The sequence below is a fragment of the Notamacropus eugenii genome, chromosome 4 (assembly GCF_028372415.1).
Source record: "Notamacropus eugenii isolate mMacEug1 chromosome 4, mMacEug1.pri_v2, whole genome shotgun sequence".
NCBI classification, from domain to species: Eukaryota; Metazoa; Chordata; class Mammalia; order Diprotodontia; family Macropodidae; genus Notamacropus; species Notamacropus eugenii.
In genome coordinates, this window is record NC_092875.1 from 164,018,358 (window position 1) to 164,139,930 (window position 121,573).

General features: G+C 37.2%; 2 protein-coding genes and 1 pseudogene across 7 annotated transcripts; 1 reads left to right on the top strand and 2 right to left on the bottom strand.

Moving 5' to 3' along the window:
- Window positions 1-2,945: 2,945 nt before the first annotated feature.
- DECR1 (2,4-dienoyl-CoA reductase 1) lies at window positions 2,946-50,571 on the bottom strand. 3 transcript variants are annotated; one of them, XM_072603612.1, is made up of 11 exons: window positions 50,347-50,513; window positions 41,507-41,642; window positions 39,283-39,485; window positions 38,029-38,086; window positions 37,555-37,641; window positions 31,785-31,932; window positions 14,238-14,337; window positions 9,804-9,876; window positions 4,247-4,393; window positions 3,230-3,292; window positions 2,946-3,127 (listed from the first exon to the last, which is right to left on the bottom strand). In XM_072603612.1, exons 3-11 carry the CDS (start codon window positions 39,402-39,404, stop codon window positions 3,068-3,070), a joined length of 858 nt encoding a protein of 285 aa, XP_072459713.1. In that variant the 5' UTR covers window positions 39,405-39,485; window positions 41,507-41,642; window positions 50,347-50,513; the 3' UTR covers window positions 2,946-3,067. The 3 variants fall into 3 exon arrangements, with proteins under 3 accessions (XP_072459713.1, XP_072459711.1, XP_072459712.1); XM_072603610.1 differs by lacking the exon at window positions 41,507-41,642 and having other exon boundaries at window positions 50,347-50,571; XM_072603611.1 differs by lacking the exons at window positions 41,507-41,642; window positions 50,347-50,513 and adding an exon at window positions 49,655-50,017.
- Window positions 35,580-36,650, bottom strand: LOC140500744 (bis(5'-adenosyl)-triphosphatase ENPP4-like; annotated as a pseudogene).
- An 11,922-nt stretch (window positions 50,572-62,493) lies between the features above and the next one.
- NBN (nibrin) lies at window positions 62,494-110,270 on the top strand. 4 transcript variants are annotated; one of them, XM_072603617.1, is made up of 17 exons: window positions 62,508-62,669; window positions 62,908-63,401; window positions 67,927-68,060; window positions 69,290-69,438; window positions 70,495-70,654; window positions 73,172-73,275; window positions 77,973-78,090; window positions 79,631-79,821; window positions 80,580-80,665; window positions 83,530-83,656; window positions 85,059-85,328; window positions 88,575-89,061; window positions 94,375-94,440; window positions 104,342-104,494; window positions 105,712-105,825; window positions 108,462-108,511; window positions 110,105-110,270. In XM_072603617.1, exons 3-17 carry the CDS (start codon window positions 68,049-68,051, stop codon window positions 110,133-110,135), a joined length of 2,118 nt encoding a protein of 705 aa, XP_072459718.1. In that variant the 5' UTR covers window positions 62,508-62,669; window positions 62,908-63,401; window positions 67,927-68,048; the 3' UTR covers window positions 110,136-110,270. The 4 variants fall into 4 exon arrangements, 3 of the variants coding, with proteins under 3 accessions (XP_072459716.1, XP_072459717.1, XP_072459718.1); XM_072603615.1 differs by lacking the exon at window positions 62,908-63,401 and having other exon boundaries at window positions 62,494-62,669; XM_072603616.1 differs by lacking the exons at window positions 62,908-63,401; window positions 94,375-94,440 and having other exon boundaries at window positions 62,494-62,669.
- The last annotated feature ends 11,303 nt before the right edge of the window (window positions 110,271-121,573 follow it).

Below are 121,573 nucleotides of genomic sequence, written 5' to 3' on the forward strand. Positions count from 1 at the left end.
CCATTCATGAGCTTATCAGCTTTATGGATTAGCTATGATCTCCTCCCCTCCACTGCAGACTTGGATCCAGACTAGTAATAGCACCAAATCTGAGGCTTTAAAGGTTAGGACACAAAGGAGATTAATACCTGAGTGTACGTGCTCATGAGTCCATGTCTGTCTGTGTATCTCTGAATTGTATCTCAAAAAAAATCAAATTTAAATGATTTTTTAAAAATTCCTGCCACTGTTATATATCATGTAAACCTTTGTCCCCACTATTAGCAGGAAAAATAAAAATAGAATTATATATTTGATATAAAAGATTACCATACATATATGTGTATGTATGTATATGTACACATACACATACACACACACAAACACACATACAATTCCTTTATAGTAGCCTGAAATGAAATGAAATTTGTTGGTTATAAGTTATGTCCTAGTAATCTTATTTTTCTACCCATCTCTTCCTTTTAAAAAAATACTAAAAAACATGGTGAGATTAAATCAATTCCTCACATTTATCTCCTGCTCACATTGGGAAGATTTGATAGTAACACATCATATCCAGGAATGAAATAATGGACCTTTTTGTTTTGCCAGGACCTATTGCTTGGCAGTACCTAACAAGGAATACCCAATAGATGTCCTTTCATCCAACAAAAACAAAAGGAAAGAGGCAATTACGTGTCTAAAAATGAAATTTTTCCTAGTTTAACCCCAAAAAGACTAATCTCTGATAATATGATGTGATATAATTTTAAAATTCAAGATAATTTCATTGGAGATTTGCATTTAAAGAACAAAAATAAAAGTAACAAATATTTTAAGATCAATGTATTTTTAAAACATTTCTCTAGATGGATCAGATGGGGGCTTTGGCATATACTAGGACTCCTCATTTACACGGTCTTATGAGGACCATGAATTATAAGAATGCAAGTTTCTCATCCCTTTTGAAATAGCCACCTATTCTAAGCTTACCTGTGGAATACCTAAAGTTAGTTAACTGATAGGATTTAGTTCAGTTGTTTTTTCAGTCATTTCGGATTCTTCATGACCCCATTTGGGCTTGTTGGGTTTGGTTTGGGTTTTTGGGGGGTTTTTTGCAAAGATACTGGAGTGGTTTGCCATTTCCTTCTCAAACTCATTTTACAGATGAGGAAACTGAGAGTTAAGTGTCTTGCTCAGGGTCACACAGCTAATAAGTGTCAGAGATCAGATCTGAGCTCAGGTCTTCCTGACTCCAGGTCTGGTGCTCTATCCACTGAACATTCTACCTAACATTATAAATCAAGATGAAATTATTGATTACTAGAATTACTTTAATAATTACACAGTCAAGTCATATGGATATACTCAGCTTGTTTCTAAAGTACTCAAGGGTACACAATGACAGTGACACCCAGAAAGCACACTGGGTCTATCACATGTGATTAATTACTGAGCAGCCTTTGACAAAAAGAAATGTAGATAGGGAAAAGGTACTCTTCACATGTAAATGGAATTCTGGGATGAGGAAATAGACCTAGCACAGCAAGGACAAAGTTGTGTTAGAATACAATACGATCATATATAAAAATAACATGAGAAGCCATATTCCTCTATGAACTCAAGATGACACAGCTTCAAGCCCTCCCAGTCCTAAAAGCTCCTGGCCAAGTAACCTTAAATAAGTTAGGGAACTTCTCAGGGCCCCAGACAACTCTCTAAGAGAGAATCTATTTACCTTTCGTCATGAACCCCTTTGGCAGACTCTGGTGAAACCTAAGGACCCTTTCTCAGAATCATTACAGAACCATATTTTATTCTAATTAATTAGAACCATATTCTTATTAGAGGCATATACAACCTTCTTTTAAAAAAAATCAGACCTTTGATTTTATTGGTATTAGGAACTCCCAGTGAGGAACCCTCTGCTAATGCAGATCAACATAATTTATTACCTTAGAGAACTGCTGTGGATCCTGAGTGACTTTCCCAGGACCATAAAACCAGTATATGCCAGAACAGGGACTTGAACTCTGGTCTTATCAAGATCTTCTGACTCTAAGACAGATTTTCTCAATGTAAATAAAAAGAAAAAAATTTCTCAATGTAAATAAATAATGCAGGCAAAGTTTTAATCTCATCATAACCAGAACTGCCTGTCATAAAGTACAGAGTGAAAAAAAGCTTCTAATTACAATACAGGCAGAATATACCATGCGGTGTCCTTGGTGCTGATTCTGAATTGCCAATTTTCCAAGCTTTGTTTCCTAATCCAATCTTTATCTAATACACGGTGATGAACTAATCTCTGAGACACTAAGTAAAACACGAAGAAAAGAGGTTTCAGTGTCTAATTATGGAGGTTAGGAAACAAAATTCAGCAGCAAGTGACGTAGTCTGTAGGTAGAGACATTGATTTGTAGGTAGAGAAACACAGTTTATATGTGGATGAGGAGGAGGAAACTGAGGCAAAGTATTTATACATATTCAGAGAACTGACATATCTATTCATGAATGTATTTATACCTCCATGTTAAAGAGGGAACTTTGGTATACACTCTAATGAATATAAATTTAAGGATGGAATATTTGAACAAAGGGCAAATCTTCATACAGCAACAATAAAATGGAAAGTGGCCACATGGAAATGGTCAATGGAAATGGGCCATACATCAAATATAGGGGTTTCATCAGCTTAGTATCCTCCACTAACAAAGATTGCAATTTAACTATATCTTATTAAGAAAGTAAATATGAGTAATCTAGGCCCCAACCCTTATTTCAATTTCATGTCTAATTTCCATACAGGGAGCATTGTGCTCTCTACCTAAATTACCTAGAAAACTGAAGCTACGATGCTTGCCTTTCCATATTCACATATTAGACCATTTTCATTCTCAGGATAATGAGGACACATTATTCAAAGAGAAAAGACTGGAATTAAACTTGACATTTAAACACCAATCTCTCATGACAAGATTTTTTTATTGGATGTGTTACATAAAATGATTAAAGAAAATGTAACTAAAGTTACTGTTTATTTTGCTTCAATGTTTTTCACAAGCAAAGGATTAAGAAAAGGATAGCTTTAGGAACCTTTTGTTTTCCTGATCAGTTGTTCTAACACGTCCCACTGCTCCTTGGTTACCTAGCATGAAAAGAAAAATACAAACATATATATGATTCAGTAAAGATTTACTAAGATTCAGTAACATCAAGTATGGATGTCAGATCTGGGAAACAATATTACCTTATGTAAGGAGTTAAATTCTCCTGACAGAAATACATATTCTCCTCCATCAAATCTAATGACCTAGAAAAATAGTATGAAATAAAGTGAAAAAAGTCTTTTCCTTCATGCTTCTAAAATACTTGTCATTTCCTATTTTCTATCTTATTCAGAAAACCCAAATGAAGCCTAATTTTAAAAAAGAATGGTTTGTTTTGAGTGGTGGTGGTAGAGGTGGTGATAGTAGTAACAGCAACAAGAGTATTAATAATAATAGATACTTTAAATTTTTCAAATCACTTTACAAACATTACTTCAGAAGTAATAATGACGACAATAACGATAATATGGATGGCATTCTATTAACGTTCCACTCTCCAGCCTAACTGTGATGTGGAGGTGACCTCAGACACTTGAAGGCCATGTCACCAAGTGCAGCCTCTAGCTGGACCTATCAAGTTAGAAAGGCTTCAGGTTCAGAAGCAGAGTATATGTGTGTTCTTTAAGGACCAACACAGCTATGTCCAAATAGGCTTATCACCAAAAGTTTGGCCACTGGGTGATCTCTTTTCCCCCCACAGCAACTCATAAAGATGGTCTCCAAAGGTGTAGAGGGAATGTGATCTGTAATTAGATAGAGTAAAACACTTGGGAAAAGTCCAGATCATAGACATCATCGTCATCAACACCATAGCTAACATTTACGTAACACTTCATGGAAGCATCATGATCATCTACATTTATACAGCACTTAATGATATTAAGGTATGTTCATAAATATCTAATTATGAATTAATTATAAAGACTGAAAAGAGAATATATCATAACATTTAAATACTTTAAATAAGGTGATTTCTTAAGTTTACATATTTGTGTCCATATATGTGTATATATTAATATATACATGTGCATATATTCATACACACATGTGCATTGTGTACATGCACACACGTATAAAAATCTCACATTTAACATACACAGGATAAAATCTCAGCTATTTTTTTTAAATAGTAAAAACCCAAGAAAAATCAGGCTTACAGCTCCATTTATCCAAGAGGCAAAATCACTGCACAGGAAAGCAGCAAGATTTGCAAGTTCTTCTACAGTTCCTAGTCGGCCACAGGGAAGCCTCTCAATCATCTCTTTTTCAAATGCTCCAGTTGGGTCAAGGCGGCTAAAAGCACCCTTGGGAATTAAGAAAAATAAAGTTAGGTTACAAGATAGTGGGGAGAAGGGAGGGAGAACAAATGGATGAGTCAACTTGCCATTCCCCTTTAATAAGTCAACTGGTCAAATAAAAATAAATGAACACATAGATGGATAGATACATGCATACATAAATAAATGAATTCATTAATAAGCAAATAAATAAATGGATAAATGAATGAAGATACATAAACAGATTATTCATTCTTTGAAGCTCTGGAGGAAGGGTCAATCAAAGTGCAATTCTTTGATCAGTCTTTGATTAGAAAATCATTAGTATATCCTATCTGTTCCTCCACTTATAAAAGATACCTGTTTAAGAAAACTTACAGATTTGTTATAAGACTTAAATGAGAGCAGCTATATGAACATATTCTGAAAACTATAAACTGACCCATAGATGTGTATAATGGTGTTACATAGTAAGCAAAAAAAAAGTGATTCAATTCTCAGAGACACATGGCAGATTTGCAAGAAGATTTTTTTTTTCTTTTACTTTAAAGCATGAGTAGAAATGAACCAACCATAAGAGAAAATAAATCTCACCTAGATCCTAGGAAATGGGGGAAAGGATAACACACATGTAGAGAACAATTCACGAGTTCTGTTATATGGTGGAATGGGCCAAGATGTCTCAATCAACAAAAGGTATGGCTCATTAGTACACTGGAGTGTACTGGTGTCTGGGTGATAGTCACTATAGTAGCCATGATGAAATGAAAAATAGAAAATATCAAGAAATATCTGACATGTCTTATGAGTTCTAAATAACCATTTTTCAGGATGTGAGAGTGCTAATAACAACTCAGTTATTTAGACCTGTAAGGTTTACAAATTACCCTGTGAGAAAGGTGGTACATGTACTATTATTACCAATTCAAAGATTAAGAGTTTTGCAGCCCAGAAAGGTTAAGAGATGCTGGTAAATGTTTAACAACCATTTCTCTGAAAAAAACAAGTAAGAACAGCACATTTTTAAGTTTCAGTCTATATTACTGGCACTTCGTGTCTAGATAACCCACAAAAATAAATCAAGCCTTAGTTTGCAGGATTTGCCAATTTCTAAGGTGTACCAGGGGAGGGAATCTGCAGCCTCAAAGCCACATGAAGCTTCTAGGTCCTTGGGTGTGGCCTTTTGACCAAGTCCAAGTTTTAAAGAGCAAATCCTTTTATTAAGGGGATTTGTTCTGTGAAGTCTGAATTCAGTCAAAGGGTAATACTTGAGGACCTAGAGGGTCACACGTGGCCTCGAAACTATGGGACACCTGGTGTAGAAGCTCAAACTGAAAATTTAACAATTGTCTCTCAAGAGGTGATTTAAGCTGGCTCCAGCATTTCCATGCTTAAGAGCTTAAAGGAACCTCAGAAATCATCCCATTTTTTGTAGATAAGGAAACTAAGGGCCACTGAGGTTAAGAAATTTGTCCAAATTCATATAGATAGTAAGTGCAAAGATCTAAACACAATTCTGAATATGAATATGATGTATTGTTTTTATGGCATTTCCTCCTGTGTAGTTAGGAAATCAATCGGACTAGCGAGATTTCATTAGCTTCTTATTCAATAAGTACAGCTGGCTGAGAAGATGGGGTGACTCAAAATAGAGGAGTTCTGTGCTTCTTGAATGATATTTTTAAATGCATAAAATAAAATACATATGATTACAAAGGAAACCAACCATTTTGAAACGTAAGCATCGAGATTTTTTTTTAAGTTCACAGACCCTACATTAAAAACGCCTGGTCTTGATTAAAGGAGGAGACAGTAACATTATAATTGAAAAATATTCACAAGGAACCTGGGGGGAAAAGAAACATGGCAGAGATTGTTTTGATGAGAGTCAACTGAAACAGAAAGAGAGGTGGCATTGTAGAAAGTGATCTCCAGTGAGCACTATCTGAAAGGGATGACAGAGCTAACATGGAAGCAGGATCCTGTAATCATAAGAAGATCACCACCATACAGCTATCTCTTACTGTTCTTTCTTTGGGAAGATCAGAACAGTTGTTCAGTTTGTAATTTGACTTAATGATCACTTGATCCTTCAAAAAGTGGAAGCATTTAATGAGAGTAATGGCAATTTTAAAGCTAACTTTGACCAACAAGGAGGAATAGTGCGTTGCCAGGAACCGTGGCAGCGTGACCTCTCCCTCACAGAGTTTGTGACAGAGAATAAAGAGTAAAGTTATGAATGGTCTAATATACTCTAGGTTTGGGGAGATCAGACAGTAAGGTGTTCAGAGATAAGGTAGGTAAAATCCAATGGTCCACTATTTTGAAGGTAAAGGAAGCCCAAGAGGGATGAAAGGAATCTCTTTAAAAAAAATTTATGAAGATAAAAATATAAATTATTCCAGTAAACTTAACAACAAGCTCAGATTTTTAAAAGAGATTTGTAGAAGTAGAATACCACGTGATTATAACGAATCTTGCTCTTGGAGAAGAGATGGTGAAGAACATGGCAGGAAGAGGGATTATGGATATGGAGCACAGTACACACTGTCAGATATGACTGCTGTGCTGGTTTTGGGGGTGAACATGATGGTAACAATACATGGCTGTGACATATCTCACCCCCACATGATGTGATCCAGGGATGCTGCTGTTTCTCCCACAAGACACTCTATCTTCCAACTCTGATCATTTTCTCTAGTGGTCCTCTATACCTGGCATTGCTTCCTTCATCTCTGGCTCCTGGTTCCCTCCGGCTTCTTTCAACATTCCTTCCTTCCAGTTACTATTGCACCTTCTTCAAGAAGGTGGTGGGCTTAGTGCTATTGATGAAGGTCAAATTTGTGTCCTGTCAACGACTTTTCTCAATAGCTTAGATGAAGGCATAGATAGTATGTCTGTCAAATTTGCATAAGACATAAAACTGGGAGAGATAGCCAGTAGGTAGGATAACAGAATTAGGGGCCCAAAACATCTCACCAGGTTTGAATTATAGAACAGTTCTAATAAAATGAGATTAAGTAGGAATAAATTTAAATGATTCTTTACTGATTGTCCCTTAATACTAATGCTTTTCCACCTCCAATTTAGCCTATATGTACATAACTGTTTTCACACTATCTTCCCCCTCACCCTCATTAGATTGTGAGGTCTCTGAGAACAGGCACTGGTTTTGCTTTCCCCCAGGTTCACTTAGCACACTAACTGGCACTTAGGAGGAATTTAATAAATGCTTTTTGACTTGACTAGACTTGATACATCTAAAAAAAAGCATCAATAAAACTTTTTTTAAAAATACCTGTTCAGAAGATAGGAGCAAACAAAAGTAATGGAGGCGTTATCTCCCATATAAACCCATTTCATAATCTTATATGAACACAGATGTTAGCACATTGTCTCCTCTGTCAGAATTTGCCTCTTTCTGTATCTCTGGCACTTAGCATGGTGCTTCACATATAGTACATGTGAAGTGATTATTAGTTAACTGAGAGGTTGGATACAAATAAATGCAGCACAGTCCAAAAGGAAGACAGGAAAATGAAAATCCCAAATGAGCTGATGGGTGCAATGAACACTAACAATAAAAAAAATGGGTTTTTCTAGCTACATCAAGTGCAAGATCAGAATCAAAGAAGGAATAAGGGCAGTGTTTTGAGTCATCCAGGCTCACAACGTATTCGTCAGCCTCAGCTCCACACTCTCTCACTCTCCAATAGCCAATCAGTTGCTGAGTCCTGTTATTTCTAGTTTTGTAACCTAGAGGGTGTATTCACCCCTCCACTCCTCTGACACAGCCACCACCTTGGTGCAAGCCCTTTGCCTCATGCCTGGACTACTGCAATAGCCTGCTGGGTGGTCTCCCTGCCTCAAGTCTCTCCCCATTTCAATCTTTCCTCCAGTCAGTCATCTGGCATTCACTAAACACCTTCTATGTGCCAGGCATTGTGCTGAGTGCTGGAGATACAATGAAAGGTAAAAAAAAACAAAAAACAAAACAAAACAAAAAAAACCAGCCTCTTCTTTCAAAGAGCTCACAGTCTAATGGGGGAGACTGCATGTAAGCAGCTAGGTACAAACAAGACATTGAGAAGATAAAATGGAGCAGTCTCAGAGGGAAGATTGCAGAGGGCTAAGAAAGGTGGGTCCTCAGAAGGGACTTGAAGCAAGGTAGGGAAGCCAGAGACAGAGGAGAGGAGGGAGAGAGTTTACAAGCATAGAACATGACCATTGAAAATACTTAGATTCAGGAGACGGGCGTATCTTGTGCAGGGAAGAGCAAGGAAGTCAATGTCACTGCATCACAGAGTGGGGCAGGGTGGGGGAGGGGTTACTATATCATAATCATTAATGGACAGGATAGAGGACTAATTGAAGTCAATCAGTCAATAGTAAACATTTATTAAGCACCTACTATGTGCCTGGCACTATGCTAAGTACTGTGAACACAAAGCCAAAATAAAGTCCTTGCTCTCAAGGAACTCACAGTCTAATGAAGTGAAGGAACTGAAGGTCATAGGGAACGGAGGATGCTTAGTCTGGAGAAATGAAGACTTGGATGGGACATGACATTTATTGTGTGTTAAAGGAATTAGACTTCCTCTATTTGGCTTCAAAGAACAAAATCAGGAGCAATGATTTAAACTTGACAATTAGGACTATAAAAAAGGAGACCAGCCTGACAGAAGAAACACTAGAGACGTTCAAGCAAAGGCCAGAAAAAATTCCTGTCAGGTGCATCAAAAAAGGGATTAAAGTTTGGCTGTGGGTTGATGCCATTTGCAGTAGAAGGTTCCTCTTCCACCAGTTAGATTCTATGAAGCACCTAATGGTCTTGGGGTCAAAGATTCAAATACAAAAGGGTTCATAAAAACAATATAGGCATAATCAATATATTGCTTATCTTCTCCATGAAAGAGAGAATTTGGAATTCAATTTTTAAAAAAATTAACGTTAAAAATAAATATTCAATTTTAAAAAGAGAACACCTAGTCCAAAACCCTCTCATTTTACAAAGAGACTCAGGCCTCACAGGATTCACTGATTTGCTAGGTCATACAGGCAGTAGGCAGCACAGGTGGAACTGGAACCCAGACTCTCTTGACTCAAAGTCAGTGCTCTTTTTACTAAATCACACTCCCTCCTAAATACTGCTAATTATAATGTCAGTTTTACTTTAAAATGAATACCAAAATGTATGAATGCATATGCACAGAACATAAGTTTTGCTAATGTATCACCTTTCTTTCTATTTGTTCTCACTTTTAAATTCTAGTTAACTGAAATGTAGCCATTTCAATGTTAATATATTTCAATATTCCAAGGCAATTAATCGCCCAATGCTCATTACTACAATATCTTAAATAACTAAGTAGGTATTCAATATTCTGACATTCCTTAAGTTCTTATGCATTATGATACTATATTAACTAAGCCTTACTTTAGTTTTGATTGGTCCTGGTTGAATCGTATTGAATCGCATGCCATATCGACCCCATTCAGATGCAAGAGACCTAGAAATTATCACAAAGAAAGAAATCAATAAGAAATCAATAAATATGCTTTCCCCTCTTAAAAAAAATATTGACTTCTCAATGGATGAGAAAGGGGCAGGAGGGAGAGAATTTGGAAATGAAAATTTTAAAATAAATGTTAAATGAAAAGATATTATAAAGAGAGTCTTCCTACCTTGTCCAGGCTAGAAATGCAAGGGCTAAGTCACAGGCCCAACTTCATTCTTATCAGCACAAGAGCTGTAACATGCTCTCTTAGCAACTGGACAATTCATGCCTCCTTAGGCAACGTGGTGACCTCCCTCTCCCAAGGGCTCACCGAGTAAGTGCCAAATTTGGGTCACTGAAGCTCAGAACTCCCAAGATCAAGAGGCCTAGAAGCCTCCCCAGCTGTGAACACAGGCACACACCACCACTCCTAGCAAATCTCTCTTCTAAGGATGCACATTACGGGATACCACCAACACAATAGGAGTTGGTACTTGGCTGACTAATTTTCATTCAGTTTAACTAAATAAGGTGCTCACTACATGCACAACACTGTGGACACAAAGGCAGTTTGGGCTTTCATTTTTCAGTCGTCTGACTCTTCATGATCCCAACTGGGTTTTCTTGGCAGAGACAGTGGAGTGGTTTGCCATTTCCTTCTTCAGCTCATTTTACAGATGAGAAACTGAGGCACAGAGGGTTAAGTGACTTGCCCAACATCTCACAGCTAGTAGGTGTCAGAGGCCAGATTTGAACTCAAGAAGATGAGTGTTCCTGACTTCAGGCCCTGCACTCTGTCCACTGAGTCACCTAGTTACCTGAGTTGCTAGTGTACCCTCTCTATAACTCTATAACTGAGTTGCTAAATGCCTGCTTTATTAATCTGTTTGGACAGAAGAGAAACAGGAGGTGTGAAAGAGGTGGGAGGCAGAGAAGAAAGAGGGATAGATTCAAGGATGGAGTGATCTCACCTACATGAAGAACTCAGCCTCCTTTATGATCACACCTCTCCTTGATTATATATTTTATGCCAATTCTTGAATAAAAGTCTTCACTGTGATTAACTTATTCCCAGTGTGTACCTCTCCATAATAAATACAACATTTTTGTTGTGATGTACTGATTCTGAGAGGATCATCTTTTGAGGATGAAAGGTAATCAACCTTTCTATTCATTCCTCTATCATGAAATTGCAAATGTTCTCTATTAGTACACTAGGAATAATGGACCCCTTCTAATCAAAACTTGTGCATAGACAAGTGAAATTTATTAAAGAACACAAATTAAATCAGACATGTCTTAGATGAAAAACTGAGAATTAAATACACACACACACACACACACACACACACACACACACACACACACACTGCAAATTTATTCTATAAAAGAACATGCCTTTGGCCAGTCCTACAGATAAGTATTATCTCTGTCATAAAAGCACCAGAATTCACAAATCAGTTGGTAAGACAGCAGCACAAAATAACTTCCCAAATTTCCCTAAATACACAGAGAAAGTCTGATCTGATGTATGCCAGAAATGTCTCGTCAGTTTCCTCACCTCTAAGAATAAATTCTAGGCCAATGACCGGTGGAGAAACAAGGGATTATCTGTTATCCACATTTCTAAACATATTGCTTTGGTGAGAAAGTTGATTCCTTGAGGACCCCTCTTCAAACTCTAATCAATAGTAGTTCATTATGATTTCATAAGGGGTAATAATTGTTAGAAACTTTTACTATATTCATCTAGCAAAGCAAACTTAGTCTGGCATCTAATTACTCTTAATCCATGTTTTGCCTAAGTTGCATAAGAGCTTACTTGCCCAGTTGCAAGACCGCAGGAACACTGACATGGACATCTCCATCCTGCTTTGCTCAAACTGCATGACTCAACCAAACATGAGTTTCCATTTGGCCACATATTCAATTTTGATTAAAAAACCAAGCTTTGGCTATACTGTTACCCAGTTTATACAGATTGTGGGAATAGAGGAAACACCTGGAGAGGTTCCCCTCTCATCCCCACAAGACGTGGCAGTGGGCTCTCTGTACTGCCTTTTTTGTTGGCATCCAATGCAACTGCTAATCTATTTGGAAGAGATCTTTTGTGCAAATTTATCACCACTATTTCCTGTCTCATTTCATGACAACAATTTGACTCTACAAGCGCCAGATAGTTCAGTCTCTTTGTTCTCAGTATTTGCTGATGTACCTGCTGATTTTAGTACTGATGAGCTCCTCTCTCTTTTTCCTGTGGAGTTAGTCCAATGTGATTGCAACAACAGCCCCAATATTCCTTCTGATATCCCGAGTTCTTCGTGGGCCAACTCTTCTACTTTGTGGGCCTTTTGAAGTCAGCAGTCCCAATTACTATTACTACCAAAGGGGAGCCACCACCATAACTGCCTCAGTGTCCCCTGACTAAAGAAGTCATTGAAGGAATTACTCCTATCATTAGTCCCTTAATAGAGCAAGGGGTTGTAGTTCCGTGCAGATGTCCCTGCAACATACTGCCTGTTAAGAAATCTAAATGGGGAGCAGGGGCGAGGAAGGGGCACTAGGTGGTGCACTGGATAGAACACTGGCCCTGGAGTCAGGAGGATCCAAGTTCAAATCTGACCTCTGACACCTGCCAACTGTGTGACCCTGGGCAAGTCACTCAACCCCGACTGCCAAGGAAGAAAGGAAAGAAAAGAAGGAAAGAAACCTGTTCAAAATTTGCATGTCATTAATGCATATGTTATAAGAAGACATCCTGCAGTGCCTAACCCTGCCACAATTGTTTCTTGTATTCCCCATGACACCACCTGTTTTACAGTAATAAATCTGCATGATGTATTTTTTTAGTGTTCTGATAAGCCCAGAATCCAGATACCCATTCGCAATGGAAGTAGACTCATTTGCCTTAAAGCTATGTTGAGTCTCCTACTTTGCTATCTCAAATTTTACAGCAGGATTTAGCTTCTATTGTTTTTACAGACTCAGTTTTAGCCCAGTCTATCGATGACCTTCTAAAAGCCTCACCTACTGCTGGAATTGTCATCATCTCCTTCTCCAGCTCTACTACCTTGGACACAAGGTCTCCAGGTCAAAGTACTGCTGATGACTCCAACAGCCATAGAGATAGGAGAAAAGGACTTGTGGATCCATCGCTCACGTGTAAAACCTGCACCATTTCCAGGTCAATGTTCTCAGGGTTTTCTCTGAGAGCTTTCTTAATAAGACTCTTTTAGATGTAAAGGAATCCCCTTTGTCCCAGTGGGTATGGATGCTTTTCATCATTTTAGCAGTTTTTAGTCTTGTACTTTTGTATTTTTCAATGGTACTACATGGATTAAAACCCTATCATACTTCGGTTATATTTTTTAATGCTGTTACCTAACACTTGTCATGAAGAAATTATCCCTTTAAATAATATATGCCCTTGTAAAAGGAAGGTAAAGGCAGTTTCCCTATTTCCTTCCAAATGGATAGAAACTGTCTGCTCTTTAGTAGTTCCAGCATTCTTACTGTTTTCACCATGAAATGAAGACCAAGAAAGGCTACTCAGAAACACAGGTCTCTCCTGACGTACACTCCAAGGCTAATTGTAGCTTCAAGGTCTCTGTTTTGTACAGGGACCTATCCATTAACCAAAAGGCTGAAAAGAATAAAAGTCTTATTTGTGATTCTAACAATGTGCTGGAAGCAAAATGATGAATCTCTTTTTTGCTACTTCTGAAAATCTTCCTCCCCTGACAAGGGAACCACATTTAGTGTTACTGCAACCTATCTTTGAAGATGCAAATTTTTTCAAGGAGGGGATACCTCAGATAGTGAGGAAGGTCTTGGGTCCACTTCATTGAAGAGGGCCAGGTCCCTTTAATAAAGAGTAAGGCGCAGAGTTCTACCTCAATTTACCTCTCTGGCTGTTCAGGGTGAATTTTTTCCCACATTGGAATTTTTGATCATTACAAGTATTTGAAGATAAAAAGAAGGAAATGGATAGAGTCTGGTTCATCCAATGGTCTTGGGCTGGAATTTGTGAGACATTCTTATTTATATATCCTCAGAGTTAAGGGCGGCAAGCAAAAAAGAAAAAAAATGACATTAAAGAAATTTAAGCCCTGAAAACATGACTTAATTCCTAACTCACACAAGACTGTCTCGAAATTTTAAATTTGAATTTAAATTATGCTATCTACAACATGTAACAGTAAGCTAAAATTCACTTAGGGCTCCTGTTTAGTACATTACTTATTGGAGTGTCTCACACCTAGGAGATGATTGAGATGCAAGTAAAAGGACCTAAAAAAAGACAACCAGTACAGCAGGTGCTACTAAATTGCATCAATCAACTTAAGCTGCAGGAAAATGTGATTTTTACTCACATGTTCAATACATCCACACCTGCTTTGGCAGAAGCACTTGGCACTACAAATCCTGATCCACTCTGAGCATAGATAGTTGTGATAGACAGGAACGCTGCCCCTGAAAATGTGTGAGACAATAAAGCTGATTAATAATAAAATTATGTCTAAGGAGACCAGTAAATATGGTAGAATGAGAAGTCTAGCTCTCTTTCACAACTTTGAGCAAAGACTGAGGAAGAGCAAGAAAACATGGACCATCCAAGAAGAAATCACAGTACGTTTTCTTTTTCCAGTCCAGGTCAGCACAGCCAGAGGTAGAAACTTTGCAGCATGGGAAAGTGGTAAGGTCTGTAGCTGTGTAACTGGGGCAAAAATAATGACCAAAAAAACCCAGAAATCATATCTCAAGAAATCATGAACAAAAACTGCCTTGATTTAATGGCACTTGTCAGTCAATAAGCATTAGTTCAGCACCTGCTATGTATTAAGCACTGGAATACAGCAGAAGGTGAAAGACAGTTCTTACCCTCAAAAAGCTTATAATATAATGCGGAAGATGACATGAAAACAACTATGTAAAAACAAGTGATATACAGGATAAATAGAGAAACATAGAGGAAGGGGTGCAGCAAGTGGGCATCACTTGAATTTGAGTGTCATGCAAACCAGACAAAAGCAGGCAGAATAAATACACACACATACATAAACACACGCATAAAGATTATGGTGTAGAAATACATTCAGCTGAAAGGGGAAACAAAGGAACTGGGAGATAAAGTGGAGAATAAGAATAAGGATAAATTCAAGGAAGGACTGATCATAAACAAAACAAATTCCAACCTTGGAATATGGATCATAAAGGGATGTTAAAAAGAAAGTTAAGGGTAAGAAACTGTGATGTGGGTAAGGGAAAGAAAAGAGGGGCATAAGAGAGGAAATAGCATCAAATACAGATCAGCACTGCTGAGCATGTCTCTTCTTCCATCACCCTCATCTTAATAAAGGGAGAGATGGAGGAATGAGAAAGTAAAAAATTGTTAGAGGATAATATGAAGGAAAATACACAATTAACTATCATAATATGAGTGTGAATGGTACAAACCCAGTTCCAATCACAGTACCTGGCACATACTAGACACTTAACAAACGCTTTTTGACTGACTGACAATAATTAAATGATAATCATGTGACATGGACAAGGACTATAGGAATTCAAAGGCAGTAACTGTGGATGATCAGTGAAGACCTCATGAAGGAGGCAGAAGAGGAGTGAAGGATAAGATCTGGACCTAATGGAAGAGGGGGAATGAGAATGAAGACAGAGGGGTCAACAGCAAACAAGATGTGTCTGCGACAGAATAGAGGAGGGGCTGTTTGGGAGTTCCAGGAAATAGGGATGAACATGCAAAGGGAGGCCAGATCATGTAGTACCTGAGGAAGATACTGTCTAAAAACAACTTCTGTGAGCTCTGTAATAAATGTGCTAACTGTATATTGCATTACCTTTATTCAACAGATTGTGAAGTCTGAATAAAAGACAGGATGGAAAAAAAAACCACTGTAATGTACTACTGAAATTTTTAAATCTGGCTGAAGGACTAGTCTAAATGTATTTTATTTACTTCTATTCTTCTAATACCTCTGGCCTTGGATGTTACTGTTATATACTTAATGTGCCTAAGAGGGTTTTTTGGGGATTCTTTTTGCTATTGGTTGGATTAACTAAACTGGATAGATTTTTCCCTGATCATTTTGTTTGCATTCTTTACCACAGGGGTTTACTATTAAGTAAACTTTTACAGAAACATAGATTTAGAGTTGGAGAGACCTAAGAGTTCATTAAGTCTAATCACATTTTGCAGATGAGGAAACGGAGGCACCCAAAGGCTTAAATGACTTCCTCAAGATCACACTCAAAAACCTTGTCCTTTAAGTGCAAATCCAATGTACTTTCCACTGCTTTTGGATCTGTTCATTTCAGTGACAGTTCTCATTATAGGCTATTTTAAAGTCACTTTTCTTCTTTCTACATTTAAGGAATAATATCTCTAAATCTTTTCTGTTTTACTGATTTTCTTTTTTGTTTCCTTCCCTTTCCCCTAGCTCTTGCTTTTTTGAGCTCTTCTCTTCTGTTCTCCAGTATAAAGCCTCCCCAAATGTTCTTGTCATTGTAGACAGTAAATCAATCCTCCAGATTATCTAGGCAATTAAATGCCTACATGGATGCATAATGATAATATTAATAATAAGACTGTATTTTAAAAGCAGTTTTTTGGCTTTACCAAGCACTTTCACATCCATCACAGGTTTTTATTTATGGCAACCTTATGTAGTAGGTAAGGGAATTGTTATCATCATTCCTGCTTTGTAGATGAAGGAGCAAAAGTAGAGAAAGTTTAAGAAATCTGTCCAGTGTAGACTGGGTGAAGGCATGGAAGATGGAGACGGAAAAAAGCTTGGAGAGATGACAAAATTAGGATCCAAAAGGGTTTCAACAGGCTGAAACGGTGGTCAAAGCTATGTCATTGTGCCAGTGTGACAATTTCAGAGCTAAAAGCGGTCATTTAGTCCAACTCATTTTCAAGGGAATCCATAGTACAAGACCTCTTTGGTTTTGAAAAACAAAACCAAGAGCAATGAGGGGATACTTTAGGGAGGCAAGAGGTCCTAGGAAGATATGTCTAAAAGTGAAACACAGCCAGGCATGGTGTTACATACCTGGAATCCCTAGTCTGGAGAGCTTGAGGTTGGTCCATTACTTAATTCTGGTTTAGTTCTCCAGAGCAGAGATCAGCTTTACTCATTTAAGCTGTTCATTTGGTATTTCCTCATTCCAACTCTGGCTGTGTTCCTGAGCTATTTATTTTGGTTATTTTCTTTAGCTTTTCTGACATCTTGATTCAGATGTCTTCCCCTGGCCTCTGCATTAGCTTTTGATGTCTGATACCATCCATTCTATTTCCCAAACAAGGTTTCGCCTTTTGTTTTCAACGAATAAGATAAAGCTAGGGCAACAATGACCTCAGAAGTCTTACCTAATTTTAATTTAAACTCATGTACTGTAAGAGCCAATAGGCAATAACAGGATCATAGATTTAGAGTTCACAGGGACCTCAGAGGCAATCTAATCCAAACCCCTCATTTAGAGGTAATTAACTGAGGCCTAGGGAAGGACAGTGACTAGCCTACTGTGAACAGAAGAGTCAAGTCTCAAGACGAGATCCTCTGATTGCAAATCCAGTTTTTTGTTCCTAATACCCACTTCTTGCTATTGTGGATGCTGTTTAGTTGTGTCTGACTCTTCCTGACCCCATTTGGGTTTTCCTGGCAAAGATACTGGAGTGGTGTGCCATTTTCTTCTCTGGCTCATTTGACAGAAGAAGAAACTGAGGCAAACAAGGTCAAGTGTCTTGCTCAGGGTCACGCAGCTAGTAAGTGTCTGAGGTTGGTTCTGAACCCAGAAAGAGGAATCTTCCTGACTCTAGGCCTGGTGCTCTATCCACTGAGCCACCTAGCCCAGCTGTTACCTGCTGTCATACAATTGAAAATTGTAAAAATGAAATGAGGAATAAATGATGAAAAAATTACTTTAGAAAACTCTATGCAAAATAAACTCAACAAGACATGCAATCATATTATGCATTATCATGCTAGTTAAGAAAAAAATCCTTATATCAAATATCTTTGATGTCTAAGATGTCTAGGAAATTAACACATAGTATCCCATTAGTAAGAACAGAGCTTAGAGATGTGATCAGCAAATTGATAAATAACATTCATAGCAGCATCATTCTTAAAAGCAAAAACCTGTGAACAACCCACATATCCAATAACTGAGAAATGCTTAAACAAACCATAGCATAGGTATGTAGTTTCAAAAGAAACTACGAAGTTAAATATAAACACTATAAAGAACAAGGGGAATAACAGACATGAGGCTGCTGGACAGATGCAGACACAGACACAGCCGAGAGCCAGAACATAGTCCTCCCAGTCTCTGGATGCCTAATAGAATCCTGCCTGTGTAATGCTGACTCATGATGGCTGAGCACAGAACAGCAGCTGCCTAGATGTTTCCAGTGCTGGTGCTAATGTCTACCTTAAACCTACAACATCAAATAGACTGCTTTAAGTTTTAAAAATTGCCATGGTGGGGGGGGGGGGGGGGGGGGTGGGTGGGTTGGGTGGGGGTGGAGCCAAGATGGCAGAGTAGAAAGATGTATATACTCTAGCTTTTCCCCCACAGCCCATAAAATACCTGTAAAGAAAGACTCTCAACAAATTCTAGAGCAGCAGAAGCCACAGAAAGATGGAGTGGAGGAGATTTCCAGCCCAGGGTGACCTGGAAGGCCAACAGGAAAGGTCTGTCGCACGAGACATAGAGTGGAACCCAGCCCAGCCTTGGCCACGTGATTCTAGAAGGAGCAGGACTGGAGCAGGCTTGGGAATGAAATCCCTGGAAGCAATAGTGGTTCACAGATCCCTCAACCCACAGGCACCAAAGGTCAGTGAGAGGGCTTTTTCAACCTGAGTGAGAAGGGAGCAGAGTTCACCCCTGGCCCTGGCCCAAGGCAGGGCAGAGGATGGACAGGGGAGGCTTCTAGCCAAGGCAGGCAGGCAGCAGCCAGCATCCACTGTTCCATTGCTGGAGCACTGAGCATAAAGCCTCTGGGGGAATTGAGCAGCTGATCTGAATCTCAGCCCTGAGCATGGTCCTGGGGTAAGCAGGAGCACTAGGACCCTCCTCTTGACAAAGGATTTAGAAGTCAAGTAACTGGCTGGGAATATGCCCAAAAAAGGGGAAAAAATGAGACCATAGAAGGTTACTTTCTTGGTGAAAAGATATTTCCTTCTATCCTTTCAGATGAGGAAGAACAAAGCATATTGTCACAGGAAGTCAAGGCTTCTGAATCTAGTACCTCCAAAATAAATATACAATGGGCCCAGGCCATGGAAGAGCTTGAAAAGTGAGTCAACAGCTGCTAAAGGAGATCCCCAAAAATGCTGAAGAAAATAACACCTTTAAAAATAGGCTAACTCAATTGGAAAAAGAGGTCCAAAAAGCCAATGAGGAGAAGAATGCTTTAAAAAGCAGAATTAGTCAAATGGAAAAGGAGGTTCAAAAGCTCACTGAAGAAAATAGTTCTTTAAAAATCAGAATAGAGCAGATGGAAGCTAATGACCAAGAAATTACAAAACAAAACCAAAAGAATGAAAAATAGAAGACAATGTGAAATACCAGGAAAGACAATTTAAAAATTATGGGACTACCTGAAAGCCATGATCAAAAAAAGAGCCTAGACATTATCTTTCATGAAATTATCAAGGAAAACAGCCCTGATATTCTAGAACCAGAGGGTAAAATAAATATTGAAAAAAATCTATCAATCACTTCCTGAAAGAGATCCAAAAAGAAAAATTCCTAGGAATATTGTAGCCAAATTCCAGAGTCCTAGGTCAAGGAGAAAATATTGCAAGCAGCCAGAAAGAAACAATTCAAGTATTGTGGAAATACAAGCAGGGTAACACAAGATCTAGCAGCTTCTACGTTAAGGGATCGAATGACTTGGAATATGATATTCCAGAAGTCAAAGGAGTTAGGATTAAAATCAAGAACCACCTATCCAGCAAAACTGAGTATAATACTTCAGGGAAAAAAATGATCATTTAATGAAATAGAGGACTTTCAAGCATTCCTGATGAAAAGACCAGAGCTGAATAGAAAATCTGACTTTCAAACACAAGAATCAAGAGAAACATGAAAAGGTAAACAGGAAAGAGAAACCATAATGGACTCACTAAAGTTGAACTGTTTACATTCCCACCTGGGAAAATAATATTTGTAACTCTTGAGACTTTTCTCAGTATTTGGGTAGGTGGAGGGATTACACACACATACACACACACACACACACACACACACAAACACACATATAGACAGAGAGCACAGGTTGAGTTGAATCAGGAGTGATATCTATTAAAAATAAAATTAAGAGGTGAGAGACGAATATGTTGGGAGGAGAAAGGGAGAAATGGAATGGGGCAAACTATTACTCATAAAAGAGATAAGAAAAATATTTTTCAATGGAGGAGAAAGGGGAGGAGGTGAGAGGGGAAAAGTGAAGCTTACTCTCGACACACATGGCTTAAGGAGGGAATAACATGCTCACTCAATTTGGTATGAAAATCTAGCTTACACTACAGGAAAGTAGGGGAGAAGGGGACAAGTGAAGGGAGAGAGATGATAGAAGGGGAGGGTAGATGGGAGAAGAGAATAATTAGAAGTAAACACTTTGGGGAAGGGACAAGGTCAAATGAGAGAATAGAATAAATGGGGGACAGTGTAGAATGGAGGGAAATATAGTTAGTCTTACACAACATGGCTATTATGGAAGTCTTGTGAAAAACGACACATATTAAGTCTGCATTGAATTGCTTGCCTTCTCAGTGGGGATGAGTGGGGAGGGAGGAAGGGAGAGAAGTTGGAATTCAAAGTACTAGAAACGAATGTTGAGAATTGTTATTGCATGTAACTGGGAAATAAGAAATACAGGTAATGGGATATAGAATTCTATCTTGCCCTTCAAGAAGAGAGAGAAGATGGGGATAAGGGAAGGGTGGGAAGTGATAGAAGGGAGAGCATATTGAGGGAAGGGGTAATCAGAATCCAAGATGTTATGGGGTGGGGGGAGGGGAGAGATGGGGAGAAAAATTGGAACTCAAAATTTTGTGGAAATGAATGTCAAAATCTAAAAATAAATAAATAAAACAATAAAAAAAATTGCCATCAGAAAAGTACCCATCCTGCAGCAAAACATATAAACCAATATATGGGTCTAATGGGAAAAAACTACAATGAATGTTTTTTTTGCAAGTCCATTAAGGAGAAGAGTCCAAGTGGTATACTTTGGCCAAGATACCAAGAAGCTTAGCCAGACAACAACCTTATGAATTAATAGGAGAGAAGGCTAATTGCTAATGTACTCTTTCAGAATCCTTTTTCCCCATTATGGCATGGCACACAACCTGATTCATTAGTTTGGGCTTTGGGATCTACTCAACAATAACCTTGTTATTGCTGCCATCTCTGTCATGGCATCCTGCCCCTATCCTCATCCCAGCATTCTGTGGCAACAAAGGGCAGAACTCAACTATGCCCACCTACTTCCAGAGGAGGGAAAGGTATAACAAGGCAGATTACTACAATGTTGCAACACTTAGCCAGAGAACTAGAAATTAGAGGGGCAGGGTACCAACATGTGGAGGGGGCTACATCAATCCAGAATTAAAAGGGACTGCATCCAGCTAGGCCAAAACAGACTTTGTAAGGTTACTTGGGGCAAGGAATGAGGCTGATGTTAAGTAAATTCCACAATGTAGGAGGGGTCTGAAACACCCTGGAGGTTTAAACCCTGTTGCATCTTCCATAAAACAGGAGTTGGAAAATGAGCAATAAACAAATATAAAAGAAAGAAAAATCTGAAATTGCCAAAGATTTTAAAGGCAAGAAAATTAAGTTAAGAATTTAAAACACAAGCAAATAAAGAAAAATATTTAAAAAGGAACAAAGATTGTTATAGAGATATCTAAACAAGTACAAACAACTCTAAATATTTCAAGACAAAGGAAATTGAACCAACACTCATTTAGGACTCTGTATTCCCAAGAGAACATAGAAATATAGCAGGATGTTCCAACATGATTCAAGAGAAAAACAAGAATTTTGAAAGATTTTGGCTTGTACAGAGATAATTAGAAGAACAGAAGAACCTGAATCTGCTTTGGCAGATAGGGATAGAGTTCTTGAACAAATGATAAGAGGTTCATGGGAAGAAAAATGGACAATTTTGATTATATAAAATTTAAATTTGTATACAAGTAAAATTAATTCAGTTAAAATTAAAAGAAAAATCTAGAATTGGGGAGGGGTGGATCCTTGCAATTCTTGATTAAGGATCTAATTTCTAAGACATTTGGGGACCTCAATCAAATTTATAAGAATAAGAATCATTCCCCAAATGATAAATGTTCCAAGGATATGAATAGAACTATGAACTGGTTCAACCATACTGGAAAACAATCTGGAACTATGCCTAAAATCCTTTTAAACTGTGAATACCCTGTAATCCAGTGATACTACTACTGGATACATACCCAAAGAGTTCAAAGAAAAAGGAAAAGGATCCATTTATAGCAGCACTTTTTGTGGTGGTAAAGAATTAAAGAAGGGTTGTCCAGAAATGGGGGAATGTCTGAACAACTTATGGACAATGAATGTAATAGGATGCTACTGTGCTATAAGAACTGATAAAAGAGTTGTCAGAGAAACCTGAGAAGACTTATATGAAATGATGAAAGTGAAGTGGGCAGAACCAGGGGCACAACTTATACAATAACAATATTGTAAATACAATCAACTTTGACAGACTTAGGAACTCTGATCAACACAATAACCAATCACAATTCCAGAAGACTCATGATGAAACATATTATCCATCTCCTGACAAAAAAGTGATGAGGCTCCATCCTCCACACCCAAGGGCTAGAGGTGATTACAAAAATTAAGCAATTACTACAAAAAAAATGCACAGGCAAAGGAGAAAGAATCCAACCATAGAAAATTATTATGGGAATAGAGAAGACCATGGTTCATCTTCAGACAAGGATATTGAAGCAAAGATACTCTCTTCTATCCCAAAGAGTAACATCAAATGGCAACCTGCCTAAAAAGAATTCATAGAAGAACTTGAAAAAGACTTTAAAAATCAAATGAGAGAGATGGAGGAAAAACTAAACAAAACCAAAAAAAAAAATAACCCAAGAAAAACAAGAAAATTATGAAAAGAAAGTCAATCAATTAGAAAAGAGATCCAGAATCTTAAGGAAGAAAATGACACCTTATAAATTAGAATCAGGCAAGGGGAAGTCAGCAAAGTTATAAGAGATCAAGAAATAATTCAAAAAATATGAAGAATGAAAAAAAAGAAGAGAAAGTTAAACATCTTATAAGAAAAACAACTGATCTGGAGCACAGATCAAGAAGAAAAAGATAAGAATAATGTGACTACCTGAAAGTTATGATCAAAAAAAGAATCTTGATACAATAATACAAGAACTAATTAAAGAAAATTGTCCTGAAGCATTAGAACAAGGGGGGAATCCACCAATTACCATCAAAAAGAGATGCTATGAAGAAAACCCACAGGAATATCTTAGTCAAATTTAGAAACTCCCAGCTGAAGGATAAAATATTAAAAGCAATAAGAAAAAATCAATTTAAATATGATAGTGCCACAATTTGAATCACACAAGACCTAGCAGTAGAGACACTAAAGGACCATAGATCTTGAAACACTGTATATCAAAGAGCAAAAGAACAGAAGCTCCAGCCAAAAATATCATATCCACCAAAGTTAAGCAAAATCCTGAATGAAAAAAAATGAACATTTGATCAACTGTTAGACTTTCAATCTTTGTTTAAAAAGATAAAATAAAATAAACACCTGAACTTAATAGAAGATTTGACAAGATCTGAAGCCAAGACAAACATAAGGTACATACTAATGGCTGATTAAAAGGGATTCAATAAGGACAGACCACTTATTCTTTATATATATAAAACGTATACATGTCTAAGATTGTCATTAGTAACTGGGCAGTTCGTAGAAAAGATTAGAGTAGATCTGAGTATAATATGACTTCAAAAAGTAAAACCATTTAGAAACAGCTAAAAAGAGTAACTATTTTAAGCAAATGAGGTGCAAGAGGAAGAATAGGTAGAGGAATTAGATGGGAGAGGAAGGCTGGTAGTTCTGGTAACCTACTTTCATCAGGAATGGATTCAAGAGGTAACAATACACAGAAGAGTCCAAATGTCTTCTAAATTAAGAAGAAATAAAATGGTAAAGGGATAGGGAAGGAGGAGAGGACAAGAGAGGGATCTCTAGAGAGGAAGGTAAGGAAATATGCTAAAGTGGGGTATAGAAGTATGCTTAAATCAGTGGGAATGGGAGGATAAGGGAGGGATCCCTAGAGGGGAGGGTGGGGGAACAGGTTACAGGGGGCTACAAGAGGGCATTTAGATTTACGGGAATGGAAGGATAGGGGAAGAATCCTTAGAATAGACTAGGCTAAGTAATAGGAGGGCAAGGTAGCGGGTAGAAGTAAAGCAGTGGAGTCTGGAGGGATAGAAAACAGATATTCACAAACATAAAAACAATGATCAATTTGTTAGGGAAAGTATATGTCAGTATATGTAAGTATATATGTATATGGGCATGTATATGTCTATATTTATACAGTAACGTATCCACACTTAATTGTATCCTTGGTGGGGGCAAAAAAAAGAACAAAGTAAGAAGTGCACAGCAGAGAACAAAAGAAAACTTACAATAAAGCAAAGAAAAAGACAGCTCTCATCATGTGTTGTATTTATTATACAAGCTTTCTTGAAATTAAAATGTATCATCACATATTTTGAATTCTGTCTTATGTCCTGCTATGCACATGACATGCTTTTTTTCTTTTCTTACTTTTATTTCAATTCCAGTATTTAAGTTTATGATATATGTGTTTTTCTTTTCTCTATTCTGTATTTGCGTTCTAGCGTTTGAGTCTAAAATAATTTTTTTAAGTTAAAAAAAGGAAAAGGAAAAAGAAAAGGAAAGAAAAAGAGTACAATTTAATGTTTGTGTGGATATTTTTCTTTTCCAAATATGGCCAAGGTAGGAATTTGTTTTGCTTGAACTTATGTGTTTGATTTAGGGTTTTGTTCTCTTTTTCTGAAAGGGGGTAGTTGTGGAGAGAGGTAAGAGAGAGAATTAGAACCAGAAAATAAAATTGAACTTTCAAAATAAAAATAAATGATTTTTTAAATATTATGTGATAAAGTTGCATTCCCTGATTGCCTTGTGAGAATATGTCTCCATCAATCAGTTACAGGCTTTAGAATGTTAAAAAAAAAAAAAAAAAGTCCTTGATTAAATACCATAATGTTGAATAGGAAGAGCACCTGGACTTATTAAAGAAACTTCAGAACACTCTATGGGCCATGTACAAAACCTGAATTCCTTGAAAACCCAAGACTAGAAAATAAGTGGAGAGCAATGACCTTTCCACCTAATCCACTTGAGAGGAAAGACTGTCTTGATTTTCTGTGTATCCTCAGTAATATGAACAGAGAAAGATCTTAATACATGCTTTATCATTCCCTTTCATTAATTCATAATGAAGTAAGTAGAACCAGGGAAATAGCATACACTACAACAATGTAAATAAAAAGAATAAGAATAGTGAAACAGAACACTGTCTAATAATAATGATCAAGTTTAGCCTTGGAGAAGAATTGAGAAAAGGTACTTTCTTCCCTAGTCTGCAGAGATAAGGAACTACAAGTATGGAATTGTGCATATACTGTCAAACATAGCAGACAAGTGAGTCAGGTTTTTTGATTTTTTTTCTGAGCCATTTTTTCTTTCTTTTAAAATTTATGCTACAAGAAATGACTTGATGGTGTTGGTTAGAGAGGAAAGAATATATTCAGAAGTGACACACTCTGAAAACAAAGAGCATCATTAAAAATAGATACAAGGCTTTCCCCTTGTAAGAACATCTCAATCAATCTATCATTCATAGGCTTTACACCAAGAATTAATAAAGTTTATCTGGAGAGTTGCATTTCTTTTAATAATAGGTAAATATGCAATTATAACAATAATTGCTTTTGGTATCATTTTATTTAATTTTAGTTCTTGCTTCTCTTATTTGTTTTATTTTTATCTTTGATTGCTTTTCAGCTATAGTTTATGTTGACCGTTAGAAAGTAAAACTATTTAAAAATAAAAATAAAAAAAGAAATATAGGAAGGCATGAGATGATACATAATGAGAACAAAATACGTTTTATTTTTTAGTCTGATTGGTATATTTAAATGTTTATGATAAAATTTTCAAAGAAAGATTCATTTCTAAGTTGATACTAACAACTTATTTGCAAACACATGCTTTTTCAACAATGCAAAATTCTATCAGGTTGCAAAGCACCATCCTTCAAAATTATACTGAAAACAAACTGACCTCTTTTTAAATGGTAGAGTTTTTATATTTGAAACCAATTGCTGTACAAAAGGGTAAAAATAAGGAAAATACAGGTAGAATTAGTACTTCAGGGGAGAGAAAAGAGGCACTAAACCTCACAAAGTCAAGAGATCTGGGTTCTAGATTTAGCTCTGCTACTTGCTTTGTGACACACCAGGTAAGTTCAACTCTCAGGGCTTCAGTTCTGCCATTTGTAAAATGAGGAGTTGAATTGGAAAACTTCTAAACTCCCTTCCTGAGTTTAGGGTCATGAAAACTTTTCATTAGTTTGTGCTCCAACAGCTAAGAACATTATAACTATTGAAGTAGGTTTTCATTTGGAAGGAGCTGCTTTCAGTCTGGGCAACTTACACTTGATCTCCTTTTGTGTAAAATAAATTGTACAGGGTGGGAGAGAGGAGGGGAGGCACAAGATGGTGGAGAAAATTCCCCTCCAAACAACTTTAAGTAATGTCTCAAAATGAATTCTAGAGTGGCAGAAAACATGAAACAACAGGGTGAAACAAATTTCTAGCCTAAGACAGCTTAGAAGATTGGCAGGAAAGGTCTGTCACACCAGAGAGTGGAGCAAAGTCCAGCAGAGGAAATGCCTCAGCAAATCAGAAGCAAGCCTTGGAGGCAACTGAATCAGAAGCAGAGGTTTCTGGAGCTCCCAGCCCATAGATAATAAGGGGGACAGAGAGCTGATCAAAAGGAAATTACAGAGGTCCCTTTGCTGGCCCTGAGTGCAGGACTCTGTTGAATTACCCACATGCAGATAGAGGTTGCAGTCCTGGGGCACAAGTCTCAGGGCAAGAAGGAGTACTGGCACACTAGAGTTTATAGCCATAGGGGAGTGGGAACCCTGGTCACAGTTTGAGGGTGGAAAAAAGTGCTTGTGATCATTCACAGACCAAAACATAGGCCAAGAGAGTAGGAAACACACCTCTCTTTAGATCACACCACCTTGGAAGAACTGAAAACTTACAGACTTCCAAAATTAGCTCGAAAAACAGGTGTACAAAAAAACCTGAAGCTTAGACAGTGCCCCATCCACCCTGGGAGCAGAGACCAGTTTTAATATAAAGTTAACAGTCAGTACAAGCTGGAAAATGAGCCAACAACAACAACAAAAAAGAAGCTGACCATAGAAAAATACTATGGTGACAGGGAAAATCAAAACAAAATCTCAGAAGACAAACAGACAAAACTGCTACATCCAAAGCCTCAAAGAAAGAAATGTGTATTGGTCTAAGACCCAAAAAGAATTTCTGGAAGAGCACAAAAAATATTTTAAAAATCAAATAAAAGAGGTAAAGAAAAAAAAATTGGAGGGAAAAATGAGAGTGAAACAAAAAAGATCATAAAAAGTCAACAAAAAAGCAAAAAAAAGTCAACAGTCAAAAGAGGCACACACACGTATACACACACACACACACACACACACACACACACACACACACACACACACACACATACCACCTTAAAAAACAGAATAAGCCAAATGGTAAAAGAAGCATAAAAATCCAATGAAGAGAACTCCTTAAAAAGAAGAATTGTCTAAATGGAAAAAAATATACAAAAATTAACTGAAGAGAAGAACTTCTTAAAAAGCAGAATTGGCCACATGGAAAAAGAGGTACAAAATATGCACTGAAGAAAAAAACTCCTTAAAAAGTAGAACTGGCCAGATGGAAAAGGAGGTAAAAAAGCTAACTGAAAAAAATAATTCCTTAAAAATTAGAATTGGGCAAGTGGAAACTAATGATTCCATAACACAACAAGAAACAATAAAACAAAATCAAAAGAATGAAAAAAACAAAACATGTAAAATACCTCATTGAAAAAGCAAGAGACCTGGAAAACAGATTCAGGAGAAATTATTTAAGAATTATTGAACTACCTGGAAGCCAATATCAAAAAAAGAGACTAGATATCATTACTTCAAGAAATTACCAAGGAAAACTGCCCTGGTATTCTATTATCAAAAAGGAAAATAGAAACTAAAAGAATCATCAATCACCTCCTGAAAGAGCTCCTAAAATGAAAACTCAAATTCCAGAGCTCCCAGGTCAAGGAAAAAATAATGGAAACAGTCAAAAAGAAACAATTCAAATGTCATGAAGCAACAGCCAGGGTAACACAAGATTTAGCAGCTTCTACACTGAAGGATTGGAAGGCTTGGAATTGATATTCCAAAGTGCAAAGGAGCTAGGACTATAATCTAGAATCGTCTACCCCAGAAAACTGAGTATAATCCATCCGAGGAAAAACAAACATTTGATGAAATAGAGGACTTTCAAGCATTTCTGATGAAAAGACCAGAGAAGAATAGAAAAATCTGACATTCAAATACAAGACTCAAGAGAAACATAAAAAAAATAAAAAAGAAATCATGAAGGAATTCAATAAGGTTAAACTGCTGACTTTTCTACATGGAAAGATGATACTTGTAACTCCTAAAAACTTTATAATTATTAGGGCAGTTATAAGGAGTATACCTAGACAAGAGGGCATGGGTGTGAGTTGAATATGATGGGATGATAGCTAAGAAAATAAAATCAAGGGATGAGAAAGAGGAAAGCACTGAGAGAAGGGGAAAGGGAGAGATAGAATAGGGTAAATTATTTCACATGAAAGAGATTTTGCAGTAGGGGGAAAGATGGGGGATGGGAGGGAAGCCCCTAAACCTTACTGTCATCAGAACTGGGTTAAAGAGGAAATAATATATGCATTTACTTGGATGCAGAAATTTATCTCAACTTACAGGAAAGTAGAAGGGAAAGGGAATAAGACAAAGGGACAGGAAGGCTGACAGAAGGGAGAGTGAATTGGGGAAGGCAGTAGCCAAAAGTAAAACACTTTTGAGGATGAACCAGGTAAAAAGAGAGAGAGAAGGAAAAATGGGGGGGAAACATGACAGATGGAAATATACAATTAGCAATCATAACTATGAGAAAATGTTTACAGCAAATTTCTCTAATAAAGGCCTCATTTTTCAAATATAGAGAGAAATGAGTCAAATTTATAAAAATAAGGGCCATTACCCAATTGATAAATGGTCAAAGGATATGAAGAGGCAGCTTTCAGGCAAAGAAACCAAAGTTATCTATACTCATGAAAAAATGCTACAAAACACTATTGATTAGAGAAATGCAAATTAAAACAACTGTGAGCTATCACCTCACACCTGTCAGATTGGCTAATATGACAGAAAAAGAAAATGACAAATTTTGGAGGGGTTGTGGGAAAATTGAGACACTAATGCACTATTGGTGGAGTAGTGAACTGATTCAACCATTTTGTAGAGCAATTTGGAACTACATGAAAAGGGCTCCAGCAAAATACTAGGTTTATATCCCAAAGAGATAAAAAAAAAACAAAATGGAAACAGACCTAAAAGTACAAAAATATTTATAGCAGCTCTTTTTGTGGCAAAGAATTGGAAATTGAAGGGATGCCCATCAACTGGGGAATGGCTGAACAAATGATGATAGCACACTATTGTGCTCTAAGAAATCATGAGTGGGATGCTGTCAGAAAAAACTGAAAATACTTAGATGAACCAATGCACAGTGAAATGAGCAGAACCGAGAGACCACTGTACACAGAAACAACAATATTAAATGATGATCAACTGTGAATGACTTACTATCAGCAATATAATGATCCAAGATAATCCTGAATGACTTACGATGAAAAATGGTATCCATCTCCAGAAAAAGAACTGAATGCAGATCGAGGCATGTTTTTTTACTTTATTTTCCTTGAGGGGTTTTATTTGGTTTATGTTTTCTTTCACAAAGTAACTGAAATGGAAATGTTTTGTAAGACTGCACATGTATAACCTACATCAAACTGCTTGCTTTCTCAGGATGGTGGGGAATGGGGGAAGAGAATTTAGAATTCAAAATTTTAAAAAACTAAGGTTAGAAACTGCATCAGTTCATGGAATACTAATTAAGGTGATTAAGCCTAAAATGTGAGCACTTTCTAGCTTCTGAGAGAAAGGAGGAGTGCAAAGGAGAGTGATAGGAATTTTTTCTGATGGGAAAATCTTTACTACTGCCATGGCCCAAGCAACATGCAATCTCCCTTTCCTGTGCTACCAGATTTGTAATCATTTATGGCCATGATGACATGTTTACAAAAATATTTCTCTGTACTGAATACAAATGTGTAACTCCACCACAATAGAGCCAATGGAGCTTTTAGTGCCTATTGCAGACTTCTTCATGACGATAAAAAGATCCAAATTTGCTTTACGCGTTACGATGCTTTGCTTATAGCAACAAGAAGGGTAGCAAATGCATAATCTAATAAAAGTTTATAGTCTGAAAAAAAAAAGGTTAGCTTGAGAACCTCTCGGTAATCCCAGCTGCCTACCTCAGCCAGCATCAAAGCACACCTGTATTCCCAGGTTTCTAAATCTCTCACCAGCTGCGGTCATTCCCTGAGCACTGTTTCAGGTTCGCCATACTTAGTACTACTTCCTGTTCCTGGTAGGAAATAGAAAAAAGTCGCTAGGGCAAATAACTGTGACCTCAGAATCAGACTGGGTACTCTTCCAGACTTCATGGATTTCCAGATTGCTTCCTGAATTTACTTCCTCCATCTTTTTGTTCCTGTTCATCTTGTAGGACATTCTCACTTCCAGACCTCTGACCTGCTTCTGATCACAGAAAGCAATGTACTCCCTGCTTGTTCCCTTTAACTTCCTGGTTTCCAGACCTTGATCCACTTCACCTATTTAAAGACTCCTAGAGTTTTCACCACCGTGATGCTTGTCTGAGATCTGGGTTCTTTATCAGACTCTACCCCAAGTCCTGGACTCAGCCTCATTAACCCTGTATAACTGCTACATGTGATTCTAGCCAACACAAATAGTTTTTAAAATTTAGCTTGTCAGTGGAGGAGGGGGAAATGGGAGAGAAGTGAGAGAAATATTGTTTTTACTAATTTAAAAATTACTTTTTTCTAAAACTTTAAAAAAAACTTTTTTAAAACCTAAATCATGTCTAATGTATTTATACAAGTGACCTAGAATTTCAATTTAATTTAATAAAAATTAGGTGAGAAGAAAAAAATCAAACCCCACGCTAAAATATTTTGTGGGTTGTGAGTGCTATGGCCTGAGCAGGCTGAAGCACAACCAACAAGGAACTCTGGAGAACAGAGGGAAAGAGTGTCATCAAGGGACAAAGCGACGACAAGTGGATGGCCAAAGGCTTACAATGGTACCCTCATGATGTTGGGAGAAAAGGAAGACGGCCGCCTGCATGTTTGGTGGATTCCTTGTAGCAAATTTTTAAGGGAGCACAGATAAGAATCATGGATTGGGCATGAATGACTGGGTTGGGACCCATGTTCCTGAATTACAGAACTAATGAGATAGCAAATTCATTTGAGTAAACTGAGTATATACATCTTAAGAATTATGTTAATTACTCTAATTGGGTAGGTTAGCTTAGCAGTGAATGACTCAAAATACCTTTCTGTGCTTTAATTAGCTCCTTTCCAATTTCCAGAGTGACATAGGCAGTGCCATTCAGAACTATATCAGTTATAGTTTTCCATGCGTTTGGAGAGAGACGTTCAGAAGGAGAGATAAAATTCCCAGCTGCGTTGTTTACTATAACCTAGCATATCAAAATAAAAAAAAAGTTACAGACATTTGGGGGGAGGGTAGGTTTGTAGGTAAAATAGTTTCTTACAAGTGCTTTAATTTTTCATGTATTTTTCTACATGATTCAATCAACTTGAAGTTCATGATAAGAAACAATGCAGCTATGTTTTTTACTACAGACTTTTTAAAGTTTTTGAAATCGTGAAAACCTTTTTATTTTCCCCAAGACTGAATCATAATCCCTAGTTGAGTACTGGAGTGAAGCCTGCAAGTAAAGGAACAAACACCAATTGAGCATGTCCAAAATTTACTTCAAGGATCCTCAAGAGATGCTTCACGAATGTCTGGGTTTCCGTGAAAGGCCACTAGAAAACTATTGCCTGAGACCGCATTTTATATACTATTTTGTTTCATTTATCTTGATGAAAATCTCAGCTGGTAAAGGACTTTTCTCCTAACCTAGGGAAGCATTCGGCCCAGTTATCCACAGGGTCTGTGGGTTTCAGTTTATATCACTTAATTTCTGACATATCGAAGTATATTTACAAGAAAGATGGTGTAGGGGGGGGAAGGTGGAAGAGCCCATTCTTTTCATGACCCGAGCAAAGTGCCTCTCTCAGCCTCACAAAAGATCATGAATCATCTAACCTGGATAATATGCCTCTGGATAACTAGATAACTGTTATCCTCGTTTCATAATCCTATTAAATAAAAGACAATCAAGTTGTCCTGTTTCCAAATGAAATTGTTTTTGCTAAAAAGAGCATTCATTATTCAACATTTCAATCTCCTCTAGATACTTTATTTCATATTATGGATACTATATATTATTATAACAATTATTAATATTAGTATTAGCAGTAGTAATAATAATATATTTACTTCTCTCATCTATTCATCAAGTCAGTTTAATCACTTTGACGATACTACCTAATTACTAACCTGTTTCTTAGTACCTAGTTATGTTAAATTTTAATTAAACTAATTAAATTAAATTGGTCTAGGAATGATGCTTATCATTCCTAATACAGGGGATGCTGAGGCTAATAGATCACTTGAGCTCAGAAGTCCTGAGCTTCAGTAGGTTAAGTCAATTGATTTTCCACATAAATCTGATGTCATACCCTGACAAACTAGTGTCCTAATCCCATAACCACTTGGCATTGTCTGACTAATGCAGGTGACTGAGTGTTGCCTACAAAAGAATACAGGAAGCACTAGCTAGCTACCTTAGAAAGATAAGTAACTACTTTGAAGGAAGGCCCAGAAAGTATTCTTTAGTTCACTAGGACATGAAGAACATGCCTGAACCACTATGGCCTCCATGCAGTTCACCTCAGTTCAAAAACTGAGTAGGTCAAACCTCTCATGCAAATCAGGAGTGTGCCATTGCATTTCCAGCCTGAACAAGATAGGGAGATCCAGTCTCAAAAACAAATAGAGCATGGAATCAGATACAGTTCTTTTTCAGGGGGCTCACAATTCAATAAACATTTCCAAAACATGAATTAAACAATTCTAAGTGCCAGAGATACAAAGACAAAATGAAATCTTGACCTCAAGAAGCTTACATCCTATCAAGATGCCCATGATATCTACAAAAGTAAATAAAAAGTCCTTTGAGGAAGAAGAAAACATTAATAACTAAGAGAATCAAGGAAAGCTTCAAAGAGCAAGTGTCAGCTGAACTGAGTCTTGAAGGAAGATAAAGACTCAGAGGAAGAAAGTTAACTGTGGACATTTGTTCGAGGGAGATAAAGTATCTGACTTGGGTAACAATAGTACAGCTTGATTAGACTTTCAAGTAGATCATATGATGGGGAGTAATATGAAATAAGAATAGAAAGACAAGTTGCAGCTAGAGTTTAATGTAGACCTTCAGCTGAAGAGTTTATATTGAGAAAATTAAATTAATTTTTATATCATTTTTATTGATCCAATCTACAATTAATTGATCTTGTTCTGGTAACTGCCTAAGTTGTAGTTCTTTGTCTTTGAACTTAGTTCAGAAATTTTAATCACTGTTCTATTCCTGCTTCAAGGAAATCCATCATCTTAGGGATTTCAGGTAGAAACTAGGGCGTCTGGTATAGTATTTTTACACCACCAAATTATCCTTCAAGAATGTCTGCTTTGCTATTCAGAAAGGTCCGGTCCACTATCTCTAACCTTGCAGGTGAATTCAAACAATGAAAATTTCTTAGTTACAGGACACAAAGAAGGATCATTCCTAACCCCTAATTCCCAACTTCCAAACAATCATATTGTCCCCCACACCTTAGCGATGTAAGCAGTCATGTCTTCACTCCCATGATGATACCAGTCCTATAACCAATTATTATTTTTTCACCTACCCTGTTCTGTTCTTTGTTCTATGCTTATCAAAGGGAGCTGTGTCTTCAATTTGAAGTTTTTGGCTTAACTAAGGCATCCATTGACCCATTTTATTATTAGGTTCACATCTTGTTAATAAAAGGTTATATTGCTTGGAGAAAACTTGCCTCAGTCTACTTTTGTTGAATTTCATTCACGACAGTATTTTACCTTAAAGGCAAGAGGAAGTCACTAAAGTTTTTTGAGCAGTGGAGTGATATGATAAAACTTCTAGCTTGGGAAGATAATTTGCAGATATGTAGAGAACAAATTGGAGAAGCGATAGTCTAAGCAAGGAGATAAAAAGCAGATAATCCAGGGAAAACCCCAGAAAGACCTGAACTTGAATTGTGGCTAGATGGGTGGGAAAGAGAAGATGGATCTAAGAGATGCTATAAAGATAGACTTGATAAAATGGAGTAAATGATTGGTTATGAGGGATGACAGAAAGTGAAGAGTTAAGAAGGACTCAGGTCTATGAATGTGGATGATGAGATGACTGCAGTATGCTCAACAGAAACATCAGAAGGACAACCAAGTTTAGGAGAAAGGATTAGTTTTGTTTTGGGCATAATGAATTAAATGAGATGTTGATGAGACACTGAAGATGCTTGATAAAGAAATGAAGCTCAAAGGATAGATTAGGAATGCATATGTAAATTAAGGAGCTAACAAATTCAGCAAAAGGAAAAAAATGCAGAGAGAGAAAAAGGCTTGAACAGAGCCTGGGCATGCAAAAGTGGCAGAAATTGAATGAGAAGACTCAAAGGGCATATGATAGATGACTTCATTATTTGAAAGGCTATCATGCAAAAGAGAAACTAGATCTGGGGTTTTTTGGCTCCACAGAATCAGAAACAATGGATGGAAATTTAAAAGTTCAAGTTTGATCTCAATTAAAAACTTCCTAACAATTGATACAAAGCAGAAGTGAAATGGGCTGCCTTGAGAGGCATTCAGTTCCCCTTCCTTAGAAGCCTTGAAATAAAGGTTGGAGTCCATCTGATAATTTATTTGCTTTCTTCCAAAACAGAATGTTGTATTTCCTTTCTAGTATGTTTTCTATGATATGTCTTGTTTTAATACAGGTCAAAGAAGTTAACATTAGACGGGCACCACTCACTATTCCCATAGCTTCTGGGAGATTTGTGAACTGCTGCTTAGCTAATAAACATTAAGTATTATTAAAGGCTCCCCACTGTTTGGATGTGGTTCTAATGCCAGGATGATACATCGAACGATAAATATCTACAATGTTGATTATGTTGTGCTTGTAGCCTTTGTGAAAGGCAGGCCCATAGGCAGTCAGGAATGGATGCATGCTTGCCAAAGAATTATCATAACCAGGTCACATTTAAATGATTCATTAAGCACAATCATCCAGTCTTCACAGGCAACCAAAAAACTGGCTGAATTTGTCCACTGTGCTGGTAATGAATCTTTGTGGAATATCATTTTTAAGACAGTCTTTCATGCGAGGACTACAATGTTCTACCTTTTTAAAAACACAGGTTTGATTTTCTTTAGGCAGTTTTACAGCAACTGGATTTGTGTCTACTATAGTGTAGTTTAAGCATTCAAATGCAGGCATCCAATTTTATCAATTTATCCTTAGAACACTGGGTCATTCCAAGATCACTTGTAATGATCACATTAAGGCTTTCCCACAATCCCAACATCTCAAGTTAATGGACAAGGTGACCAAAGTGGTTATCTACTTCTTTCAATACAACAGTCACTTGCTCTTCATCTTTAGGTCCATATTTGTGTCCACTTGCAACTGGTTCTTCCCAATAAAGTGTTGCAAAGGTAACCAAAGGATCTGAAATGTTCAGCCATCTATTAATATTGCCTAATCACTCATCAAATGTTACTGATGGATCATAATTCATAAAATAGGAAGGAGTTGCATTATGGATAGCCACATCAGTACCAGGCCACATAGCAGCAGCACTCTGTTTTCCTCAAGCTCATTGGTTACCCAGATGGTTACCCAAATTGTTTCATTCCACCAAAAAGGATCTTTGCCTTTAAATTCTGAAAAAACTTTTCTGTGTGTCCACATCATACCCTGACTTAGCCACAATGTCATGATTTTCTTCATACAGGCCTGTCACTAATCTGTGGTGATTCAGAAAAGTTTTAGTAATAAAAATGTTCTTAACATGCTCCACCAAGATACCTTCTTTGATAAAATTACAAAGATGAGGAAATTCATATTTTCTTAGTAAGCCCTGAAGCTATCAAAGGATACCAAGAGTAACCTGGGCATCAAATTATACACTGAATTGCCACTGCAGCTAGCTGTATTCTAGAAAATAGAAATGTTAATAATAACTTCATTGTGGACATCATTCCAAAGCATAATAGCCAACCTTCCCACGCCACTGCCTGAACATAGTTTTATGAGAGCACAGCTGAATGAATACAGCACTGGACATACAGTTAAGAAGGACAACTATGTGGCACAAGTAGATAGAGTGACAGGCCTGGAATCACAAAGGCTGGGTCCAAATCCAACCTCAGAAACTTGCTAGCTGTGTGACTCTGGGCAAGTACCCAGCACATAACGAGCACTTCATGAATGTTAGTTATGATTATTTTTATTTGAATCCTGCTTTAGATGCTCATTAAGTATATGATTACAGACCTATCTTTCTGAGCCTCAATGTCTCATTTGTAAAATGGGGAAAATAAAAGCATCCACCTGCAGGGCCACTGTAAAGATGACATGTGACAATTTATGGAAAGAGCTTCACAAATGTTAAAGTGCTACATACATTTCACCTATTATTATAGACAGAATGGCACAGTGTGTAGAGGCAGCCTCAGAGTCAGGAAGACTTAGGTTCAAAATCTATCTTTGACACAGAATGGCTGCGCTAGACATTCTCATTGTCCCAGACAAACTTCTAAAATTATAAATTACAAAGCAGGTACAAATCTGCCTCAGTAAAGGGATTTGCTTCTTTGGTAGTCCCTTATACCAGTAAAATTATGGTTAGGTCCAAAAAAGAAATAATTATAACAAACAATCAGTAAATGTTGAACTCAGATGATTAAATACAGGGATGGTTTCAGGTCATCATGATAAAGATTAAAACAGCCTCCCACTTCATCACTCTTCATTTCACATCTGGCCCCTAGAAATAAAGTTTTTAGAGCTTCAGAAAGTCAATTTTATATTACAAAGTGACTTTGTGAAGCATCCTCACCATCTAATGCACTAAAAGTCTTGTGATATTCCTACTTTTGTACTTACGTCAGGAAGTCCTGCTACTTTGATTAATTCCGAGACAGCATTTTTAACCTTCTCAGGATCCCTCACATCACACTGGACTGCATGCACCTGAAAAATCACAACAGGAAAGAAAATTGAAAGCTTCTCAGTTTTATAAGATGATAACATGACACTATCCTAAACTAGTAAGGGAAAAGGAGAGTGGTACAGCAAACAGAGGCCAATCTCTCTGGAAAGGGCTATGTTCAAGTCCTGCCTTTTACCCACTGCCTATGCATCTTTGGACAAGGCACTTAACTTCTCTAAGGTGGCCCTAAGCAACCTTCTAAGGGTATAATTTCATGTACAGTACCTAGTGTTCCCTATACTGAATAAATCATAAAACTGGATCAAAAACCAAACAGTAAGGCTTAAAATATTACTTAAAATAAATAAGAGTTCTGTTATTTGATTTTATATAAAAACAAAACATGAGTAAACTTCTCTGAAAAATACCTTATTTCCTGTTTGAGAAGAAATTTCTTCTGCAGTAGCTTTCAAAACATCAATATTCCTAGAAACAAAGCAGTAATATTCTGCATGAGTCCTAAACAGTTTTTTATATTACAAAGCTTTCTTTTCTTTTGGATAACATTCTTTGCATTTTTTCTAAAATTTCAGACTATCAGGATGGGGGACAAGCATAAAGAAAACACTATGACTGTACTGAAACAACTTAATTTGCCTGATTCACTAGAAATGTCAAATTTTGAGTTAAAAGGCCTTTTGTGCTTTTTTTGGTCTATAAGTGCTAATGTGTCGAATATTTTCATTTTTAACCAGTTGTTGTTAAGGCATGTTATAGCTAGGTACATATTAAGTTACTTAAGATCATTTGTTTGTACCTCTCTCATTCTCAAGATGAACCCTAATGAGAAACAATAATAAGCCACAGCAGCAGGCTTTGGATCAAAGTTTATAGGCCTAATGCAGAGAAAACTAACCAATTCACAGCCTCAGGGCTATAGGGAAAGCTACTGAATCTTAATGGCCCTCAAGGGTGACATAAGATTTTATATATACATAATTTTTGGACCCAAAGACGATTTAACCTATCTGAAAAGCTGAGCTCCAACATCTTTCTGTGCACTAAAACCCTCCTCAAATCTTAAAACACTAAATAATTGCATTATAATTGTTATTTTACTCATGAGATGTCAGTAGCAAATAAATACATATGCGCTTGTATGCATTTTCTCTTCATTATTATTACTACCACGCCAACATCTATCAAGATAAATATTACTACAATAGCTGTCAATCTCACTGAAAATGGTGGTATAATCTACGTTATCCCGGGTAGAAGATTAATTATCTCCTTGAGGAGAATTAATTACTGCCACTGAAAGCAGGGTAGTCAATTCAAACAACTTTGTTATTTCATTTGAGCTATTTTTTTTCCACCCTTGCCATTAAATAGAATGTGGGCTGGGTTGCTGTTGAGGAAAGCTCTTTGCCAACCCCAAAACTCTATATAAATTTGAGTTATTACATATCCCAAATTCTACACACATCATCCTCTCCTTCCTGTCAAATAACCCACAATTTTCCTTTAAAGTGATTTTATGCAAATAATCAACTATATTCTAAATTTTAAAGGAATCAGGCAAGATTTAAAACATTACTTAACCTCTCATCCATTAATATTGTGTTGATATTACAATAATCAGAGAAAGAAAATTAAAGAAGGTTTTTGCACAAGTCATTTACCGGCTTGCTATCACACAGGTTGCACCCAGACTGGAGAAAACAGAGGTCATTCCTTTCCCAATACCAGTACCTCCACCTGTGATGAAAGCCACTTTTCCTTGAAAACTATTAGGTGGTAACATCACTTTTTTAAGAGGTTGAAAGAATTTAGCTCGTTCTGCATCAGTGCTTTTGTATAATTCTTTTGTTCCACAACTGAAAAGCTTAAAGAGAAAAAAACAACAAAGATGAATGAATGATTAAATGACAAATCATGTCTATAAAGAGAACTGCATAGATGCACAAAATTATAAATTACTTTTAAAATTAAAGGTAACTGCTAGCAAAAGTTTTATGAACACAAATTTCATTCTAAATATCTCTTATATTTGTAGTAATTTGGTAAAATGCTACTTATTTCTAATTTTGTATGATTCAATAAAATTATGGAATGGAAATATTACTTTTTCTTATAACAATTTTGCATTAAAACTGGTTTGAATAACTTGGGAATCAGACAGTCTAGACTAAGTCACAGGATGACAAATAGTAACTAGGATTTAAATAGCACTTTAAAGTCTGTAGAATGCTTTTACTTTATCTCATTTGATCCTCACAACTACTCTCAATATCCTCATTTTATAGATGAGGAAACTGTGACACAAAGTGTGTTAAGTGACTTGCCTAGGATCATACACCTACTAAGTGTCTGGGGCAAGATTTGAACTCATCTTCCTTACTCTAAGTCTAGCATTCTATCCACTATACTTCTCTGGGTCTCAGTTTGTTCTTCTAGGTAAAATATAGAGGGTAGAGTAGACTAGATAATCTCTAAATTACTTTCTAACTCTAAAGTCTACAATTCTATGATAATCTTATGACTAGAATTCTATAATCTCTAAGTTTCCAGCTCTAAAATTATATAACTTAACAACTCACCCCTCTCTTCATTTGTTATTCAGTCATTTCAAATGTGTCTGACTCTCTGTGACCCCATTTGGGGCTTTCTTGACAAAGATACTAGAGTGGCTTGCCATTTCCTTTTCCAGCTCATTTTACAAATGAGGAAACTGAGGCAAAACAGAATTAGGCAACTTGCTCAGGGTTACACATTGAAGAAGTGTCTGAGGTCAGATTTGAACTGAAGAAGATAAGTCTTCCTGACCCCAGGCCTAGTGCTCCACCCACTGTGACACCTACCTGCCTCTTTCTTCATTATAGTGAAATAAGCAAAAGTAGGTAATTAGTAATATCAATGTAGATTATAAATTTTCAAACAGATATTTAATATAAACAAATCTGTATATCCCTACTTGATCCTCCAGCTAATAAATTCATAATATATAACACTTTTCTATTATGTTCAAAATAAGAAAAGTCCAGAAAGCTTTAACTAGAAAAAGGAATTGTATTGTATGTGATAACACAAGATCCTTATAATTTCCAGTAGGCTGTAATTAGCTAGAGTTGTATTTCAGAGCACACCAAAGTTTCTTTTATGGGTCATGATTTAATAAATTTGCATTTCTCTCAATCTCATGAGACATCCAGTAGAGTAGTCCTCCAGCTTCTCTTCTGCATAGACTATGAATGCCCCATCCATCAGAAATGTTGTGGATCCCCTACTTCAGTCCTGTGAAAGAGCCCAGATCACTGAGGATACTGGGAGTATCCTCAACAGGAATAGGGATAGTAGGAGAACCTAAAGAGAGCTATGAAAACCTAAAGAGAAGAAAGTATCAAGGAGAAGAGGGTGAAAGACAGCACCAAATGCTGAAGAGGTGTCATAGAATGAGGACTGATTTTAAAAAAAAAAAGGCCATTAGATTCAGTAATTAACAAAACATTGGCGTTGTAAGGACTGGTGATCCTGAGACCTCCAAAACAGTCTCCCCTTAAGGAAGACTGTAGTTTATACAATCTAGGTATGGAAAAATGACAGTTATATTTTTAAGGTTAATATTGTTGTGTGTCCAAAAATAGTATCTTGCCAACCACCAGTTTGCCTTTTCCTCCCTGTACCTGTGCACCTCAAAACCCAGCCCTCCCACATGCCCTGAACTTTTATATACAAATCAGCCAGCTCCAGAGAGACACCAAAATCAGGAAGGATACTTTGGAGAATACTTCCCTTCCAGGAGCATGACATTCCCAAGGGAACAAGTCTTCTCAGCTGAATGGTTCTGTGCTTCTGTGTCCCCCAATGTAGTGCTGCCTTTACATGAGTTTTATTCTCTTAGCCTACCTGTCTGAGTTGTGTTTTAGGTCTCCTCTTTCTCTCCCTCTCCCTCTTCTCTACCACCTGCCAATTGAACAGCTCTCAATTGTAGTGAGAGGAAAGGAAGTGGAGGCACCCAATGCAGACAGCCTTCTCATTGAGTCTAGTCATGAAAAAAAAGAGAAATGTAGTTATAAGAGATCAAGTGTGTAGTTTTTAAGGAAAGGAAACAGTCAACAAGGAGAGAGAAATTCAAGATAAGTGAAAGTGGGGATGATAGAGGGATCAGTCTGGTTGGAAGGCTGTTATCCTTCATTCTCAAAGAGCACCAAAATGACATCATTATGTCAGAGTCAAGTTACAATGTATCTGACTGTGGCTGATCAGACCAATATGATTTTGGAATGCTCTACCACAGGTTGGACACAAATAGTCCATGTGAACATTTGGGGGGATTTTCTAAATTTGTGCATCTTGGGTTTCTTTTGAGCCACTTCAACTGTCACAGAGCATAGCACCTTCTCTGATGAGTGCATTCTGCGTTAGGCAGTCCTGTGCTAGCATCTCCCACGTCACACAACCAGTTCCAAAGTTCTTAAGAGAGACCTGGAGAGTGTAACGAAAAAGTACAAGTTTATAATTCTGGGTGACTTTAATGCTAGGCTAGACTCAGACTATCAGACATGGCAGAGAGTCCTTAGGAAGAAAGGAGTTGGAAACAGCAACAGCCATGGCCATTTACTGCTGAAGACTTGTACATCTCATGACCTTCTTATCACCAACACTGTCTTCCATTTACCTAAATGCAATAAAACTCCATGGATGCACCCTCAAAGCAAACGTTGGCATTTAATAGATGATATGATTGTAAGGACACAGATAGGATGTAAGAGTAACTAAGGCAACGTGCGGTGCAGAATACTGAACTGATCATAACCTTATCCTCTCCAAGCTCAATATCTGCATTTAACAAAAGCAGCCCCAAGGCAAAATGACTACCAGAAGAATCAGTCAACAGATTAGAGAACTTCTATGAACAGAAACAGTTTGTTGCTAACTTGCAGGGAAAGTTGAGTTGACACACAGTTGGCAACAGTGGAGCAGGAAAGAAGTGGGAAGCTTTCAGAGATCTGGTATGCAACACCAGCGATGTTTGCTCATCTGGGTCAGAGCACTCACAAACATCAAGACTGGTTTGATAGAAATGATGGAGAAATTTAGAGGCTGTTAAATGAAAAAATGAGAACTCCATAGGAACAATCTAGTAGGGAAAAAAAGGATAGAATGATATCACGAGTAGAGGAAGAACAATTTGCCTTGCATGGACAGTGGAGGGTAAAAGAAAGGAGGGAGAATTGGAATCAAAGCTAGGGATATGGTTCTCACCAAAAAATATTTTCTGGGTAGATCCATATGCATACTTAAAAAAAAATGGGGGTGCTAAAACTAGGGACTGAGTACTTGAGTACTTCGTTTTTATCATAGTATTTAGTTATTTACATATTTAGTTCCTTTACAAAGAGTAACGTTAAATTTTCTATTAATGCTCTTTGCTAGCTTTTTAAGACAGGAAGAAAAAGGGGAAAAGCAGGCTTTTTTAAAAGTGATGATTCTATGGCAAGAGAATCAATTTGATAAATTCCCAATACACTTGATAAGATTATAAAACATGCATGAGATTTTGTTTACAGGAGGTTTTTCCAGTTCTCCCTCCCTACTCCAGTGCCTACTTTTTCATCTTCTCTGCATATACCTTGTTCAGCTAGGTCCTGATTAGTGCAAACAATGAATCTAGTCAAGTGGACTGCACTTAGAAGTTATAATTATATAAACTACGGTAACTGTCAGACCAAAGGAAATATGCAACAAGAAACTGAGTAATAATAATACCAATTCACGGTATTCAATATTTGCAATAACAGGGACCTATCTGTATGTACATAGATATTTAATAGTGTTTATTCCATTATAATTGAAGGCAAGAGCTATGTTCTAGTCTTTGTTTTGTTTCCTTAGTCCTCTACACAAGACTTAGTATACAGCAAGTTCTTAATTTATGTTTGTAGACTGACTTTGGGCTTGCCCAAAGGCACCTAGCTAAGAGGACATGAGGAGATCCTGAGATCCCATCAGAGGTCCCACTGCCAAGTGGCATTCATGACAAAGTCCACAGAGGTGCTAGCAGTAGCAACAGAAGTTGGAACATAACCCAGAAGCAATCTGGAGATGGACATGCCCAAGTAGTGATTTGGTGGGCAATGCAACATCTGGAAAGACAGGATAGCAGATGATTGGCTGCAGCTGAGTTCAACAAGGAGCCAGTACAGCATCTAGCATCCTTCCCTCCTTGGGACCTGAGTAGAAGGGGAGAAGAGTACCAGCAGGAGCAGCATGGCATGGCCGAACAGCTGACTCAACCAGCAGAACACTATACCCTAAAAAAAACTTCATGGGGAATCAATAAAAGGAGAGAAGGACTTCTTGAGCCAGAGTTGGAAGGTAGCCCTTGGCCATATGTTTTCTACACATATACCTCATCACTTTTTTATACTTTTATTATTATATGTATTGTACTTATATTTCATTTATATATTTATATTGTATATACAATATGTAATATAGAAATATGTATTTTTATATATACATATTATATTTATTATACTTTAAATATGAGTTCACATTCTCCAGGGATGTTGTGTGTCCCAAGAGGTGAGTGTGTCCCTTGTTTGGGGGGAATGGTTTGTACCAACAGTTCCAGCTATGCCTTTTCAGTAAATTCTTCTAAAAGCTAATTGGGACCATACTGGTGGGGGCCTAGAGATAAAAAAAAATCTCACTGTACCTTCAAGGTTATATAATAGAACTTGGAAAGAGTAGCAATCAGCTGCTCTGTGACTGTGAATGACTAATTGGGTAGTAACTCCAGAGGGGGTGATATACTACAGTGTAATTGGTTTTACGGCATCATTAGCCTGCATTACAGGAGAGAAAACTGAAATTTAAAAAATATTAAGTAATTCAGCCATGGTCACACACAGCTAGTAAGTGCCAAAAGCAGAATTTCAACCCAGGTCCTTCCTGACTCCATAGTCAACACCTGTTCCACTCTACTATGCTGTCTCCTCTAAAGTTTTTCTCCTTAGGGTTTAAGAAAAAGATAAAATGTTTCTGTCAGAACTGAATAAATAAATAAATGCAAAAGATGTCAATTTATTATTATAGTTCTGCTCCAAGGAATATTTAGTCTTTTGGGCCAATTTCAATTTTTATTGAAATCTTTTTTAATCAGTTTTGTTTCCAATATACCCCTTTTCCTCCCTCCCCTACCCAGCAAATCATTTCTTATAACAGAATAAAAAAGGAACTTTTAAAAAAGGTCAGCAAAACTAACCAATATATAACTCAGTGTGATAGCATATGCAATATCCCACATATATGGTTCTTCAGGTTTTGTACAATATCAATCCTGGAAAGAATGTGGTATATTCCCCAATTGATAAATGGTCAAAGGAAGTAAACAAGCAGTTTTCAGAGGAAGAAATTAAAGCTAACTATAGTCATATGAAAAAATGCTCTAAATCACTAGTGTTTAGAGAATTGTGCTTGTCCTTTGTTGCCAAAGAAGACCACACTATTACCTTCCAGCACTGTTTAGAGAAATACAAATTAGAACAACTCTGAGGTACCATATCACACCTATTAGACTGGCTCACATAACAAAACAGGAAAATTATAAATGCTGGAGATGTGGGAAAATTAGAACACAAATGCATTGTTCGTGTTGTGAATTGATCTAACCCTTCTGGAGAGCAATTTGGAACTATGCCCAATGGGCTATAAAACTGTGCATACCCTTTGACCTAGTTATACCTCTTCTAGGCCTGTATCTCAAAGAGTCATAAAAATGGGAAAAGGGCCTACATGTACAAAAATATTTATAGTAGCTCTTTTTGTGGTGGCAAGGAATTGGAAATTGAAGGCATGTTCATCAATTGGGGAATGGTTGAATAAGTTGAATGTATTGTTCCATAAGAAATGATGAGCAGGTAGATTTCAGAAAAACCTGGAAAGACTGGAATGAACTGATGCTGAGTGAAGTGAGGTGAACCAGGAAAAAAAACGTACACAGTAACAGCAACATCGATGTTGATTCGATGACCAACTTTGACAGATTTAGCTCTTCTCAGCAATGCAACAATCTAAGACAATTCCAAAAGATTCATGATGGAAAATGGTATCTACATCTGGGGAAATAACCGTGGAGTATAAATGAAGATCAAAACATATACTATTTTTCCTTTTTTTTATTTCTTATGGTTTTTCCCTTTGGTTCTAATTCTTCTTTACATGACTTAATGTGGAAATATGTTTAATATGATTGTACATGTATAGCCTGTATCAGATTGCACACTGTCTGGTGGAGAGGGAAGGGGAAGAAAGGATAGAAAATTAAAAACTCAAAATCTTATAAAAGTGAATGTTGAAAACTAAAAATAAATATCCTTTTCAAAAAAGAATGTAATGCAACAGAATAAACACTGGTATGAGAGTTGGAATAGAGAAGGAAATGGCAAACCACTCCAGTATCTTTGCCAAGAAAACCCCAAATGGAGTCAAGAAGAGTTTATACAACTAGAATGATTAAACAACAACAAAGTTGGAAAATATGAATTCAAATCTTGAATCTGACATTACTAACTGGGAGACCCTTGTGAAAAATCACTGTCAATCTCTGCGAGATGACAAGGATTGGGAGGATGTCCTTGCTGAGCCTAATTGCAGTTGGGCTAAATTAATCATCTGTTAAGCATCTCTCCAGATGCTGTATTGCCTTGGATGCACACATCTCCAGGTTGCTGCTGGGTCATCTTCTAAATGCTGCAGCTACTACTACTACCTGTGGGGGACTTTGCTACCACCTCCAATTGCCAGTAAGACCTGTGATGAGACCTTAGGTTTTCCTGAACTCATAGTTTCCTGGTTAGGCTTCTCCTAACCTTTACAATGGGGCCTACTGAGTAGATTCTATTCCAACAGGACTATTGTAAGGGAAGTACTATATAAACATGAGTTATTATGATTACTTTAGTGAAGATGGTGGAAGTCCAGTTGTCATACTTTTATTCATTAGCTATTGGGTCTTAAAATAAAAGCAAACAAACCATTTTTCCTCAAGTTGGAACCCATCATTATTTTTTCCCATAAAGAAGTACTTTTATATCCCATCCCCTGCTCCCAACCCAGCAAATAGGAGCTCCTTGATACCTTAAAAACTAAGCTGAGAACTCGATAAAATTTGGGACATGAATTTGCCAATGTGTAATGCAAAAGTATAAGTGGACCATTACTTCTTTTAGTTTTCTGCTGACAAAGAAATTTATCTATCTCTCCCATTTTTGCCTAGATATAATAAGCTAAGCAACCCACAATAAATTACTTCTACAGAAATGGCAATTTTGCTTAAAGACTGAAACCTGCCTCCCCAGAACTATGACATTAAGATGACGAATCAGCAAGTTTGCATGTAGGCTAATGACTGTAATTACTTAGCAAAAATGGAAAATCCAAAATCCTGTTCTACACCAACAACACTGCCATGGATTTCTATTTGTGTGGTATTTTTTTGATGGATTGGAGGGTGGGGTAGGGGCAGGGAGTAGGAGGGGAATAAAATTGTTAGCAATAATAACATATTTATGTAACACTGAAAAGTTTAAAAAGTGCTTTCACATAACATTTTATTTATTTTGACACCTCCTGTTCTATCAGTCAATAAATATTAAGCACCTACTATGTGCTAGGCACTGTGCTAAGGGTTGGGGATACAAAAGGAGGCAAATATAGTACTGGCCCTCAAGGAGCTTACAAATCTAATGTGAGAGGCCACAAGCAAACAAACATATAAAAACAAGCTATATACAGAATAAACAGGAAATAATTAAGAGACAGAAAGCTCTAGAAGTAAGAGGGCTTGGGAAAAGCTTCCTGGAGAAGATGGGATTTTAGTTGGGACTTAAAGGAAACCAGAGAAGGCAACAGGTAAAGAAGAGGAGGGAAAATGTTCCAGGTCTGGGAGACAACTAGAGAAAATGCCCAGGGCTATGAGACGGAGTGTCTTGCTCCTGGAATGGCAAGATGGACAGTGCCACTGAATTGAAAATCATGTGGTGGGAAGTAAAGTAAAAATCATAAAAGGACAGAAATGCAAGGAGCACTACTTTGCAGAAAAATTCTGCAAAGGTTATTGCTACAATTTATTTTCATCCTCAATGAGGGTGGAGCCACCACACTTTGTCTTTAACATCACACATAGTCCCAGATGTACTTCTGGAAGGGAGAGGAATGGTACAGAACAAAGAGAGGAAAAGGAGACAGATTGAACCAAGGGTATGTAGAGAAGATCCATGCTGAACATTTCAGAATTATGGGGCACTGAGGGATTAACATATACAGTACCATAAGTGGAGGGAAAAATCTTGTACCTTATAAATAATAAAAAAGTGATCAAGACAAGATCAACAACTACTTTCTCATGCATATAAAATTCTTGTAAGAGTCATCTGTACTAAAATTGAAGGCATTCTCTCTATGGGGATATTAGTAAGAATAAACAGGTTTTCACAAGAGATATCCTAAAATGGACAAGTTCATGGACCTCAGGTTAAAAATTCTTGCCTAAGGCTAAACCTTAGTCTTAATAGGAACTTAGTATATGTTCATTGAATTGAACTTACATTGCATAGTTCCAATACTCCTGCTGTTCCCGATCCCCAACCCCCCCCCCCCCCCACCATTCTAATCAACGACCTCAGGCACCTGAGGAAGCCAGATATGGGAAACATAAATCTGCCCTCCATCCCCCTCAATCCTTTCCCACTAGGCAAAGGGGCAACAGCTGCATATCTCTGAGCTTTGGACCTGAGTCATAGAGTCAATCCCTATCCCAAAGTCATGGATCCTGCTTGCTAGTTACCCCTAATCTACATAGTTCTAACCTTTAAGAGGCTGTTCACCTTGATGAAGTACTATAGAAAGAGGATAATTTTTAACCAGACAATAACTTTTCAGTTTAAATGCTAATTTCAGAAACTAACCCCCTCAGAGAATGTACTTCCTACCACTACATATTAGAGAGCACTGTATTAGTGTATTCAGAGAGCACTGTTCTTGGAGCCTGGACAACCTTTGTCCTTGGTTTATATCATGCCTCTAGCTTTGTAAATTTAGAGAAGTTATTAGCCTCTTTTGATCAGACTCAGTTTCATATTCTATAAACTTGGGATAACAGCAACTACCTCTCAGTGTTGTTGTGAGGTTAAAATGAGAAAATGTGTATAAAGTACTTTATAAATTATTATTGGGAAGCAGAATAATACAGTGAAAAACACACTGGTCCTGGAACCAGATGACCCTAGGTTTATTATCTCACCTCTGATGCTCACCTCCCATGATCAATTCATTTAACAATCATTTAACCTCCCTGGGCCTCAGTCTCTCATAAGTAAAATGAACAAGTTTGGCAAGGTCGTCTCTTAGGTCCCTTCCAGCTCTATAACGATGAACCTATAAAAATGAGCATGCCCATGAAACTGATTATGATAACTTTTTAACTGATTATGGTAACTTGCCTATTAGGGTCAAGGAGCTGGTAGGTCTGTCAGTTTCACTATTGTTCCACTATACTGAGTTAATAATGTTGTCCTTTATCTGTGAACTAATAAGCAAATCAGCTTGAGTCTTTGTCTTCATAGGGAGGAAACAATAATAAACACACCCTATACACAGGAATAAATCTTGTTCAAAAAATAAAAACCTTACTTAAGAAAACAAAAATTCCAAACTCTTCCAACAGCAGTGGGGAGGTGAGAGGGGTGGGTGGGAAAAGAGACCGAGAGAGAGTATTTATTAAGCACTTACCATATGCCAGGTATTATACCAAGTGCTGTGTATACAAATACAAGCAAGACAGCCCATGTCCCCATGAGGCTTGCACCCTAATAGAGCAGTGTACCATGCAACCTGCTGGACCAGGAGCCAGGAAGACTAAGATACCAGACTCCCTTCATGTCCCAGCTCACTTTTCCAAGGGGACAGACAACAGGCCTATGATCCATTCTTACACTCACTTTCTGATTACTGGGAAGTGACAGTTCTATCTGAGAATATACAACTTACCTCACCGGGGATTTGGTTTGGTTTGGTTTTTAAGGAAGTCCTTTGTAAACTTAAATCGTCAATATAAATGGATTTTTTATTCTGCTGCTAGGGGCTTCGCCCACAGTGAGCCCTTAATAAATGCTGGTTCTTTATTTCACGCTCGGGACAGCCACCAAATTCCTCAAAGGCACCGGAGAGCCCAGAGTCCCGGACTGAGTGTTCTCGCCTTCACCCCTCGGTTTTTCCGTTAGCTTCAAGTTTGGGGCGACTTTAGAATGCAGAGGGGGGCGGCAGAGGCAGGACGGGGTAGAGGAAGAGTTGGAGGGAATGGGGGAAGGGCACCCTCACTCCTTGCATGAGCGGGAGAGGGGGCTGGAACTCGCGGGGCTTTAAACTGATCTAATTTTAAATGCACTGCGCCACAGCCCCCAACGAGGAGGCACACAAGGTTCAACAAGGGGCTGACACGCAGCACCGCAGGGGGCGGGGGAGCGAGGAGGTTCAAGTTCAGAGCAGGGCCACGGCGGCGTTCTTGGCCGCCCCCCTCGAGCCCCCGGCGCGGCTGGGCACCCCGCCTCGCAGCCCCCACCCCTCTGCGGCCCTCGTGCCCCGCAGGCCTCGCTCGCAGCGGCGGCCAAGAGAAGCGGCCACGCCAGCCCGGCCCTGGACTCCCGCCCCGCCGCAGCCGGGGCGAAGGGGGCCAGCCTTACCCGCTCGGGAGGGAAACGGACAGCCCGCAGGGCCCAAGGCCCCAAGCAACGGCCGCTCCGCGACGCCATGCCTGTTCGTTACAGAACCTGACCGTGGACGAGAAAAGTGCGGGGCGCAGGAGGCGCGGGACGAGGGTGGCGGAGCCCGGGGCGGGCTAACGGGGAGAGACGAGGCGGAGCCGCGACCCGGGCGGAGCGTCGCTCTGCCGGGTTCAACTTTGCCCCAGTTCCCTGGAACCTTCTCGGCCGGAGCTTGCGATCCTGGCTCCCGTTAACCCGTTTCTTCCCAGCGCTTTATTTGCCCCCCCACTTTCCAGACAGTTTGGTCTTTTTGCGGTCGTACCCCGAGGGAAGGAGCCGTTGGAGCCCGTTTCTGTGTGTGCCTGGCTCTCCCGCGATGCGGGCTTTGCCCAACGCAGAACCTGGTCTGCCCCGCACTTGCTCGTGGGATGCTCCAAGCTAAGGAGGAACAGGTCGTGCCCAGCAGGAGCTGCTTTTTGTTTCTGGTGCATCTCAAAAGCCATGGTAGTACCATTGCCCACAAAGTCGTGTTACAGATTTAGTGTTGGAAGAGACCTGGTCTCAACTAGTCGGTTAAACCTTTACATTTTACGGTAGGGAAGGTAAGTCCCTAGAGATGAAGTGGCTTGCTCTGAGTCCTGACCCAGAACTTTCCCCACTGCATCCCACTATATTAACAAGGCACCAGCATTGAAGAAAACCTACCAGGTCTCCTGTAGCCTTTCCATTTAACAAACATTTATGAAGGACACTAAGTGGTGTCTGTTTTTAAGGGGGACAGGATACAAACATGTCCACAAGAATCAGGAGGGACTTTGCATTTGGCTTAAGGAGGGAATAACAACCACACTCAATTGGGTATGAAAATCTATCTTACACCACAGGAAAGTATTGGGGAGGGGAGGCTTGATAGAAGGAAGGGCAAATGGGAGGAGGGGTAATTAGGAGTAAACACTTTTGCAGAGGGACAGGGTCAAAAGAAAGAACAATAGATACAGGTGGGATGGGATAAAGGGAAAATATGGTTAGTCTTTCACAACATGACTTACGGAATTGTTTTGCATGACTATTCATGTATAAGCTATATCAAATTGCTTGCCTTCTCAATGGGCGTAGGAGGGGAGGGAGAAAGGGAGAGAAGTTGGAACTCAAAGTTTTAAAAACTAATGTTAAAAATTGTTTTTACATGCAACTGGGAAATAAGACATACAGTCAATGGGATATAGAAATCTATCTTCCCTACAGGAAAATAGAGGGGATAAGGGAATAAGAGAAGAAAGAGGTGTGATAGAAGAGAGGGCAGATTGAGGGAAGGGGTAATCAGAATGCATGCTGTCTTGGAGTGTGGGTAGGGGAAAGATGGGGAAAAATTTGGAACTCAAAATCTTGTGGATGTGAATGTTGAAAACTAAAAATTAATTAATTAAAAAAACAATCAGGAGGGAGAACATGCAAATAACTGGAGAGATCAGGAAAGGCATCCTTTGTAGTAAGTTCACAATTCATGGAGCATTTTGTTGGCTTTTCATAGAACATCCAGGCCATTACCACTGAAATGAATGGCTGTTTTACATTGAATTCAGGCTTTGCTGAGTTTAATTCTGGCTTTGCTTTTGCTTTTGAAAACTAAAGCACAAGTAATGACTTTAGTAGCTCCTAGTTGCCTCCAGGATCAAAACCAAAATCCTCTGCTTATCATTCAAAGTCCTTCCTAACCCCTCTACCTTTCCACTCTTCTTATATCTTACTCCCACCAAGTGTTCCAGTGACCATTCCCTCCTGGCTGTTCCTGGAACAAGATGCCCCATCTCTCTTCTCTTGGCATTTTCTCTAGCTGCATCCTCTGCCTGAAATGCTCTCCCTCCTCATCTGCCTACTGCTTTCCCTGGCTTTCTTTTAAGTCCCAACCAAAATCCCATCTTCTACAGGAATCCTTTCCCAACCTTCTTAATTCCAATGCCTCCCCTCTCTTAATTATTTCCTATTTGTCCTGTATATTTTATACATTTGTTGTCTCTTCCGTTAGGGTGTGTGAGCTCCTTGAGGGCAGGATTGGCCTTTTGACTCTTTGTATGTGCCCTGTACTTTACACAATATCTAACATATTATAGGCGATTAATAAATGGTTCCTGATTGACTACCACTTTTTATTTGACCAAGCTACTTGTCTCTCAATGAGGTAAATATAGATAAAACCATAAGTAAATGCAGCAGTGACATCAAAATGATGCATCAAAAAGGGAAGAAGGAGTGTATCTGGGATTCCACTGTTACCATTACAGGTTTTCAACTTCCCTGGAATGTTAGGGAATTGTCTGAAACACTGAGAGGTTCAATGGCTTGTCCAGGATTAGAGAGCTAAAATGGGTCAGAGGTAGGACTTCAAATGGTCCTTCCTAGTTTCAAGCTACTCTTTCTTTCCACCCACTGAAGCTGCCTTTCCTCAACTTTATCCTTATGTGGCAGACACAAGTCTAGCTTATTACCCAGCTTGTTTTTTCTAAACCTTCCAGATTTTGTGCTGGGGCCATGATGGCCTCAGAACCAAGTTGTTTTCCACACAGGATATATGAATAAAAACTTCAGTGGAGGTTATTTACTCCTACTTCCCCAATATTCTAAACTGGCATAATTAGAGCTTAATCAGCAGGTTCTAGGGCATAAAGTTTCTTCAGCTACACAGTCTAGTGTCTGCCAAACACAGTAGGTACAACTGATGGAGTCCTAATAGAGCTGCCTCCAGCCCCAATAATCTAACTTCATTACAGGTCCACTGTACCTACCTAGCCACCACCCTGTCAATTTTCTAGCTTCTTCGTATCTTCCTCACTGCTCACTAGAACAACAGGTGTGTCCCTAAAACTCATAATTGTCACATAAGCAAACAGGAGGCATGGGAACCCAGCCACTGCCTCTACCCAGCCATGACCCCCCCCCAGACCCATCCATTCCCATAGAAACAGGTGTGTTCTTGTAGTCAATTACAATCACATCATCCATCTAGTCCAAGACAAGACCACAATACCTAACTATCTATCTTGACTAGACAGGACCACAATAGCTAGCCAGTTGAAGGACAGCATGGCCAAAACGTTTAACCACCAAACCATAGATGGGGCCCCTTCTCCAATACCTCATCCCTTAACAAACTCCTCCTGCTTTTTTAATATTAATCATATTCCTATATTCTATGTGAACCTCTGTTATATAATTACATCTTTACCCTATAAAAATCCATCTTGCTCTTTCTGAAGTTGCTGGTTCCTCTTGGAACTTAGCCTGCTTCATGAGAGGCATCAATCTCAATAAATGCCTATACTTGAATTAGAGGTGGTCTGATTCTGAATTCTTTCAGACATTTCTACTACAACACATCATGAAACCTCAACAGTCTTTGGTGTCCCTGGGTTTAAACCTCAACACAACTGACTCATAAGGAAATCTGTCTTGAATTAATACATATTAAATATTTTTAAATACTAAAATTGTGCAATGATCATTAACAAACTAGAGATGGTGATGAAAAGATTCTAAATATATAGTTCTAGAACTAGTACAAATAGGACCAAAGATTTGGATTTTGCCGTTTAAAAAGGCTTAGAGGTCATTGTTCAATTCCTTCACACAACTATTAGTCAGATCTGAGGTTCAAATCTAGGTCCAAAAGTGATATGATTTTTATTTATTGTTTTATTTATTGAAATTTTAACTTTAAGTTTACCTTTAAGCCTAAATAACTCCCATCTTGGTTTTAAATAATTGCTATACTGCTGTAGTTTGCCAAGTAATCCCAATATTTGTTGCCACGCATACCTGAAGAAACATGTCCAGAAAGTCAGAAAAAGGAAAGAGAAGGGAATGAAAGCCTGCTGAACTGGACAACTTCACAAAATGGAGGCTCCAGGAGATACTTTGGGATGTATATAAAAGTATTGCTGGTCAAAGAGTATGCTCATTTAATAATTTTTGGTATCCCAGCAATATCTAAGGGGAAAAAAAGAGAAAAGAATTGATCTGTGACAGAGAAGGGAGATATTGAGAAGTTTTTGGTTCTAAGACATCTCAGAACAAAATACCCAGGTTGAAAAAAGTCCCAAGAAAATGTCATGACTCCCTGCTGGAGCCTGTTCTCAAAATTGCCATTTTGTGAAGATAGCTAGCCATCCTCACTTCACTCCCAGTTGAATTCATCTTGCCCTTGTCTGGATATTTCCCCCATATTCACTCTTCTTCACCCTTTCCTGCTAGTTAGCCTAGACTTCAAGACTAATTTTTTTTTTCTTTTTTGCCCAGTATTTCCTCATAGAAGGGACTTTAAAAGGCCATAAACCAACACCTCTTCAATTTACAGATTAAAATCTTGATGCCCAGTGAGGCAAAGTGACTTTCCAAAGAAAAATAAAAATAAAAAAAATTTATAGAGCTAGAACAAATAACAAAATTAATCTAGAAGAACAAAGGTCAAGAATGTTAAGGGAATCGATGGAAAAATGGAGGTGCAGGGGAGGGAGAGTGTGGGAGGAAGTCAGCTTGTAATTTCAAGATTTCAAACTATATTACTGCAATAATGATAAAAACAATCCCGGTACTGCTAACAAACAGACTGGTGGATCAGATCAGTGAAATCGATTAGGTACACAATCCACAGTAGTAAATGACCTTGATAATTAATATTTGACAAACTCAAAGAGTTTTTTTCTTTTCCTCTTTTTCTTTAAAATAAATTATATAAGATGATGCTCTAGCAAGGAGCAGGAGAGGTTATTGGAAGAAATTATGGTTATGTAAAACACAGTACTCCTTTTCACATCAGCTTCCTACTACAGCTCTTGACAGAATGGGGAGGGGGGGAGGGCGGGGATGGTGGCAGAAGCAGAGGGAAGGACTTTTTTTGTCTTTGTATTCTCAGGGTCTTGCACATAGTGAATGTTGAACAAAGGTTTCCTAATTGAGAATTATCCAATCTAATCTCTTCAAGTGTTCTTCAACTTAGTACATGCATGAAATATACAGGGTAAACTGGAGCTAATGTCATAAGGCCCTAGCATGAAGGGCAATTGTGAAAGACCTGTTGCAGTAAGATTTCAGTTTTGTGGGAAGCCAAGGAATCCAGAAGAAGAAGGTGAGGAGATGGCATTAATTCTCTGTAACTTAGTGGACTTGAAGTCAGTGATACCTGAAGATAACATATTCTCTAATGCTGGCCATTCTTCTTTTGTCCCCTCAATCAGGAAGATTTAGGTTCAAGTACACACTCTGATATTCATTATTAATCAACCATTCAACAAGCATTAGGGAACATCTACTATGTGCCAGGCATCATGTTGAATTCTGGAGATATACAGACAATATCCCCCTGCCCCCAAAAAAAGCCTGCCCTTCAAAGAGCTTACATTTATTGGGGGAAAACAATATATACACCGGACATTACATATAAAATGGGTTCAAGTAATTTCTGGTGGAAAAGTACTAACAGCTAAGGGTAGCTTTCCTGCAGAAGATGAGTATTACAGAAAGCCAAGGATTCCATGAAGAAAAGGTAAGGACTAAGTACTTTCCAGTCATGGAGGGAAGGGAAGGGGTGAGGTAAGGAGGGGAGAGTGAACATACTGTGAAAAGATACAGAAACAGGAGATAAGATTGTCCTGTACAGGAAAGAGCAAATTAGGCCAGTTTGACTGTAATGTAGAGTGTGTAAAGGAGAATAATATCCAATAATCTAGGAAAAATAAACTTGAACCAGTTTGTGAAGGGATTTAAAACTCAAATGGGAGTTTTAATTTTCTCAGACATTAGATGGGAACATCTTTATTAGGAAAGAGATATGGTCAAAACCTATGCTTTGGTAGTTTTATGGAAAGTGAGTTGGGGATAATATTGCCAATGATACTTATCCCAAGGGGGCAGTTAAGGCTTAAATGAAATAATCTGTGTAAAACTCTTTGCATTATACATAAATTGTATTTATGAGCATTAGAAACCCATATAGGTCAGAAAGTTATCCAAAAGACAATATTCACTCTACTCTACAGATATCAGTGATACCTGAGAGAAAAATTGAAACAGTAGGTGGTCAAGAGATGTTTAACTTACAATGCAAGTTGCACAGAGATGATATTCACTTTTTCTGGAAGGTTTCTTTTATACAGAAGAGCAATAAAAATAAAAGGAAATGCTTGTTTTATTCCGATATGCTACACCAGCAAAGTATAGAAATATATGGCAGCAGAAGAAAAACCCTCACAATTAAGAAAGATAAACATTTAAAAGATATATAATTTTTCTGGACATAGCCTATACAAGAATTTGTTTTGCTGGACTATACAAGTTTGTAATGGGGGTTTTGTTTTTCTTGTTTCTCAAATGTGGGAGAGTAGGGGAAGAGGTAGATGAGAGAGAAGATAGATCTTCACTTGAAAAAAATGAAAACAACATAAATTATCTAAGGTAGAGACAAGTAACTTCTGTTAATGAGACATTGCATAAATAGGATGTAGGTGTTATGTAGGTGTATTATTTTGTTACTTCACCAGGAACATCATGATCCTACAAGACTGAATCAGCCGTGGTATTTACACCTCACCTGTATCCTCTGCCCATCTGATAGGACGGGAGTGCTAAAATCTACCCAGATCCTCCATTTAAGGAGGGCCAGAGGGTCAGCTATCTCTTCATTTCCCACCTGGTTTCATTCATTTGTACTTGCACAGGAAAAACAAAAACATTCCCATTGGGTACCCTTTTCTACCCTTCATTTTAATCTTCCTTTTATGTGTTTTCTTCCCCAAAAAAGATTGTAAGCTCCTTAGCGACTGTCTTTCTTTTTTGTGATTGTATCTCCAGTTTAGTATAGTACCATACACATAATAGGCAATTTAAAAGTGTTAACTAACTGAAATTATCTGATAATAATTAACTCATTTTAAGCCTTTTGGGGGCAAGAGAATGACTCCTGAGCTCTAGGTAGTTCCCTATTCTGACTGTAGAGTTTTTTTAGACAGGCCAGGAAGGCAACAAACATTTATTAAGTACTTGCTGGTACCAGACACTGTGCTATGTACTGGGAATTCAAATACAAACAAAAAGATGGTCACTGCCCTAATGGAACATATATTCTAATAAAGGAGAACAACACATAAATGGAACTGAAAAGTCATAGGGATGGGGAAAGGTACCAGCTGGGGCAAGGTTTCCAAGTCCAAAGACCTAGGAGCACAGTTGAGAGCGGACAAGCAGGAGGAATTCGATCACAATTGATGTGATTGTTAAGAAATTCATGGGGGGCAGAGCCAAGATGGCAGAGTAAAAGTAGGGACTTGTTTGACTTCCCCCCTAAATCCCTTCAAATACCTGTAATAAATGACTCTAAACAAATTCTAGAGCAGCAGAACTCTTTGAAAGAGGAGAGAAGTCCAGTGTGGGCTGCACCAGCAAGATTGGGTCCCCCAGCAAAACTGGAGCAGGCCTCAGGGGACTGCATCATTAGCAGCTGTGGTGGTTTCCAGAATTCTTAACTAACAAACGCCAAAGACAATTTAGAAGGTCAGTAGGAAAGGTCTGTTGGACCTGAGTAAGAGAGGAGCACAGTCATGGACCCAGCCCTGGGGTAGTGGTGGCAGCTGCTGCTTCTGAATCTTTCAGGGGGATCATGGAGCTGATCAGAGGAGGATTGCAGGGATCTCTTTGCTGGCACTGAGGCAGAATTCTCTTGCTTTGCCTGTGCCTGGATCTGGATAACAGTCCTGGGAGGTGGTCCCGGGATGAGGAGAAGTGCTGGCATGGCAGAACTTGTGGTGGTGGTAGAGAGGGAATCCTCCTCACAATTCTAAGGCAGAAAAGAGTGCTTGTGGTCACTCATAGACCAGAGCATAGACCAGGAGAGGAGTAAACTCCTCTCCTTTGATCATACAAACTTGGAAGAACTGAAAATGTACAGGTCCCTAGAAATATCTCTGAAAACAACTGCATAAAACACCTGAAGCTTGGGACAGTACACCTTACATACTGGAAGCAGAATCCTATGTTAACAAAGAGCTAAAAAGTCAAGCAATAATTGGCTTGAAAAATGAGTAAACAGCAGGAAAAAATTCAGACTACAGAATTCAACTTCGGTGACAAGGAAGATTAAAACATACAGCCAGAGGATAATAAAGTCAAAGCACCTACATCCAAAGCCTGAAAGAAAAATATGAATTGGTCTCAGGCCATGGAAGAGCTCAAAAAGGATTTTGAAAATCAAGTAAGAGAAGCAGAAGAAAAGTTGGGAAGAGAAATGAGAGTGATACAAGAAAACCATGAAAATGAGTCAACAGTTTGCTAAAGGAGACCCCACAATAGTGAAGAAAATATAATCTTAAAAAATAGACTAACTCAAATGGCAAAAGAGGTACAAAAAGTCAATGAGGAGAAGAGTGTCTTAAAAAGCAGAGCTGGCCAAATGGAAAATGAGGTCCAAAAGCTCACTGAAGAAAATAATTCCTTAAAAATTAAAATACAGAAAATGGAAGCTAATAACTCTATGGCAAATCAAGAAATTATAAAACAGAACCAAAAGAATGAAAAAAATTAGAAGACAATGTGAAATATCTCAATAGAAAAATAACTGACCTGGAAAATAGGTTCAGAAGAGGTAATTTTAAAAATTATTGGACTACCTGAAAGTCATGATCAAAAAAAGAGAATAGATAACATCTTTCAAGAAATTATCAAGGAAAACTTCCCTGATGTTCTAGAACCAGAGGGTAAAATAGAAATTGAAAGAATCCACTGATCACTTCCTGAAAGAGATCCCAAAAGGAAAATTCCTAGAAATATTGTAGCCAAATTCTAGAGTTCCCAAGTCAAGGAGAAAATAATTTAAGCAGCCAGAAAGAAACAATTCAAGTATTTTGGAAATACAATCAATATAACAGAAGATTTAGGAGCTTCTACATTAAGGAATCGGAGGGCTTGGAATGTGATATTCTGGAGGGCAAAGAAGGTAGGATTAAAACCAAGAATCATCTTCCCAGCAAAACTGAGTATAATCCTTCAGGGAGGAAATGGATATTCAATGAAACAGAAGACTTTAAAGCATTCTTGATGAAAAGACCAGAGCTGAATAGAAAATTTGACTTTCAATTGTAAGACTCAAGAGAAGCATGAAAAGGTAAACAAGTGTAATAGTAATTTAAATGGAAAGATCTTTCTCACTAATAGACCCATATGATCTGCTTAAATCACCTAGAAGCCTAAGTCACATGTAGTAGGAGGAGCTTGCTGAAGAGGCGGAACAGGAAGGGTGGAGTAGAACCAGGAGGAAGTGAGTGAGTAGGGTCAGTTCAGAGGGGATAGAACCCAGGCCAACTGACACAGTAGGACAGTTAATAGTGAGAAGGCCCTGGCTTAGGGAAGGGAGGTTTGAGAATGGACCCCTGCCATGATCCTGGTTATTAACTTCTTGGTCACCATGACAGATTTTGCTTTCTGGTTCTGGGATTTGGCTTTCTGGTGTTTAAATACATGTTTTTCTTCTGCCTTCTCTATGGAGAGTCTTCTATATTTTGTGATTGAGAACTATGCTGGCATATTTATAGTCAGTACCAATGCTGTGAATATTGCCTTGGTGATATAACAGGAAAGAGAAGTCATAAGAAACTTATTAAATTGAGCTGTTTACATTCCTATATGGAAAGATGATATTTGTAACTAATGAGACCTTTCTCAGTATTGGGTAGTTGGAGGGAATATCCAAGTACATATATACACATATGTGCATATACATGCATTTATATATGTATATGTGTGCGCATATATATGTGTGTGTGTGTGTGTGTATATACATATATATGTATTCCTTTAAGGAGGGAATAACATATATACTCAATTAGTCACAGAAATCTATTTTATCCTACAGGAAAGTAAGGGGGAAGGGAAATAATAGAAGGGAGGGAGAATGGGAGAAGGGGTAATCAGAAGCAAACACTTTTGAGGAAGGACAGGTCAAAGGAGAGAACAGAATAAATGGGAGGTGAGATAGGATGGAGGGAAATATAGTCAGTCTTTCACAACATGACTGTTATGGAAGTGTACACATATATAACCTTTATCAAATTGCTTGCCTTCTTAATGAGGGTGGGTGGGGAGGGAGGAAGGGAGAGAAGTTGGAACTCAAAGTTTTAAAAATGAATGTTAAAAATTGTTTTTACATGCAACTGGGAAATGTTATGCAAGTAGTGAAGTATAGAAATCCACCTTGCCCTATAGGAAAAGAGAAGGGAAGGGGATAAGAGGTGGGGGTTGATCGAAGAGAGGGCAGATTGGGCAAAGGAATAATGTGGTAGGGAGAGGGGAAAGATGGGGAGAAAATTTGGAATTCAAAATCTTATGGAAGTAAATGTTGAAATCTAAAAATAAATTAATAAAAGAAGAAAAGAAAACAATTTAAAAAAGAAATTCCTAACATTCTTGCAGAGGCTGGGCTATCTACCTAATTTTACTTAATCCCTGGCCTCTTTAAAATTGAGGCAAATTCATTTTAGTAGAAACATTTGAATATAATAGCATGTGTGGATAGACAGGCATTGGGAAGAGAAATTGGGGGAAAATAGAAAGATAATGCATTCATCAAGCATCTAATATGTATCAAGTCCTGCACTAAACACTGAGGACACATATACAAAAAAACAAGATAGTATCTATCGTCAAAGAATCTATATTCTAATGAAGAAAATGAAACATAAAGGGGGTGGGGGCTTGAGTAGGATCTCTAAATATACCACCCACCATATCTTCTACAAAGAGTGATACAGTTTTGTTTCCTCATTGCTATTTTTTTCCATTTCTTTTCTTTGTCTTGTTGCTACAGCTATTCTTTCTAGTACCATATTGAATAATATTGGACATCATTGCTTCACTTCTGATCTTACTAGGATCTGATCTTATAAGTTTATCCCCATTAATGATTGCTCTTGGTTTTAGATAGATGCTAATTATGATTTTTAAGAAATGCTCCATTTATTCCTATGCTTCCTAGTATTCTTAATAGGAATGGGTGTTGCATTTTGTCAAAAGTTTTTTCTGTATCTATTGATATAATCATATGATTTTTGCTGATTTTGTTACTGATATGGTCAATTATGCTTATGGTTTTCTTATTGACTCAGCCCTGAGTTTCTGGTATAAAATCCTTCCTGATCATTGTGTATGATCTTTCAAGCTCCTCCTTTTCATTTTTTAGCCTCAGAGCAGCAGGGTTCCACAGTTGCTAAGCAACAGACAGAAACAACAGTTTCACCTCAGCTCTGGCACAGCACCTTGCGCTGTTGCTGGTCACACGCATCACCACCCCTCCTGGATTAAAAGCAGAGCTAGCAACATTAAAACTCTTTTTTGGAGAAATTCATCACAGGACCACAGATCTCTAGCAGGAAGTGTCCTCAGAAGCCACCTACTCTAATGCCCTCATTTTACAGATTAAGAAACATCACAATGCAATAGAAATGAATGAAAATGAATTTTTAAAATCTGAAAATACATAGTACTCAGAACTTCAACGTTTTCGCAAAAGATTTTTTTTTTGAAATATCAGTTCTGTCTTCCATCCTACTTAGGGATACATTTCTGATTGTTCCCCCTCCACAAAAAAAACCAAAGTGAACAACTTACGTTGAGATGAAGTATAAGCTCTTGTATGTGCTAACACTTAGCATACAACTTGAGGTATAGTGGGTATATAATTCAATTGCTGAATTGAATGGAACTTTACTGGATTTTGGTCCAGTAGCTTCAATTCAAGAAATATTTATTACGTGCTTACTAGGTGCTAAGTTGTTTGTTATTGGAGATTTCTGGGTATGATTAGAATTTCATCCCTAATTACTCTATGTGATCTCTGGAAAGTAACTTTCCCTCGGGGACATCAAGATTCTAATGTGCAAACTGAGGAGGGGGTGGGAATTAAATGGCCTTTTAAAGTCTCTTCCAGTTCCAAATCCTAGGAAGTAATGCCGGGCAAAAAAAAAAAAAATCAGTCTCGCAGTCTAGGCTGTTTTCCCTCCGCCAACCACCAGGTGGCGGGGCAGTCACCAACTCTTCCTTTTCCTCACTACCATTTCCTCCCTTCTCAAACACTCCCGTAAACGTCCTCGTTCCCGGGAGCGCGCCCGTCCCGGCCATGCGCAGGGAGCGTGCCCGTCGGCACCAGGAAGCAACTTCAGGCCCTTTCCCGCGTGTGAAGCCGCTCTGCTAGAGCAGAGCTTCCGGAGTCCGGACCTCGACCGGGCTCATGTGGAAGCTGCTCTCCGCCGCGGGCCCGGCCCGAGGTAAGGACGGTGGAGGCACGGCGGCTGGACAGGCCCTAGCTGGAGTCCCCACGCAGGCCCACAGTCCTGTCGCCGGTGACCAGAGGGAGAGCGGGGAGAGGGGAGAAGAGCTACTGGGGTAGTTGCGGGAAGGGAGGGGCGCCAGCGGCGGGTGTGCAGTTGCGAGACGTGCCCCAAATCACGACCCCCTGCTGGGCCCGGAAAAGTTGGTTTTTTTTTGTTTTTTTTTTTTCTCCAGAAAGCCCAGTCACTCTCCTCGGATCCTCCCCCCCCTCACTTATCTGATTGGTCAGGCCACCGGAAGCCCCGCCCCTACAAGACTGCATCCTCCTTAGAGCTGAAAACTCTTAAGCTAGTGGGGCGTGGTCTGTCTGAGAAAATTCTGATCCGCTCGATGCGAGAGCGACCGTGATGGAGTAGTTAGGTTTTACGTAGCGCTTGAAGGTTTACAAAGCTCCTCCCCCGTGTTAGATCCTTCGATCTTCGCCGAGGGGGAAGCGGAGAATACGAGTCCCTGTACGTCAGGTCTTTAGCGGGGAAAGAAGCCATGTAGTCTGTCTTCAGCTGTACGGTGCAGTGAATGGAGAGCTAGACTCGGGATTCGGGAAGACCGAGTTCGAATCCTGCGTCAGCTCGTGACTCAGGACCAGTGGCCGCCTCCTCATCTTCCCGAAACGAGAGGGCTGCTCTCAGGTCTAAATCTGCTTTCCTGACTTCTCCTACGTGCCCTAGGTTGGTTTTTGTTTGTTTTTTTAGTAGGGGCCGCATTATTTTGTGCCCTGCGGCAGTAGTGTAATGATTAAGGTCACTCCCTCGTAGGTCCAAGCCTTGTTTCTGGTACCGGGCTGGATTATTCGTGGTCTCATCACAGTTGGTCCTCCACTGGTGCAGATCGCAATACCCTCCCTTTCCATCCATTCCAACTTTCTGTTCTTTTGTGGATACGCATTTAGAAAATGGATGTCCATCTGCTATTCTCCATCAGCCAGTCTTCTGCTCATAAACAGGATTGTTTAAAAGAGAAGTAACAAAGTAACTCCCACTCTCTCTAGAAAAGAATAATCTTTATTCATACAGCATTGCATATTTTTAGTCGTAGTGCTCACTTTTAATTCATTTCCATCAAATCAGTTTATTATAAATATTTCCATTTAACTATGTTGTGGTAGGGGCACATCTCAGATTCTGGCTGCAGGTCTTGTTACGGTTTTGTTCTCATTAGTATAGTGAAAGATGATGTACTTTCCTAAAACTAGATAAACAATTAGAGTTTAACCACATAGCCAGAACTTTTTGGTTATTAGATCCTAATTAATTTGCTAGGTCATGTGTACTACTTAAAGTAACATAGGAAATGATTTTGTTAAATATTTCAGGTGATCTGCATCTCACCATCAAGTAGACCAGGGTCTATATTGGATATTCAGAACCTAGTCCCACCCCTTTAGTTTGACACTTGAGAAAACAATAGCTCTGGGTGAATTTACTTGATTTAAGGTTATGCCCCATATCTTTAGATTTGAGATTAAAACCCAGTTCCTCTGATTCCCTGTCCCACTGTGCCTTTGATGTGAATTTTAATTAGTCCAACAACCTCACTCTAGTACTAAATTCAATAAAGATATTGGTGGTGAAATAGCAAAAGGTTCAGCAGTTTTTTACTGCTCCTTTTTTGCTGTCACTAGTTTTTCTTATTTCAAGGTAGCAGTGCCAAAGACCAATTTCCTTGACTAGCCCTTTCATCTTTTTAGCTCTTCTGATGCAACTTGTTTGCTGCCTATATTAAGTACTGGCTTGATACTGGATACCAACAGATAACAGATATGTCTCTAAAACAGTCTTCTGTCCATTGATATTATAATAGTTTTCACAACTGACCACAAGATGGCAACAGAGGATCAGCTGTAAGAAAACTATTATTTGTAAAGTGTTAGCAAGCATTTGTTATATCCACTCCCAACTTGGAGGATGAGGGCAGTTATTTCATGTTTGTTTAAACAACTTTTATGAGGATAACTTTTAACTTATGATCCACACCAGTGATTTCAGTTATTATGAAAACCTCCCACCCCACAAAGTGGAAAGTCTCCCCAATAGAGCTATTCTAGCACTTTTCACAGAAGATTGAAGCTTAGACTTCCTAACGCGAAGGTCAGTCCTGTATCTGTTAGGCCACATTGCCATGAGAATCACTTAACTGAACTCCATGAGGCTTGAGATTTGTCTTTATCTTCCTGTCCCAGTAGACGTTTGGAGACTTGAATGAAGTTGCTCAAAAGCATCAGACATGCCAGTAAATACTTAAGGCAATAGTCTTTATTATTGTGCATTTGAATTTATGTAAAGAAAAGATTAAGGAAATACCAGAGGGCTGATATATGTATGTATATATATATATATATATGTATACCTATATATATATACATATATATATATATATATGTATGTATGTATATATATATATATAGTAAAGGAAAGCTTCAACCTGAGTCTTTAATATTCCAGTACCAGAACTGCCAGTTCTAAGAAAGGGATAGCCATGATAGCCAGAAGACATGACCATTAGGTTTTTTTGGATGAGATGAAATGTATGTCTTTTTCTATTTAGGCAGTAGTCAGATGGTGAAGTCATTGAAGACTTGTTGAAGGAAAGGTGACTTGAGTTGGGCCTTGAAGAATAAGTAGGGTTTTAGGGAGGCATGAGATGCAAGTGCCTAGCACTATGTCTTACACACCCACCATGGCAAGAGGAGCAGGAAGTACTAATTATAAGTACTTAATATTTTTAAGAAGGATCCTTGATTTTTTTTTTTGATGAGCACAATCCTTCTTCTTTCCTCCAATAGTATGCATTTATTAAGCCCCTACTATGTATGAGACATTGTGCTAAGCACTAGAGATACAAATCAGAAAAGGAAAAATTATCATCTTTCCTCAGGGAGCTTTCAAACCTAACAAAGGAAGTCAGTACACAGAAGGAAGCTTGAAAGGCTGCCAGAAGGTACCTAGTATGGTGGTCGTGGAGTAGAAACCAAGCAAAGTATTGGAAAATAGTGGGAAATGAGTAGACCTCTATATTAAATATGAGATTGTGTTCATGAGTTTCTATGGCTGAAAAAAATCACTTTGTGACAGTCCTGGTAATGTTTCTTCAAACTAACTAGGCTGATCCTTGGACTTAAGATGTATGTAAATGGTACATACTATCACTGGGGAAGTACTTGAAACATTTACAGTTTATAAGAGGGCTGTGGAAGCTTTCAGACTCCTGGCAGAAGAGATCACGTGCTCATGATCATGAAGAACAATCTATATAGGGTTTCAGTGGATGAGTGGGAAAGTTAATAGTAGGTAAGTACCAGGTTCTGGCAAACCTTGACTACAAACCTAAGGAGTTTGGGCTAATATAAGGAAATCAAGAGTTTTAGGACTGTTAATCTGATGTATAGGATGATTTAATTTAGAGGGAGACCGTTTTGGTAATACTTCCAGGTGATACAGGAACTCAGAATTCTCCAATGCACATTCTTGCATTAAGTGATTCTCTCCCACGTTGCACTAGTACTAGCTGGGAAATAGGAAGGCAGGAAAGGGCTGTGGTAGAGTAGAAAGAGAAGTAGGGGTGATGAGGGCTAAACTATCATGTAGTAGTTCCCTAACTTAAGGATCTCTGATTGCCATGTTCCCTGAGGCCTGGCAGTATCAAGTGTTTATAATTAGAAAACTTACTATAATTCAGTAATAGATGTAAAAATTGTTTGGAAATTTAAAAACATTAGGTATCATGCTGGTACTATTTGAAGATGAAGGTGTTTAGGGCCACTTGAGTTCTAATCTTCCTTCAGACACTTATTAGCTGTGTAACCCCAGGCTAGTAAGTCATTTAACCTCTCCGATTTTCAGTTTCCTCCTCTGTAAAATGGAGATAATAATAAAACCTACCTCATGGAGTTGTTGTGAGGATCAAATGCAGTGCATATGTACATTTATGTGTATGTCTGTATATATACATATGCACACACATATATAGTGCTTTACGACAGCTAGGTGGCACAGTGGATACAGTGCTGGGCCTGAAGTCAGGAAACTTCATCTTTGTGAGTTCCAATCTGCCCAGTTTTCTTTATCTATAAAATGAACTGGAGAAGGAAATGACAAACTACTCTAGTAGTTTGCCAAGAAAACCCCAGATGAGGACATGAAGGGTGGAATATGACTGGAAAGCAACTGAACAACCAAAGAGGGCTTTGCAAAATTTAAAACACTAATAATGTTTATTATTATAAATTTTATTGTATTTATCGTGTGTTAGTCACATAACAAGATTGTGATTAATCAGCTAAAACAGTTGTCTTTTGGGTATTTTTCCTATGCCACACAAAATAAATAAGTGTTCTTCATGCTAAGTCTTCATATTGGTTGATAATATTAACATTTTTATGTTCATTTTCACAACTCTCAAATGTAAATTTAGTATAAGCTTTCATTTAAAAAATTACCTGCATTAGCTGTATGCTTGGTTGACAGTAGCTAGAATTTGCCAACATTTGAAGGAATATTTTATAGCATACTTGAGAAACTGATTTGTAAGTTCAATCATTTTAAATCAACTAAAAGAGCTGTTTAAGAGAATCTTGTAGTAAATGAAGTAGAAAAATATTTTTACTGTAATTGACTTCTTCCTACATTTAAGTTTTATCAATTGGCATATTTTGTAAATTGAGTGATTTTTTAAAATATATATTTTTATTGATCAAAGAAATTGACTTGAGGGAGTGGTAAAGGATGATAATTGGACAGTCCTAGCACTCTAGTGATGTCTTCTTCATGTCAGAATGTCAAATTTATAGGCAAAATTGTCACCAGATGTTAGGCATGCATGGGTTGTGATCCTTTTCATTGGAAGAAACATCCATATTGATAAGATCACAGTTTCATTTGAGTATTTGATAGAGAAATACTTCTTAACAATATATACCTATTCATTTTCACTTGATCACTAACTTATTAACCTGTCAGTGACCCAAACAACTGCATTGCAGAATATTTACTGCTCTGTATTAATACAGATTCTCCTTACTTGAAGCTCCCTACAGGTCCAGACCAAAAAAACCCAATACCTTAAAACACAAATTTGATTTGAGCAAATTTCAGTAGTTTTTAGCTAGCAAAATTAAAATTCTTTCTTTACAATTATTGCTTTAGGTGGAAAAATCTTTGGAATTTTCATTGTCAATATGCTTTATGATTTCCTTAGGGGATCCTTATCGACTTTTGCTTAATGTTGATTACGTTGTTGGAAGAAAAAATTGTGGAATTCTAATTGAAGATGATCAATCAATCAGTAGAAATCATGCTTTGTTGACTGTCAGACATTCTATGACCAACCTGGTATGTTTCTTCCTTAATTGTCATATAGTGTTGTAAGATTATATGAGCCATATGTTTGTGAAAACAAAAGATTGTTTTGAAGTCAGAGGAAAAGATTTTGTGGGGCTTCTTTTTAAGATAAAATGGTCTCCTCTCTTAATGATAACAGAAATGAACAATTGTACCTTGTCAATAGTGACTACTTATTTATTGATTTTTTTTTATATTCTACTCCAAATCTTCATTTAGCTTTCAGAAAGTATACAAAATGAACAACATGTGTACGTATTACCTATGCTGAAATTATTATAATTTTGGAAAAGCCTAGTGTCTGTCAGACCAGTTTAAGGTTTTAGTTTTTATGTTCTATTGTGGCATCTATCACTGCATTTGTGTACCTTCATAACGAGTAAAATATTGAATCAGTGGACAGTTACAGCATTATACTTAAAATTCACATCTGGGTTGTTTTACCTTCTTTGTACTTAAAAAAAAACCAATCCTGTTTCTTAAATAAAGACTGGAAGTGAGCAATAGTTTAGAGATGTGTAAAGTAGAGCATAGTATAGTGGGAAAATATAAACACAGGAACGTGGATTCAGAGATACTCAGTATCTTGAGAGGGAGGGAGAATCCAACACTTTAATAGTTGGGGGTAGGGAAGGGGAAGAACAGAATATGGACAAATTGGAACTACTTTCATAGGAAAGGAATATATTTGGGAAAATGATGATTGATGATGGTTAGATAGTGGGTATAGAAAGTATAGAAAAATTTGGGAAGGGGAAAGGCTAACATACTAGAATTACAAAGTACCAAGAGCTGAGAGTATAAAGTCAAGGAATGCAGAAAATTCTTCTGACTAAAGGAAAGCAAGACACAGCTCATTGAGAGGAGGTAGTCTGAAGGATGATGGCTGGCTGGAGGAAGGTTATGAATGTGCTCCAGAGAAAAAGTGAATTGCTGAATGAAGGCAGCAATTCCTAACAGGAAGTGGCAATGATGATTATACCATTCAGTTTATCGTGAGGTTAACTATCATCTTAGCACCTTCCTCACCAAATTTTTCAACCTATTTTGTTTGGTATCCTTTTCCCATGTAAATTAATCTTTGATTTCATAGTGTTTTTCCTATTGACATTAGAGATATGTATTTATGGCTTCATCATATGTAAAAAAAAAAAAAAGGAATATTTTAAACATGTATTTTCTGAGTGGCAAGAAACATTAATACATATGTTCATTTCCAGAGTCAGGCTTCTGAAATCCCTATATTGACAATAAAAGATAATTCTAAATATGGTACGTTTATTAATGAAGAAAAAATGCAGAATGGGATTCCACTCCCTTTAAAGACAGGAGATAAAGTTACCTTTGGAGTCTTTGAAAGCAAATTTAGGTAAGTACATTTTAGACAGACATTTAAATGGACAAACTTTCTCCCTGTGGCCAAGTTTTGTTTTTGTTTCTTTTAACCTAAGTTGCTGTTTATTTTGTTTTTGATCCCTAAATCCGGTAGAACCATGCACCTGGTTTGTCAGACAAAATTATACAATATAGCGTGAATCAGATTCATAGAATCTCAGAGTTGTGACATCTGAGTCTGTCTGTACCCCCAAAGCCAATGCCAGCAGTCAGAGAGCTCGGACAAGCAGATCATAAGGATTGTGTCTGTATTCCATCAATAAAAAGAGAAAGATGAGTATTTTTCAAAATGCCTAGGTGAGGCCCATTAGCAGGGATTACTACTTTTAAATTTTAAAGGTAGTATGGTGTATTCATAGATGTAAAATTAGAACACAAATTGTTTGGTTCCTACATAATGCAACACTGATATTGTAGCCATACTTGTCCAGTGCATTTTTAAGTCCTAAACAGTTTTATGTTTTGATTTTTTTTTTAATTAAATTTAATAGTTTGGGTTTTTTTCTCAATTAACAAAAATCGATTTTCTCTCCCTCTTATTTTCTCCCCCATTCTTCTCATTGGAAAAACCAGAACTCATATAACAAATATTAACAGTCAAACAAAGTAAATTCCCACATTGGTCATGACAACCCCAATCCCAGTTACCTCCTTCTGTCTTCTCAGATCAACATTTCTATGTCAGGAGGTAGGGAGCATGCTTCCTTACTGATCTTCTGGAATCATTGTTGGTCATTGATTGCATTGATCCAAGTTCTTGAATCTCAAGAGTGGATGAAAGTATAAGTGGATCCTTTAGACTATTGATAATAGTGTTTCTTGTTTTTATGCATTGGGGAGATTTAAAATAACTGGACTCTCTTTGAACCGAAATGAACACACCTGACTGAAATGAGAACTGTTTCGTGGTGGAATAGAATCTGATCTTGTTTAGTCTTTACTAAACAGGTAACCATATTTTCCAGTTGGTCTACTTCTTTATCCTTATTAAGCCCATAATAAAAATTGTGTATCTTGTTATTCCCTACAGAGTGGAATATGAACCATTGGTTGCATGTCCGTCTTGTTTAGATGTCTCTGGAAAAACTGTTTTAAATCAAGCTGTTTTACAACTTGGAGGACTTGTTGTAAACAATTGGACAGAAGAATGTACTCACCTTGTCATGGTGTCAGTTAAAGTTACTATTAAAGTAAGTTGACTGCACTGTGATATTAAAAATTCAGTAAACTTCTAGTTATCTAATAAAACATTTCTCTTTGCTGTGAAAAATCATCATGCAGTTTTCTGACATAACCTCAGAGTTTGAAAGTTTATCAAAATAAATTACTGCTTCAGTACATCTTGTTCATTTTCTAAAAATGAGAACTATATCAAGCTCTTGGTTATAGAGAATTAAAATTACATTGACCTATAAGAATGTACAAGTATTCCTGACTAGGATATAGTATAAATAAAATGCACCTTTTTAGAAACAGGAGACATCAAAGAAGGAAGAAAAGCCATGAGTGAAGCAGAGATGAAAAGTTCACCTTGATAATTGTCAGATGATAACCACATGCTTATGCGTTAGGTAGAAATGGGAGTGACTCTCTCTGTAGCTTATATCCTTTCTTCTGTGAAATAAGTAATAATTTGCAGTTGCACAACCATTATATTTAGGTAGCTTTCTATTTGAAATTGGTTTTCACTTGTGTTCATTTGTATAGGATTATAAACTAGGCTCAGTAATAATACATTTTGAAAAAGATTTAAGAGGTTCATCCAGTTGAAGTGCTCCACTTGTCAGAAACCTTTTGACCTGGAAAGGGAACTTTTGAGGTTGCTTCATCCAACACCCTTGTGTTATAGATGAAGAATTAAGGCTCATAGAGGATATATATGACTTGTTATAGATTATATAGTCTATGTAGCAGGGACCCAAGCCTAGCTCCTTCCATTATAAGTTGAGCGTTCTTTTCACCATTATTATGATAGAATTTTATTTTAAAAATCACTAGCAAGACACAGCCCATTGAGAGGAGGTAGTCTGAAGAATGATGGTTGGCTGGAGGAAAGTTGTGAATGTGCTCCAAAGAAAAAGTGAATTGCTGAATGAAGACAACAGTTCCCAACAGGAAGTAGCAGTGATGATTATTACCATCCAGTTTATCATGAGATTAGCTGTCATCTTAGTACAAAAGACACAAATTTACTTGTGTTTCTGTATTTATTCCTAGAATGATCCTTTCTTAGATTTGCTCATAGTATTGGAGGATTATTTTTTTAATTCATTTTTTATCAGTTTTCAAGCATTTATTTTTTTTCTCTCTCCTACCATCATCCCACCAAAAAAAAAAAAAAAAAAAAAGAAAGAAAGGAAAACCCTTGTGATAAATATACAACAAATGGTCAAGGAGAACAAAGTTCCATAATGGCCATATCCAAAAAACTGTATGTCTTATTCTGGATGTTTAGTCCATAGTAATATAGCTAGCATTTATATAGTGTTGTGAGGTTTGCAAAGCATATTACATAGCGTATCTCACTACAACAACCCTATGAGGTAGGTGCTGTTATTATCCCCATTTCTTGGATAAGCGAACTCTGTCAGGACATGGGTAGTATTCCTCCTCCTCGGCCATCTGGAGTCATGACTGGCCATTGTGTTGACTATCATAGAATTCAAATATATAATCTAATTCCCTCATTATACATACAAGGAAACTGAGGCCCAGAGATGCACAGTGACTTGCCTGTGGTCATGAATAAAGTAAGGAGCAAGGTCAATATTCTAAAGCATCTATCTTAAAAATCTAATACTTGTCCAGGTATACCTTTGCCCCTTTTTATTGCTTTGCCTTCCAGAAACTTTATTTGGAGACAGATAAGGCTGGTTTTTTGTGGGGGTAAGATGAGGAGGGGCTGTATGTAGGCTTTGTGAAAGTCAGTGAGACTGTAAGCCCTCTTAACTCTGATTGTAGAGAGGCAGGATCATAGATTTAGTGAGTGGAAGGATCCTCAGAGGTTACCCAGACCAATCCCTTTATTTTAAAAACTGAAGCTCAAAGAATAATTGACTTGTCCAAGGTCGCATAGATAAGTAGTACAGCAAAGCTGAGAACTGAACCTAGGTCTCCAGATGTCAATTCTAATTCTTTTTCCACTGCACTTTATCTTTGACAGCTATTGAGCATATCACCTATGGAGTTATGCACAGTATGAGTACTGGAAATAATCAGCAGTGATTATTGACTCCAGTTGACTTGGTTTTTTCTTTTTTTCACCCTAAATAATATAAAGCAGCCACAGAATTAAGCCTTTTTCATAGTTGATATTTTCTAAAATTATTTAAGGAAAGTCACATAGGCATTATCTCAAATGCAAGTTATAGCCCTTGTTCTATGTGATACCTTTAAGCCTTTACAGATAGTAAATTAAAGTTCTATTTATTAAAAATACTTTAAAGAAAAATTCCATCCTAAACTAAAATGTGTTATTGACTTTTAGCTACTCTCATTTTTGAAGAAAGGTAAGGTTATCTTGGGAACAGCCTATTCTCTGTTGTTGCCATGAGGAATATGAAGTTGAAGATCTTTCCCCCAGATAAGTCTTCTATTAACTTTGTGTTATATACAAGTTTGGGATGCCTTCTTAATGTTCATTAGCCACAATTCTTAGTTTGTTAATGATCACTAATAAAATAAACAATTTGTTTCTCTCATTTTAGACAATATGTGCACTGATTTGTGGTTGTCCTATTGTAAAACCAGATTATTTTTCTGAATTTCTCAAAGCCATTCAGACAAAGAAACAGCCTCCAAAACTTGAAAGGTAAAGTATATTTTCATTATCACATTAAGGAAAGATTGGCTTAAAATATAATCTCAGATTTAATTATTAGAGAATGAAGACATAAAAATTGATATATTTACACTTTCATATGATTAGTGCTAGCAGGGATCTTAAAAGTTCAACTTTTTCATTTTATAGTGTTAGAGAGAAGTTATGCAACTTCAGAGTCAGGATTTGAATCCAGGGCTTCTAACTCCAAATCCTGTACTGTTTTTTTGTTTGTTTGTTTGTTTTTTAATATATAATTTATTTATTTTTAGTTTTCAACATTCACTTCCATAAAATTTTGAGTTTTGAATTTTCTTTCCTATCTTCTTCCTTCCTTCTCCCCAAGACAGAATCTACTTATACATTCATATTAAATGTATTTTCACATGAATCATAATGTAAAGAGTTAGAACTAATGGGAGGAACCATGAGAAAGGAGAAACAAAACAACAAAAGAAAAGGAGGGCGAATAGTGTGTTTCAGACCTTCATTCAGACCTCGAAGTTCTTTCTCTGGATGTGGATAGTGTTTTCCATCATGAGACTTTTGGAATTGTCTTAGAACCTTGCATTGCTGAGAAGAGCTTAGTCTGTCAGGGTCAGTCATTGTACAGTGTGGCTGTTACTGTGTATGATGGTCTTTGGTTCTGCTCATTTCACTCTGCATCAGTTCATAGAAGTCTTTCCAGGTTTTTCAGAAGACCAGCTGCTCATCATTTCTTATAGCACAGTAGTATTCTGTTACATTCATATACCACAACTTGTTCAGCCATTGCTCAATAGATGAACTTCCCCTCCATTTCAAATTCTTTGCCACTATGCAAAGCTGCTATTAATATTTTTGTACATGTGGGTTCTTTTCCCATTTTTATGATCTTTTGGGGATACAGACCTATATAAGTTTTATTTCTGAGTCAAAGGGTATGCACAATTTTGGAGCCCTTTGGGCATAGTTCCAAATTACTCTAAAATTCTATTCATCTCCTTAACTTCTTTCTTGTTTATTTTGTAGTTAGATTCATCTAGTTGTGGGGAGGGGTGCGGGGTGGGGGGTTTGAGGTCCTCCACTAGTGTAGTTTTGTTATCTATTTCTTCTTGTAACTCTCTTAAGTTCTCTAAGAATTTGAATGCTACACCACTTGGTGCATATGTTTAGTAATGATATTACTTTATTGTCTATGGTACCTTGGATGTGGTTTTCTTATCTCATTTAATTAGATCTATTTTTGCTTTTACTTTGTCTGAGATTAGGATTGTTATGCATACTTTTTTTCTTACTTCAGCTGAAGCATAATACATTCTGTTCTAGCCTTTTACCTTTATTCTGTGTGCATCACTCTGCTTCAAATGTGTTTCTTATAAACAACTTATTGTAGAATTGTGGTACTTAATCCACTCTGCTATCAGCTTCAATATTATGGGGAGAGTTCATCCCATTCACGGTTACAATTACTCTCTGTGTCTTTCTCTCTATCCTATTTCTCTCCCTGCCCCCGTTTATGCTTTTCTCTCTCCTTTCTCCCTTTCCTCCTCACTAGAGTTTTACTTTTGACCACTGCCACCGTTAGTCTGACCTCCCTTCTATCATCTCCCTCCCTTTTCTTGCCCTTTCCCTTTACCACCTTTTCCTTCCCTTCAATCCACCCCCTCCCTTTTCTTTCCTCTTTCCCCTCCTACTTGCTATAGAGTAAATTAGATTTCTACACCTAAGTGTTTATGTTATTCCCTCTGAGCCAAATCTGATGAGACTAAGATTCAAATAATGCTCATTTCCCTCCCTTCTTTCAATCTACTGTAATAGGTTTTGTGCCTTTTCCTATGATATAATTTACCCTTATCTACCGTTCCCTCTTCTCCCAGTACAATCCCTTTTCACCACTTAACATCAACTTATGCCTAAACCTCTCTCTATGTATACTCCTTTTAACTACCATAGTAGAGATGCAATTCTCAGGAATTACAAATATCATCTCCCCATTTAAGGATATAAACAATTTAATCTTGTTGAATAGCGTGCTTTTTCTTTTTTCTTTCCTGTTTATCTTTTTATACTTCTTTCGAGTTTTGTATTTGAAAATTGAATTTTCTGTTCAGCTCTGGTCTTTTTATCAGGAAAGTTTGGAAATTCCCGATTTTGTTGAATATCCATCTCCTCCCCTGAAAGATTATATTCCATTTCACTGGAGTTGATCCTTGGTTGTAATCCAGGCTTCTTTACCTTATGTAAATACACACATATACATGTCCAGAAAAAGTTAGCTGCAAATTGAATTTTAGCTTATCAGATCCTGTTTTTTTGTTATCATTATGACATAGTAATATTTGTTATATTGAATTTCTATGAGATTTTTTTTCTCCAATATACTTCTTTTTAGTATAAAATGGTGTCCTTTAAGTTTCACCTAAAATCCCATTCTGCAGGAAGCTTTTCCCAAACTCTCTTAATTCTAGAACCTTCCCTTGCTTATTTTCTGTTTATTCTTGACATAACTAGTTTGAACGTATCAGTTTGCTTTTCTCCCCATTAGATTGTAAGCTTTTCGAGGGTGGACTGTGTTTTGTCTTTCTGTTTATCTTCAGAGATCTACCGAAGTGCCTGACTCATGTTTATTTATTGACTATCCCATAGAAGACCAGGATTTGATTCTCTGATGAGAAGATACAAATGTTTTTAGATAGGTAGCTTAATCCAGTGAAATAGGTTCTGGGTTTGGAGTCAGAGACTTGGATTTGAATCCAGACTCTAACACTTACTGTATTTTATGTTCTTGAGGAACTTATTTCATCTCTCTGGGCCACAGTTTCCTCATCTGTATAATGAGGGAGTTGGAATGCCCATTAAAATTGTAAAGCTACATGCATCGTATGTATTTTTCCTAGATCAATGAATCAGTAAACATTTATTAAATGCCTGCTGTGCTTCAGGCACTGGTCTGAATACAAAAAAGAAAGACAGTTCCTGCCTTCCCCTTAAGGAGTGCAATCTAATAGGGGCAGATAACACCCGAAAGGAAGCTGAAAAGAATTGTGGGGAGGAGAGCCAAGGGGAGATGGTGGAGAATCCCAGCGTAGCATAGCTAGGTGGGAAATGAGATATTCTTACCTGGGCTTCATCCTTAAATGGAGGTTTGGGAGTTCATTGTTCCACCCTCCAATCTGAGGGATAAGAGGATGGTGATGAGGTTGAATTCTGAGGCTAATGGGATCTTTCTTGCAGGATGTTTTTTCAGTAATGAACTGGAAAATTCAGTTTGATTCAATTCATTAAATATTTGTTAAGCACCTGCTATATGCTAGACACTATGCTTAAAGTTGGAGGTACAAAATAAGAAAAAGAAAGACAGTCCTTGCCTTCAAGGAAAACATTGGTCTAATGGGGGAAGACAAAACACAAAAAGCTGCTGGAAAATAAGGGCAGCGGGGGAGATTTGACTCCAGGAGCATCTTTTCCCCCTAGAGTTGAAACCAAGTAGAGCTACAGATGGAGAGTGGCCTGAGAAGTCCCAGGGTAGAGTAGTGCAGCCAGGTGAGAAATGAGGGTGCTAAGTGAGCTAGCAAAAGATTCCATTTTAATAGTTTTAAAAGGCAGCCAGCAGGATCCGTGACTGAGTCAGTGATTGTTGGTGTTAAATACTTAGCTTATATACTTCTTTAATATGTTGTGAGTTTCTTGATTATGGGGACCGTACTTTCCTTATTCTTATATTCCTCCCCCCAATATCTGGAACAATGCATTGCACCTCTATACCTACTAAGTACTCATTGAATGAATGAGTTAATGTTCTTACTATATGTATTTTGTTTAGTGCAAACTATCAGCTCCTTGGGCAGTTTTTTAACTTCTAAACTTTAGTAACTTAGGTTGCATACATCCTATCAGGACATGATAGAAATAAATTGCAAACGGAATATAAGGACAAACTGAAACCTCACAGCTCAGCTTAAAGAAGCCATAGGACAGTAATATATCTGTATAGCCTTTTTTTGCTACAGGTTATGAAATAATTTAATACTAGGACTTTATAAAGAGTACTGCCTACATACATATACACAGCAACTTAGAATGAGGGCTCAGTGCTAGGCACAACATAAAATTGAAATTGAAAATGCACCCTATTCTCAAGGGACATACATTCTGTTTAGGCTAAGGAAAATTCATAGCAGGCATCTTTTCTGAGCTCAAAAGGAACAGGAGAAGGGATTTATGTGGTTTAAAAAAATATATAGGTTTTGCTACTTTACCTCTTCTGGGAAGAAAAGTATAGGATATTGGGAAGGTGAAAGGCTGCAGAAATGATGAGAGAATGGGGAAAGAGACTATAGATAAAGCTAGATGGAAGGACAAGAAGAAATCCAAGATACAACATTCTGAAAAAACAAATTGGTTAAAAAGGCAGGTTATTTGTGCCAGTTGGATTGGTTTAGCAGTTTTCCTTAATGCTCTCTGACCAATTCCTCTTTTAGTTCAAACTGGTATCTCCTTGGAGGAAGTAGTTGTTTCTATTTCTATATAGCATCTATCATATCATCATATGCAAAAAAGTTTATTGTGGTATTTCTTACATAGTGTTCATAGTGATCATGTTCCTGTACAGGTAAAGCCATCTTATTGTTCACATAGTCATAATTATCAAGCTAGCAGAATCTCAGATTGTATTTTATTTTAATGTAATTCACTTGTTCTTACAGTTTTTATCCTCCCATTGATGAGCCTGCTATTAATAATGAAAATGTGGATCTATCAAGGCATAAAGAAAGAAAACAAATATTCAGTGGGAAAACTTTTATATTCTTAAATGCCAAACAGGTAATACTAATGGACTTTTGGGAGAGAGGGAGGGACAAAGGTCTGGCCTTTTGATTTTTGATGGCTTAGGAAGCTTTCTCTACTAAGGTAGATGGGGAGCTATTCTGCAGCTTAGAATCTTAAGAGAATCATCTGAGACATTCAGGAGGTTAGGTGACTTGCTCAGGGTTATGCAAATAACATGTCAGAGGCAGGACTTGAACTCTGGTGTTATTGACCCAGAGGCCATGTAATAGTATCATACTTTGTTGCACTTTCCTTATTAGGGGGATACAAACACACAAAGTATTATAACTTATCTCTGTATATCAATAGTAACAGCAATTTTTATGCATGTCATGTATGAATTTGACATTTTAAAAGACTTGTTAAGGATTGTTTTTGGCCCCATCACAATATAGAATTTTTGGTAATTAGTAGTGCTGCTCCATTTTGAGCTTCTTCACAGTGTAATCATGTTTATTAATACCTGGTTTTTAAACAAGCTATATAAAAGAAAAGTATTGACAATGGGAGCTGCATGGTATAAAAAAAGAAAAAAACTTTACTAGCTTTCAGGAAACTTGAGTTCTCATCATCTCAGTTACTAGGGCAAGTCACTAAATATCTTTGTGCCTTATTTTCCTCATGGATAAAATAGGAATGAAAATAGCATTTAGCAGACTGTCTTGCCAGTGAGATATATAGCAGGTAGGCCCTTGATAAATATTGAATTTTATGAGTAATCATTTGTTGTACCTACTTTAAAAGGTTATTGTGAGGTCAAATTAGATTATGGGTATTAATATACTTAGTAATATAATAAAATTCTATACCAATGCAAGATAGTACTTAACTGTAAGTGAGTTTCTCAAAATTTTTTTTGGATTGTCATTGAGGGTTGCTACCCACTCTTTCAGAATTCTGCAAGAATGATGACTATAGTTTGGGGCTCTGAGAGAAATTGCAGTTTCCTAGAGGAAGCTTTTTGTGTGTGGTTTTGTTTTTTTTTTTTTTTTGTTTCTGTTTTTGGGTCTAAACCTTCTTCTCATTCTACTTCAGTAGAAGCTCTCTTCACCACTGCAGATCTGTAAATCTAAGAGTTGCCTGGAACACTGAGAGTTTAAGTGACTTGCCTATGGTTACACAGATGTTTGTATCAAAGAGAAGACTTCCAGGCCTCCCAGGCTCTTAAGGCCAGCCTCTAAGCCTCTAGGCCATGTTGGTGCATCAGAGGAGACATATTATTTTCTATTGGTCATACTCTTCTTGGGAAGAGCCAGGAGAGTACTATGTGTACCCTAAAGTAAAATACAAGTGCCACAAAAAAATACCTTTATCAGGTTTAGAGTTAAGTGACCTAAATGATAGTCACATCAGTTGAACAGTGGTTGTCAGATTCAGCATTGGCCACATTTCTAAAAAAAGAGGCACAAGAATTTCCTGTTAGATTGTCGTTATTCTAATGCCAAAATAAACATTTTGATATAAGTAATAAAAGAATATACAACAGAAATTAATTACAATTAGCTTTTTTTCCCCTCAAAATATATAAATTTAGCATAAGAAAATGAAAGCAGCAATTCTTCTTGGAGGTGGTGAAGCTAAATTGGCAACAGAGGAAGATAAAGAAGCTACTTCTTTTTTAACTCCTGGAACATGTATTGTTGATGCAGGATTAACAGATTCACAGGTTTTAGTACCCGATTCTGTGAGAAAATGGATCCGTTCAATTATGGATATGCTTCAAAGGTATGCTTTTTGATAATAGAACAGTAGATATGTCATTGCAGTCTTGCTCCATTTCTCAAAAGAAATGTAGAAAGAAACATGAGGTACAATGAAGGGACTCAAAGCTGACAATTTAAGTATGCTAAAATTGGCATATTTTAATGTCACAGGCATTTTTTTTTCTTTTGTTCTGTAATGTTCTTTATCCTCTCTGGCAGGAATCCATAAGTTAGATAAATTTAGAAGAACTTAACTCTAAGTTTTAGGGTAGAATGTATAATAATTGAAGAAAGTTATTTTGTTGGAAGCCTCAAGTTGGAGGCAAAATTTTACCAAATTTCCGTATAATTAAATTCTCTTCTCAGTTGTCATCACCTGTTGGAAAAAAAATTCTTACTTATAGCCAGTACCTAGGCAGAAATGAGAAGCATGAGGAACAGCAAAGTTCGTATTTTGAAATTGTGTCTGTCATCACTGTGGGGAAAAATAAGTCATACACAGTAGCTGGTGATTAGTGATGGTGGAGACTGTGGGAGAGAGCCATGTCTGGAGTGCAGAGAGGATCCCCCATGAGAAATCACTCCTAAATAATGTTCTAAGTTTTAAAAAGCTCTTTCCTCATAACTACTTGAGATAGTGCAGTTATTAATTACCATTTTATTAAATGAGGCAGTTGAAGTTTAGGGAGATCAAGTGACCTCCGTAGTCATACAGCTTCCTTAAAGTCACTGATAGTTTAGAATGTCGTTACTACTATTAAAACCTCTTATCTTTAATAGCCAGCATCTGAGAGCCATCCCTGAAGCAGAAATTGGATTAGCTGTTATTTTCATGTCTACGGAGACTTATTGCAATCCTGGTGCAGGTAATTGAGAAACTAATTTTTTTCAGTCTTGTTTGTGAAGTAAATTTATCTGAGTTTGATATGTTTCTCCTCGACTTGACAGGGTAAGATAATTTAGCCTTCCTACATTTTTTGTTGTAAGATGGCATAGAACTATATTGCTTGTTGGGTCAAAGGCTTTTTTATAAACTCATCTTGCAACTATTTGTACTGTAACTGTTGTACTGCTTCCCAAGGCAGTCAGTTTCAGTTTTGGACAGCAAATTTATTTACCTGTCCAAAACTTGTACTTATTAATCTTAGTGCTGCCCTTTGTTGCTAACTAAAACAAGTCCTTTTCTGTATGACAGCCTTCAGATATTTGATGATAGCTACCCCTCAGATGTTTTCTTTTCTTTCAGTTTATCCTTACGTGGTATGATCTCATCTTTTCTGAATGTGCTTCACCTTTTTAATATTGTTGTTAGTGTCTCACGCCCAGAATACAGTATTTCAAATATGGTCTCGCCACAAAAAAGTATACCACTGCTGTCACCTACCTTGTACTAGATTCTCTGCAACTTAGGAAGTTGAATTTTTGTTTGTCATATCATGATATTGACTCGTACTTGAGCTTGTGGTTTGCTAAAATCCCCAGATCTTTTTGATATGAACATTTATCTAGCTGTACCTGCCCCATCATGTATTCATGAAAGATGATTATTTTTAACCCAAGTGTAGTGTAGACCTTTAATATTATGCCTATAAATTTTATCTTTATAATTTTGGCTTAGCTTTTGACTCTGCATCCAGTTTGTTAGCTCTTCCATACAGTTCCGTTTCATCCATAGATTTCACACATGTGCCATCTGTAGGTTTGTGAAGCAAATACAACTTGTGCCCCTTGACTTTCTCCGACTACTTTGCTGCTAACATTATGGGTTGGGAAATGGCTATGGTGGGTTAATTAGTAAGAGCTTAAAAGGGAAATGATAAACGTGACAACTTGGTTAAGATTTTGACAGTCCAGTTTTTTTTTCCTTTTAATTCCCAAAAAGTCTGATCAGTGTTATATTTGGAGATTTTGTCGGTTTTGAAAGAGAATGACTGCCATGTGTGGATTAAGACTGACTTAGAAATGACCTATACATACAAATAATAGCTGAAAGGTCTGAGTCTGCCCTGCTCCATTTAGGGGCAACTGCCTTTTAATTTCCTATTTAGAACTCCTGAGGAGGGATTGGTCTAGAGCAGGGTTTCTTAATTTTCTTTTGTCTCATGAACCCTTTGACGTTTAGGTGAAGCCCATGAAGCCCATTTCAGATTTATGTTTGTTGCCTATAGTCAAAATCAAAGGAAATAGTAAATTTCAGTTAGAGGTTAGAGCACATAAATATGTAGGGGTTTTTTTCCTATCAGGTTCTCTGAAATCTTCCTTTCTGTGAACCCCACTTTAAGAACTCCTGGACTAGAATATCTTATGTGTAGGGGTAGGGTAGTTCTCTTATACATAACATATAACCTCAGAGTTGAAAAGAGCGAAAGATGTAGGAACATACATTTAGAGCTTAAAGAGACCTTGGTGATCATTTAATCCAACCCCCTTATTTTACAAATGAGGTAACTGAGGCCTAGAAAACTTATCTAATCCTACTCCTACCTGAACAAGAATCTCCTCTACAATATCCTTTGATTACAGTTCATTAAGTCAGCTCTAATTGTTAGAAAGTTTTCCCTTCTGGGACTAAAAGAAGCCCTACATCTCTTCCACATGAAAAATTTTTAAGTACACGAAGACATAGCAATCACTTCCCCTCCACATCTCCAGGCTAAATATCCTCATTTTCTTTAACCAATATTAGTAGATAGAAAATAGATAACAGGGAACGTTAACCAAGCTGTAAAGATAAACATCACTCAACACGCAGAGAATCTGGTGTACTGCCCCTGGTCTGTTTGTTTACCAAACTCTGCCATTCTTTTGTCCTTCAACTGCATGTGACTTGGCACGTCCTGCTCTCCCCACTCTCATCCTCCAATAAATATCTTATTCCCTTTGGCTTCTCAAAACCAAGAAGTATCCCATTCTGAACTAGCAGCTTTCTGTAAGGATTACAGATCTTACATCTATTCTTTTCTCTTGGGAAACAAAGGAATCTCAAAGGTTTTCTTGACTCTGCCCCACCCCTTTCAAAAATGAGTATTCTTTCTGAAAACAAAATTCTTATCTCTGGTTTGTGGAGAACGTGCAGCGTCGAGAACAAATGTCCTTTCTGTAAGTTAAATCTGACATAAAGAATATACTGTGTAATATTACACTAACATCATTTTGCAATAGTGTTAATGTATTATAGCCTAACCCTATTGGAAAGTCACAAAAGTCCACCTCATTTGACTAGTTATCCATTTTTATAACATTGTTCTCATGAAAAGAACTAAGCTTCAATGCTACCTGTGATGTGGTTTCAATGAATTTAGAGTAGAGGGAGTCTTAAATAATCTGACTAGCTCTCTTCATATTACAAATAAGGAAGCTCAGACCCAGACATAGGAAATGACCTGCCCAAGGCCCCACTGGTAGTAAAAGGGGAGCTACAATTCAAAACAAGATTTCTGACTTACCTCGCCCAGTTCTACCCAGAAACCAGTTAACCATGTTAAGCAGGTTATTACTGGAGTTACCAAAGTACTGATTCGTTTTTAATTGATTTGATTAAAATAAATCCATTCTTATTACTAACCAGTAAGAAGCATAACCAATGTTACTAGCCTATTCATTTATCTGTACTTGCAGTATTAACTCCATGTGAATAGGTATATGTTGTCTATCAACTTGTTACTATGAGGTATGAGGAAATGACTTCAAGGTATTCATTATTCTGTTTCTTTTCATGTGTAATTTATAGGACTGACTCCAACTCCAAAGCCAAGTCTTTCTCAGAACATAGTAGTAAATGAAACCTTAATGCCAGGCGCCACAGTGAATATTACAGCTTGTATACCTGACACAGAATCAGAACATGCAGATACTTGGTAAAGTTTCTTAGTAAATATACTGGGTTTTTTCCCTTTCTGAGTTATTTTATTAATGAATTAAGAACATATATGAGTCTTCTAACACTCAGAATAATTAACTTGACAGTATCATTTTTAAACAATCTTACTAAGATATAAATATTCCAATCACCTTTAACTTTCTAGCAACATTGTCTCTTTAAAAATAAACTTGAGAAACACACAAATAGATACAGATACTGATCGAGGGAAAATTATTTCTTTGAAAATATATGTACTTCATTAAGACTATAAAGTGATAAAATTACTTTTTATGAATGACTTGTAGAATGTTTTCCTTATAGACACATTTCATACATAAAGTGAGAATATATTTATATCACAGATTTGTAACTATTTTTATTTTTGTAATTTTCTCTATTAGATGCTAATTTTGCATTTTATTTTAAAGTGTTTAGAATGAGGGAATTTATGCTGAAGACTAGCTCAGAAAATGTGATAACGGACAAATTTGAATTCTCACTAATTCATTTTATTTCCATTAAACTTTGCTTTAATTTTTTCTTTTGTCAGTTGATTTGATGTTTTGACAGTGATTTGACAGCCTTATTATTTAGATGGATTAGTGTTTAAGATGCTCTCTGAACTTTAAAAACCTCAGAAAGAGAGGCAGCATGATATAATGGTTTGAAAACCATCCTTAGAGGCAGGAAAACCTGAGTTCAAGACCTGACTTTGACATACACTTTCTGCATGATTCTGGGCAAGTTGTTGATTTTCCAGTGTTGCATGCAACTGAGAGACAAGTTGTAGAGTAGTTACTTACTTGCATTGGTAGAGAGAGTTTTTCTCACCATAAGTTCCTAAAACCAAGATCATAAGTTTGCACCAAAACTCTTTTTCCCATTCCCAATTTAAACTTGCCCACGTGAATGTTTGTCAGATAGTTTAATATTGGATACTACCTTTTAAACCTCAAAATCAATTCCTGTTAGCCATGTATATCTGGTAAATATTAGTAGCACATATTTTTGAAGAAAATTATATATATTATGATTGACACTTAGTAAGCATCTATTATGAGTTCAGCCCTGCAGAGTACATGGTAGACTATAATAGCAGAAGTATATGTAAAATATATATATGTAAGAAATCTGTAAAAAAAAATTGTTATAAGAAATAACCTGTGCTATCAAAGAGCATAGATGAGAAAGAACTATAGTGCCTTTTTGTGATGCTAAATAGATAATGTCCTCTCAGATTGAAAATTCTTTTGATTATTGGATTGGTACCTAGTCAAAACTTTTTTAAAAAAATTTCTAGAACAGTAAAGTACACAATTCTGTTTAAAGCCAGTTTTCTCTGAATTGAGTTACTTTCTATTAAACTCAATCTAATCTAGAATTTTTTTTTATTTCAGCATGGATTTAAGTGAAAGTCCAAAAGAGAATGAAACTCCCCAAATGGAACAAAGGGCCAAAGCATTCTCACAAGAAATATTCACTCTAAAAGAGGCTCCTAACACAAATAGCAACAATTTAGGGACAAAGCCACTTAATCAGACCACAGTAAAAACTCCAAAGAATCAACTTTCCCAAACTCAAATTTCAAGCAGAAGGAAAGAACAGACTTCTCAGCAACAACAGACTAACTCCATTAAAAACTATTTCCAGTCAGTTACAAAGAAAAGGTAAATATCCAATAATTCTACTTATGTTTATATTACCTGAAATGAATATATGTTGGTCTGCGATACTTGATGTGTTGTGCTTGCTCATCATTAAGATTTAAGATGTCTTTGCCTTCTACTTACCTGAAAAAAAGGGATGTAGGGTGTGTTCAGGGGAGGACTAGTACCTTTGGTATGATGGCTGCTGAGCCCTTTTCAGGGTTCTTTTTGGTGTTCACCTGTTCCTTCCAACTTTCACCTCTGGCTCCAAGAAGCTGAAGCATGCGCAGCATCCTCACCCCAGTAAATCATTTCGTCTAATGGGTCAAACCAGGTTGAGGGTAACCAATGAGTCTCAAACCCATTGGTGAGTTAGGGGTGTGTCTACCCCAAGCATGTGAAGACTTCCTCTGGTGGAATGGGCGGATGAGAACAGTTTGTTCCAACAGCCATGAAGGCAGCTGAAGCAGGTGATGTGGAGCACTTAGAGCTTAGTAAGACACTGAAGACGCCAAGGTCATTCATTGCATCCTGAACCATCACCAGCCGTCTTGACTTTGTCCTGCCACTGGACTATTATGACTCTGGAGGAAAGAGTGAGGCTGAAGACTTCATGCAACTCTGCCTCACTTAAATCCAATGTATGCACGGATCAAAAGACATCACCCATACCATTTCACTATTATGCCTTAAAGTCCTGTGGTAACAGGCAAGTGATGAAGCAGCAGGTGCAGATACACTGGGAGCTGTAGTCACAGCCCTGCACACAGGTGACCCAGGCCATAGGGTCATTTCTCACTGGAAGCAGCAGGGACTCGGCAGCCCCCTGGGTGTCCAAGCAGCCTTTTAAGGATTGCGCTGCTCACCTTCTGGTGAGAGGAAGGGGGCTAGAAAAGGTGCCCTAAACATCGTCTGTTTACCCAACCCTGGCCTGATTACCACAGCAGGCGGGGAATCCCACTATGTGGATGAAACAAAAAAAATGTATAAAATGTACGAAAGCATCTGCAAAGATATTTCCACTCACCATCGGCACATGGAATGTGTGCACACTAATAGACAACACAAAATCTAGTAGACCTAAAAGAAGAACTGCTCTTGTTGCAAGAGAACTCAACAGGTATCATATCCAAATAGCAGCCCTGAGTGAAACAAGGTTGACAAATGAAGGCCAGCATGCTGAAGTTGGAGCTGGATACACCTTTTCTGAAGTGGGCACAGTGAAGGGGAGTGCCGTGAAGCTGGTGTGGGTTTTGCAATCAAAACTCATCTAGTCAGCAAGCTGGTATGCCTGCCAAAAGGAATGAATGATAGGTTCATGACAATACGATTACCACTCGCAGGAAAACACCATGCCACCGTCATCAATGCCTATGCTCCCACCATGACAAACCCTTATCAGGTCAAAGAAAAATTTTATGAAGACCTAGAGACACATCATCAATGTGCCAAAAGAGGACAAAGTTATAATTCTGGATGACTTTAATGCTAGAGTAGGCTCAGACTACCAGACTTGGCGGGGAGTGCTAGGGAGGAATGAAGTTGGAAACAGCAACAGCAATAATCATTTACTGCCCAAGACTTGTGCATCACATGACCTCATCACCAACACTGTTTTCCATTTAACCAAATGCAATAAAACTTCATGGATGCACCCTCACAGCAGGGGCTTCACTAATGGGGTCTGAGGGTAAATGGTGGTCATAGTAGTGATGATGGTGCTGGTGGTTTGACTTGCCTGGCACACATTGCCTCCTGTCTCTTCCTCAGGGTGCCTTACTCCCTTCTAGGTTGACATATCTACCCTGTGGGTAGCAGTTTATTGGCAATTGGTGAGGTGGCCCCTATCCACAGGTGTTGCTTCATCAGGTGATACATATCAGGTTTGGGCTGGAAGCTAGACTGGTGGTTTGGGGGGTGGGGGGGAAGGGGTGCTGCCATGCCCAAGGCTCTTCTTGTTGATGGTGATTGATAAACCATTTTTGCCAATGGTCTTAAAAAAGACTCCCTTGCCACAAGTATTTCTCCCCTCCATGATAGTTTCACAGGGGCTGGGCTTTAAGTAAGTGTATTTTGTCCCTTCAAAAAGGTCAGGAGGAATTGGCACATTCTTTGTTTCCTACTATTGCTTCCGGATCCTTGCTCTGCTATGGTTAATCAAGCACTTCTTTTGAAATTCATGCTTTCGCATTGTATCATGCTGCCCAGCTCCTTATTCATTCATCTATTAAATTTCATGACATACTTCTTCCTTCTTCCATGCCTACTACACCTATCTCATAGTCTTTCATGCTCCTTGAAATCAAATTCATCTGTCGATGATCTTATCCCATTGGCCTCCCAATTCATCTCCTGCTTCTGTTACCATTGCCCATCTTCATTTTACCTCAGCCATCCTTTTAGAGGGGTATTCACCATCAGTGAAAATTATTCCAATTCCAGGATCCAGAACTTGGCTTTTTTTTTCCCTGATGGTAAAAACAAAATAAAATGGAACAAGCTGTTTCCTGTGGTTAAAATATTCTTTCAGGTGCATTGTTGAGGGAGTTTATGCTTTGAGGAAGAGGTCAGACAAAATATTTCCAAAAGTTCTTCACATGCAACAATATTACCTGATCTAAAAGAAGTCAGTTGGCATTGTGAATGAAGTGCTGGATTTATAATCAGTTAGACCCACATATTCTGCCTCACATATTAACCATCTGTGGCACAATGGGCAGATCACATTACCTCTGGTGCTCAGTTTCTTTATCCATGAAGTGGAGGCAGGAATGTCTGTGATACCAACCTCAGAGTTGTGAAGCTCAAATTAAAGTACGTAAAATACTTGGAAAATTTTAATCCTTTAAATATATAAATGCCAACTTTTATCTGCTCTTTCACAATTGTCCCTCCCACCCCCCCAATCATTCCAGATCTGTCTTGTTTCTAAGCTCTGGCCATTTTTCTCACTAGGACGTAATACATTAGAGGTGTCTGCTTCCATCTCTTTACCCTTCTGGTTTCACCTTTCCACCTTCTTGCTAGGAAGGTGACTTTGATACTGAGTTTCTACAGGATTAATCCTGTGTAGGGACCCATAGTAGGATAGTATACGAAAGATCTATACTATTATATGTCTGAGTAACTGAATTAATTTCCTATGCAGTTTCTCCTGTAAGTACAAAAATGTGCTTTGCTGTTGATTAAAGTGTTGTTCTTAACTATCAAATGAAGATTGAGATAGAGCAAATGCAAGGTATTATTTTGTTTTTCTTTTTAACTCAGGGAAAGGGATGAAGAAGAAGAACAGGAAGAGTCTGTATCCAAATTTTCCAAGGTAGAACTGTCTTGTTCTCTTTTAGACCAAACCCAGCCCACTACTTCCTCAGCCTGGAGAAACCAAGAGCAGTGCCAATCCCAGAAAGGACCGTGTACATTGGACAGAAAAACAGATGAAACATATAGCAACGTTCATCTCAGACCTAATGTAAACAATCCTGATGGTGAATTTCTTAAATGCAGCCTGAGAAAGAGGAAAGAAATGGATGATTTATCTGTGGACAATGAAATGTTAGAACACTTACATCAGGGGATGGAACACTTACATCAGGGGATGGATCAGGGGACGGAACACTTACATCAGGAACAAGAGGTTGAAGTTGGAATTCAAAGACCAGTCAATGGAATCAGTTTAGGAAAAAAACTGAGACTGGATATGAGGAAAAATGACTCTGAGGATAAGGAACCAATTCAAGAGAGTTGCAAAGTAGCTGTAAGTAATATTTGTTTGATATTTGTTAAATTTATTAGAAAATAGGAATTTAGAAACATCCCACTAATGACTGGTGAAGTCTTGTGTGTCTGTTTAAAGTGAACCTTGCCCACCTGTCTTCTAAGGAAAAGTGAATTCCAATCCACTAATTTTACGGGATAAGAAAGCTGAAGGTCAGAATGGAAAAGTGGCTTGCCCAGGGCCACATTGCTAATGTGCTAAAACTCCAGTTAGAGTTGGAGCTGGAATCCAGGTCTTTTAAGGTTAAATCTGATGCTATTTCCATTGTGCCCCATTGTTCATTATCCATGGATAATGTGAAGATGGGTTAAATAGTGAGTTGTAATATGTTGCCTTTAAAGAAAAAGACATGGTTGCATCTGGTTTCTCAGAAGCTCCCCAGGCTTTCCTTTAATTAAAATATTAGCAAGTTGTCTTTGTTCAAATTCCAAACTAAGGACAGAATTATCATGGCCTCCAGCAGACCATGTCATACTTGAAATGGTCCTTTCCAAAGCAGAAATCTGGCCGGTTATCTTAGTTAATTCTGACAAAGCTGAAATGAAGAATTCTGCTCTTCGTAGGGGGTAATTAGCTTCCTTTTGTTTCAAAGCCCAAGACTGACCATCTTGGATGGGACTTAAACCCAGGTCTTCATACTCTTGAGGCCCTATCTCTATCCCCTGCAACATCATGTTGTCTCCCTTAAGTACACATGAATAATGAAGATGACTTGTTTTGCTCTGTTCTCTGTAGGAATTATTACTGAAGCCAGCTACCTCAAATAGAAGACAAAATCTCAGGGTTAAAATGGATCTCAGCAGTCAAGTCCAATTTGAAACTGAAAGACAGTGCTTCCTCTACCCTGCCAAATTGTCTTGCAACTGTAGAACTAAAGGAGATAATATTAACTTAATGTGGATGAATCAATATGACTAATTAGCCAACAAATAATTATTTTGGGGTCTTGAATCACTACTGGAAAAATTCTGCAAAGGGTATGCCTATAAAAAGATAGCATATTGTTTAAGCATGTGTAGCACTTTTGATTTTTGAGATTTTGATATCTACAGTTTTACAAAAGAAGGGTAAACCAATTGTGCTGTTAATTAAACTTTTTTTTTGTTTTGTATAAGTCTGGAACACAGAATTAGGATCAATTGACTTAAAATTGATGAAAGGAAGATTTTAGCTCTGCATTAGTAGAAAATTCCTTAATAAAGCTGTTATGAGAGACAGCTAAGTGGTGCAGGAGATAGAGTACCAGCCCTGGAGTCAAGAAGACCTGAGTTCAAATGTGACCCCATTAGTAGCTTTGTGACCCTGGGCAAGTCCCCTAACCCCAAGTTGTCACCACCTCCTTCAAAAATTAAATAAATAAAACTATGCAGTAGAATAATATGGGCTACCTTGGGATGTCGTTGGTCCCCCAGGGAGACCTTCAAATAAAGACCGTATAACCAATGCCTAGGGTATTTAAAGTGGTATTCTGTCAATGACCAGTTGGACCAGAGGGCTTATAAGAGCCTTTCCTGCTGTGAGATTCTACAGTTTTTACCTTCTCTTTGAAGGGGCTGGCTTTGGGAATAACTCCGGTGCTGAACAAAACAATGTTCCTATGTACTTGAGAAACAGAAGAGCACAATGGATTGAGTAGTCCTTGGAGTCAGGGAGATCTGGGTTTAATTCATACCTCTGACTCATGGTTTTGTGACCCTCATTAGGTCATTTAACCTTCAGGTACCCTGGGAAATCCAGTACGTTGTGGAAGAGTTGCTGATGTTAGGAGTTTTCCACTGGCAGTTTGCTACACATAGGAAACTGGACATCTAGACCTTCTCTGTCCCACCAGTGAAAAAGAGAAACAAGTATACTTAATGTTTCTATAGAAATCTACGGATGATTTGTTAAGTTTTATTTTACAAAGATGCTGTTTGCCTTGAATTACAAGTGGTTAAGAATGCTAGCTCAGTTATTGAATTTGCTGTTTTCTAGGAGTGGGACTGGTTAATCAGTTAAACACGTAATCAGTTAATCAACCTTTCAGTAATGGGCCATAGTGTGAAAAGTGGCATGTTATCAGAACTGGGCCTTTTGAAACATGTTTGAATTTATTTCTTCTATGCCTTCTATGTTCATTTCCTGCTTTCTCTAATATTTTTTAACTTCTCTCCTACCTTCCTTTCCCATGAGACTTTATTTCTGTTCCTTTTCCTTTTTTATTTTTCCTTATTCCTTTTTCTGTTTTCCTTCTCTGACTTACTCTTATCGTGGTACATATGGTAGTAACTGCCATTCTGCTGGAAACCAGATACTTGAATCAGAGATAGTCAAGAAACCATCCAGTAATCTGTATAAATTAATTTTCCTAAAACTTAAGCTTTACATCTATCATTCCCTGAGAGAATATATTCAGTCTAAGGATTAAAGGGATTGCAAGTACTCTGATGCTGTCCTTATCATCATATCATGCTCAGAATCTGAGAGACCACGTCAGCACAACAAACTCTTCAAAATCTCCTTCGAACTTTTCGGCTAGTTTGTTTCAATATGAGAGGGTAGAGAAGAGAGCCTTGAACGTAGTCTTGGGGGCCACTAATACATACTAGGCAAGAGAAGGCTGGAGAAAACAGAGCAAGAACTGGAAGGGAGATGTCAAGGCAGGCAAACCTAGGCTTTCTTCCTCCTCAAATTATATAGTTTTTGCTTATCTTCATACATGTTATTTCCACTCCACCTCCTCCCTCACTCCCACCTGCTTGAGAGTACAAGCTTCTTGAAGGTCAGGACTTTGTTGCATTTTTGTCTTCTTTGTCCCTGGGACTTAATTGCAATGCTTTTTACATTGTAGGAGCTCAGTGCCTTTTAAATAAAGGAATAAATGAGATACTACCTGGAAGGAAAGGATAGTATAAAGGACAGGAGATGGTCATCCACTTTAGCAGTTAGGAGACCATTGGTGACTTTGGAAAAGGCAGTCTTACTAGAATGGTTAGATTGGCAGACAGATTGCAGGGTATTGGTAAAAAGTAAATGGTACAGAAAAAGTAAAGGATATAGAAGACAGGAGTTTAGGATGGGGCTGAGAAAGCATCATGCAAACTGTTCTAAGATGTTTCATGTAACAAAGGAGGACACCAATTGTACATCCTACCTAGACTATTTAATAATTGTTAAAAACTCAGATGATGAGTTCTGTGATTCTCAAAACTTATTTTTTTCTAACTTCAATTTTATGTTTCAGCATTTGTAATCTCTAAAGAAATGTAATTAAAAGGAAAACAGGTGTGCCTTTGGAAAAAATGCCATTTTGATTATTAATCAGTGACTTTAATATAGGGGGCATGTAATATATATTGAATTGAGTTGATTTGTCTTAAGATGGCAAATCTTACTAAAATCACAAAAGTTTCATAGTGTAGGACCAAAATTTTTTACAAGAAAATTGTCACTTTGGTGATTCTTATCCCAAGAAGAAGTCTGATAAAGTGCCAAGATATTAAGACTTGGAGTCAGGATACTTAGGATTGAACCTTTGGGTCTTTGGGCAAATTACATAACCTCTCTAAGACTCTGTGTCCTTGTTTTAAAAAATGGGAATAATAATCCTTGTACTACCTATATTACAGGGTTATTTGGAAAATAAAAAGAGATAAAAGCAGTTATTAAACTTTAAAGGGTTAGAGAGATGAAATTTTAAATTACCATGAAATGTTTATTATTTTTCAAAAATAATTGGTGAAGTCAAGCCCCTTGTCAATTTTAACTGACCAATGGTTTCACACTCAACTTCACAAGCAACAGAGTTATGGTGATCCTGTCTTATGGCTATCAGCAAATAAAATTGCTCACTTAAAAAAAATAAAGTTTGCAGTTTTAACTTAATATAAATGATTTCCTGCTTTTCATTCTATGGTCTCTAAAATATACTTTTTGGAAAGACAGTACCTAAAATAATAGGTATGATAGAGTGTCCATCTTTATACTTTTATTTTATAGCACTTATGTTTATTTTTCACGTTAAAACCAGCCAAATCTTACTTTTTAGTCTCTGAGTGGCTGCTAGTAGGTGACAAGATGCCCACATTAATGCCTGAGTAGCCTGTGTCTCTTCATGTCTCATTTAATGAAATTAGTTTCTTCCCATCAGTTATTCTGTACAAGGTTGGATTTAAATCAGTGGTATCAAACTCAAATGAAAATAGAAACCACTAAAAAGTACATAAAGATCCCTGCTGGCCTCACTTTGACAATGAAAAGCCTAGATTAACATTGTCTATGTTCTATTACATTTTAATTTATTTTCTTAAATATTTCTTAATTACATTTTAATCTGGTTCACACAGTTCATGGCAGTATTGTGAGCTGGGTGTTTGAAACCTAGTTTAAAGCACAGACTGTCTTGCTATTCTAATAGCCTCAAATGCTGATTGGGAGCCAGCTCCAATTGTCCTGATCAGTATCTTGCCACTGCACCCAGATCGCCCCAGAGGAGCAAGTGAGGTTGGTGACTTTGCACAGCCCTCACTCACTCAAATCCAATTCATTTGCAAGTCATGGCATCGCCTTCCTGGCATCATGGACCTCTTAGAGAACAAAGGACAAACAACAATGAAGTAAATGCTGAACAACATTCTCATTTCCCTTTGCAATCAAGGCTACGCTCCCTATTACCTACCCCAGTGACATTGGGTCCTCTGCAGTTGCTCTCCGTTCTTTTTCTACCTTTTCTCATTTTTCATCCTTCTCAAGTAATTTCCAGGCAGCTCCTAGCAGCTTTTCTACTACTTATACTGAATCTTCTCTGCCTGGAGCAAACATCAAAAATAAAGGCTTCTTGTCTTCCCTCATTTATATATTCAGTATTACTTAAGAATTCCATTTTAAGTATATAAATTCACTGGGATCTTTATTGTAACGTCCCCATGAATTTAGTCTTTATGGACCATTTATAAGGGAATTTAATATTCCTGTAACCTCCTTGAGAGCAAGGACTATTTATTGTTGTTTCTGTAGCCCCATCATCTAGCATAGTGATTGGCACAAAATAGATACTTATGTTGTCAAATTGAATCAAAATGCCAGGAGAAAATTTAGCATTCTTTTGCATAGAATATAGTGAGGAGGTCTAGGTGCTAAGGATAGTATCATAAAGAGGTTTTAGTTTAAAAGGATGAGCAAGGCAGTGTTTCACTGTATTAGGATGAGTTGTTTAAGAAAATATATGAATTAGAACTACTTTTACATGTATTAAGTGTAAAAAGAAAGTATTTTATGTAAAGTAACATACAAATCTGCTTTTGTTTTTAACAGCAAGAAAATGAACTAGGGAAGAAATGTGAGGTCAAGCAAGAAACACTTTCTTCTGTAAAAGAACAGGTAACTAGGGAAAACTTGCAATAATTTCAATTAACTTTATAAGAATAAATTAATATTTGATAACTTCTGATGGCAGGAATAACAAAAGACAATTTCCTAAACCTTGCATGCCATAATTTTTAAGAGCCTTACATATGATAGTTCTTGAATATTTTGTTGATCAAACAAATGACTTAGTGGTCATTCAACTGGATGTGTAAAGCTTCCCAAATTTTTTCATTTGTTTGCCTTTTTTTGAGTTTTGGGGTAAATTTGGAGCTGGTTTTTTGATTAACCATTCCCATAACAAATTATGATCATTCAGAATTATATTTTTCTGTCTTCAGGTTTTCACTTCTTGCCACCTTAAGCATAGATTTTTCCATTTCAGATACGTAACATATAAAAGTAATAAGTTATTATCCATTAATACATTCACAATATATGAATTATATATTTCCCTAGTTTAACAGTGAGACTGGTTGATGCTAATAAATCACTTCTTATACTGTAGTCACTTGTATACCAGAGTAATTGTGCTGCCTAGAACAAAATTCCCTAGAATGAAAGCCCCGAATAAATGTGTGTGTGCACATGTGCGCATGCACACATCACTAATGTGCTCAAACATGTTGAGAAGCTTAGCCATGTCTTTCAAGTAAAGTTCAAACTCTTCTGCTTGGTGTTCACAGACTGTCAGAGTTGTGAGCCATACTAGAGACAGTTACTAAGAGTCTTAGCCTCAGCCTCTCCGACAAGTGTCATACAACTTCTGTTTAAACAACTCTAAATTAGGTCTCCAGCTCACTGCTTCCCAAAGCAACTTGAATATTTAAATAACTCTGATTGTTAGAAAGTTTTTTATTTTATTGAAGTATACCTTCCTCTTGGCAATTTTTATCCATAAGTCTTAGTTCTGCTCACTGCAGTCAAGAATAACAAGTCTAATAATAACTCTTCCACATGACAGGTTTTCAGATATTTGAAAACAGTTTTCATCTGTTTCCTAGACCTTCTGTTCTCTAGGCTACGTTTTCCTAATTCTTTGGAATATACTCTAGTTCTTTTATTATATGGCTCTTGTTCCTCTGAGTATTCTTCACTTAATAATTTTGCTCCTTAAAATGTGATACCCAAAAGTGAACACTCATAGTAGACATGGTCTGACAAATGCAAAGGGCAGGACTATGATCTCCCTTGTCCTGGATTCTAGTCCTCTTTTAATATGCATTCCCTTATAATGCCCCAGATCTTAGTTATATGAACTTCTTTTCAGACACTCCTTCCCTATCTTGCATTTATGAAGTTCATTTTAAAAAGATGTTATATATTTTTATGCCATAGCCCTTTCCTGATACACTCTTCCATGAAACAAAAAAGCAAAAAACAACAGGGTCTGACAGTGTATGCAGCATTTTCTAACTTCAGTCTCCCACTTACCTACCAAGAAAAAAAGAGCTCTATTTAATCTTCTGTTTCATGGGACCAAAACTGTTTGTTACCCTTAATCTGAGTTACGTTTCCTTTTAACATTGGTTTTTTTTATATTACTATAGTCTTTTCTTCTCTGCCTCAGTTCATGCAAATCTTCCCGTGTTTCTCAGATTCCTCACATTCATTGTTTCTCATGGTGCAGTGTTCTAGACAGTGTGACAATAATGCTGTACCTGGTTTCATGAAGATCTGGATTCAAATCCTTCTAACACTAATTTTATGTCTAGGTGCATGTTACTTAATCTTCCTCAGGGTTGGTTTCCTCATGTATAAAATAGTGATATTATTCATTGTGGTACCTATGAGTTGTGGATGGTTGTTAGCTCAAATGAGATAATGTACATAAATCATTTTGCAGATTTTAAAGCACTTTATAGATGTCAGTTATCATTCATACACCACAGTTTGTTTAGCTGTTCCCAAATTGGCATTCACTTGGTTTCCAATTTCTTTGCTACCACAAAAATGCTGCTTACAAATATTTTTAGAATATTTCTGTGACCACTTTGGAATACATGCCCAGTACTGAGCTCTTTAGCAGAGGGAATGAACATTTTAATGATTTTTTTTGCATAATTTCAAGTTGTTTCCCAGAAGGGAAGGGTTGGATGAATTCAAATCTCGACCAACTTTTGCTCTCTACTTGCAGCTACTCCAGTGTTATTTCTGTCTTTTATCATCTTTGCCAAAGTGATCAGTTTAGGTGAAACCTCAGAGTTGTTTTGATTGTCATTTCATGTAACATTTCTTTTATGTTTGGACCATTTTCTTCACGTTTATTGACGGTTTACATTTAAGATTTGATTTTTTGAGCCCAAGTAGAAGGCTATATTTGTCCCTAATAAAATATTATCTTAATAGTATAGGCCAATATCTAGTGTTCTCAGAATCTTTTTTAGATGTGTATTCTATCATCCAACTTATTGTCAAACATTTTGCCAAAATTTAAATTATATTTACATTATTACCCTGATTTAATAGCCTACAACTGTGCTCAAAAATGAAGTTAGCCTACCATGAACTGTTTTTGATAAAGCCATGTTCACTACCCCTTAATCACATGTTCTAGAATTCTATTAGGAATTGAAGTCAGGGTCATTTTACTATTATATCAGACCTCCATTTTGTTCCCTTTTTAAAACATGGGGATAGTGGTTGCCCTCCAATCAGTGGTAGCTCCATTTTCCATATTGCCTTTGGAGATTTATGACAGTGGTTCAGCAGGCATCTCTTTTACTTCTTTTAGAACCCAAGATGTAGTTCATCTGGTCCTGGTAGCTTAAAGACAACCAGCTTGACCTTTGCTGACTTCCTGTTGATCCAGTTCAACTCAACATTAGCTATATAATATTCTGATGTAAAGATTATTTTCCTTGGTAGAGAAAACAGAGGCAAAATTATCATCCCATCTGCATTGAGCAGTGGTCTTACCCTTTTTTGTTTTTTATTCCCTTTTTTCCTGATAATAGTGTAAGAAGTTCAAAGCCATTTTTGTTGGCCTCAGTATTCCTTACCAGCTTTAGCTCAATATGAGCTTTAGGATTCCTAACATTGTTCTTACAGAACCATATTCTGCATTTATTATTCATTCAATCTCTATTACCTGACCTTGCTTCCATTTTCTGTGCATTTAAAAAAAAAAATCTGAATTGGTTGATGACTCTACATGTACTTAATTCTTTTTTTTGATTTACTTTTCCATTTCACCCAAATTATTTCTCTTTGGGTCTTTAGAATTTCATTCTTGATACCTTCCTGTCCATCCTTGTCTAATTTCTCATAAAGATGTGAAATCTGCTTTCCAAATAGCAAGAGTGCTTCTCAAACTTAACTTTCCTTTTTCACGAGTTATGAGATAGAATAGTCATTTGTCCCCAAGGTTTCAGTCATTTCTACTTCAGCATGCATTTCCTCCTTGCCGGTAAAAATTGGATCCAGAATATGATTTCCCTTTGTTACTTCCTTCACCATTTGAAAGTAAAATAATTATTAAGAGAGGCCAGGAAATTATTGGCTGCTATGCACATACATACGTTTGGCAGAAGGAAAGCTGCAAATATGTAGATAATATCTCTCAACATTGCTCTATCAGATTTCCATTTCAAGTAATTTATTTCCTAGATCTTTGTACAGGAGTTCTGTAATATATTGCTGTATCTATATCACTTCTTTTTCTCCTTTCAGTGACTTTCAATCAGGTATTTTCTGTAATATTTCCCCTTTGTGGTTCCCATTTTTCCCACATAAACATATCTTTTTTGTCTATTACATTATTTATATTTCCCATCATATCTCTCCTCAGAGTATCATCACTTATAAGAAAGAATTAAAAAGGAAAACAAATAATTCAGCAAAAGTAATACATCAAAAAAGTCTTGACATGTAAGTGTTCTACATTCATAGTCCCCTTCCTCTCTCTGTAAAGAATAAGGGGAGGAAGAGAAAGCATACCTTCTCCTTGTGGCCTAACTTGGTCACTGTAATTTCTCAGCATTCTTTCAGTTATTAAGTTGTTTTTGTTTTTTCCATTTATCTTGTTGTAGTCATAATGTATATGACTTTCCTAGTTCTGCTTATCTTGTATCAGTTCATAGAAGTTTTCCAATGGCTCTCTGTATTTGTCTTTGTCATTTTTAAAAATTTTTTTCCCCAGTTGCATATAAGAACAATTAATATTCGTTTTTAAAACTTCGAATTCCAAATTTCCTTCTTTCCTCCCTCCCCACCCCCCCATTGAGAAGGTAAGCAGTTCGATATAGTCAGACATGAGGAGTCATGTTAAATATATCCATAATAGTCATGTTGTGGAAAAAAAAAAACCTCAAGAAAAAGAAAGTGTTTAAAAAGTGTGCTTCAATCAGTATTCAGACACCATCAGTTCTTTCTCTGGAGATGGACAGCATATTTCATCGTAAGTCCTTACGAGTTGTCTTGGATCATTGTGTTGCTGAGAATAGCTAAGGCATTCACAGCTGATCATTCTACAGTAATTGTTGTTACTTTGTACTCATTACATGTCAGTTTGCATCAGCTCATGCAAGTCTTTCCAGGTTTTTCTCAGAGCATCCTGCTCATCGTTTCTTATAGTACAATAGTATTCCATCATAATTACATACCACAGCTTGTTCAGCCATTCCCTAATTGTTGGACTGGGGAGGTTCCTCAACTTCTGATTTGTAAACCCCAGAAAAGAACTGCTATAAATATTTTTGTATATGGAGGTCCTTTTCCCTTTTATTTTTTGTATCTTTTGGGATATAAACCTAGTAGTGGTATTGCTAGATCCAAGAGTATGCCTGGTTTTATAGCCCTTTGGGCATAGTTCCAAATTGTTCTATAGAATAGTTGAATCAGTTCACAACTCCGCCAACAGTGCATTTTGAAGACTCCTTTTTCCCATGTTCCTCCAACATTTTACCTTTTCTGTCCTATTAGCCAATCTAATAGGTATGAAGTAGTACCTCAGAATTGTTTTAATTTGCGTTTCTCCAGCCAATAGTGAGTTAAGAGTAATTTTTCATATGCCTATAGCTAGCTTTGATTATTTCATTTGAAAACTGATCATATCTTTTGATCATTTATCAGTTGGGAATGGCTCTTATTTTTATAAATTTGACTCAGTTTTCTCTATGTCTGAGAAATGAGAGAAATTTGCTTCAAATATTTTTCTCACAGTTACTATTGCTAACTATAGTTCCTTCCATCATATTTCCCCCCATTTATTCTATCCTTTTGCTGTGTCCCTCCTTAAAAGTGTTTTGCTTATGGCTACCTCCTCCCCCTATCTTGGGGCAACTAGGTGGTACAGTGGATAGAGCAGCAGTGCAGGAGTCAGGAGGACCTGAGTTCAAATCTCACCTCAGACACTTGACACTTACTAGCTGTGTGACCTTGGGCAATGCATTTAACCCCAATTGCCTCATCCTGGGTCATCTCCAGTCATCCTGATGAATATCTAGTCACTGGATTCAGATGGCTCTGAAGGAGAAGTGAGGCTGGTGACCCACACAGCCCTCCCTCACTCAAAGTCAAGTGCAAGTCATGTCATTATTTCTCTCTGATGGCATGGTCTTCTTTGGCAACAAAGGACAAATATACTTAAACCTCCTCGCCTAGTCTGTCCTCCCTTCAGTCACTCCCTCTCCCCCTTCTCTTTCCTGTAAGGAATGAGAGATTTCTATGCCCAGTTGATTATGTATGCGATTCTTTCTTTGAACCAGTTCTGATGAGAGTAAGATTCACTCACTGACCCTTACCTCTGCCTCCTCCCAACTACTGTAAAAGCTTTTTCTTGCCTCTTTTATGTGAGATAATTGACCCCATTTTGCCTCTCCCTTTTTCTTTTTCCCAGTACATTCCTCTCTCACCCTTTAATTTTATTTTTTTATATCATTCCTTCATATTCAACTCATTCCAGTGCCCTCTGTCTATATATAATCCTTCTAACTACCCTAATAATGAGAAAGGTCTTATGAGTTACAAATATCATCTTCCCATGTAGGAATGTAAACAGTTTAATTTTATTAAGTCTCTTACAATTTCCCTTTCCTGTTTACTTTTTTCTGTTTCTCTTGAGTGTTGTATTTGAAAGTCAGATTTTCTGTTCAGCTCTGATCTTTTTATCAAGAATGCTTGAAAGTCTTCTATCTCATTGAGGGTCCATTTTTTCCCCTGAAGGATTATACTCAGTTTTGCTGGGTAGGTGATTCTTGGTTGTAATCCTAACCTCTTTGTCCTCTGAAATATCATATTCCAAGCTCTGCAGTCCTTTAATTTAGAAGTTGCTAAATCTTGTATTATCCTGACTGTGGCTCCACCATACTTGAATTGTTTCTTTCTGGCTGTTCACAATATTTTCTTTTTGACCTGAGAACTTTGAAATTTGGCTATAATATTCTTGGGAGTTTTCATTTGGGGATCTCTTTAGGAGGTGATAAGTGAATCCTTGCAGTTTCTATGTTACTCTTTAGAATAGCAAGGCAGTTTTCCTTGATAATTTCTTGAAAGATGATGTCTAGGTTATTTTGTCTTTTTATTCATGCCTTTCCAGAAGTCCAGTAATTTCTACATTATCTCTCTTGGATCTGTTTTCCAGGTCAGTTATTTTTCCAGTGAGATATTCATATTGTCTTCTATTTTTTCATTCTTTTGATTTTGTTTTATTGTTTCTTGATTTCTCATAAAGTCATTAGCTTCCTTTTGTTTCATTCTAATTTTCAAGGAATTATTTTCTTCAGGTGAGCTTTTCGACCTCCTTTTCCATTTGGCCAATTCTACTTTTTAAGACATTTTTCTCCTCTTTGGCTTTTTGGACCTTTTACCATTTGGCCTAGTCTGTTTTTTAAGGTGTTATTTTCATCAGTATTTTTTTGCGCGTCTCCTTTCCCAAGCTACTGATCATTTTTCATGATTTTCTTGCATCACTCTCATTTCTTTACTCAATTTTCCCTCTACCTCTCTTACTTGATTTTCAGAATCCTTTTTGAGCTCTTCCATGGCCTGAGACCAATCCCTGTTTTTTTAGTGGCTTTGGATGTAGGAGTTTTGACTATGCTATCTTCTTCTGAATGTGTGTTTTGATCTTCCTTGTCACCATAGTAACTTTCTGTAGTCAGTTTTTTTTCCATTGTTTGTTCATTTTCCCCAGCCTATTACTTGACTTTTAACTCTTTTAGAGCTCTGCTTCCAGTATGGAGGGCATACTGTCCCAAACTTCAGGGGTTTTGTGCTGCTGTTTTCAGAGATACTTTTAGGGACCTGTGAGTTTTCAGTTCTTCCAAGGTGTTGTGATCTAAGGAGAGGTGTTTTCTACTCTCCTGGCCTGTGCTCTGGTCCATGAGTGATGACAAGCACTCTTTTCTGCCCTGGAACTGTGAGAGGACATCGCCCCCCCCCCCCCCCCCCACACACACACACTCCCCAGTGTGGCCACCAGCTCTACTGTGCTTGTGCTCTTCCTTGCCCTGGGACTGCCACCCAGGACCATGACCCAGATCTGAGTTTGGGCAAAGCAATAGAGTCCTGGCAAAAAGACACCTGTAATCTCCTTATGACTGGTTGTTTGACCCCTCTTACCATAAGTCTGCTGAGAGCTTTGGAAGCTACTGCAGCTGATTCATTATTTCCTAAGACCTGCTCCTGCTTTGCTATGGCCAGGGCTATTGCTGATGTGGCCTGTGCTGAACTGCATTCCACTCCCACCCAGGTGAAACAGACCCTTCTTACTGACTTTCCAAATTGTCTTTGGCATCTGTGGGCTGAGAGTCTGGAAACTGTCACTGCTGCCAGTGATTCAGTAGCCTTGAGGCCTGCTTCTGGTTTGCTGGGGCCCAGTGTATACTGGCATGGACTGCACTAGACTTGCTCCTCTCTCACCCTGCTATGACAGACATTTCCTGCTGACCTTCCAAGTTGTCTTGGGCTGGAAATTTGTTTCACTCCATCTTTTTGTGGGTTCTGCTGCTCTAGAATTTGTTTAGAGTCATTTTTAAAGGTGTTTGGGGGAGAACTTAGGTGAGTCCCTGCCTTTACTCTGCCCCCATCATTGTTTCTTATAACAGCCATATTCTGTTATATTTGTATACTACATCTTGTGTACTACTGATATACTACCACATCATTTTGTACAGTTTAGCTGTTCCTCAGTTAATGAATGTCTATATTGTTTTTGGGGTACATGAGGTGTTCGAGGAGGACCAGCATTTCTGGTGTGAGGGTTTGCCAAGTCATTTTTAGGGCTGCTTATCTAACCTTGGTATCTACCTGGCACTCAACTCTCACCTGTGTCTTCCAAGAAGCTGTAGCACACCTCAGGAAAACTGTCTTGACAGACTCACTAAACCAGGTTGAGTAACTGCCCATTGGTGAATTAGGAAGGTGTATACCCAAGAATGTGAACACCTCCCCTGTTGGAGTGGATGAGTGAGAACAATTTGTTCCAACAGCCAAAACCACTCAGAGTGTTCCTAGCACCTGGCTAAAGCAGGTGCTGTGGAGCACTGTGACTGTGCTGAGACATCAAAGACTGCAAGGTCATTTACCCCCCCCCCATGCCATTTCTAGTCATTTTGACTTTTGTCCTTCCACTGGACATTAGTGACTGGAAAAGACTTTATGCAGCTCTGCCTCACTTGTATCTAATTCATACTCTAGTCAGAACATTCCTCTGTAATGTCTTTGGTTCTTTGGACAGACAACAACATCATTTCCAATTCTTGCTACTACCAAAAATAGCAGCTGTAAATATTTTGGCATATGTATGGAGACTTTATTTTTAATGTTTACCTCCTTTAGTTATCTGCCTAGCAATACAGTCCCTGGTCCCCAGAATTCTTTCTTCCCTCCCCCCTTTTTAGTTACTTTTGTAAAAAGTTGTGCTTTTCTTCTTTGTGTCTACTCTGGAACCTTTCTTCCACATTGAAGGAATTTTTCATTCTTTCTGAATAACTTGAGTTCACCAAGCATCTTTAACCCTCATTTTCAGCAGGGAGACAGCCTATACTTTCAGCTCAGATAGCAGTTACTTGGCCATGGCAGAAAGATAAACATTGTATACTCTAATGGTAACTACTGGGGCAGCATAGTGTAGTGGGTAGAGAACCAGCCCCAAAATTAGGAAGATCTGGGTAAAAGTCCTGCCCCTGACTTGGCTGTGTAGACTACAGATCTGCATTGATAAAAGATACTTTGCATTCTCTCCCTCTCCCTCTCTCTGTCTTTCTCTTTCTGTCTCTCTCTCTCTCTCTCTGATAGTCATTGGGAGTTTTTTCCCTGTCTTCTAGAAGCAAAATCCATAGTCACTGGCTTTCCAGTTTTTCAAGTAGATATTTAATACTAGTTAATTGATTGTTAATTAGTTTGACTAATTATTCAAACTAATGTTATGTTTCTTAAGTTATTGAGGGTAAGGGGCTTGTTTTATTTATCTTTTTTCTTTGTGTTATTCTTTAGAACTTAACCTGGATAGTAAATGATCAATTTCTTGAGTAAGATGTTACTAATTACTTGAATTTCTTGAATAAGATATTACTAATAGGCCTAAGGTATAAGTAGGGAAGGAAGAACACAGAAAGAAAGAGAGAAATGAGAAGAATGCTATCAAAGTTTAAAGTCTTGTAGCCCCTGAATTATTGTCATTCTCTATCTCATTCATCCATCTCTGAAGGAGCTATAAATGAGTAGTAAATGCCTTGTAAGTATAAAGAAAGACATAAAGGATGTGGATAAATACAAATTGGTTTTTAAACTTAATGAAAAATTGACTTGCTACTGATGGAAATTTATATAGTTACATATTTAGATCTGATTTCTCCATATATTGGTATAAACAATCCTATATTTGTATATTTTCACATCTCTAAGAAGCTTTAAAAATAATTATATAATTTCTTTTTTCTTCATATGCCTTTTTTTTTAAACCCCACTTAAGAATGATAAACTTCAAGATGGTTGTGAGATGCTTCCCAAGAAGCTTTTATTGACTGAATTTAGATCACTGGTGGTTAGTCGCCCCAGATCCATAAATACATCTAGTATAAGAAATGATTATGGACAGCTAAACAACTTTAAGAAATTCAAAAAGGTAGGTACTTATTTTAATATATCATAAGAGGGCATTGTTTGAAATACCTTAGTAAGAACCATTTACTAATAAAGAAAAGCAGTGCTATACTTTGACATTAATCTGCATTATACTTGTTCTGTAATATCTGCAGCTAAGGACAACTTGTGCATTGAGTGTTTTAGAATTGATGCTTGATTAGGATTGATTTATACATTTTCTTCTTTCCGTCAGCCAATCTATAAACTCAGTATTTGGGTTGGTTTTTTTAGGGGGTTGAAGGAAGATGGTATAGAATAAATAGATGTCCTATAAGTATTAAGGATTTATTCATTCGTGCCTAGTTATGTTCTCGGTTGTATGCTTGAATTGCATTTCTTTCTGTTTTGCCTATCATAGCATTTATTTTAGTATGTAAAAAAGCTAAAAGTCATTTAAAATTTTTGGAGTTGTTTAAAACTTAAAAATTATTCTCCTTGTACTCAAGTTAGGGAATAGGAACATTTTGAGAATCTGGGTTGAAACGTTTTAGACTTTTAAAGAAAAATTCAATAGTTTGAATTTCATCTAGTGAATGCATTGCACTTTTTATTCTTGGATGCTTTCTTGTGTTCCATCACGTAAGTTCTGAGGCTGTCTTTAAAGGGTCATGCCAAATTGACTTTCAACAACTATAAAAACATTGAAAATTTTTCTAGTTAAAAATTTCGTACTAAAACTCATATCACAGAAACATCCAGTGATAAGATAGTAATTTAATAAAAATGAACAAATTATGTAAATTTTTTAAATAGTAAAAGCACAAGAAAAAAATTATATGTATTTCTCTGAGCTTATCAGAAATTCATGTTCTGAATTACTTTAAAACAACCACAGTAATAGTAATAGTTGAAAAATTAGAAGCTGTTTGAAAAAACTTAAAAAAATCATTATATAAAACTTCACTGATCTTAAAATACCATCAAATAACCAAGTATTGTTTTGACTACTGGAGAATTAGTATTTTGCTCTTGATTTCAAATAGTATCACTTGATTCTGTCTTGGTAAAGTATGTTAATCTCTACAGTTTTTCAGAGCAACTGAAATAACTTCATTTACATGGCTCTTTGTAAAGTTAATGAGCCTTTTCTGTCTAGTTCTTTTGAAAGTATCATAGTTTCAGTTTTATAATGCATTTTATTATGATGATGATATTATAAAAATGTTATAATAATTTTGGGCCTTTTCTGCCTGATAGTCAGCTTATCCTGGAGCAGGAAAACTTCCATACATCATTGGAGGCTCTGACCTAATAGCTCATCATGCTAGAAAGAATGCACAGTTAGAAGACTGGCTAAGACAAGAAATAGAGGTCAGTAATAAATCATGCTATATCTTTATTTTATCTCTATTTTGTTCTTTTGTGGTATTCTTACAGCACATTTTCAAGCAAAAAATATTTTTAAACAAAAATATACACTTAATCTCAGGAAAATACCTTGAGTTTTCGTTTTAGGTTAATGCTCATACTGGAGTGGTAGCACACAGCTATAATCCCATCTCCCAGGGATCTCTTTAGCTCCTCTTGAGCTGCAGTGGGCTATGCCAATCAGGTATCTCTATGGGGTTTGATAATGAACCCTGAGAAGTAGGGGGCCACCAGGTCACCTAAGGGACACAGACCAGTGTAGGTGAGAAACGGAGAACACCTAAGCATCCATGCTGATCATTGGCAGAAGAAAGCCTGTTAGTAACCCCCACTTTTACAGCCTGGGCGAGATGGGGAGACTTGATCTTTTAAAAATGCAGATTAATCCTCACCAGATGAGAAATGTCAGAGCTATGATGTGTCCATCACCTTATTTAGATATTAATATTTACAGTTGCAAGCCATTCAGGTAAAGAAAATTCTACACCAAAACAAGTGACAAAAACAATTATTGCCTGAGGGAGGTCCAGAGATATCAAACATACTTATCCTAGCACTTTAAGCTACGATTTTCATAGCAACTTTTCATCAGTATTTGCTTATTAGGTGTAAGGAGGATTGTGTAAAGAAGGTCAGTAGCATTATATTCCTGAGCTGCTCTGAGTCAGTCTGTTCATTTACGGATTTTGATATGGTATAGTGTAGTCTAAGAACTATTACACTGACACAGAGAGTCTAGCCAGCTCTGCTCCTAGTCTGGTCTGCCAAGTTCGAACTTGCTTTGTCACCACTAACAAACCATCTTTTTCTCTTTGTTCTCCTGGCTATTGTTTATCTATCTCTTTTGGGGTGGTGTCTTGACATGTTTATTCCTCTGTAAGAGGTCTATTTTTCCTTGTCTTCATCTCCCAATTTTGGAGTGACATTTCCTGTGAATGAAAATGCTAGGAGCTATTTTTCCCATTATACTTAGATTCCAGCTGACTTGCTCCTATCATTTAATTGTATGATAAAAAGTTACCTTATAGTATAAAGTCTGAGCTTCATTTATAGCAGGGGAAGTCCCATTACAAAAACTCCTGAAGTAGTTTAATTGTGTAAGTCAATCAATTTTTATTCTGCCTAACTTGAGGAGGTCTTTATTCCTGCCTGCTAGGATAAAATTTGGCAGTTATTGACAAAATAAATGTTTTGTGACTATTATTTTTTAAAGATACATAAAATTGGTTTGCAGCTTCATGATTAAACAGGTGTTTTTTCACCACTCCCTTGCCATTCCCAAATTTACAATGAAAAGAGCCCATCCTCTAGAAAATACATAACCATACTTTTCCCCTTTTAGGGGTTAGAGAGATGAGTGATGGCAGGATAGGGAAGGTTTGAAAGTAGCATTGTGGAGCAAGAAATGTATCTACTCCTTCTGGCCCTGGTGTATCAGGAGGCATGACAAAATACAATTTTATTTCCATTAAAATAAGATTACATTTATATTTTGCCAACTGGGCTGTCATCTAAGATCCCTTAATAATCCATATTCATTTTTTGATGCTTAGCATTGCATTTCTCTGAACATTTCACTGAAATACACTCATTATATAAAAAATAAACTATTAGGTGCTATTTAGAGTACAGTTCTTTAGAGTACAGTTTTAGAAGCTTTTAAAATCAGAACTAGCCAGAATTGTAAGTCAGTTATTATCCTTTCTGAGTCTTAATGCCATATACCTTGATGAGCTAGCACCATACTCTTGCATCATAAATTTCAGATCCTTGCCTTTATTGCATGTACGTACATGTAAATTTTCTTGGATTTTACATAGCTTTATTATAATTTTCTTTTTGTTTTTCACTACTGTAGGTATTTTGGATGCCAGATGACTTCATATTTTATCTTGCTGTATAGTAAACCTAGCACTCTTCTCCCATATTTTTCTTTACTTTGAATGTAGTATAATTATCTTGATATCTTCTCACCTTTCTCAGTTTGTTTCAGTTATCCCCAGGTGTTCTTGCTGCTGTCTATCCTATTGTGGTTTATCTTTTCCCTGCTTCCTTTTTTTTTCCATTAATCTTTTTACCATTTTACTCTTTCCCTTTCTGTACTTTCAAAACACACATGGCTTAGATTTTATAGCTACTTAATTGGTTCACAATTTTTATGAATTTAGGGTGATTTTATTCTCTACACATATACAACAGATCAAGTGTAATAACAACTCTTGCTATTTCAGTGATATTGATTGCAGTTTTGAGTCTTTCAGGTAACCAAAGCTCTATTTTTTGTCCTTTCTAAAACGAGCCGTTACTGGAGAGTTGCCATTTCATGAGTTCTACCATAGTATATAAAAATAAATAGTTCTGGCGATGTTTGTGCCAACCACATTATAAAATAGTTTACCTTACTAGTATTCTTTTGAATGTACAGAAAATAGTGAAAAAATTATAAAGAGGAAAGAGATATTGATCAGAATGAACAGATATTCACCAGAGGGCAAAATTGTTAAACTCTCTTTATTTTGTAAACAACATATTATAGGTATCTATAATCCATTCTGCTGTCAAACTCTTTATTTTGATAGGTACAGAACAAACATGCAAAAGAAGAATCACTGGCTGATGATCTCTTTAGGTAAAGATTGGTTTATTTCTGGTTTCTAGTGCTTTCAAATACATTATTTCAAAGCAAATACTTAATGCATATGGCCTGTTAGTAGCCTTCTAGCCTTGACGTTGTGTGGTGTGTGCATATCTGTTTTCAGCCTTATCACAACAGTGTTTCATTTTTATATTTTTATATATTTATATTATATATATTTTTAATATTATATATGTACATATATAATATATTAAATGTATGTATTAAATATATGTAGTTTGCATATATATCCTACATACAAGCTTTTTCTTATGAGAAGATCACTATGCAAAATTTCAAGAATTCACCAGACTGGTCTATTTTCACTTTCTGAAATTCTGGATAAATTTATTCATCTTTCTCTTTTTCTGTTTAGCCTAAGTTTAGAGTCTCTAAAGCAAGCTTCATTTAGATTTTGGAGCTTACTATATATCAGTTATGAGATATACCTCAACTTGAAATATATATGCCACTTCATACTTTTAAATATTGGTGTAGTCTAGAGCCAAAAAATAAAATTAATGACACCAGGCTAGCACATTTAATCTACTAGTAATGTAATACGGCTGATAAGTTGTGGCATTTTCATGTCTAAGCAAAAGCATTAATGAATGAGTTCTGATTTAAAGCCAGTTAAATGCCAGATCATTTGTTTAGCCTTAAGTTGCTCATGCATGAAAACAAAAGGCTATATCAGAATTAGAATTGGCTTTTGGTGGGGAGGGATTTAAGATTGACTGTGATTTAATTCGTATTCAACACATTCCTATGGGCATAGTAAAAATGTACCTATCTTATCAAATGTTTTCTTAACTATTATTAACTAAAAGTTGGAGGACATGCAGGGGAATAGAATTTTATGTTTTCTTAAATGTAGAACAAAAAGGGTTTTTAATAAAAGTGTTTAAAATTTTTTTTTCTTCCAGAGAAGAACATAATTCTGTTTTAATTCATTGCCATGTAAATTTTCTGTGGAGATTTTATGTTGTTTTGTTTTGTTCTTCCCCTCAAAAGGAATCTTCTGTAAAGGGGGTATCTGCATGTTCAACTGCCCAGTTTATTTTATTGCTATAAGAAAATATGTTAATGTATTGCAGTGTTAATTTATGCTTTTGATTAAACTTTTCATAGTACTTATGTAGCTTATGAGCTGAATCTATATGTGGGCAGTTTTCAGCCTTAACTTTTGGAGCCTTGGGGAGATGTATATTGATTTTAAGTCACCTTTTAAAGGTGGTGTTTTGTTTTTTTTTTAATTGAATAGTGCTTGTCACAATTTACAAGTGAAGCAGTGGAAATGCAGAAAAGTGGATGGGTAATTGGCCACATTTAATTAGTAAGGGTAGAGATAGGAATAGGGCCTGGTCCTGGGATTTCATTTATATTGGGAACTTTGGGGAAACTTTCTTTACCAGTACAAGTTAGTGATTCTTTGCAATAGCTTCTCTCTCTTTGTGACAAAAGCAAAATTAAAACTACTTCCTTGCTTACCCTTACCCTGCTGAAAAACTCTTTAATCACGTGTATATTTCAGAGTAACAGAAATGCATTTTGGGGTCATTTTGACTTCTTTTTCTTTCTTTTCAGATACAATCCTAATGTAAGAAAGAGAAGATAACTCAAGAGTTAAATAATGAAGCAATTATATGGCAAGCATTTACTTGAATGTTTACAGTTATAATATACAGAAGAGATTTCAATAGCAGATGTTTTATAACTTCCATTCATCATTAAATAAAATACAAAACATGCACTTGTCTTCATGTGGGATAGTTTGTTTTAGTTTCAGATCTTCCAGGAACTTTCCCTCCCCAAAGGTGACAGGTGTCAATTCATCAATTATGGTGATTTTTCTGATCATCTAAGGGGGCCAGCCTTAGTAGGTAAGCTTTTCACATTGATTAGAGTCTTCAAGGTGTAAGCTCTGCTACTTTGCTGATCTCTCCTATCAAGTTTCTTGGATACCAAAACATTTCATGAGGAAGATAAAATTCAAATCAGTGGTATGTTGTACGTCCTGCTTATATTGAAAAATAAGAGGCTTACTACAATTGATGGAAATAAATTTTAGAACAGAAGGGAACATCTAGACATTATGTAATCCAGTCTCTTAATTTTAAAAATGAAGAAACTGACACTAAATTAGTTACACAATTAAGGGGTCTTAACTTCAAGTCCAGTGGTCTTTACTATTTTTGGTTTTTTAATTCTAATTCAGTTCAAGTCATAGTTGATGATTTGACTAGTCATATACTCTCTACATTTAAAGTTCTATTTGAGTAGCTCTTATTATACCACTTCCACCCAATTGGCTTTGCCACATACCTAAGTTATTTGTCATGGATCTTTGTTTTTATTGTCCCTAATCAATTACAACTTCCTTATAAAATCTATTTTATTTAGTGTAGGAAACAAAGAGTGTGCGCGTGCGTGCATGCGCGTGTGTGTACACATGCATTTAAAGTATCTTGTAATTATGAATTGACATATTGAAGTCTAAATATGAGCTACAGTAAAAATCATTCTGCATTTAAGAAGGTGTTTAGAATTTGGTTTTCTTTATAAAATAATACTATAATATTTAACTGGATAGTTGATCTCATTATTGTTAGTTTTCCTTCCAGTAATACATATATCATCCAGCCTAGTCATGCCTTTTCATCCTGTGTGCCTTATCCATGCCCTTCCATAAATTCACCACTGGGGTGAATTTTTACCCAGTATGCTAGAGGTTTTCCTAATGTTCTCGTCATAGCAAGACATCAACAGAGCATGTATGTTTTCTATTTAATATCCTATTCTCCTTGTAGGGATAGCTCATGTTTTTTATTCATACTTTGATGACATCCTTTACACCACTTCTCCTTTGCAGTTACTTACTAGGTTAGGTACTATTTTAGAGACTTGGAGGACCTTTGCTTTCATCAAATTACATGTCATAAAATATTAGCATACAGTTCTGGGAAGTGTGCAACATTTTTCATTCGTAAACTTAATTTTTCCTCAAAAAATTTAGGATGCTTTATAAAGTTTCTAGTAGTTCATCTCAATTCAGGAAGTTAGCCTGAAATGAAACCATACTGGTGCCTTTGTGTCAGGTATTTTTGTTGGGGTTTTTTTTTTTCATTTTCAACATCAGCCTGTCATTAAAGGACATGTTGCCCTGTGATTTGTGTAATGAGACTTGGAGCTGGAAGTTACCCTTGAAAGGAGAAGGAAGAATGAGACTTTAAAAAAATTTTTCGTGGTTTTCATATGAGTGCAAAGTAAATTTTAAAATGTCTCAGAACTACAGTTCACTTAGGGAAGTGAGGATACAGGGAGGATGGAGTTTCTACTGGGGAATATAGGTTTTTGCTGTCATGGTGCTCTAGTGCTTACATGGATGGTCAATGTGCATTATAATCTTAGTAGAGGTAAACAAGTTGTGCACAATTAAGTTGGTGTAATTTTAATGTATTTTTTTTCAAAGCTGGTTATCAGTCATGGTTACTTTGTACATCTTCTGATGTGACAGTAAAAACTAAAAGGCTGTAAGTGGGCTCTTATGCTAGAATGTCCCTTTTTAAGTTGTCTTACAATAATAATGGGTGAGTGACAATAGGTAACCTACCAGAATTCACTTAGTTGAATATCGAAGTAACTTCTAAAAGATCAACATTCATAAATTTGAATCCCCGTATTTTGTAATCTTCTAAATTTCCATTATAATCATTTGAACCTTAAGTTATGGCTGATCTGAGTAGGAATTGAAAAATGCACCAAACTTTGACCTCTAGTAAATTAGCCAGAAGAGATTGTAACATGGCAGGTCATAGGTAGATTTTTTTCTAACTTATTTACCTATTGACTTAGCTTTCCTTCTGAGGCCTCAGATTGTATCTCTTTGTTCCCACAGGGGCTTATATAATTTTGTGACTAATTTACATTGGTCTGAACAATGTTAAAAGCAGACAGTGTAATTGCTTATAATAACATGCAGTTCGTTATTAGTAACTTTTACAAAATGTAATCTTTTCATGTATTTTTTTTTCTTGTAAACCTAGTAAAAAATCCCCATGCTGTACCACAAAACCCTGTTATGTATGTTTTCATTGGGGGGTAACTGTAGAAAAGCCATGTTTTTTTTCCCCACTTCTCACCACCTTTGCTCTTGTTTTAGCCATAGTTTCCCATATAATTGGAAGTGATGCATCTTCTGAGGAACTGAGGGCCAGCTGTATTCCACTAGGCAGACTTTAAAGTATTGGCATCCTCAAGAAATAATCCAGTTAAAGACTATTTAGACCGTGATAAATTCTCTTCATTTCTTGAGTAGGCCTGGATGGGTTAGGGTCTACACTCTTGGAAGGAATGCTGACATTAGTCAGATCACAGTTCTCTTTGCATGTATAATAGCTCCCATATAGCCAGTGCTTTGCCATTTACAGAATGCCATTTTCATAATCCTGTGAGGTAGGGAGTTGCAAGTTGTAAGAACCCTATTTTACAGTTGGAGAAGCCAAGCGACAAGCCTGCTAGTTAGCGACAGAGTTGGGAGTCAAACATTAATCTTCAGATTGTAAATAGAACACTTAATTTTATTCAGCAAACATTAAGTTTCTATGATATTCAGGGCATTGTGTTATACAAGATAGGGTACAACAAAAGTCATCTTAAACAGAAGGATCAGACACAAGAACCAGATTAAAATATAATAGGAAATTTTAAAATACAACAAAATATAGATAACATTATATTTTGAAATTAAGTCAGTATTTGGCCAGCAGGGATCCTTATGTAGAGATTAGTGGCCCTTTCTGTTTGAGTTTGACATCATTGCTCTTAAGGAGTATATAATTCATGGGGGTAAGGGAAGGAGAAGAAGTCTACAAGAAACTATAACAATAGGTTTGAAGAAAATGATGTAAGAAATTTGAAGAAACCACTTTTAGATAGAAGGGGAGAGAAGGCTTTGTGGTGAAGAAGATATATTGTTTGAACCTTGAAAAAATGAAGAAATTTCAGCATAATACAGACATAACAGGTGAGGAGAGTCTGCTCCATATCTGGGTAACTACATAGGCAAAGACAATAAAAGCAACATATGAACAGGAGACAATATAGTATATTTTTGTTAGAATGTAGAAAATTTGAATGGGGAATACTGTGAGATAAGATTGGATAATTAGGTGGGAGCCTAACTGTGAGCTTTGGAATCCATTAAAGAGTTCTAAATAGAGCAGTGAAGTCAGCAGTCAGTTAAGATTATATAGGCAGCAGTGTGGAGGATGGTTTCAGTGGTGGATAGACAAGGCAAAAATAGTGTTGTTTAGTCATTTTTTTACCCTATTTGGGCTTTTCTTGGCAAAGATACTGGGATTGTCTGCCATTCCTTCTGCAGCTCATTTTACAAATGAGGAAACTGAGACAGAGTTAAGTGACTTGTCCAGGGTCACAAAGCTAGTGTCTTAAGCCAAATTTGAATTCAGGAAAGTAAGTCTTCTGGATTCCAGGCTCAGCTACACTGCACCTATCTCCATAGGATTTGAACTCAGGTGATTGATTGCAGTTTAGTGGATAGGAGAGGCCAGATGTGAGACATGAGTGTTGAGGCAGAAATGACAGGAATTCAGAACTGATTGGATGATGTGTGGGCTAAGAAACAAAAGCTAAGGATGACACCAAAGTTTTTGTCCAAAGATGTGCAGATCTCACTAATTTAAAGAAGTGAGGGTGAAAAATACAGAAAAGAAGATGTTTCATTTTAGACATAAAGTAGGCAGTTAGCAATACAGGGTTAGAGTTCAGGGAAATTATTAGTGAAAGATAATAAATTTGGGAGTGATATGTATAGTTAGTTACTAAAGTCAAAAGAGCAAATGAAATAAGAGAAACAAATATATATGCACACACATGAAGAAAGAGAATATTAAAGTGCCTAGGACAGAACATCTCTAATTAAAAGCTGAGAAGAATGAAGAACCAGAAAAAGAGATAAAGAAGATGTTGAAAAATCATCCACGTGGAGTTTTGCAGAAGGCATGGGAGCCTAGAACATGAAGAATGAAGATGTGTTCCAGGATGTCAGGTGTCAGAATAATGGGTCACGAGAAGCATGACCATTGTATTTGCTGCAGAAATTAAGTACTTGTGAGGAGCATGGTTTAGGTAGATTGGCAGGAAAGAAAGCCAATTTGCAAAGGCTTGAGGAATAATGGAAAAAGTGCTTTTTCTAGGAGTTTAGCAAGATGATCTGAAGCAATTGCAGGGTCAAGGGAAGGTTTCATTTTAGTGTTTAAAAGACAGGAGATATTTGTAGGGTGGTAGGAAAGATCCAATGTGAAGAAAGATTGTAGATACATGAGGGATGGAATGGCAGTGTGGTCTAGTGGATAGAGTACTTCATCAGAATGAACTAAAGTCAAATCCTGCTTGTGACAGCTGTGCAAACATGGGCAAATCATTAAAATTCTCTGCATTTTAGTCTCCCCATCTGTGAAATGGGGATATTACTAACTCTAGTACCTACCTCAGAGGCCTGTTGTAAGGATCCACTGGAATACTATAAATGTTCCGCAAACTTTAAAGTATCACGTAAGTCAGTTATTATGGATCAAGTCTACAGAATAAATTATAGAAAAATGAAAACAAATACTTTTTAAAAATAGTTTATCCTCCAAAAAAAGTTTACAGAAAACCTCCCCAAAGTCCAGTATTGTGTGCCATTGGGAGAACTTTTTCAGAGAGATTTGATATAAATGAAACAAATCAGTTAACAGCTCTGTTAAGGAAGTTCCAAAACTGATATCCTTACCCCCATTTCTCTCTAGAACTCCAGTTTGTTTCATATTTCCAGCTGATAAAATGTCTGATTTCATGATAAAGAATAAAAGAATACATCAAAATTTTGTGAACTCAGTGCCAAATAAGGGAGAAACATGATTTTAGCACAAGGAGGCATTGTATATTGTTTTTAAGATATGAAAAGTTTGTGTATCAATAAGTATAATGACTTCACTTCATCCAAGGTAATGTCCCTACCATGGTACCAAAGTCAGGTGAATTCAGTACTAGTTGAATGAACAAAACCAAAAGTAGTCATTGATAGTTTACTATGAAGTTGGAAAGTACTAAAGATCTGTTCTTGATCATATGGTGTTAAGTGGCTTTTTGTTGTTTTTTTTTTAAATCAGTGATGTGGGCAAAGGCACAGGTAGCTTTCTTATCCAATTTTCAGGTGACTTAAAGCTAGAAGAATAACTAATAAGTTGGATGATCACTGTCCAGTGCCAAAAAAAGATTTTGACAGGGTAGAATGTTGGACTAAAACTACTAAGATCAAATTGAATAAGGAAATTGTAAGATCTTAGTTTTCAGTTTTTTAAAAAACCAAACCCTTAAAGGATAAAATTAGAGAGGCATGGCAATACATCAGAACGAAACCTTGAGGATCTAACGTAACACAAACTCAGTATGAGTCAACTGTATGATTCAGAAGACAAAAGGTTAATACTGTTTTAGGCTACAGTTGGAAACATGATATCCAGTACTTAAGTAAGAGATAATCCTGAAAAAATAATAGCTAACATATATATAGCCCCTACTATGTAACAAGCACTGTGCTAAGCCCTTTACAATTATCTCATTTGATCCTCAAAACAACTCTGTAAGGTAGATGCTATTATCCCCACTTTATAGATGAGAAAACTGAGGCAAAGAAGTAAAGTGACTTGCCAGGGTCACACAGATATTAAGTGTCTGAGACCAGTTTTGAACTTAGGTCTTCCTGATCCCAAACCCAGCACTCTAACCACTGTAGCACTCCTGACTTCAAATCCAGTACTCTAGCTGCCTCCTACTCCCTAGTCTAAATTATCCTGTTCAGTTCTGGGCAGTACATTTTAGGACTGCTTGACTACATATGTTTATAACAGTGGTTTTGTTTTTCTTTTGTTTTCTATTAAAGGGGATAAGGTGAGAGGGAAGGTGTATTTTTTGCCAATTTAAAAAAATGAAATTTTTTTAAAAGAAAAAATGCTGTAAGATTGCTCTCATTTCTTATTCCTAAACTGAGTTTTCCTAATTCATTTTTCTTATTCTCCCCTATGTCCACCTTTGCATTGAGGCCACCAAATAAATATTCATTTAATTTAGAGTCTTACAATTTTTTTTTGTATAATTTTTCTTCTGTCATCTTCTAACACATTGGTGCTTGAGCTGCAATTATTTTCATGGCAGCCTTTTTGCCAAAGCTTATCACAAGCGTTATAAGATGACATTCCCTAAAATAACACTTCTTTGGAGGTAATAAAACCAATTATTCCAATTATGCCTCTCCAAGGATGACTTTAAGCAACCTTTAATTAGCTGCAACATCCTCCTGTTTTAAGTCTGAGTCAGACCTTCAGTAGTATGTCTACTCATTGGCCCCTGATTAGGGTTTTTATATTTAGAGTTTCAAGAGCTAAGTTCATGTTTATAGACAATTCCAAAACTGGGTGATTCAGAAGACTTGCATTAAAATAAAATATAAATTCACTAGAAAATAGACTCTAGCATTCAATTTTGTCATATTAAACTTTAGGGGAAAAGGCTTGTCTTACACAAATAAAATTTTCTTTTAGTGAATAGCTGAGGCTAGTTTCTGTTTGGAGTAGAAATTTGTTAAATGCGAGTCAAAGGGAGAAATGGAAAGAAATACTACATACATATTACCCTCCCTCCCCCCCACGTCCCACCAAATACATTGGACATCCAATAGGCAGTTTGCAACGGTGGCAAAGAAGTGAGGAGTCAGATCCAGCACATATAGTAGGTAAGGGGAAATTTTTCAGTGACCTCCATACAGTTCTTATGTTTGTGTTTTTGCCAGGGGAAAGTAACAGTCATATGCACACAAAAAGAACGTCACCTTACTGGACAAAAGATTTATCAAGAATTCAGCAAGGACTTATTAAGCACCTATTACGGGTGATATACTGAGGATACAAAGGTAAAAACAGTCTATGCCCTTACAGTACTGACATTCTACTTGGAGCTTGGGGGGAAGGAAGAACTTACATGCAGATAAATAAATACAAATTAATTGGGTAGAAGAGTGCCAACAAGTCCCCGGAGTAAGAAAGGCAGCTGAAGAAGAGCTAAGCCTTGAATAGTGCTAGGATTTCCAAAAAGGTGGAGAAATGAGAACATTGCAGTCACATGGGATGCATTCTGAAAAGGCATCCATAGGCTTCACTAGGGTACCAAAGAGAATCCCCAACATAGTGTATCTCTAACTTTTTGAGGGAGAAGTAGCTTCTTGCGTGCGAAAGTAATGATACACAGATGCCGCCAACAGAGAGACTGGATTCTACTAAACAGCGACAGAGAAACTGCAGTAAGCAGATAACAACTCCCTGTTAAAAATACTTGAGTTGACTTGAAATGAACAGAGAAGTATGCAGTCTTCCAGGAATGTGTATGCAGAACACAGTAGAATGCTTCCCAGGACTTATCAGATCTGCCCACCAATATCTATATTTATGTTGGGACCAGTGATTCAGAATCAGATTTCTACCCGCCATTTATATCAACTCATACCTGAAAAAGAATCCCCAGTACAACATATCAAGGGTCTAGCTAGTCTCTTCCAGTACAGGAGAATCCACTACCTTCTGAGGAATATCCCTTGAATGAAAGCTTCTTCAGAGATTACGATGGTTTGAGCAAGAAACTACCCCTTAGGGAGCACAGGAGCTGTTTTCATAACTAAAGGAAAGGCAGATTTGGCTAAGTCAAAAGCTGACTAGGAAATGGTTACAGAGAATGCAATTTGGTTTTATGCATATTTAACATAAAGGAATGATGGGCTCTTGGACAATGCTGGAGAGCACCTTAATAAGAAGCCTATAAAAATATAATTGTCTGGAGTGTAGTAGACTTTTTTAAGACAGCCTTTACCTGAAAAGATAGGGTAGGAAAAAAACAGGATATTTCTGACAAGCCAGGTAATATAGTTGCATATAAAATTTAAGTGCAGGGGTGCAAGAGCTCTCAGAAGTCAATACATTACTATTGTGGATACCAGTCTGATCATAACAAGGAACTGGAAGTCACCATTCCACCCCTGAATTTGCTGAAAGTAAGAAGCATGTACATACAATGATACATAAGTGCCCTAGATTCCCAAAGAGCAATTTTCACAAAAGAAAGGCTAGGTAGGATCACTTGGCTTAAAATTCTACGTAAGCCTGCCAAAAAACTAATGAGACACTCTCAAGAGCAAAATTCTGATGAAAAACAAAACCTGTTGGAAGGAAAGAAAGGCTGCAAGAGATGCACAAGGAAATAATCAGTGAACAGAATTCTAAATAAAACGCACGGGAGATAAAAGGGCAAATGATTGAGAATGCATCCAAAGAGGGTTGGCACATACATCCTTTATGAGTAGTATCACTAATAAATTCTAGGAAAAACAAAAACAAAACAGGTTTTTTAAAAAAAAAAGTTTTGTTGTAAGCAGTAAGATCTTGGACAATGGTAGGGGATGATGAAGAAAAGACTTCTCAATGGGCATTTGTTTTCTGTCTGGGCTGGGAAAGCCAGAAAAAAGTGGTTAAGAAGGAATTAAAATTCATGATCCATGAGATGATAACTGAGCATCCACCCTTGTTGAAGTAACTGGTGAATATAACAGCTGAGCCACTATCAAGAAACCTTGAAAAATCTAACAGGCAAGTTGCTCTAACTCAGGAAACAAGTAAATGTCTCCATTTTCAAAATAGAAAGGTGTCAATTGTGGCCCTAATTGGTTAACGTCTGACAAAATAAAAATACATGTTAATTTGTGGCTTTCTACGTCAATATGCAGCTGCAGGGATCTATTTCTATTTAAGTATGACACCATTTCCAGTACTCCAATGTTTGACTTTAATTCTTGATGAATTTTAGGTAACAAAAGAGAGCAGCCAATAGATTGAGTGGTGGGCCTGGAGTCAGGAAGCCTCATCTTCCTAAATTCAAATTCATCCTCAGACACTTAGTAGCTGTGTGACCCTGCGCAAGTGATAAGTAACCCTGTTTGCCTCATTTTTCTCATCTGTAAAATGAGGTAGAGAAGGAAATGGCAAACCACCTCAGTATCTTTGCCAAGAAAACCCCAAATGGGGTCATGAAGAGAGTTGGACACGACTGAAAAAAAAATAAGTGGTTTCTGGACATGTAGGAAAGAAATTAGTCATTACTAAGAACAAACCTGACTTCACTTTAAAAACAAAAACAAAAGATTTGTTATTTCATTTTAGGGAACAATTGAGTAACTTCCTCTAATGAAAATCAGCCCTTTCTGCTTCTTAGCACACTAAAAGTAGTGATGTCTGCTCATAGCCAGCTTCCAGGTCTCTGTCCACTATGCCAAAATGTTGCCTATGTGGATTCGTTAAAAGCAGGTAATGTTGGACTAAATTCATTTTATTTCTTAAAGGATACTACACAGGCAATGTGAATAATGCTATATATAATGTCTACCTCTTTCAGCAGGGGACCCTGATAACTGTTACTCTGCATAAGAGATGTAAATCAGAAGACAGTGTAGGAATCACCAGAGTAAAAGGACTGGACAACACTTATCATCCAGAAGGATCTTGACAGGCTGGAATGCTGAGGCAAATCTCTAACCTGAATTTAATGAGGGTAAGAGAACCGTTCCACCCTTTGGGTCACTGAATCAAATGTGTGGCTAGAAAGTTCTGATGAAAATGAAAAGGGTGAGGGGGCTTGTGACCAGTTCCATGAGCCATAATCACATAAGGCAGCTGCAATATGAAGAATAGTATCCAAAGGAAAACAGTACTAAGGTAGAGCACAAGTTCAGTTTGGAGTGTCACATATTGGGAAGGGCACTGACAAATGAAAATAAATCTAGGTCAAGCCAAGATAACAAAACTCACTGTATCATACAAGAAGCAACTGAAAGAACTCGGGATATTTGGTTTGGAAATTTAAGAGGGCAATTACAACAGTCTTTGAATAATACTCGAAATGCTATGGGTTTCAAGAGCTGTCTCTGAAACAGTACTGGTTTTGTTACCCTTGCTTAACCTCTCAATGGTTCAGGTACTGAAGATTCTAGAGCAGGGGTGGGGAACATGTGGCCTCTAGGCCCTCAAGTGTGGCCCTTTGACCAAACTTCACAGATAATAAATAAATCCTTAATAAGAGGACTTGTTCTGTGTCTGGATAAGGTGTCGATATGCCAGGAGCTCCCTAGCTGGATGAAATCATAGATTCTGTAAACCACAGAAAGAATGTGGAAGATAAATACTATGCTCTTCTTGTCCCCAGCAGGCAGAATTAGTAGCAATGGTGGAGACAGATTACATGACTTTGTAGCATTAGATTACAGATTCATTAAGGGTAGGGACTGTCTTTCACCTCTTTTTGTATCCCCAGCACTTAGCACAGTGTCTGGTACAGAACAGGCACTTAATAAACATTTACTGAATTGAATTAACACGGAAAAATTATCTTAACAGGTAAAGCTGTCCAAAAGTTGATCAGGCTGCTGACAGAAGACTGAATACTACTGGAGCTCTTCAAGGAGCATGTCTGGATCACCACTTGGGGGGCTATCAAGGGGATATCTGTTCTAGCCAAACTAGATAATCTGTGAGATCCTTTCCCAACTCCAAAGTTATGACTGTTTTCCTGTAACCATGGCATTTCTAATTATTACACATCAATGAAAATATCAGATTCCAGTAACATAAATTTAGATGATTAAGAATTTAGCATATTCTTAAGATCTCTGGGGGAGGGGGGAGGGGGAAGGGAGGGACTAGGAACTGGATATTCTGTAGTAACAGTTACCTTGGAAATGGAAAAGGCTTACATTTTTCCATCTGGCAATTATAATTTCTTGAACACCTCTAGCAGGCCAAAAGCTGAAAATAATTTTTAATGAGGCTATTAATAATTGCTCTATCACACAGGCTTGTTTTGAGAAAGCATTTTTTATCACAAGCTATTCCTCTTAGTTTAACTCAGTCACTATTTTAATGAGACAACACTGTGCAGTGGGGAGTACGCTGGCCT

Coding starts and splice junctions, on each gene's coding strand:
- NBN (XM_072603615.1), top strand. CDS start 62,633: ATGTGGAAGCTGCTCTCCGCCGCGGGCCCGGCCCGAG. Junction 85,329..88,574: donor CAGTCAGTTACAAAGAAAAG/GTAAATATCCAA, acceptor TTTTTAACTCAG/GGAAAGGGATGAAGAAGAAG. Junction 94,441..104,341: donor TTTCTTCTGTAAAAGAACAG/GTAACTAGGGAA, acceptor ACCCCACTTAAG/AATGATAAACTTCAAGATGG.
- DECR1 (XM_072603610.1), bottom strand. CDS start 50,415: ATGGCGTCGCGGAGCGGCCGTTGCTTGGGGCCTTGGGCCCTGCGGGCT. Junction 9,877..14,237: donor GGTGTGGATGTATTGAACAT/GTGAGTAAAAAT, acceptor GATAATTTCTAG/GTCTCTTGCATCTGAATGGG. Junction 3,128..3,229: donor AATTTAACTCCTTACATAAG/GTAATATTGTTT, acceptor TTTTCATGCTAG/GTAACCAAGGAGCAGTGGGA.